Raw genomic sequence first — 123,023 nt, 5'->3', positions numbered from 1 at the left:
TATCTTGTTTTATTACACCGCGGTGGAAGAGATACCCATGTGATATCTATCGTCTCTTCACATTGTGGAATATCTTGTTTTATTACACCGCGGTGGGAGAGATACCCATGTGATATTTATCGTCTCTTCACATTGTGGAATATCTTGCTTTATTACACCGCGGTGGGAGAGATACCCATGTGATATCTATCGTCTCTTCACATTGTGGAATATCTTGCTTTATTACACCGCGGTGGGAGAGATACCCATGTGATATCTCTCGTCTCTTCACATTGTGGAATATCTTGTTTTATTACACCGCGGTGGGAGAGATACCCATGTGATATCTGTCGTCTCTTCACATTGTGGAATATCTTGTTTTATTACACCGCGGTGGAAGTGATACCCATGTGATATCTATCGTCTCTTGACATTGTGGAATATCTTGTTTTATTACACCACGGTGAAAGAGATACCCATGTGATATTTATCGTCTCTACACATTATGTAACCCAGTGGTAAAGCACTCACCTGATGTGCGGTCAGTCTGGGATCGATCGATCCCCGTCGGTGGGTCCATCAGGCTATTTCTTGTTCCAGCCAGTGTACCATGACTGGTATATCAAAGGCTGTGTATGTGCTATCCTGTCTGTGGGATGGTGCATATAAAAGATCCCTTGCTACTAATGACCATGTTTGATACCCAATAGCCAATGATTAATAAACCAATGTGCTCTAGTGGTGTCATTAAACAAAGAAAGAAAGAAAGAAATGTTTTATTTAACGACGCACTTAACACATTGTATTTACGGTTATATGGCGTCAGACATATGGTTAAGGACCACACAGATTTTGAGAGGAAACCCGCTGTCACCATTACATGGGCTACTCTTCCGATTGGCAGCAAGGGATCTTTTATTTGCACTTCCCACAGGCAGGATAGCACAAACCAAGGCCTTTGTTGAACCAGTTATGGATCACTGGTCGGTGCAAGTGGTTTACACCTACCCATTGAGCCTTGCGGAGCACTCACTCAGGGTTTGGAGTCGGTATCTGGATTAAAAATCCCATGCCTCGACTGGGATCCGAACCCAGTACCTACCAGCCTGTAGACCGATGGCCTGCCACGACGCCACCGAGGCCGGTTCATTAAACAAAACAAACAAACATCCAATAGCCGACGATTAATAAATCAATGTGCTCTAGTGGTGTCGTTAAACAAAACAAACTTTTTCTGCTCGGTCTGGATATAAACAGGATTCGTCACTCGTGCTTTTTAATATGGAAAATATAAACTGAGTCTATGTTAATATTTTACATGTTAAAAAACTTGAGTGACGAATCCTAAACTGGCAATGCAAGGAACATTTCTGCATCAATGTCATTCAGAATACAATGTGTCTAATCAGTTTGAACTAAAACCAATATGTTTTCAATAGTAACTAATAGAATGTGTTCATTCAGAATACAATGTGTCTAATCAGTTTGAACTAAAACCAATATGTTTTCAATAGTAACTAACTAAAACTAATGTGTTTCATTCAGAATACAATGTGTCTAATCAGTTTGAACTAAAACCAATATGTTTTCAATAGTAACAATATGTTTTCAATAGTAACTAATATAATGTGTTTTTCATTCAGAATACAATGTGTCTAATCAGTTTGAACTAAAACCAATATGTTTTCAATAGTAACTAATATAATGTGTTCATTCAGAATACAATGTGTCTAATCAGTTTGAACTAAAACCAATATGTTTTCAATAGTAACTAATATAATGTGTTCATTCAGAATACAATGTGTCTAATCAGTTTGAACTAAAACCAATATGTTTTCAATAGTAACTAATATAATGTGTTCATTCAGAATACAATGTGTCTAATCAGTTTGAACTAAAACCAATATGTTTTCAATAGTAACTAATATAATGTGTTCATTCAGAATACAATGTGTCTAATCAGTTTGAACTAAAACCAATATGTTTTCAATAGTAACTAATAGAATGTGTCCATTCAGAATACAATGTGTCTAATCAGTTTGAACTAAAACCAATATATGTTTACAATCAGTTTGAACTAAAACCAATGTTTTCAATAGTAACTAATATAATGTGTTCATTCAGAATACAATGTGTCTAATCAGTTTGAACTAAAACCAATATGTTTTCAATAGTAACTAATATAATGTGTTCATTCAGAATACAATGTGTCTAATCAGTTTGAACTAAAACCAATATGTTTTCAATAGTAACTAATATAATGTGTTCATTCAGAATACAATGTGTCTAATCAGTTTGAACTAAAACCAATATGTTTTCAATAGTAACTAATAGAATGTTTTCATTCAGAATACAATGTGTCTAATCAGTTTGAACTAAAACCAATATGTGTTCAATAGTAACAAATATAATGTGTTCATTCAGAATACAATGTGTCTAATCAGTTTGAACTAAACAATGTGTAACTAATCAGAATGCGTCTAATCAGTTTGAACTAAAACCAATATGTTTTCAATAGTAACTAATATAATGTGTTCATTCAGAATACAATGTGTCTAATCAGTTTGAACTAAAACCAATATGTTTTCAATAGTAACTAATAGAATGTGTTCATTCAGAATACAATGTGTCTAATCAGTTTGAACTAAAACCAATATGTTTTCAAGTAACTACTAATAATGTGTTCATTCAGAATACAATGTGTCTAATCAGTTTGAACTAAAACCAATATGTTTTCAATAGTAACTAATAGAATGTGTTAATCATTCAGAATACAATGTGTCTAATCAGTTTGAACTAAAACCAATATGTTTTCAATAGTAACTAATATAATGTGTCCATTCAGAATACAATGTGTCTAATCAGTTTGAACTAAAACCAATATGTTTTCAATAGTAACTAATAGAATGTGTCCATTCAGAATACAATGTGTCTAATGTGTTAAAACCATTCAGAATACAATGTGTCTAATCAGTTTGAACTAAAACCAATATGTTTTCAATAGTAACTAATAGAATGTGTCCATTCAGAATACAATGTGTCTAATCAGTTTGAACTAAAACTAATATGTTTTCAATAGTAACTAACAGAATGCGTCTAATCAGTTTGAACTAAAACCAATATGTTTTCAATAGTAACTAACAGAATGCGTCTAATCAGTTTGAACTAAAACCAATATGTTTTCAATAGTAACTAATATAATGTGTCCATTCAGAATACAATGTGTCTAATCAGTTTGAACTAAAACCAATATGTTGTCAATAGTAACTAATAATAATGTGTTCCATTCAGAATACAATGTGTCTAATCAGTTTGAACTAAAACCAATATGTTTTCAATAGTAACTAATATAATGTTTTCATTCAGAATACAATGTGTCTAATCAGTTTGAACTAAAACCAATATGTTTTCAATAGTAACTAATATAATGTGTTCATTCAGAATACAATGTGTCTAATCAGTTTGAACTAAAACCAATATGTTTTCAATAGTAACTAATAGAATGTGTCCATTCAGAATACAATGTGTCTAATCAGTTTGAACTAAAACCAATATGTTTTCAATAGTAACTAATATAATGTGTCCATTCAGAATACAATGTGTCTAATCAGTTTGAACTAAAACCAATATGTTTTCAATAGTAACTAATATAATGTGTCCATTCAGAATACAATGTGTCTAATCAGTTTGAACTAAAACTAATATGTTTTCAATAGTAACTAACAGAATGCGTCTAATCAGTTTGAACTAAAACCAATATGTTTTCAATAGTAACTAATATAATGTGTTCATTCAGAATACAATGTGTCTAATCAGTTTGAACTAAAACCAATATGTTTTCAATAGTAACTAATATAATGTGTCCATTCAGAATACAATGTGTCTAATCAGTTTGAACTAAAACAATATGTTTCTAGTAACTAATATAATGTGTCAGTTTAATCAGTTTGAAAACTAAAACCAATATTGTTTCAATAGTAACTAATATAATGTGTTCATTCAGAATACAATGTGTCTAATCAGTTTGAACTAAAACCAATATGTTTTCAATAGTAACTAATATAATGTGTTCATTCAGAATACAATGTGTCTAATCAGTTTGAACTAAAACCAATATGTTTTCAATAGTAACTAATATAATGTGTTCATTCAGAATACAATGTGTCTAATCAGTTTGAACTAAAACCAATATGTTTTCAATAGTAACTAATATAATGTGTCCATTCAGAATACAATGTGTCTAATCAGTTTGAACTAAAACCAATATGTTTTCAATAGTAACTAATATAATGTGTTCATTCAGAATACAATGTGTCTAATCAGTTTGAACTAAAACCAATATGTTTTCAATAGTAACTAATATAATGTGTCCATTCAGAATACAATGTGTCTAATCAGTTTGAACTAAAACCAATATGTTATCAATAGTAACAAATAGAATGTGTTCATTCAGAATACAATGTGTCTAATGTTTGTTCATTCAGAATACAATGTGTCTAATGTGTCTAATCAGTTTGAACTAAAACCAATATGTTTTCAATAGTAACTAATATAATGTGTCCATTCAGAATACAATGTGTCTAATCAGTTTGAACTAAAACTAATATGTTTTCAATAGTAACTAACAGAATGCGTCTAATCAGTTTGAACTAAAACCAATATGTTTTCAATAGTAACTAATATAATGTGTCAGAATACAATGTGTCTAATCAGTTTGAACTAAAACCAATATGTTTTCAATAGTAACTAATATAATGTGTTCATTCAGAATACAATGTGTCTAATCAGTTTGAACTAAAACCAATATGTTTTCAATAGTAACTAATATAATGTGTTCAATGTACAATGTGTCTAATCAGTTTGAACAGAACACAATGTGTCTAATCAGTTTGAACTAAAACCAATATGTTTTCAATAGTAACTAATATAATGTGTTCATTCAGAATACAATGTGTCTAATCAGTTTGAACTAAAACCAATATGTTTTCAATAGTAACTAATAGAATGTGTCCATTCAGAATACAATGTGTCTAATCAGTTTGAACTAAAACCAATATGTTTTCAATAGTAACTAATAGAATGTGTCCATTCAGAATACAATGTGTCTAATCAGTTTGAACTAAAACCAATATGTTTTCAATAGTAACTAATATAATGTGTCCATTCAGAATACAATGTGTCTAATCAGTTTGAACTAAAACCAATATGTTTTCAATAGTAACTAATATAATGTGTTCATTCAGAATACAATGTGTCTAATCAGTTTGAACTAAAACCAATATGTTTTCAATAGTAACTAATATAATGTGTTCATTCAGAATACAATGTGTCTAATCAGTTTGAACTAAAACCAATATGTTTTCAATAGTAACTAATATAATGTGTCCATTCAGAATACAATGTGTCTAATCAGTTTGAACTAAAACCAATATGTTTTCAATAGTAACTAATATAATGTGTCCATTCAGAATACAATGTGTCTAATCAGTTTGAACTAAAACCAATATGTTTTCAATAGTAACTAATATAATGTGTTCATTCAGAATACAATGTGTCTAATCAGTTTGAACTAAAACCAATATGTTATAATGTGTTCATTCAGAATACAATGTGTCTAATCAGTTTGAACTAAAACCAATATGTTTTCAATAGTATAAAACCAATATGTATGTAATAGAAATGTGTCATTCAGAATAATCAGTTTGAACTAAAACCAATATGTTTCAATAGTAACTAATATAATGTGTCATTCAGAATACAATGTGTCTAATCAGTTTGAACTAAAACCAATATGTTTTCAATAGTAACTAATATAATGTGTTCATTCAGAATACAATGTGTCTAATCAGTTTGAACTAAAACCAATATGTTTTCAATAGTAACTAATATAATGTGTTCATTCAGAATACAATGTGTCTAATCAGTTTGAACTAAAACCAATATGTTTTCAATAGTAACTAATATAATGTGTTCATTCAGAATACAATGTGTCTAATCAGTTTGAACTAAAACCAATATGTGTTCAATAGTAACTAATATAATGTGTTCATTCAGAATACAATGTGTCTAATCAGTTTGAACTAAAACCAATATGTTTTCAATAGTAACTAATAATAAACTGTGTCAATCATTAACTAACAGAATGCGTCTAATCAGTTTGAACTAAAACCAATATGTTTTCAATAGTAACTAATATAATGTGTCCATTCAGAATACAATGTGTCTAATCAGTTTGAACTAAAACCAATATGTTTTCAATAGTAACTAATATAATATTCAGAATACAATGTGTAACAGTTTGAACAGAATGCGTCTAATATAATAATCAGTTTAACTAAAACCAATCAGTGTGAACTAAAACAATAGTAACTAATATAATGTGTCCATTCAGAATACAATGTGTCTAATCAGTTTGAACTAAAACCAATATGTTTTCAATAGTAACTAATATAATGTGTTCATTCAGAATACAATGTGTCTAATCAGTTTGAACTAAAACCAATATGTTTTCAATAGTAACTAATAGAATGTGTCCATTCAGAATACAATGTGTCTAATCAGTTTGAACTAAAACCAATATGTTTTCAATAGTAACTAATATAATGTGTTCATTCAGAATACAATGTGTCTAATCAGTTTGAACTAAAACCAATATGTTTTCAATAGTAACTAATATAATGTGTTCATTCAGAATACAATGTGTCTAATCAGTTTGAACTAAAACCAATATGTTTTCAATAGTAACTAATAGAATGTGTCCATTCAGAATACAATGTGTCTAATCAGTTTGAACTAAAACTAATATGTTTTCAATAGTAACTAACAGAATGCGTCTAATCAGTTTGAACTAAAACCGAATACAATGTGTCTAATCAGTTTGAACTAAAACCAATATGTTTCAATAGTAACTAATATAATGTGTCCATTCAGAATACAATGTGTCTAATCAGTTTGAACTAAAACCAATATGTTTTCAATAGTAACTAACAGAATGCGTCTAATCAGTTTGAACTAAAACAGAATGCGTCTAATCAGTTTGAACTAAAACCAATATGTTTTCAATAGTAACTAATATAATGTGTTCATTCAGAATACAATGTGTCTAATCAGTTTGAACTAAAACCAATATGTTTTCAATAGTAACTAATATAATGTGTTCATTCAGAATACAATGTGTCTAATCAGTTTGAACTAAAACCAATATGTTTTCAATAGTAACTAATATAATGTGTTCATTCAGAATACAATGTGTCTAATCAGTTTGAACTAAAACCAATATGTTTTCAATAGTAACTAATATAATGTGTTAATTCAGAATACAATGTGTCTAATCAGTTAGAACTGAAACCAATGTGTTTTCAATAGTAACTAATAGAATGTGTCCATTCAGAATACAATGTGTCTAATCAGTTTGAACTAAAACCAATATGTTTTCAATAGTAACTAATATAATGTGTTCATTCAGAATACAATGTGTCTAATCAGTTTGAACTAAAACTAATATGTTTTCAATAGTAACTAACAGAATGCGTCTAATCAGTTTGAACTAAAACCAATATGTTTTCAATAGTAACTAATATAATGTGTCTAATCAGTTTGAAACTAAAACCAATAAAACCAATATGTTTTCAATAGTAACTAATATAATGTGTTCATTCAGAATACAATGTGTCTAATCAGTTTGAACTAAAACCAATATGTTTTCAATAGTAACTAATATAATGTGTTCATTCAGAATACAATGTGTCTAATCAGTTTGAACTAAAACCAATATGTTTTCAATAGTAACTAATATAATGTGTCCATTCAGAATACAATGTGTCTAATCAGTTTGAACTAAAACCAATATGTTTTCAATAGTAACTAATATAATGTGTTCATTCAGAATACAATGTGTCTAATCAGTTTGAACTAAAACCAATATGTTTTCAATAGTAACTAATATAATGTGTCCATTCAGAATACAATGTGTCTAATCAGTTTGAACTAAAACCAATATGTTTTCAATAGTAACTAATATAATGTGTTCATTCAGAATACAATGTGTCTAATCAGTTTGAACTAAAACCAATATGTTTTCAATAGTAACTAATAGAATGTGTCCATTCAGAATACAATGTGTCTAATCAGTTTGAACTAAAACCAATATGTTTTCAATAGTAACTAATATAATGTGTTCATTCAGAATACAATGTGTCTAATCAGTTTGAACTAAAACCAATATGTTTTCAATAGTAACTAATAGAATGTTTTCATTCAGAATACAATGTGTCTAATCAGTTTGAACTAAAACTAAAAACAATATGTTTTCAGAATATGTGTAAATCAGTAACTAAAACCAATATGTTTTCAATAGTAAGAATACAATGTGTCTAAATCAGTTTAATCAGAACTAAAACCAATATGTTTTCAATAGTAACTAATATAATGTGTTCATTCAGAATACAATGTGTCTAATCAGTTTGAACTAAAACCAATATGTTTTCAATAGTAACTAATATAATGTGTTCATTCAGAATACAATGTGTCTAATCAGTTTGAACTAAAACCAATATGTTTTCAATAGTAACTAATATAATGTGTTCATTCAGAATACAATGTGTCTAATCAGTTTGAACTAAAACCAATATGTTTTAGTAACAATAATGTGTTCATAAATACAATGTAACTAAAATGTGTTTCAATAGTAACTAAAACTAATATGTTTTCAATAGTAACTAACAGAATGCGTCTAATCAGTTTGAACTAAAACCAATATGTTTTCAATAGTAACTAATATAATGTGTTCATTCAGAATACAATGTGTCTAATCAGTTTGAACTAAAACCAATATGTTTTCAATAGTAACTAATATAATGTGTTCATTCAGAATACAATGTGTCTAATCAGTTTGAACTAAAACCAATATGTTTTCAATAGTAACAGAATATAATGTGTCTAATCATTCAGAATACAATGTGTCTAATCAGTTTGAACTAAAACCAATATGTTTTCAATAGTAACTAATAATAATGTGTTAGTATTCAGAATACAATGTGTCTAATCAGTTTGAACTAAAACCAATATGTTTTCAATAGTAACTAATATAATGTGTTCATTCAGAATACAATGTGTCTAATCAGTTTGAACTAAAACCAATATGTTTTCAATAGTAACTAATATAATGTGTTCATTCAGAATACAATGTGTCTAATCAGTTTGAACTAAAACCAATATGTTTTCAATAGTAACTAATAGAATGTGTCATTCAGAATACAATGTGTCTAATCAGTTTGAACTAAAACCAATATGTTTTCAATAGTAACTAATAATATGTGTCCATTCAGAATACAATGTGTCTAATCAGTTTGAACTAAAACCAATATGTTTTCAATAGTAACTAATATAATGTGTCCATTCAGAATACAATGTGTCTAATCAGTTTGAACTAAAACCAATATGTTTTCAATAGTAACTAATAGAATGTGTCATTCAGAATACAATGTGTCTAATCAGTTTGAACTAAAACCAATATGTTTGTGTCAATAGTAACTAAATATGTTTTCAATAGTAACTAATATAATGTGTTCATTCAGAATACAATGTGTCTAATCAGTTTGAACTAAAACCAATATGTTGTCAATAGTAACAAATATAATGTGTTAATTCAGAATACAATGTGTCTAATCAGTTAGAACTGAAACCAATGTGTTTCCAATAGTAACTAATAGAATGTGTCCATACAGAATACAATGTGTCTAATCAGTTTGAACTAAAACCAATATGTTTTCAATAGTAACTAATATAATGTGTTCATTCAGAATACAATGTGTCTAATCAGTTTGAACTAAAACCAATATGTTTTCAATAGTAACTAATATAATGTGTCCATTCAGAATACAATGTGTCTAATCAGTTTGAACTAAAACTAATATGTTTTCAATAGTAACTAACAGAATGCGTCTAATCAGTTTGAACTAAAACCAATATGTTTTCAATAGTAACTAATATAATGTGTTCATTCAGAATACAATGTGTCTAATCAGTTTGAACTAAAACCAATATGTTTTCAATAGTAACTAATATAATGTGTTCATTCAGAATACAATGTGTCTAATCAGTTTGAACTAAAACCAATATGTTTTCAATAGTAACTAATAGAATGTGTCCATTCAGAATACAATGTGTCTAATCAGTTTGAACTAAAACCAATATGTTTTCAATAGTAACTAATATAATGTGTTCATTCAGAATACAATGTGTCTAATCAGTTTGAACTAAAACCAATATGTTTTCAATAGTAACTAATATAATGTGTTCATTCAGAATACAATGTGTCTAATCAGTTTGAACTAAAACCAATATGTTTTCAATAGTAACTAATATAATGTGTCCATTCAGAATACAATGTGTCTAATCAGTTTGAACTAAAACCAATATGTTTTCAATAGTAACTAATATAATGTGTTCATTCAGAATACAATGTGTCTAATCAGTTTGAACTAAAACCAATATGTTTTCAATAGTAACTAATAATAATGTGTGTCATTCAGAATACAATGTGTCTAATCAGTTTGAACTAAAAAAACCAATATGTTTTCAATAGTAACTAATATAATGTGTTCATTCAGAATACAATGTGTCTAATCAGTTTGAACTAAAACCAATATGTTTTCAATAGTAACTAACAGAATGCGTCTAATCATTCAGAATACAATGTGTCTAATCAGTTTGAACTAAAAATAGTAACCTAATCATGAACTAAAACCAATATGTTTTCAGTAGTAACTAATAGTAACTAATATAATGTGTTCATTCAGAATACAATGTGTCTAATCAGTTTGAACTAAAACCAATATGTTTTCAATAGTAACTAATATAATGTGTTCATTCAGAATACAATGTGTCTAATCAGTTTGAACTAAAACCAATATGTTTTCAATAGTAACTAATAGAATGTGTCCATTCAGAATACAATGTGTCTAATCAGTTTGAACTAAAACCAATATGTTTTCAATGTTAGAAAAACTCATTTTCATATCTTTTAACTTCAAGGGCCATAACACCGTAAAAAAAATTTGTAAATTGCCATGAAAGACAAACTTCATCAATAACTGAATATGTTAAAGCTATACACAAAATTTCAGCTCAATATTTTGAGGAATTACAAAAAACACATCCAGAAAACTATATATGGGAAAGATGGACAGAGGGACAGAAATACAGACAGAAGGACAGACATGAAACCAATAGTTCTCTCCAATTGGACCGGACCGGTAGGAGAGTAATAACTATTGCATTGTGTTTATATGGAGCTTTATCGTTGTAACTTTAGTTGAGATACAGTACTTAGTCTTAGTTAGCGTTTGGGTTAGGTATTTTTATTAAGTTACCAATGTCATTAAAGGTCCTTCACAAATATGTTTCATGGTTTGCTTCAAAGATTGACAAAATAACAATGAATTTAATCTACTGTTATTGTTGTTTAAATCTGTTATCTTTTTTAAAAGTTTAAGCCTATTTACAAACGTAATGTTGGCTTTGTGGTTTCGAAAAAAGATGTCAGTAGCATAAAGAACGATGCACAATGATAGAGGACGACAGAGGAAAGTAGATCACAATAGGTCACTAAAAAACTGTACTGAATATATAAACGTACCTTTGGCCCACATGCATATCCAAATGTAAAATCTGGCATGTTGTATCTCGGTTCAAAGTTTGTGGTAGAAGTTACTTCTCGGGAATAAGGCTGCAAAATGTAATTAGAAACCATATTACTATTTTGATTTATAAAAGTCCGAACCAAAATGTTAACAACTATGATAAATTGCTCTCCTACTTTTATTTTTCGTTAGATTTTACCCACATTTTGTCCAGACAGAAATCTTAAAAAACCCATTACAGTGACACAGATTCCACATACTAGATGATATCTATGTCACCTATATCAACTTCGCTGAGATCGCATGGGGCAAAAAGCATGTAATTTTGTGTCAGCTGCCATTTTGACTTTTTATGGAATATTCTCCAAGAGGGGTGAAAGGATATGACTTAATCTAACAACGTCATGTAACATGCTGTGATATAAAAGCAAACATGATGACGTCATATTAATGGGGGTTTTATTAGTATTTGTTTGTTTAAAGATACCACTAGAGATCATTGATTTTATATTAATTATGTCACATACTTTGGAGGCTTTCACCCCTAATGAAGAGTATTCCATAAAAAAGCAAAATGGCAGACAGCAGAAACTGCATGTATTTTGCCCTATACTATCTCAGCGAAGTCAATACTGGCGACATTGTTACAGTCTCATATGTGGAATCTGTGTCACTGTAATGGTTTTTTCACAACTTGTTTCTGGACAAAATTTGAGGGAAATGTAACAGTAATTAAAGGTAGGAGAGTAATTTATCGTAGTTGTTAACAATTTGGTTTGGACTTTTTTTTTTTTTAGTTAACAGAAAAACCCCAACCCCACTAAAATTAAACTCTGCTACATTCATTAAATTAGAAAAACGACTGATGTATTTTCTATTTCTCTAGGTGGAGAGGTGTATTTACTGTATCAGGAATAATATCTGGCAAGTTCGATCTGCAGTCATATCACGATAATACAAGAATTCATACAGCAGGGGTGAAGAAAGTAGGCCTACGTATTTGCCCATTCGCCAAATGCGAGTAAAAATTCTGACGGACGAGATAAAAAATGCAACTACCAGTTCGACAGGTGATCTATCTTTTTCTGATTGATTGTATAATTTTATTTATTTATTTTGCATTGAATCCGCATCAGCCATGCAATAATTCCAAACCATCTGTAGTCATCTCATGAAAATACAAGAAACACAAACAATATTTACCCTATCAAGAATAATATATCAAGTTTTGTAGTCATCTCATAATAATAAAAATAATCACAAACAATATTTACCCTATCAAGAATAATATATCAAGTTTTGTAGTCATCTCATAATAATAAAAATAATCACAAACAATATTATCCTATCAAGAATAATATCTGTCAAGTTTTGTAGTCCTCTTATGATAATACAAGAATCACAAACAATATTTACCCTATCAAGAATAATATGTGTCAAGTTTTGTAGTCCTCTCATGATAATACAAGAATCACAAACAATATTACCCTATCCAGAATAATATCTGTCAAGTTTTGTAGTCATTTCGTGATAATACAAGATTCACAAACAATATTGCCCTATCAAGAATAATATGTCAAGTTTTGTAGTCACATCATAATACAAGAATTACCCTATCAAGAATAATATCTGTCAAGTTTTGTAGTCGTATCGTGATAATACAAGAATCACAAACAATATTACCCTATCAAGAATAATATGTCACGTTTTGTAGTCATCTCATGATAATACAAGAATCACAAACAATACATTATGCTAGATGATGGTGCACAGGAAAATGTTGGCAGTTTCCTAGAATTGGGTATGGTTTTAGTCAAAGGATTTGTAGTCATATCATGATGATACAAGTATCACATACAGTATTTTCCTAATCAAGAATAACATCTGGCAAGTTTTGTAGTTGTATCATGATAATACAAGAATTACATACAGTATTTACTATATCAAGAATAACATCTGGTAAGTTTTGTAATCATATCACGATAATACAAGTATTACATACAGTATTTACTTTATCAAGAATAACATCTGGCAAGTTTTATAGTCATCTCATGATAATACAAGAATCACAAACAATATTTACCCTACCAAGAATAACATCTGGCAAGTTTTGTAGTCGTGTCATGATAATACAAGAATAACATACAGTTTTGTTTTGTTTTAGTCAAACACTTTGTAGACATATCACGATAATATAAGAATCACATACAGTATTTACCTTATCAAGAATAATGTCAAGTTTTGTAGTCATCTGATGATAATACAAGAATCACAAACAATATTTACCCTATCAAGAATAACATCTGGCAAGTTTTGTAGTCATGTCATGATAATACAAGAATCACAAACAATATTTACCCTATCAAGAATAACATCTGGCAAGTTTTGTAGTCATGTCATGATAATACAAGAATCACATACATTATTTACCTTATCAAGAATAATATCTGGCAAGTTTTATAGTCATATCACAATAATATAAGAATCACATACATTATTTACCTAATCAAAAATAATATGTTAAGTTTTGTAGTCATCACATACAATATTTACCCTATCAAGAATAACATCTGGCAAGTTTTGTAGTCATGTCATGATAATACAAGAATCACATACAATATTTACCTTATCAAGAATAACATCTGGCAAGTTGGGCAATGCATTTGGTTTTGTCATGGAAGCCTTTGCAAACTGGAGCTGCAGAAGGAAACTTCTGTCATACTGGCACTTTCCCTCTACAGCAGATGTGGAGATCGTGTCTGCCAGCGTGTCGGCATGTTCTTCATTTTCCTTGAAATAATCAAACATTTTTATGTGAAATATAGGAATAGAAATAACAGACAATACTTATAATTAAATTTGAAACACACTATCTTAAATAATAACACTAAAAGTTCATATTATATTTTGAATTATTTTTTGGTTCGTAAACAATAACACTCAATCAGACAAAGTACCAATATAAAGTGACGTCATCAGATATTACATTCTCTAACAATGTTATTTTTACATTCATCGAGAAATTAACAAACTCGGGTTGCTATGAATGGACCAATTAGTGCAGCAGATTGGTGAAAATTATAGAAGAATTGTGCCTTTGATGATAAAAACATAAAACTTAGCATGAATAGTTATTTTTAGATATAGGGACATAGCAGATTTGTGGTTAAATTAAATGGGATGACGTGAAATTGTAATGAATGGAATGGAAATTTAATTAGACTTACTTGATTATCAAGAAATAAATCCATTTCCGTTCTCAGTTTGCCTTCCTCGTTCCTTTTAATTCTGTTCACATTTTGATTTCACATCTTTTGAAACAAAAAAAACAAAAAAACAACCAGTAAATAAAGTATATTACCCCCCCCCCCCCCCCCCCCCCCCATGATTGGTATATAAAAGGCCATAGTATGTGATATCCTGTCTGTGAGATGGTACATATAAATGATCCCTTTCTAAAAACAATGTTGCAGGTTTCTAAGGCGCGTGTGCATGGATTTCAGCGGGGTTGGGGTTATAGACTGTGTTGAGCAAAGTTTATATGGAGCCATGCTCCCCCAGAAAATATATTTCAATTGTTTTTAGCTTGGGCAGGTAAGGGTTTCGATCCCCAATACACCCCACCCCCCCCCCCCCCCCCCCACCCCCATGCACATACATCCGTTTCCTCTTAAATCAACATGCTCTAACATTGATGTCATTAAACAAAACTAACTAACTTTGCCCTTTCCAAATGAAAGAATATTTATTTGAATTTGTCGATTTTAACACACGTAAAATTAAGAAGTGAAAATGAACTTTAGTATATTTTATTAAAAAATACATACATGACAGGGCTCAAAAAATGGCCTGTGGCCAGGTCGCCAAATGCGACCAACGTCCTGTTGGGGCAACTTAAATATTAAAAAATAATGGGCTTAGTCACCCAAATAATATTATAGTTTTAACATATGAGCCACTATTAATATTTGTATTCCATATTAAAATCATACTCGTGATTCGCTTACCATAATTTGCCAACATGCATTATTAATTTTTGGGCCACCATATTTTTTTGGCAAGTTTTGAACCCTGATACATGATCAATGTGTTACTAGTATACAAACTAAACTTTTGAAAGTTCCACTGACACTTTATAAAGTATTAATTCTGAAATAGGAAGGTATGATTGTTGATAATATGTTGTCAAGATCAAACCGGTTTTAACGAAAGACTCTAGTACAGTATCCTCAACCGAACGTTCTTCGTACAGCGCAATATTTCTCATTTCATTTTTTGAGACAGTACCTACAAATTCAAATCCGCAAACGCACGTGTTAACTGAAAATGACAACAGGCTGCCATTTGTGCTTTGCTGAGCAATGGTAGCATAGGCGACGAATCAAGCATATACTTTTGACAATCTCTGGTCTATAGCGAACACACACAAGTTTTTTAAAAGTGCATTTGAGTTTGTATTTCTTATTTGTATATGATGTTATAACGTGGTAACCAGACACTGTAACTTTAGGCCATCGGTCTACAGGCTGGTAGGTACTGGGTTCGGATCCCAGTCGAGGCATGGGATTTTTAATCCAGATACCGACTCCAAACCCTGAGTGAGTGCTCCGCAAGGCTCAATGGGTAGGTGTAAACCACTTGCACCGACCAGTGATCCATAACTGGTTCAACAAAGGCCATGGTTTGTGCTATCCTGCCTGTGGGAAGCGCAAATAAAAGATCCCTTGCTGCCTGTCATAAAAGAGTAGCCTATGTGGCGACAGCGGGTTTCCTCTCAAAATCTGTGTGGTCCTTAACCATATGTCTGACGCCATATAACCGTAAAATAATGTGTTGAGTGCGTCGTTAAATAAAAAAACATTTTTTTCTTTCTTTCTCATGGAGTCATGCACTTACCGGTAATTCCAGCTAGTACGCAGTAATGCATAGACTGGAATATAAACAATTGTTCGTTACACAATGTTGTACAGGGCGACATAGCACAGTCATGAAAACTAGTGGTACATTAATAACTGAAGGGATAGTACATTTTTAGATGGAATAGTGTTTTTTAAAATTCACTATTCCTTTGGGATAGTGGTAAAAAAAAAAAAAAAATCAACCCCTGAACTTATGAAATAATTATAACTACAAAGTTAGCTCTAGTCACCTCCAACCCTACCCCTTATTAATATTGATATGTGGGGTAACATTAGTCTGAACGGACGTAGAAAAGTATTGACATAACGTAACCCGTCCACTACTAGCACTAGTCCGAAGGGACGTAGAAAGTATTGACTTACAGTGCGCCCTGCACTAGCTACAAGTGATAATACTACTTATCTAGGCATAGGTCTGCAGCTATGGCTACAACACTTAGTTAAAAAGTATCTAGACAAATAAAGTATTTCATTAATTTAAAACTAAAACTAGTTAAATGTTTCCAAAAAACTAATTCTGTCACAAATAATATCGCCAAAACCTACTTTCGGTTTAATGTTGACTTCCGTAATCTCAGATCTGTCGGCGGTACATAACGCTTGTGACATACAAAGGCTTTGGTAACCATGGTGACCGCATAATATTAGTATAATGAATGAGAATGAATGGATGTTTAACGACCACCCAGTACGAAAAATACATCAGCCATTGGGTGTCAGACAATACAATCCTGTCTATGCAATAGTGCACATCAGCAGGGTTGTGGGGGGTTGGGGTCAAAACTCCTCTAATCCAAGAAAATTTACTGTTTTCTTCAGAATTTTCCGAAAAAGAATGACCCGACCCATTGAACATCTATGGGACGAACTGGACAGACGTGTATGCCAGTGTGATCCGGAGCCTCAGACGCTTCCGCAACTGTCACATGCACTGCAGGAAGAATGGGAAGGAAGGAAGGAAAGAAATGTTTTATTTAACGACGCATTCAACACATTTTATTTACGGTTATATGGCGTCGGACATATGGTTAAGGACCACACAGATATTGAGAGAGGAAACCCGCTGTCGCCACTTCATGGGCTACTCTTTTCGATTGGCAGCAAGGGATCTTTTATATGCACTACCCCATAGGCAGGATAGCACATACCACGGCCTTTGATGTACCAGTCGTGGTGCACTGGCTGGAGCCCATGTAGTGACGACAGCGGGTTTCCTCTCAAAATCTGTGTGGTCCTTAACCATATGTCTGACGCCATATAACCGTAAATAAAATGTGTTGAGTGCGTCGTTAAATAAAACATTTCTTTCTTTCTTGTACAACCCATCTCAGGCATCTGGTAGTCAACTTGCTATATTTTGTGGATTCCCGCCACCCCAATTTTATCAGAGTTGTTACGTGATATACTGATCATAATTTGGTTTTTAACAGGATGGAAGTAGGCCCTACATTACAATTTAGATATGTTCGTGTTATTTATGCTGAGATTTTGTGTGGGATCGATCACACACACACCCGAAAAAAATCCGGAAAGCATTATAGAAACTTAATTGTTTAAGGAGTTTTAGACTATTAACTACTCAGTTGCCCCCCCCCCCCCCCCCCCAAAAAAAAAAAAAAAAAAAAAAAAATCCTAGCTACGTCTGTGCTGTGATATAATCAGATATTCCACCTTTAATAGCCGTAACGTTTCTTTGAACGTAGAACAAAATGATTTTAGAAATATATACTTAATAGTTTACGCATTTGTCATCTGTTATTTTTGTTTCATTCTAAGAAAATTATAAGTGTCGTTACGATTTTAACGTAAGGGGAAATAATAAGCCAGCGTGGAACTCTTTTGTCGTAAGAAACACATTAAGTACGGACTTCTGGTATATGATCGAAATGTCATCAACGACAATTATTTCAATTAAATGGTATTATTAATTGCATGTTGACGTACTACATTAAACGGCAGTCAACGCTAATGTAAATTATATGTTATCAACTAATTTTAAAGTGCCTAAGACACACGACATGTCACGCGTGTTCGTATCACTGACGTAACAGTTTACTTCCGAGTGTCAAAGAAGGGGAAAAGTAAATCCAGACACTGAGGTCTCACTACACAGATGTTATCTGCCATTGAAACCCATGTTAAATTACCCAACTTCAAACGAAGATTGCCAATAGAACGGGTTCTCATTGGCACTAACAACATACACCATTGCGAACAAACATTATATAAGCATTTATTTTCACTAAAAAATTGAGAACATTTCATATTATTTCCGTCTCAGTGTTTTGCAATATGACCACATCTGGCTGTAGTACCGGTCCGAACAGGTGGTTCATTAACTGATTCACTCAGGCTGTCTCTTGCGCTGTACACCCATGTTCCAAAAGGTCAATGCACAATATTACAAAATAACATGAGTAAAATACAGCCAGAAGGCTTACCATTAAACATACATATTGTTTTAATTCTTCACCATTTCCTAGAAGTGAATATGTGAACCATAACGTGTCACAATTAAGAACTATACTGGACCGTGATGAATGAACTCTCACCCAGAAGTGATCTGTGTAGTGAGACCTTAAAGTCTAGTGACATATTTTGTCAAACTTGGTTTGAAGTCAGTTTGATAATTTGGGTCATTTACACCATGAAAAGCTATACTAGACCAGTGTAACTTGTGAACTCTAAACAATGCATCAAAAGATAGATGCACCATACCAATTATTACCATCCAATAAAACTTCATATCACATTGTTACTTCTTGGTCATCCACACAATAGATGGCAATCAAACAAACAGCCACTATATGGTAATGTATGACCTTGTTGGTAGTTCTGATATAGGGAACATACAAAGAAGCTAATTATCTAGATTAGTTTTCAACAATTGTTTCATAGTGAAGTGTTGATTTTTTTTTTTTCTGTATATTTCAGCATGAAGATCCACACATTTATTTATGGCAGATACAAATTCTACTTTTATAGTAGAATACTATGTTATATATTCACAATACCATCAAAACTGTTTGTCACTATGACTACATTCGAAAAAATTAATTATGCACAAAATCACAGAAATAGGGTGAATTTGGATACTGACCTTGTGACCTGGAATTTTGACCTTTTACAATGAAAAACTCAGTGTTAGACACAGATCAATTTATATATTACATGTAAGAACACTAGAATATAGATTTTGACACACACCCCTAAAACAAAAAATAAAAATAAAAATAATAAAAATAAATAAAATTGACATGTTTACAATATTTACCCAAATAGGGCCCCCTTAAGCTTGGCTCAAATCCACATCGATGAAATTACCTTTTATAAGGATGCTACACTAGTACATTTTCATTTTGGCTTGCTAAACTTTTTTTTGGGGGGGGGGGGGATAAACAGTAATTTCATATTTTACATTATGGTCTCATTACACAAATGTCATCTGCTACTGAAACTCATATTAAATTGCCCAACTTCAAATGAAGATTGCCAATAGAACGGGTTCTCATTGGCACTAACAACATACACCATTGCGAACATACGTTATATAAGCATTTATTTTCACTCCAAAATTGAGAACATTTCCATCTCAGTTTTTTGCTATGACTGCATCTGGCTGTGGTCCGAACAGGTGGTTCATTAACCGATTCACTCAGGCTGTTTCTTGTGCTGTACACCCATGTCCCAAAAGGTCGATGCACAATATTACAAAATAACATGGGTAAAATACAGCCAGAAGGCTTACCATTAAACATACATATTGTTTTAATTCTTCACCATTTCCTAGAAGTGAATATGTGAACCATAACATGTGTCACAATTAGGAACTATTCAAACTATTTTGATAATTAAATAATTATAGAAAATCTCTCTTTCTCTCTCTCTCTCTCTCTCTCTCTCTCTCTCTCTCTCTCTCTCTCTCACACATTTTGTTTTTAATCTGCTCAAGTAAGGGGGTTTCGACAGAAATATACACACATACCCTGCACACTCGCCAAGCCATGCACATTTTGTTTGTGTATTATGTATAGAGAAGAGTTATGTTGGTGTTTCAAAGCGATGTATGGGCAGGCCTCATGCTCGCCCAAAGATGGAAAGTGGTAAGTTTTGCTACACTCGCCTCTGATCATTTTGCTTTGGTACATTTGTATGTGTTGCTATGATACTTATTTTTAAAATGTGTGATTTTCAACTGTTTTCCTTATTTGAAATTTCTTGCTTTGAATTGTTATTAGAATAGCACTGGAGAGGCCTGAATGGGGAATAATGGTATTAAACACATTTTGCATTACATAACTGAATGACCCCAAAGCCAATAAATTAATGCAGACAAATTTGTTTTTCAGAAATGATGGTTCTTCCTTTTATCAGATGAAACACAATCATGACTACACAGCAGCTGACTTCACCATCAGTTTCGAAACACGAAACCAGGGTTAATCATGTTGCCATTGAATTCGTGCTTGGTGGAATTGCAACGTGTGGGGCTTGTTGCTTTACAAACCCACTCGAAGTCATTAAGACTCGAATGCAGCTGCAGGGAGAGTTGAAGGCCAAAGGCCAATATGCAGTACATTATCGAAATGCAGCACATGCCTTTTACACCATTGCCAAAACGGATGGGATCTTGGCCTTGCAGAGTGGTCTGGTACCTGCCCTGTGGTACCAGTTCTTCATGAATGGATTGCGTCTGGGGTCATACCAAGTTTTAGTGAATCTCGGATTAACGACAGATAAACATGGCAAAGTTAGTTTTCTACAGAGCGTGTTGGCTGGGGCCATGGCTGGCTGTGTAGGTTCTGCAGTGGGAAGTCCTTTTTATATGGTATGTCTTCATTCACAGAGGATTTTTTACATACATTCACACAGGACTTTTACATACATTCACACAGGACTTTTTACATACAGGGCAGGATTTAGTTCATCAGTTAAGTGCTCGCTTGAGGTGGTGGTGTCGCATGATTGAACCACCTCAGTGGATGCATTCAACTGACTGGATATTTTTACAACTGGTCAAAGGCTATGGTATGTGCTATCCTGTCTGTGGTAAAGTACATCTTGCTGCATTAGGAAAAATGTAGCAGGTTTCCTCTGATGACTGAGTTAGAATTACCAAATGTTTGACATCCAATAGCCGATGATTAATTAATCAATGTGCTCTAGTGGTCTTGTTAAACAAAACAAACTTTTTTACATACATGTATGTTAATTATATACACACAGAGACATTTGGTTCATACATTAAAACTAGGGCTCACCCTGTCCATTGCCAAATTGCTAATTTTTGTACAAAGTGACTAATACATTTTTTTTAATTAACCACTTTTGAAACATTTTCAAAAAAATACTCTACATATCTGAAAATTGGCTAAAATGAAATTTGTTCCAGGATGCACCCTGAATATATATTTAAACTTTTAGAGTGAATATTAACCCCATTACAAGGCTTAAAATTGATGGGGGGGGGGGGTCAATATGCTCAATCAACTTCACAAGCATCTTTTGTTTTCCATCTTCTTCTTTTTGTCTTTTTTTCTTAACAGTAATTCAGATATTTTGAGAATTTGTGATTTTTCAGAAGCGATAATATAGATCTTATGTTTTTATCTACATTTGTCTAACTTCGTTCATATTGATGTGAAAAAAGTTACACTAAAAGTCTACTTTTGAGACTATTAGTAATTTCTAGAACTGCTAAATTTCTATCATTTGATTCCATTTTATTACTGAGAAGCAAAGATTGCTTATAAGTTTCTTACTGAACGGTTTAATTTATTGTTTTAGATCAAAACTCATCTGCAATCCAAGGCTGCTAAGGAGATAGCAGTTGGACATCAGCATAGCCACGAGAGCATGTCACATGGTTTAATTGTCATATACAAGCAGTTTGGAATAATCGGCCTTTGGCGAGGAGTCACTGCCGCAATGACCAGGGTAACAGTTGGGTCCGCTGCACAGCTGGCGACATTTTCGAAGATGAAAGAAAAGATTGTACAAACTAAGGTTGGTCCTTTTCTTTAATACTGTTTAAAATAGCAGTATGAAACATTCAATTTCTTTAGCCACATACTTTATCTGCCATGAAAAAATCATGACTGATGTTTTAGGATTGAATTTATAATACAGATGGTATTACGGTATTATTCAGAATATTTCAATCAATTTATGACTTGTGATTGTGCACTCCTTGTAAAAAAAATCTATACAGTGGACTCTGTCTAAACAGGATTCACTTGGGACTGATAAAATATGCCGGTTTAGATAAAGTGCCGGTTTAGACAAAGAGTTCGTCCAGAGTTACGGTTCTTGTGATATATTGATAAGAAAATACCAACGTAAATAAAACGTCATATTAACCAAACGTTTGGACTATGTGTGTGACATCAGTAAAAGCAAGCCTAAGCAATGTTTGTTTTAGTGATTGGTACAAACCTGAAAGATATTTGCATTTCTAAGAAACTGATCAAGCTCAAGATAAACAAAATATGACGTGTTGTCAGTGAGAAGCAGGACACAAGTTCGGTCCCAACTTTTGAAAGTGGGATATTAACATTTAACTGTACAAAAAATATGTGTTCAAACCAGAATGCATTTAAAACAACAAGCAGAATAAATAACATTATTTTATTGAGTAAAATCACATGAAACAGAAGTCTGAATTTATTGTTTTAGACAGATAGGCAGGATGCAATGCAGGTATGAACACATACACATACTAATCTGATGCTACTTACACCAGTTACAATAGGTGTTGTTCACCGGATTCCAATGTAGAGGTCTGTTTTTAAGGAATATCCAGTCATGGAGGCCCTACTTAGCATACACTTTTAACGGAAAAGGATTATATATGAATGCTCAATATCGTAATATCTTAAATAGCTTCCCATAATCTAAAGTCTGTGAGCAATTAATCACTCACCTTAGATTTGTAATGGAGGATATTGCCCGACTTGAAATACACCAATTAATCACTCACCTTAGATTTTTAATGGAGGATATTGCCCGACTTGAAATACACCAATTAATAATGATATATTTTAGTATACGTTTTATGGTAACATTTTCACAAACTTTTTGTGTGCAGTATGAAAAAAGGTTTGTTTTGTTTCATGACACCACTAGAGCACATCAATTTATTAATCATCGGCTATACTGTTGGATGTCAAACGTGGTAATTCTGACATATAGTCTTAGAAAGTAAACCTGCTAAATTTTTTCATTAGTAGCAAGGGATCTTGTATATACAGCCACTATCCCACAGGCAGGATAGCACATACTATTTGTGGTGCACTGGCTAGAAAAAAAAATAGCCCAATGGACCCACCAACGGGGATCGATCCTAGACCAACCGTGCATCAGGCTAATGCTTTACCACTGAGCTATGTCTCGCCTCGGCAATGCCCAGATGCATGTAATAGTTTAGATTTTTTTACTGAAAGGTAATGAACAGCTTTTCGATGGATTTGCAGTCAAGGTAATTTTTTAATAACAACTTTTGTTTTGTCTACAGACATTCCATCCAGACAGCTGGGTAAACGCACTGGTCGCAAGTATGTGTAGTGGGGTCATCGTGACACTGGTGATGACTCCATTCGACGTCATCTCCACCCGGATGTACAACCAAGGCACTAGCGCTGGTGGCAAGGGGCTGCTGTATACCGGAGTGGTCGACTGCTTTCTTAAGATCTTCAACAAGGAAGGCGTCTGGGGATTCTACAAGGGCTGGGGCCCATCCTACTTAAGACTTGGACCACACACAGTTCTCACTCTCGTCTTCTGGGATGAAATTCGTAAATTCTACAGCAGATGGAAAAATGTTTTCAAATTTTAAGGGAACAATAACGCTCTGAAAATAAATAAATTTAAGCAGTATTTCTGCATGCCGTACGACAGAATTCGATACATGATCAGTTTTGAAAAACACTGTATGCCACATAAAACCAAGATGCATCGAATGACAATACCGTATAATATACAAGTAATTTCAAGAAAAATGTGTACCATATGCCACTTATGCATGTGAAAGCAGATTTAACCTGTTTCTTAAACATGCCTTTTTGATTGTAGTAGATAGCAGATGCATCCAATGTCTAAATCGTATAATATACGGTACAAATAAATACCAGAAAAATGTGTGCCATATGCCACTTGTGCATCTAAAAGCAGCTGTAACCTGTGTCTTAAACAGGCCTTGGTAATTGTAGTAGCTAAACCAGATGTCTTAAGGCTGGTAGGTACTGGGTTCACATCCCAGTACTGGAGGCATGTACCCAGGACAATCTGCTTGAACCTTAATTAGCTACAAGCATGGAAATCCAGTTAAAACTAAGTTTAAAAGTCATGTTCTTCCATTAGCCGCATAATACTCAAATTACTGTTTACAAATGTAGTTTAGCAACATAAAATAAATATTTTCAGGTTAGCACTGGGAACATTTTGTTCAGTATCGCATTGCAATTCGCTACGAAAGTTTTTCAGAGATGGCTACACAATTTTAAAATATTAAACAGAAACTGCTATTAAATTTTCAATTGACTAGACATATTGCTATTCATGACCTTGAAAACAAAATGTTCCCTGTAGTAATTTAGATCATAGTTCCACCAAAAGTGTTCAAATACATATCGGTATGTGATATTTTTAAGTGCCAAACTGTAGCACTTCTCTCCAAGCCAAAATTAATAGTTAAAAAAGAATACAGTAATAATAAAACTGCTGATTTTTCATATTAATAGTTTTGATTTTTTTTTATTAAAAATTTTAATAAAAAAATTGTATATTGTAAACTTCAAAGTGAAAAATATTATATTAATTTAATGTTGTTAAGTTTATTTGAATAATTTTTCAGTTTTAATATCAAATTTCCTATTATGTATTTAGTTATTACTCTATTACATGTAATATACAGATGGGTTTTTTTTTAACAAATATTAGTTACCCATTTTATTGAATTTTAGTTTAATCTGATATTGAGTTATTTGAGAATATTAGAACCATATTACAATTTTTTAAATGCACAAATATTCACTTATTTATGTAAAAATCGGTTTTGAATGGATAGAAGGTAAAACATTTAATTCAATTTAACACATTCTTAGGCCCATAGGGATTCTAGAATGTTTATAAAATCCACTAGCCATGGGATCAGTCATTTTAAAAATGTACTAGCCATGATTAAAAATTCACTAGCCCTACTTTTAAGTAAATACAATTTTACTCATAGTAATAATCGAATATGTCACCTAAAGAGGAAGATAGAGCTTAAAATCTTTAGATTTGGGGAGAGGATATTCATATTTACTAAATAAACTTAAATACAGCATTTGACAACTTCTTTTTTTCACTAGCCGTCGGGCACGGCAATAGTAGTTATTTACTAGCCCAACATTGAATATCACTAGTCATGGGAGTGGGGCTATCATAATCTAGAAGCCCTGGTTGGAGAACAATATCTAGTGGAGGGGTCATGGTCTATTAGAGGATCAAAACAACTTATATTAGCACTCCACTAGCATCCCCCCCCCCCCCCCCCCCCCCCCCACCGGTTCCTACAATCCTGATTCTATTTGTGAATGGACTAATTTGTACATAATACATCATAACATGTTTATTTTATAAGTCGGAATAACCATGAAATATTCAGTTTTATGAATTTGTTATTTTTTATATTGTGTACAGACAAATAGCTAGTCATGTTCATCATTAAATATTGGCAGCTATAAGATGTAGCAACATGACCACTATTAAAGAGACTAACCAAGAGTTTGTTGCCATTATAAGATTTTTCCGACCAATAAAATTTGGTAAACATAGATTCTTGTTTAGAATATCAGTGTCTGTATATTCTGACGTCCTAATGTCTCCAAAGTAGTTCAAACTGGATTAGGTGTTAATTTTGTACATATGAAAAAATACATATTAGGAAGTCAACTTAAGTTTGATCTAGTACAAATACTAGAAAATCGGAAAGACATTTACAATGTATACACTGATATTTTATGCAGAAAACATTTATTTAATATGTCATTATAGTTGTTAAAAAGTATCCGTCTGCATCATTTTAACCATGGCAGAAAACTCGGTAGCCTACAATCCCTTTTATTTTATTTTCTTAATAGAATCATTTTACTGACAGACTGACAAGTTAATATTAAATGCATTTTTGTGTTTTCAATTATTAGAGTGTATTTTTTCAATGTGTTTCTGGACATTTTAATGTTTGTAGTAACACAAAATGGCTTTTACTACACAATTATTTTGTATATGCAGTGAAACCTCTCAAAACCAGACCCTCTATAAACCGGAATTCCCTGAAAACCGGACGTTTTTCTTAGTCCCTTTTTAAATATCTGTCCAGAAGTGAACCTCTGTAAACCAGATACATCTAAAAACCAGACTTTTTACTTGGTCCTCGAGAGTGTCTGGTTTAGAGGAGTTTCGGGGAGGGACATAGCCCAGTGGTAAAGTGCCCACTCAGTCTGGGATCGATCCCCGTCGGTGGGCCCATTGGGCTATTTCTCATTCCCGCCAGTGCACAACGACTGGTATATCAAAGGCTGTGTATGTATGCCCTGTCTGTGGGATGGTGCATATAAAAGATCCCTTGCTGCTAATCGAAAAGAGTAGCCCATGAAGTGGCGACAGCGGGTTTCCTCTCTCAATATCTGTGTGGTCCTTAACCATATAACCGTAAATACAATCTGTTGAGTGCGTCGTTAAATAAAATATTTCCTTTCCTTTAGAGAAGTTTCACTGTATAAAAAAATATGTAAAATATGTAAAATGAAGTGTGAGCTACCAGTACTACAAATGTAATTAGAGTGACCAGAAACATCATTATTACTGTTATATTATGATATTAAAAATTCTTTGTTACTTAGAAACTTAGGACAGGGCCGAATTTCACAAAACATTGTAAGCCTAGTTTTGTACAACTGCCAGTTGCAGACGTAAACTTATAATGTTTAGTGAAATGGGCCTCTGGTGTTTTAAAAAAGTTAACAATGGTTGTAAATACAAAATATTCCTTACGGGTTTAGAGGATGAATGTATTTGTTTTTAGAAAATAGTGACAGGTTGCCATCAAACATACATAATATACAGACCTCGATACTTTGTAACAAGAAAATGTTCTTTCTAAACCGATTTAGATGATAAATGTTTTAGTGTTTAGAAAATAGTGGCGTCTAGTTAATGGCCATTTGTGGAGTGGGTGTATGGGGTGGAGTGGGTGTATGGGATGGAGTGTGTATGGGGGTGAAGCGGGTGTATGAGGTGCATCGGGTGTATGGGATGGAGCGGGTGTGTATAGGGCGGATCGGGTGTATGGGATGGAGCGGGGCGGGTATATGGGGTGGAGCGGGTGTATGGGATGGAGCGGGGCGGGTGTATGGGGTGGAGCGGGTGTATGGGATGGAGCGGGGCGGGTGTATGGGGTGGAGCGGGTGTATGGGATGGAGCGGGGCGGGTGTATGGGATGGAGCGGGTGGATCAGGTGTATGGGGTGGGGCGGGTGGATCAGGTGTATGGGATGGAGCGGGTGGATCAGTGTATGGGGTGGGGCGGGTGGATCAGGTGTATGGGGTGGAGCGGGTGGATCAGGTGTATGGGGTGGAGCGGGTGGATCAGGTGTATGGGGTGGGGAAAATAGTGGATCAGGTGTATGGGGGGGGCGGGTGGATCAGGTGTATGTGGAGCGGGTGTATGGGATGTAGTGGGGCGGGTGTGATGGGTGTATGGGATGGAGCGGGGCGGGTGTATGAGGCAGCGGGTGTATGTGATGGATGGAGCGGGGCAGGTGTATGGGGGTGTATGGGATGGAGCGGGTGTATGGGGTATGGGATGGAGGGGGCGGGGTATGAGGTGCAGCGGGTGTATGGGAGGATCTGGTGTATGGGATGGAGCGGGGCAGGTGTATGGGAGTGGGTGTATGGGATGGAGCGGGGCGGGTGTATGAGGTGCAGCGGGTGTATGGGATGGATCTGGTGTATGGGATGGAGTGGGGCAGGTGTATGGGGTGGAGTGGGTGTATGGGATGGAGCAGGGCGGGTGTATGAGGTGCAGCGGGTGTATGGGATGGATCTGGTGTATGGGATGGAGCGGGGCGGGTGTATGGGATGGAGCGGGGCGGGTGTATGGGATGGAGAGGGTACGGGTGTATGGGATGGAGAGGGTGTATGGGATGAAGCGGGTGTATGGGGTGGAGCGGGTGTATGGGATGGAGCGGGTGTATGGGATGTAGAACAGTGCTGGAGCGGGTGTATGGAGTGGAGATGGTGTATGGGATGAAGTGGTGGAGCGGGTGTATGGGATGTAGAACAGTGCTGAAGCGGGTGTATGGGATGTAGAACAGTGCTGGAGCGGGTGTATGGGATGTAGAACACTGCTGGAGCGGGTGTATGGGATGTAGAACACTGCTGGAGCGGGTGTATGGGATGTAGAACAGTGCTGGAGCGGGTGTATGGGATGTAGAACACTGCTGGAGCGGGTGTATGGGATGTAGAACAGTGCTGGAGCGGGTGTATGGGATGGAGCAGGTGTATGGGATGTAGAACAGTGCTGAAGCGGGTGTATGGGATGTAGAACAGTGCTGGAGTGGGTGTATGGGATGTAGAACAGTGCTAGAGCGGGTGTATGGGATGTAGAACAGTGCTGGAGTGGGTGTATGGGATGTAGAACAGTGCTGGAGCGGGGGTATGGGATGTAGAACAGTGCTGGAGCAGGTGTATGGGATGTAGAACAGTGTATGGGATGTAGAACAATGCTGGAGCGGGTGTATGGGTTGGAGCGGGTGTATGGGATGTAGAACAGTGCTGGAGCGGGCATATGGGATGTAGAACAGTGCTGGAGTGGGTGTATGGGATGTAGAACAGTGCTGGAGCGGGTGTATGGGATGTAGGGTGTATGGGAAACAGTGCTGGAGCAGGTGTATGGGATGTAGAACAGTGCTGGAGCAGGTGTATGGGATGGAGCGGTGTATGGGATGTAGAACAGTGCTGGAGCGGGTGTATGGGATGTAGACCAGTGCTGGATATGGGATGTAGAACAGTGCTGGAGCGGGTGTATGGGATGTAGAACAGTGCTGGAGCAGGTGTATGGGATGGAGCGGGTGTATGGGATGTAGAACAGTGCTGGAGCAGGTGTATGGGATGGAGCGGGTGTATGGGATGTAGAACAGTGCTGGAGCAGGTGTATGGGATGGAGCGGGTGTATGGGATGTAGAACAGTGCTGGAGCGGGTGTATGGGATGTAGAACAGTGCTGGGCAGGTGTATGGGATGTAGAACAGTGCTGGAGCGGGTGTATGGGATGTAGAACAGTGCTGGAGCAGATGTATGGGATGGAGCGGGTGTATGGGATGTAGAACAGTGCTGGAGCGGGTGTATGGGATGTAGAACAGTGCTGGAGCGGGTGTATGGGATGGAGCGGGTGTATAGGATGTAGAACAGTGCTGGAGCAGGTGTATGGGATGGAGCGGGTGTATGGGATGTAGAACAGTGCTGGAGCAGGTGTATGGGATGGAGCGGGTGTATGGGATGTAGAACAGTGCTGGAGCAGGTGTATGGGATGGAGCGGGTGTATGGGATGTAGAACAGTGCTGGAGCAGGTGTATGGGATGGAGCGGGTGTATGGGATGTAGAACAGTGCTGGAGTGGGCGTATGGGATGTAGAACAGTGCTGGAGCGGGTGTATGGGATGTAGAACAGTGCTGGAGCGGGTGTATGGGATGGTGCGGGTGTATGGGATGTAGAAGTGCTGGAGCGGGTGTATGGGATGTAGAACAGTGCTGGAGCGGGTGTATGGGATGGAGCGGGTGTATGGGATGTAGAACAGTGCTGGAGCGGGTGTATGGGATGTAGAACAGTGCTGGAGCGGGTGTATGGGTTGGAGCGGGTGTATGGGATGTAGAACAGTGCTGGAGCGGGCATATGGGATGTAGAACAGTGCTGGAGTGGGTGTATGGGATGTAGAACAGTGCTGGAGCGGGTGTATGGGATTTAGAACACTGCTGGAGCGGGTGTATGGGATGTAGAACAGTGCTGGAGCAGGTGTATGGGATGTAGAACAGTGCTGGAGCAGGTGTATGGGATGGAGCGGGTGTATGGGATGTAGAACAGTGCTGGAGCGGGTGTATGGGATGTAGAACAGTGCTGGAGCGGGTGTATGGGATGTAGAACAGTGCTGGAGCGGGTGTATGGGATGTAGAACAGTGCTGGAGCAGGTGTATGGGATGGAGCGGGTGTATGGGATGTAGAACAGTGCTGGAGCAGGTGTATGGGATGGAGCGGGTGTATGGGATGTAGAACAGTGCTGGAGCAGGTGTATGGGATGGAGCGGGTGTATGGGATGTAGAACAGTGCTGGAGCGGGTGTATGGGATGTAGAACAGTGCTGGAGCAGGTGTATGGGATGTAGAACAGTGCTGGAGCGGGTGTATGGGATGTAGAACAGTGCTGGAGCAGGTGTATGGGATGTAGAACAGTGCTGGAGCGGGTGTATGGGATGTAGAACAGTGCTGGAGCAGATGTATGGGATGGAGCGGGTGTATGGGATGTAGAACAGTGCTGGAGCGGGTGTATGGGATGTAGAACAGTGCTGGAGCGGGTGTATGGGATGGAGCGGGTGTATGGGATGTAGAACAGTGCTGGAGCAGGTGTATGGGATGGAGCGGGTGTATGGGATGTAGAACAGTGCTGGAGCAGGTGTATGGGATGGAGCGGGTGTATGGGATGTAGAACAGTGCTGGAGCAGGTGTATGGGATGGAGCGGGTGTATGGGATGTAGAACAGTGCTGGAGCAGGTGTATGGGATGGGAGCGGGTGTATGGGATGTAGAACAGTGCTGGAGCAGGTGTATGGGATGGAGCGGGTGTATGGGATGTAGAACAGTGCTGGAGCAGGTGTATGGGATGGAGCGGGTGTATGGGATGTAGAACAGTGCTGGAGCGGGTGTATGGGATGTAGAACAGTGCTGGAGCAGGGTGTATGGGATGGAGTGCGGAGTGTATGGGATGTAGAACAGTGCTGGAGCAGATGTATGGGATGGAGCGGGTGTATGGGATGTAGAACAGTGCTGGAGCGGGTGTATGGGATGTAGAACAGTGCTGGAGCGGGTGTATGGGATGGAGCGGGTGTATGGGATGTAGAACAGTGCTGGAGCAGGTGTATGGGATGGAGCGGGTGTATGGGATGTAGAACAGTGCTGGAGCAGGTGTATGGGATGGAGCGGGTGTATGGGATGTAGAACAGTGCTGGAGCAGGTGTATGGGATGGAGCGGGTGTATGGGATGTAGAACAGTGCTGGAGTGGGCGTATGGGATGTAGAACAGTGCTGGAGCGGGTGTATGGGATGTAGAACAGTGCTGGAGCGGGTGTATGGGATGGTGCGGGTGTATGGGATGTAGAACAGTGCTGGAGCACTCATACAAGGCTCAGGTACACTGGCTTGTAGGATCAATTGTGCTCGATGGTGTCAACTACCGGTGGCTTTTTTATCAATATGCCCACAGACCCCCTTAAGCCTAAACGACCCCCCCCCCCCCCCCCCCAATCCTGGCTAAGGGCCTGCAAGCATCATACCATAAAGTCTCTTACATAATATGAAATATGTACGACTCTTCCCTCAAATGTTCATAAACTGTTTTATTGTAATATTTGATGTCACTGATTAAGTATCTAGATATTATGAATGACCAATTTTATGAAGCTAGTCCTCGAAATTCACAACAGCTATCAGCAGTGCTGATGCAAAAAGCTGAACATTGCAAATTTGATCAGCAAAGAGGTGGGGGTTTTACCATTATAGAGTATTGCCGTCGGCAGATGATCTGAATTTCGAGGACTGAAGCTATTTAATTTTATTAATCAGCGTGTTCAGTATTTTTAAAAATATGAGCTGTTTGAGGTAAGTAGGTGGCTGTATTTACACTGAATGCAATGAGGTTTATAATTGCAAGCAGGAAAAATAGGCAGTGGTCAAAGGAAAAATAGACAGAAAGTCAAAGACTGCCACCTACTGTAATGAACACACCAATATATAAACGTGTATGTACATGTATATTTAAATAATCTGTACTATACACTTAAAGGGACATTCCCCGAGTTTGCTGCAATTTTTAAGATGTTATCGACTAATAAGACTTTTTGACGATTGTAATTACATATCAAATATATTTTCCTGCATAACATATTAGTGGCTGTATATTAAACATGTTTCTGATCGTTCTAATATTTGTACTAATGTAAATTTAATTTCCTAAAATGCTTTTTCATACGGACAAAATTATTTGAAGACAAAATCCACTTTGTGGACTTCTTACTAATATTAAGACGACCAGAAACACATTGAATATACAGACACTAATATCCTAAACAAGAAAATATATTTAATATGCAAGTTTAATCGTAGAAATATTTTATTAGTTGGAAATATTTTACAATGCAGTAAACTCGGGACTGTCCCTTTAAATAAAAATATATTGTATATTGTAGACTGCAGCTTTAGAGCAGATATATGTATATTGTGATAATTGAAAAGGACCATAGAAAAGTATTTGTTTGTTGTGATAGGAAAAGAATGCTGTTTGCGATGATCAAATAAAATATATATTATAGTTTACATGTTAATTTTTATTTTGTGAGTGTACTTATGTGCATTTATTTAAACAAAACCTTTAATGCCTTAATTTTCAAGGTGGAGCTTTAATTATGTTATCAGTGGAAATTGATAATATTCTAATAAAATTATAATCGATTATGAAATCCATGTGCCAGTAATCAGGGGTGGGAACTGGTGAACTGTAAAAGAAGAAAAAAGAAAAGGAAATCTAGAGGGGTCCCGGAAATTCTTTAAATCCTAGGTTAAAATTTGTGCCATTAGACACATTTTGGAGGAAAGGACGATTAAAATGTGAGGAAGCACAATGTTCCATGAGAGGAAAACAGCCGATCAGAGGAGAATTCCCACCCCTGCCATATAACTGGGTCTTGCCAACTGGTCCACTTAGGCAGCCGGAAAGCTTCAACACAACCAGCAGAGACCACCATTTATTAATCAAATGCCATCATTTGACAATTGTCGGTCATGGAGAAAACCCCTTTCCAATAGCAGTGATTGGCATGTTCACTTTAATACAGGACAGCACATACCATGGCCTCAGATAGGCCAGTCATGAGGCACTGGCTGGGATGGGACAATAAAATTTCAACGAATTGTACACCAGCACAATGATAAATTGAAAGATAATCAAGGCAGATTTAGATTTAATTTTTGCTGTGCACTAGCACAACCAATGTGTTTAAAACGGGTACAAACACTCATGCCATTGCAATTTAATGTACTGTATCATAATGCATCTGTTCAGTTACAATATAAATAAATAATGTCCTTGTAACTTTAACGGACTACAAGCAGAACTGGCCATGTCCAAAATCATGGATTTAAAAAATATACATTGGTTTATAAAATAAAATAAAAAGACTTTAATGTGTAACACCACCATTAAAGCACTTTAATTAATCATCAGCTATTGGATGTCAAACATTTCGTAATTTTGAGATATAGTCTGAGGAAACCTAACATTTTTTCCCCATTAGTACCAAGGGATATTTTATATGCACCATCCCAGAAAGGATAGCACATACCACGACCAGATATATAACAGTTGAACAAGAAATAGCCCAATGGGTATACCAACTGGGATTGATCCCAAGCCAACTATGCATCAAGCAAGCACTTTTATAAGACAATACTAAAATACTTATTTGTTATTCAATATAATTTTTCATTGGTCCTCCAGATACTGACAAAGAAAAAAACCCCTAAATACTGGGACTTTTCAAAATAACAAGTTTTCGATATTTGATCTCAATCAAGCGTATGTGCAGGAAATTGAGGGGTGGGTCTATATTGTGGACAGTGAAGTAGAGCTCTCCTGGAAAATATACCAAAATAAAATTCCCTTTGGGCAAACCTGAACATCCCCCCCACCCCCACCTGTTGATAGCTTTATAATCACTCCCAAGACGTACAATGTAGTGGTGCACTTTCTAAGATTATTTGGGGGTTAGTTTAATTTCCCCAACATTTTGAGAAGTGCAACATTCCATACATGGCGAGTATTCATGCAATGATATTTGGGGATAAAATGCAGTCAATCAGATGTAGACAAGGAGAAGGATGTTGGGAGTACCCCGGTAAAATCCATTGTTTATTGGTTTACAGTAGGCAACATTATAGACCATGGTCAATTCTATACCTTTGTGGAGGATACCATATAGATAATACACAATTTTAAATGTACTATTCATTGAAAATTTAACTTTTTGAATGTACTGGCTATACTTAATTACATACCATAAATATTTGTAACTAAGCCTTCCTCAAATAAGAGGCTAGGCGTCGATGGGATGGTTAGGGGGGTGGGTGGGGGGTGGTGGGGTGTGAAAGTGTTAAAAAAAAAAAAAAAGCAAGAAAAAAGCCCCGTTTTTCTATAAAGGCTCTATTCTGTTATTATAGATGTCGGGTTAACGACCAATTATATATCTTTTCGGTTGCACATCAAAAGCTTACCACCACATGGCGAGAACAGTAAAGGAGAAGTGTTTTTAATTTCCAAGCGAGATTTAGGTTTCCACAAGTACAAATCAATTATTCATTAGAATAAGGCTGTTACACTTTTGCAAACATAAAAATAGAACTTTTTGAGCGCCACAAATAAAAGCTAGGCTTCTATGGAAAGATTTGTGGCAATTTCTATTCTTAATGCAAATATTCATCCATATGCTTACATTCGACACCCAATAGCTGATCAAATGTTTAACTGATACATCCCTATACTATCCGAATACTGGAGATGCCAACTTACTTCCTAGAAAAATGCTAAAAACTAATGCAATCACTGTCCACAAAAAAACAAAGCACATCAACAGGGAAATGTAATTTATTACATAATATAAATTTACATTATAGCAAATTACAATCAAGGAGCCTTCTTGTCAAAGATAGCAACACAGTATAATCTTCATCCAGAAGATGCAAAACATCTTGCACACCAGCTCCAAATATACACCCCAACACGTTGTTTAGATTTACCGTCAGATTACACATTTGAAGCAAATGTCTGCACTCGGGATAACGTAAGAAATGTGTGAATTTCCTTTCCAATCTTTCATGCAACTAACTTCTTATGCATCAATTCACAATGTCTCAAATAGTTTCGTCTGAGGGCGCAGTGATAAATCTCAACTGTTTTCACCGATTTTTATTTTTTTTTTGGTTAAATTATACTCTTATAAGCTTATAAATGTTTTAACAATTACTATTTCATTTTAAGTTTTTAAAAATTACTGCAGTTTTTAACAGTCTATTGTTCTTTTAGAGATGTTGTTTAAAGTAAATTTTTGTACTGCTTTTTTAAGCCTGCTTAACTACTTCTATAACCTGTTTTCACCAGTGCAATGATAAACAACTGCAGATTGCTGGTCATTTATTAGTTTCCAATTTTTAGAACAATTTCGAGAATCATCGTGGAAAATAAAAGAAACACTTGTGTGGTGAGGGTCAATAGGTGCTGTATTAAGAGATATTTTATTGTTTTTCCAGAGAATGATTATGAAAACAAGCACTGCCATCAGCAACAAATATCTGCAAATATGGTTACGTCACATGTAGTACATTCCAATACCACCAAAAGCTGTCCACATTTCATGATCACAAATGCAGTGTCCTGTTGTGAGAAGAAGAAAAGTACTAAAAATTATTAACCCTGGCACCATCTTTAAGAAGCAAGTCCATGATGTGAAGGCTTCGCCATGGCAACATCTCGGCATCACCAAGGCAACGCCCAAGAGACCATGGCTCAAGTTGCATTGTTGGTATCAGTCAGCAGAAGCCTTTTTTACGCTAATTATTTGCTCCTTGTCAATAGCCTTTAAAACCGTCACCTGTGAAGAATAATAAAGTAAGCCATTCAGTATGTTTATAAAAAGCACATACATTAATTAATTGGTGTATTCAAGTGGGAGGTGGTTATTATCAGTAACTTTTTTTAAGTCGCAAACGCTAGTTTCAACCCATATAAAAATTAACAAAACGTTTGGTCAGTTTTAACAAACCTGGGCCCCGTTCCATGAAGCTATCTTGGCACTACTATCGCCGTAAATACCTACCATCACGACCTTAACTTTTTTCTATGATCGACAGCCCGTTCAACGACGCGGCATAGTTTACTATCGTCGTAAATTACTGTCAAAATTTTCAATAGGTACAAGGCAGTTGTAAGCCACCAACGTAGCTGTCAAATGGCAGTTAAATGATGATTTTGTCATTTTCTAAGAAGGATACTAACTTTTTGTATAAAAATGGATCTAATATATACCAAATACCGTTTATAAAACTTGGGTTCTATGAAAAAACATTCTAGGCCATAGACTTTCACACGAAAATACGGGAGATAACTCTCATGTCTTATGCATGTGACAATTATCGCTTAGCAAATACATTGACAAAGTTACTTCATGGAGGTCCGATACCAATGAATACATCTAAGATGTTCCAAAAAGTCTGTAACCAATTCATTATTTAACTAATTCGTACTTCTTTGTAAAGAATATTTTAATCATTAAGGGGGCACTTATGACTACCGTACGGCTGCTTTGTGGAATGGCTATAAAGTTTACGGTGCTAGTTGTAAAATTCACCGCAAGTCACTACAATTAACCTTAGCTACAATTCGTTTGTGGAACGGGGCCCTGTACACATCTGGATAAAGTTACAAGAGTGAAACTAGTGCATTTTGTGGACGTACAAACAGTAGGAATGTTACTCTTCTTAAACTAGTCTCAACTTGGTCTGGCCGAGACACCTTGTATTTTGACGTCTGGATCTGTATCTCTGCATTTTCAATATATACTAATTGCGCTCATATCTTTAGATATAGTTTCTTCTGTAAACACCAACAATAATAACCACCATCCTATTTTGATGGATATACATCTTTCCCATTGTTTATTAAGAAAAATAAATTAAAATATGGCTAGCAGAGGCTTCAGCTGCCAGTCTGGCAATGTAAAAATATAGCACGTGTTCCATGTCATCTGTTGCCAGATCTGTAGTTTGCGCCAGCACAGACATGTTGTGCGTTTCATTTTCTACTGGTACCATACCGCCCCCATCCCTGATCCAGCTTCGGTGTGTTTTGGGCCTCAGGCGGCAAAGAACAGTTAACCGTTTCTCAGTTGTATGCATTATGCATGCAATGTAATGCTTTTATTGCCATAAAAGCATTACAATACTAGTCGCATGACTAAATAACTGCATGCATTATGTTTGAAATGAAATGCTGTAATACTAGGGAGACAAATACCAGTTAATTAACTAATTCTAACTGGAACCAGTTCAGGAATTGTGCTTCTAGACAACCATCGGATTTACAGATTTAAGAATTACACATTTTATTAAAATTTCATTTCTGGGTGTTTCATTTTTGCATGGTTATGTCAGGGGCGGAAGCAATATTTTTAAATTTCAAATTCCATGATTTTCAAAATTTTCCATTATGCTAATTACAGTGCATTGGGGAGGGGGAAGAAAGCTAATTAAAAGTCAAAAATACTCACCAGTAGAGTTTCGTTACCAGATTCAAAGCGCTTTTTTATTTCATCGCCTATGTCGTTTTCTGGTAGTTTCAAGTCCTCGCGTTCTTTGCCATTTTCATCCATCAGTGTGCAAAATCCCTCCTCAATATTGTTTAACTAAAAAACAACACAAAATTCAGTGGACTTAGTCTTGCAAAATGTTTAGTTTATTGGCATCTCCTTAGCTCAAACCTAACCATTCCTCACAAAATGTGGTAGCCCACAAAATCATGGGTACAGCAATACCATAATTAAATCTATTCTGCATTAGGACTAAAATGTACTGGTGCTTATGGGTCCAGTTGAAAAACAAACATTGAACATTGTGACAAAAACACAGTGTGCTGGTACAAACCACAGATCTGTTAACAGACGACATAAAACAAGCACTTTATTTTCACACTGCCGATACAGATAGCTGCACAATGTTCAAACTTTACTTTTTAATAACGAAAAAGGTATACATGAATTAATATGGGTTTATTGTTATCAGTTATTATGAGTCACGATAAGGCATAATGCATGTGCGCTCCCCTCCACTTGCTTTGAAACTTTTAGTAGAACATCAAATTGATCACATTGCATTAAAAAAAACCCCACCTTTTTATTTGAAACTTCATGAGATTGCTCGCCTAAGATCGACAACAATAAATATAGCATATCCAAGGGTAATTGTTTGATATGATATACTTGACAAAAGGTAATTTTTTATTTCTTTCATCTTTTAAAACTTAATATTCTGTGCAGGAGCATGAAAAAATACCGACCTGTTAACAGCGTTGTCTGTGAGTTATAGAAATTTGAAAAGGGTCAAGGTTAGTAGACCAGTTTTTATTTTAATGTTGCAAAGCATAGTAATAATATAGCTAGTTTTGAATTTGAACGATTTCAGTTTTCCAATGACACCAGTTTGAGTCTCCTTACAATAACCATACACTGGGTACATGACACTTCCATTTTAAGAATGCTGGAAAAATTCCAACGCAAAATTGCTACTGAAATTTATTTTGTTTGAACATTACTAATGCACCTGAATGTGTTTGAAGAAAATCTTGCGATTAAAAAAATCGTACCTTTTACAAAATATGGATTTCAGGTGAAATTACGGTAAGCTATGCTATATTTTATTGCATACGAAGCCAAAACAAGGACGCGAAAAGTGACTATCATCGACCTTAGTACCACTTCAGGAGTGGTCTTCGACTCGCATTGAATTTTGTTAATGTAGAATTATTAGACTAGCAGCTGCATTCTCACCTGGTATTCTTGACGTTTAATGACTGGAACATCCATGTTGTGAGTCGATGGACACATATCTTCATACTTTTTGTCATTGAAAATGTTAATTCCAACAAGATGAACCTATCAAATCAAAAATGTTTAGTAAATATACATGAATAATGCTTATAAAAAGCAACAGGAAATATGCATCGCCTTATTTCTTCTTACTGCAAATATGAACTGTATATCCAATATATTTCTAATCAGCATGTTTATAGTACAGGACACAATATTTCACCAGCACCGTTATTCTGTTCGCATGTCAGTTATGCAACTTTAAAATCACGTGAACTGCCAATTGGTTACGTGGTGAACAACTAATTTCTAAAATTAGTAGTACCCTATCAAAGTCAAATTGAAAATCAGGTTTTTAAAAAATACATTTCAACCACCAATGTAGCATAGAACCATAGTTCAAGTGTTTTACAATTAGGTAGGTCCAACTGATTGGTTACTAGGAACTAGATTCATGTAACCGATTGTTCGGTTATGCCAAGTAAAACTCACGTGAACAGACTTCCAGCTACCTAAGATTTAGAAATATTGTCCACAATAGTAGCTCAAATTATAAAATTTGTTTCTAATTTTCATTATTATTCATACTTACCTAGTGCTAGCACAACAAATATGCTATTCAACCTAAGTCATACCTACACACTGCAGAATTCTCTCCCTTGCCGGATATGCGCAATGCTATCCTTGCACGGGCTACCTGTAACTTCATTCTCGGTTCAAAGTCCACCCACCGAGGGAAATCCTCATAGGGGTGGGTGGGTGGGTGGGAGGTATAGTTTGTTGTGCTAGCACTAGGTAAGTATGAATAATAATGAAAATTAGAAACAAATTTTCTAATAGTCTTATTCAACTTACTGTGCTAGCACAACAAATATGCTATAACGGACGTGCAATGACACCGTTAGAGCACGTGAATTCAACATTAATGGGAGAAGGTAAGAAAATAGAGGATTTACCGTACCCAAAAAGCTCCTTTGAAGTAATGACATGGAGATAGGTCGAACCACGACATATGGTAACAAGGAGTCAAAAAACTTTTGGGAATAAAAAGGGGCTTCCCAAAAGAAGAACTCATCCCCATGAAAGGGAGGAAAAACATCTCCCCAGGGAGAGGAAACGGTAGACAACACTACAAAAAACCCCATCCCTCAGAAAAGGGTGGAGTGTTAACATGTCCGAAGCGTGAATCGATGGCAGTCGGACGGAAAAGAGGTCGACCCCTTTCCGTTGCCCTGCGCACAAACACGACGTGTTGAGCCGCAACACTGCCTCCATCTCCAAACAGTTGATATGAAGCTTCCTCTCGGAGAGATTCCATACCCCTGAAATGTGTTGATCCAACAGATGCGCCCCGTACCCGTGCAGCGACACATCCGTGAACAGGATCAGATCCGGACCCAGAGGCACTATCATGTCCCAATTTTGACCGTCCCACCGTGGGGACAAATGCCACTGGAGTGGTCGTTTGAATCGTCTGAACCGCATGATCAATGAGGCCAGAGATTCGAGGTGGCCCAACACCACATGGAGAGATTGTACCGTAGTACTTTGCTCCCCCATCAAACGTCGTGCCGACATTTGGAAATTGTGGATATGCGCATCGGTGGGACGAACCGACGCTACAACAAACTCGAAGACCACTCCGAGATATGTGAAAATGTGAGACAGCGTTAACTCCGATTTCACCCAAATGGGAATAAAACCCAATTGGAGGATCGTGTCCAAAACCAACCCAACATTGGTCTGACACTCCTGGTGCGACGAAGCTGGGATCAACCAATCGTCCAAATAGGTATGCATTCGAACCCCAAACAAATGAACATGACCTACCACCGCTTTTACCACACGTGTAAAAGCATGGGGACTTGTCGCCAAACCGAACGGGAGCACACGAAACTCGTACGCCTTCCCGTCGAACAGGAAGCGCAGAAACTTCCAAAACGCCGTGTGCACCGGGACATGGAGGTATGCGTCTTTCAGATCAATCGACGCAGCCCAATCCCCAATTTGAAGCAGGTTCCGGACCGAATGAACCGTTTCCATTTTCATGGAAGGAACATCGACGTAGACGTTCAGTGGCTTCAAATTTAGGATTGGTCTCCATTCCCCATTTTTCTTCCGGGCGAAGAAAAGATGAGAATAAAATCCCGGAATGTCCAGACTGACTCTCTGGATGGCCCCTTTGTCGAGAAACTCGGCAATCATACTCTCCACTAAAACGCGCCGATCCGCGGACGGTAACGGCGGCATTCTCGGAGTGGAAGTAAGAGGAGGGCTCGAAGAAAAGGGTATTTTGTAACCGTGTCGAACAACCGACAGAACCCAGGGGTCGAAATGGCGGAGCCTGCCCCCCACGGGTATGGTTGCTAACGGTACCTCCGAAAGCAACTGCCGATCGTTCACGTACCCTCATCCCAACCGCTTACCACCCGTAGGCGCAACGCCTTTGGTGGACTGAGGACGGAACGCAGTACGACGTTTGCGTCCTCGCTTAGCGGAAGACGGGTTGTTACCTGGTTGCCTCCTAGTGTCAGGAACCCTAGGGATCTGAGCCGACTGTAAAAAAGCAGCCTTTTTCACAGGAGGCGGCTTGAACCCCGAAAACGTGGACCGACGTTTACCAGAGGTTGAGGGTCGAGTGTTCGGGACTGGTCGCGACAAATCCTTGTCTAGGACAATATTAAAATCGGGACCGAAAAGTAAATTTTCCCGTACCGAACGTGTACGAAAAAACGTCTTCGCAACGTTCGACACACTCAAACCTGCCAGGTAATGGTCACGCCGTAACAAAAGACTGTTCGCAAACAATCGGCCAGATAACTGAGCGATATGCTTAGAGGCTTTTAACACAGCCTCCAAACAGCCTTTTGCCATCGCGGGAAGGCTCTCGACAGCCTTATCCAAGCCAAATAGGAACGTACCTAAATGGTTATTAACCTGGAACATCGACTTAGCCAGCCGTTCGAACGATTCCAGATCCGCGATTGGCAATGACACATGCGGCGATGGGGAACAAGCGGCTCGGACACTAGCGGGAACGACCGCCGGATGTTCGAGAAAATCTGCCCCCAACGTCTCATAGGAGTCGGCACGAAAATGCGCGCTCCCGTTAATCATTATACTTGCCTTAGCATGACCATGTTTTCCAGTTTTAGAGGTAGTCATTTCAACAATCTTGCATGGGTTTCCTTTAATCATGACGTGTCCATTTTTCCGTAGGGCCGAGCACTGTTGTGGAAATGTCAAAGATTCTGCAGAGATGGCATTCTCAAACTCTTCTTCATGGTCAGACATCCTGAGGGGGTGCTGTTTTCTGGAAAAAAGATATCACAATATAAAGTTTGTTTTGTTTAACATCACTACTAAAGCACATTGATTTATATTAATTATCAGCTATTGGATGTGAAACATTTGATAATTTCGACATTCTTATTAAAGAAACCTGTTAGTTTTTAACAAGGGATCTTTTGTGTGTACCATCCCAGACAGGATAGCACATACCATGGCCATTGATATATACATCATCGTGCACTGGCTAAACGTGAAATAGTCCAATGGGTCCACCAATCAATCCTAAACTGACCGCACATAAAGCAAGTATTTTACGACGGGGGTTCGTCCTGTCCTACATATCACAATATATACAGTTGTTAGTTTTGCAGCATGCAACAATTTGGAAGGCCAGTTCTTGTAAAAAAAATGTTTAATCAAGACTTGCTATTTTTATGGTGGTATCTGTGTACAACGGTCTCAGATACTAATCCAGTATTTTGTGCAATGTAATCAAAACTGGAATGTTTTTAGTCATTGAATGATGCAATGCATCATTGTTAAATTAATTTATTTTAATAGCAGGCCGTCAAGTGAGGCGGTGGGTCAAAAAAAAAAGGAAAATAGGAATTTTTGTTGCCGGGAAAAATAGGGTTAAAACAGGGGTTCTAGAATATTTTTAAAATTCACTTGCCATAGGGCCAGTGGATTTGAAAATTCACTGGCCATGGTGAAAAATTCACTTGCCCAATTTTAACTGTTGATAAAACAAAAAAACAGTACTGAGATCATGTTTAATCAATTTGTCAATTTACACAACAGATAGGCTCATTGGGCATGCTTTATGGTTTGTTTAGAAACATATGCAAATAATTTTCATCAGTTTAGAATAAAGTTACCGTACCTATTAAAATTTTAAAATAATTGTTTCCACTAAAACCACCTAAGTTATAAAAATAATCCATGTTACCGAGATATTACAACAATTAACAGCATTATTCATTTACTTATGAATGGGAACTTACCCCCCACCCACCCCATCAAAAAACAAAAAGAAACAATTAAGAACCTTTATTAACATAAAGTGTACATGTATTGCAGTCGTAGCGTTGTAGATGGGGTTTTTGTTGTTGTTTATCGTTTTTTTACCACTTGCCATCGGGATTGCATAAAGTAACTTTTACTGGCCCGAATCTAAAAAACACTGGCCTCAGGCCACCGTATTCTAGAAGGCCTGGTTAAAATAGGAATTTTGTATGAAAGTAAATGTCTCAAAATAGAGAATATTGCTGGGGTCAAGTGAGTGAGCCATCTTAAAAAACTAAATATGGAAATAGAAAACCATTGAAAAGATAATAATACAGGAAAATAAGACGATGTGTATATCATAGGAATAAAATAGGCACTTATTTTGTTTTAAGATGGCCTCCCAACACCCCTTTATAGCCATCCCGATCCACCACTTTTTATTCAGACAATGCAGTGGTTGAATTGGTTCTTTGGAGTAAGACTTTTAAAAAGCAACACAATGGAGTATTCATTTTATGCTATTGAATAATACAAGTTACAAGATCAAATTTTAACTCTGAAATGACAGGGGTGTTGACTAAAAAACCCACAAGGCATTGCTGACCCGGTGACACCATCAAAAACAGCAGCAATGGCAGTGTGTGTGTGTGTATGTGATTGAATGTGGGTATGGACACTTATTTTTTAAATTAGTTTTCTCTTGGTAGATCAACTGGATAACATAGCTGGATTTAGTAGCTGTGTGCTAACTGAATTGGTAGAAATATGTCAAATAATTATGATACTGTAGGTGTGCACATTTAATAGAACACTTGTTACGGTAAGCAAAGCACAACCTGCAAATGAGCACTGAAGTCCTACTTCCTTAGACACCATGCACCAGTATATCAGAGGTAACCCTAACAGCTTCAGCTTTATTTAACGTTGTTTAAAGGAGACATTAACCTATCATAGCCATCCTCTTCAATGGTTTTTATACATTTCAAAACAGTTAATGACCATGTTATAAACTGAAAGTAGGTAACCAGAGGAAAATTCAGTTTTATGATCAACTGGCTACATTGTGTAGCAGTTGTATTAATGGTTATGAGAAGTATTGTACTGCATTGGTGATATATAATAGTATCATCCGAGATCGAAGCTGTTAGTTTTTAATGGCCTTCTCACTCCCCCTAAACATTGAATGACTTAGTATGCCTAATTTGAAAAAGGATCATGGTCAATTACAGATCAGTCCAATTACTGCAATGTGTTTGCTGAAAACTTTAAATAATAGCATACGTGTATTAAATTAAATCAATAGATTTTACACATCTAGGAAGCAGCATCACATGCAGACCACCACCAGAACCTATACATGTTTAAAGCAAGAAATGATTAGTATGTAGCTCAATGCATAGTTAACCATCACACAAGGTAACAACTATCCACCAACTAGCAAGCTAAACTGAGCATTTATCAGGCTTCACTGGAGCAACTGCATGCAAGCTAACTCGAAAGCACCATTACCTGCAGATAATGAACTAAAGAAATAATTAGTATGTAGCTCAAAGTCACTAGGCCTTGACTGAAAGGGTTGCCATATCCTTTCAACCTTCTAGGAGCATTCAACAAGATCAGATATTAACAAAAAACTGAAACATATCCATAAATTATAAATAAGGACGACTTTATATTGCTTTGTGAAAATTAGCAACTGGAAGCCTGTAACCATGCATTCCATCTGCATATTCAGATTTCAATGACTATGCCAGATATCACAATATGCCTCATAGCAAATCATCTGGAGTAAATGGCGTGAAGAGAAAAAACTACGGTGTCGCTAAAAAAAACATTAAAAAAATATGAAACAGGTCAAAAGTGCAAAAAGAGAAGAAGAAAAAAGGAATTTTCATCAAAAAGAGGGCTAAATAGGGACTAATAAAAAAAAAAAAAGGAATAAATAGGAAAAAGGATACTTGACGGCCTGTAATAGACATAATTGCAAAGATATCAACACATTAAATTGATTTTGGGAGGGGGCCACAAAATGCCTGAATAAATCCCCCCAAAATGCCTGAATAAATCCCCAGGTCTTGCAAAATATCCTTTATCAGCCCTCTTGATCTTAACTCTACATGATAATGATATACCCAAAATGTCAGCTCAATATCTTGAGGCATTGCCCCCAAAAATGTCTGGAAACCCATGTGGGACAGACAGTGTTCGAGATTAACGATATCCCAGGGATACTAGAATTTAATTTTGGATACCAGACTTCAAGAACCCAGTATCCCACCAGGATGCCATATAATGATGATTTTTTTTTTTTAATCCTGCGTTTTTAGTTTTCACTAAAACATTGAAAGTCATTTACTTGTAAGTTAAGTAAAAGTATTTTTGAGCTTGTACCCAGTCTAATGCTATGCCATAACAATATCCGCCCACCCACCCCCTAACTTGTACCCAGTCTAATGCTACACTGGAGCAACAGCGGCGTAGCAATAGACTGGGAACCGCCAAGTCGCTATTGTTTTTGTTGGATGTTTTCTCCCTTCAAATTTTATCTGAGGTATTGATTCCACATCTGCAGAAAATTGATACAGGTAGGTTTATCATTAGTAATGTCAGAAACACTTATAGATTACTGCTAAATATTAATTTATGTCAATATTACTCAAAAATTTATGCAGCAAATCTGTTTGATTGCGAATATCACAAATGCCACGATTTTGCGGCGTAGCAATAGACTGGGAATGAGAACATTGTCATCCAAGTTTGTTACGATATTATTTATGAATTTCATTTAAGTGGGATACTAAATTCTCAGGTGGGATACCAGATTTGGAAAAGTTAGTATCCAACTGGGATACTGCCCAAATTTTTAAATCTTTAACACTGACAGACCACAAACAATTTACACACAGACAGACATTTTTTGTATTTTTGGACATTACAAACATGGATGATGATGAGATGAATGGTGAAGCCACAGTATTTCCATTTCGGTATGGGACTACTTGACAGGCCCGTGCTCCATGCTGGCTGTTAGTTGAGCTATCTCGGTATCACCCGAGCCCGGGGTACACGGAACCTGCAGTGCATGCCGGGTAATCATCACCCATGTGGGATCATACACTCGGGACACACCCCCATATTCGCACCCGTGAAGTGGGTGAAACTGTATGTGGCCTTACACCTACCCATTGAGCCTAACGGTGCACTCACTCTGGGTTGGAGCCGGTACTGGCATGAAAAATTCCACATTGCCTCAGGTGGGATACAAACCCAGTACCTACCAGCCAGAAGTCCGATGGCACAACCACTATACCACTGAGGCCGTCAGTTCTAATATTTTCTAAGTTCATAGGCACATGTATTTAACTGTCAAAAATGTATAAATCATTATGAATATTTAACTTTGTAACTCTACATGATAAAGCTATAAGCACAAAATTTAAGCTCAATTTCAAACATTGCAGTTGACTGGTAGGGGACTAAATAAAATAAAAATGTTTTCCTTCACTTATGAGTAAAATCCAGTTTGAACTATACACAAAGAAAAAAGTTAAGCACCCCCATGAAATTTCTGACTGACAAATGGAAAAAAAAAATTGGCATGCAATTACTGACGTAATGAAGTCATGGCAATATATGTGAAAGGCAAGAACATCATTCTGACAATAGGAAAACACAAACAATTGTCAGCTGAGGTGAATTTTTAATCACAATATGGTCGCAACCTCACCAGTCGTGTTTTCACCCCCAAAAATACCAGTTATATAAGTATGGATCTACAGAGTCCATACGACATTTGCAGATAGTCAATTCTGGGTAAAAAGTTAAGTTCGGTTACCTAGACGGTCAGTCCAAACGTTCAGTACTTTGTGTACCCTCCACGTGCTCGGATGACCACCTCAAGCCTGCTCCTCACCCTCCCAGTCAAGTGTCGGATCTTCTGACGAAGCAGCAGCAACAGCCACTCCCGATGCAAAGCAGCTTCCAGTTCTCTCAGATTCTGTACAGGGGGGTGGGGTCCAGTTTCTGTATACGACGGCCAAGAATGTCCCAAATGTGCTCCAGGGGATTCAGATCGGGGCTCATGGCGGGCCAAGGCAAAGTCGTCACAGCGTTGTTCTGGAGATGCGCCGTCACAGCCCGGGAACGATGAGGCCTGGCAGTCATCCATGTACTGAGGCCTTGTAGCGAGTGGGTGGTTGTCGAAATGTGGCACGACAACTGGTTCCAGGACCTGACAGATGTACTGGTCACCTGTCAAATTGCCCTTAACGGTGACCAGGTCCAGCTTGCAGTCATGGGAGATGCACCCCCAAATCATTACCGAGCCTCCTCCGTATGGGACAGTTGGTTGGATGTTCTTGGGTGCATAAGCCATATTTTTTCCCCGCCTCCAAACCCTCATTCGCCCATCTGTGACGTGGAGCAGGAACCGGCTTTCATCGGACCAATGAATCCTTCTCCATGTTCTCAGATTCCACGCTCGCCGTGTTAGATACCATGCCAAACGTAAGCTGTTGTGTAGTTCTGACAGTAAGGGACGCTTGATGACTCGTCTGGACGTCCAATCCCAACAGTTTGAGGCAGTTCCTCACGTTTCAGCGCTGTGCTTGTTGCAAACGGTAGATGCCGTACCAGCCGCCCCAGTGCTACGTCTTCACGGTTTGATGTCACACGAGGTCTACCTGACCATAGCAAATCCTTCAGAGAGTTGGTTACGGCATGTTTCCTGACGAGTCTGCTAATTACTGTATAGTGATACCCCAGATGACGGCTGATGGCTTTGAACGTCATTCCTGCGTTACGCATGCCGATTATTTGTGATCTTTGATCCACTGATATTCTCTGATTCATCGTCACTGATAATGATCGAACAGTGCAAGACGGCCACGTTAAATACCCAATTTGGGCACGCACCCATACTGCACTTTGGAAAAGTCATGGGTGGCATGTTGCATGTGCACGCGACGATGAGATGTGACACCATTGTCATGCTTGCACGATCTTATCCTGTCAGAATCGTCATTGCAATTTCAGTTGCAATGCATGCCAATATTATATAAGTAATCATATCTGGGGGTGCTTAACTTTTTTCTTTGTGTATACTATGTAAACAGAAAAACACTGGCTCCTGTGATCTTTATAAACAAACATGTTGAAGGTGCTGAAAAATGTGGTCGCAATACATCCATCCAAAGTGGGGGTTTTGTCCATGGATTAGCAGTGAGGGATCTTTTATATGCACCATCCCACAGACAGGGTAGTACATACCAAGGCCTTTGATATACCAGTTGTGGTATACTGGCTGGAACGAAAAATAGCCCAAAATGCCCACTGACAGGGATCGATCCCACACTGACCGTACATCGAGCAAACGCTGTACCACTATACTATACTCTTCAAAAGAAGAAACGCAAAACCACATTGTCGTAACATTTGGAGAATTGATTTAATTATTGAATGGCGAGTTCGATAATTACCAAATGTTGCAGGATTGTTCACAATTCACTCTAGTCCATTGTGAGTAAGTGATAGGACACACCACCAATGTCAAGGTCATCTGGAGTCAATACCGGGTGTGGCCTCCGCGTGTGTTGACAACTGCCTGGCACCGCCTGCCTATTGAAGCAACCAGAGTACGGATGACGTCCCGGTGGATGGTGGCCCACTCGGCCTGCAAGGCTGCTGCCAGCTCGGGCAGGGTCTGGTTGTCGCTGTCGGAGGCGTCGGTCCAACTCGTCCCATAGATGCTCAATTGGGTTCAAATCCGGTGATGTCGATGGCCAAGGAAGGACATTAATGTTGTTGTTCTGTAGGAAAGCCGTTGTGAGGCGTGCTGTGTGAGGCCTGGCGTTGTCATGTTGGAACACTGCGTTGGCGTTGGCCATAACTGGAACGATGTGTGGCCGGAGGATCTGGTCAATGTAGCCCTGTGCATTCAGGTTGCCCTGCACGTGGACCAGGTCAGTTCTGCCAGTGTGTGAGATGGCTGCCCACACCATGACACTACCCCCGCCGAATCTGTCCACTTCCTGCACGCAGTTTGCCGCATAATGTTCACCACGACGCCTATACACGCGACATCTTCCATCATGACGTCGGAGCAGAAATCGGGACTCGTCACTGAACCACACCTGTCTCCATCGCAGTCGAGGCCATTGTCGATGAATCTGGCACCACTGCAGTCGGAGTCGACGGTGTTGTGGTGTTAAGATGACACCTCGAACTGGACGTCTGGCACGAATTCCTACCTCACGTAGGCGGTTCCGTACGGTCTGGTCGGATATCCTGCGCAAACCTGGTATTGCTGCGGCTGTGGAGGTGGCAGTAGTCAATCGTTCCCGAAGGTGGCGTACCCGGATGTAGCGGTCCTGCCCGGGGGTAGTGACCCGTGGTCGACCGGATCTAGGGAGGTCACGTGTTGATCCATGTTGCTGGTAACGGTCCCACAGTCTGGAGATGGTGCTTGGGGACACATGGAATGCCCTGGCAATGGCCGTTCTGGATTCGCCTGCGTCTAGTCGGCCGATGGCATTGTTTCTCTGCGGTTCACTGAGACGTGGCATGTCCTGGATTGTCAACTGTCGGCCAGATACAGAGGCCAGGCAAGCGAACACCCTGCACTTTTATACTGTCGGTGTTCATGTTGCACGTGCAGACAACGCACGTGGCTGCGTTTTTGCGAATATTCACATTTTGGAACTTTATTGTACAGTAGCTGCGTTTTATCGAATGTAACCGTGGAACTGTGTTTGGGACATGCAATGACCTTATATTCACAAAGCATGAACCGGTAGGAAACATAAAATCGGAGTTATAACCCATTTGTACCCTTTTGAGTTTCTTTTTTTGAAGAGTATACATCTCACCCCATGACCTGCAGGGCTTCCCTAGTATGTACCACACCTGTGGAAGTACCACACTATAGCAGCGCCATTGGAAGTGCTGATATTTGTGCCCTCTGTGGTACAGAGGAAGTTGTGGTTGACAAAATTTTAAAATTGTTTTGCCAGTTTGTCTTCAGTGCAAAGGTTAAGGCAAAACACCCATTGTGCTAAGGCCATATGGGAGTACACAGAAGTAGTCCATGGACCGTAATCTTTTGTTTATGGATTTCATGTAAATAACATTCCAATGATCTTGTCAGGGTTTCTACCAGACATTTTTGGGTATGGCACTATAGAACTGAATGCAACCAGCCTCCCCCAGAAAGAAAATGGGTTAAGTTTTGTTCCAAACGTACAGCACTGATGGTGCATATATAAAAGATGCCTAGCTACTAATGAAAAAATGTAGCATGTTTTTTCAATTGTGCTCTAGTGGTGTCATTAAACACAATACTGTATTTAATACAGACTAGTTGTCCAATGACAAAGTTGCAACTGTCTAAATGTCCATCTAGATACCGGATGGTTTGTGCAGGGTGCACATTGTCAATACTTTTTTGCAGGGCAAGTTGCTTCCATTTATTTAGCAAATCTGAAATGGCTGGGAAATGTTTGATGGTTGTCGTTGGAAGATTTATTTTGTTAATGACGCAAGTACTTCAATTGAGATTTATTGAGTACGGTAGGTTAATACAATTTTGGTTTGCGTGTCCATTTGTTGCACTATTTCGGTTGTGAAACAGTTGAAACATGGTGCCGTAAGTTTTGAATACCAGCTACATATAGGGTAATGTAACCATTTACGGACGTAAAAAGAACCACACTTTCTACGTTCGTCAGGACTACCTGACGAAGGGTATTTTGGCCACACTTACATCAAACACATTTACAAATGATGTATATGCTTGAATGTAGTCAATTTTGGGGTTAGCTGGTAATATTTTCTTGGGGGCTGGGGTAGACGAGGGACATTCATTGAATCATGAGAACGGTAGGACTTTTCTTTGGCACCATCACGTATAAAGAACATTATAAATACTTATAATAAAGAGTTTGGGTTAGTGACAGTGCCAAAGTAAAGTCCTTCCCAGCCTTTGGTCTTTTTATTTGGTTTAGTTGAAACAACTTTTTGGACTGCATAAAAAATAAAACGGATTTTAAAAATCTTCATTTTATTACTTTTGAGCCCAACAACCTATTTACAACCGTTTAATAAAACCAATACAAGATATTTAAGTGAACGTTTACGGTTTAATAATGATCGCATTTTTATAGTATTATTATTATTTAATGTTATTTCTTTGAACACGCTTTTATAAACATTTAAAACGGTGCCTTCCATCTTGAAAGATGGCGACTGCCACCATGTGGTATACGATCTACGTTTATTATAATTAATATCGGCGTGTTTAAAAACAAATTGACTTGAAACAATAACTCATAATAAAGTATGCAATGTCATGAACGATCGAAAATAGCTATTTAGTAAATATATTCACAACAATATCCGTATCTGTCGACAAGTGTTTTGTACTCACGTGTAAGTTTTCCAACACCTCGTCTGAAAAGATAACACCGAGCATGCGCATCACGTTTCACAGCAATTGTGCTCAGAGGGGTAAGACAATTGCTCCAGTATGTTTTTAAAAACATGGGTATTCTCCCTTGTTGCTAACATTGGTCTAAATAAATGGTTCGGTCGAGCACTCTAATTTTGTTTGGACTTAAATTTTTGTAGCACATTTTGGTTTTCGGTCTTTGACCTAACTACTAAATTCGTATTCCAAATTCCGCCCACCTCAAACTTACCCTCCCCCCCCCCCTGGCCCGGACCATATTAATCGGACTTTAAACTTTTGGACCTTCGTTCAAAATTTTATGTCGAAATTACTTATTCTTTTTTACAAAAATATCATTAAATAGTCCGATCCTCTCTTCTTTCTCTTATTTATTTTTGGACTGTCCTTCTAAAATGCTCCAAATTATATAAATATTCGGCCGAGCAGTCAATTCAATTATTTTTGGCTTGTAACTTTTTTCTTTCTAAGTTTAATCCTACTAACTTCTTTTACTAATTGCTATTTTCTAAAGTCTGTCCATTTTCACATCACCCCCACCCCACCGCATCCCAATTAGGCGTGTTATCTATCTATCTATCTAATTTCTTTTTGACCGCCCGATCTAATCTAGCGACCAAATTTAATGAGTAGAATTTTCTTTATTAATTATATTAATTAGAGATGCGCATCGAAATTTTAAAGGCCCACTATTTAATTTTTGGATGTAAATTTCAAAATGATCCACTTAATTTTGTTCTGTCCCGGAGTAAGTCACTGGATATCCAGAGACAGACCCCGGGACGGACATGCTCGAAACTCTAGTGGTATATGAGCATGTTAAAATTATTCGCACTCGCACTCGCGGGTGGGGTGGTGCTAGGCAGAGTATCTGCACACCTACGTGCCCAGACAATGGACATGGAACATATAAAACCAATAACTTTTTAAAACAAAATTCAGAGAAGCCTAGAGCTTTTTTTTTAACCAAAACTCAAATGTAGCTAGACAGGTAAAAATTCTTCCCCTCTATTCAGGGCCGGATTTAGACCTGGGGGGGGGGGCACTTCAGGTTCTGGGGTTCCTCTGGCGGGGTGGGGGGTGGGGGGTGTCAGTTGCCCCCTTTGCCCCCTTATAAATTCGGCACCGCCACTATTGTACAGCCCAGAACACAAATCGTTCGCCAATTCTGTTATGAAATGTCCAACCATAGGCAAAATGAACGTACCAGACACTCTACCACAACACCAACTTCAACTAACACATATTACATGTATATAATATTCATTACAATCATTACCATTACTATATAGGCATATCTGATTTAGCAATTACATTTTTATGTTTTTATTATGTTGTCCAAAGACTCCAATGTATGCCATGTCATTTTATATGATCCATATATGAAATAAGTGATTAGAATTGTATTTATTTAAATTCAAGGGAAGGGGAAGTTGTTGGGTTTTTTGGGGTGAAGCTGACGTTTAGGGACATATGACAATAGGTAGGCCTACAACCTAAACGCACAGGCCTAATTAAGTAACAACAATACTACAGCACGTCCATTAAAATACATCACAATCACACAGCTAGGATGCATTGACTAAGCTTAATGATAACAATGCATCCGAACTACCTTTATTAATGGTCCAGCACCACTGCACTACGTTCCATAGGGAGCTAGGCAAAAGAAAACTGGCTCCCTGATACGAACGTACACTCACAGCCGGAGGGAGTCGGACAAACGAATACCGGCTCACTCTACCCAATCCCAAAAGGTTTCAGCAAGGAGCTACCTTTCGATCAACTAAGTCAAATCAACCGATTAGCTCCATTTTCAATTTCGATGAACCGTTCTAAATTATGGGTCAAAATTACCTTTAAAAAGTATGCAACATTTTCTATTGGACTTTAATCCTAAGGGACATTTGCAAAGTCAATAGCACCAAAACCAACCCCCGCCCGGTACCGACCCTGGTCGGGCTGCTTGTGCTCCCGTGTACGTACCAGCGCGGGGGATTCCCTCTCCCACCCACCCAAACCCTTGCCTGTTCTGGACGGAGGAGCCGGCGAAAGTCGACACCTGCGTCCATGACAGACGTGCGTCCATGACAGACGTGTGCTACAACAGTTTGTTCTGAATGTGTACGTTAAAGCCTACCTACTTACCTTTTGATAACTCGGAGAGAGAGAGAGAGAGAGAGAGAGAGAGAGAGAGAGAGAGAGAGAGAGAGAGAGAGAGAGAGACAGATAGGTAGACAGAGAGAGAGCGAGAGAGTGTTTTGTTTAACGACACCACTAGAGCACAACGAATGATCCTCCTAGACGACAATGGATGATCCTAGACGACAATGATTATGACTGATCTTCAGTGGCGCAGCGTGGGTTGCCAGCGCCCTGGGCATGGCAAGTATTGTGCCCCTAACCAGTGGACCATTTGCACTCCACAAGTCCCTTCCACCAGTCCAGAATTTTGCGCCTGGGGCAACCGCCCAGGTGGCTCCGCCCACGCTACGCCACTGTTGATCCTAGACGACAATGACTGATCCTAGACGAAAATGACTGATCCTAGACGACAATGACTGATCCTAGACGACAATGAATGATCCTAGACTGACGCGCTTTACCACTGGGCTACATCCCGCGCCCGGGTTATCTGGCGATTCTAAGCTGGGGTGTTGGGGGGGGGGGGGGGGGGAGAGGTTGGGACGTAGCCCAGTGGTAATGCGCTCGCTTGATACGCGATCGGTTTAGGATTGATTCCTGTCGGTGGGCCTATTGGGCTATTACTCGCTCCAGCCAGTGCACTATGACTTAGTGGGCCTATATCAAAGGCCGTAGTATGTGCTATTCTGCCTATGGGATGATGCATACAAAAGATCCCTTGCTACTAATGGAAACACACCGGCCTCGGTGGCGTCGTGGTTAGGCCATCGGTCTACAGGCTGGTAGGTACTGCGTTCGGATCCCAGTCGAGGCATGGGATTTTTAATCCAGATACCGACTCCAAACTCCGAGTGAGTGCTCCGCAAGGCTCAATGGGTAGGTGTAAACCACTTGCACCGACCAGTGATCCATAACTGGTTCAACAAAGGCCATGGTTTGTGCTATCCTGCCTGTGGGAAGCGCAAATAAAAGATCCCTTGCTGCCTGTCGTAAAAGTGTAGCCTATGTGGCGACAGCGGGTTTCCTCTAAAGCACAGTGTCAGAATCACCATATGTTTGACGTCCATTAGCCGATGATAAGATAAAAAATCAATGTGCTCTAGCGGCGTCGTTAAATAAAACAAACTTTTTACTTTACTAATGGAAACATGTAACGGGATTCTTTTCTAAGACTATATTTAAAAATTATCAAATGTTTGACATCCAATAGCCGATGATTAAAAATCAATGTCCTCTAGTGGTGTTGTTAAACAAAACAGCTGGAATTACCCCCAATACAGTCTATAGGGACACACTTAGACAAAAATCAAACAAAACATTTGAAACAAAAATTAACAAAAATAAAAAACAAAAGAAAAAGAAAAAGAACATCAATAAGAACAACAAAACTAATCTTACCCGTTTCTCATATTGATCGACTGGACTAAATCGTCAATCGAACATATTGACAAGCTGGTTACCCAGCGCTATATATAATATACTACACATTGCACAATACCAGGAAACTGACAACCTGCAAATAGCAAACTACTATATATATAATTTATCCAATTAAGGGACTGTTCATTTATTATCAACACTGCCACATATATACAAACCGTACTCTTTTTTTTTTGGTTACCTCCTGCCCCTGGTCCCCCGTAAAATGTGCATCACATTTTAATTTTGTTACCTCCTGCCGCTGGTCCCCCGTAAAACGTGCATCACATTTCAATTTTGTTACCTCCTGCCGCTGGTCCCCCGTAAAACGTGCATCACATTTCAATTTTGTTACCTCCTGCCGCTGGTCCCCCGTAAAACGTGCATCACATTTCAATTTTGTTACCTCCTGCCGCTGGTCCCCCGTAAAACGTGCATCACATTTCAATTTTGTTACCTCCTGCCGCTGGTCCCCCGTAAAACGTGCATCACATTTCAATTTTGTTACCTCCTGCCCCTGGTCCCCCGTAAAACGTGCATCACATTTCAATTTTGTTACCTCCTGCCGCTGGTCCCCCGTAAAACGTGCATCACATTTCAATTTTGTTACCTCCTGCCGCTGGTCCCCCGTAAAACGTGCATCACATTTCAATTTTGCTAGGGTTGAGACGTAGCCCAGTGGTGACTTTAAAGCGCTAACCTGAGTCGCAGTTTGGTCTAGGATCGATCCCGGTCAGTGAACCTAGTGGGCTATTTCTCATACCAGCCAGTATTTCAAAATGGTGTAACAAAGGCCGTGGTATGTACTATTCTGTCTGTGCTGTATATATAAATCCCATGCTGCTAATCGGAAAAAGTAGCTTATTGCGTGGCGGCAGCGGGTTTCCACTCGTAAATTGGCGTGACGTAGCCCAGTGGTACAGCGTCCGCTTGATGCGCAGTCGGTTTGAGATTGATCCTCGTCGGTGGGTCCATTGGGCTATTTCTTGTTCCAGCCAGTGCACCATGACTGGTATATCAAAGGCCGTGGCATGTGCTATCCTGTCTGTAGGATGGTGCATATAAAAGATCCCTTGCTGCTAATCGTAAAGAGTAGCCCATAAAGTGGCGACAGCGGCTTTCCTCTCTCAGTATCTGTGGTCCTTAACCATATGTCTGACGCCATATAACCGTAAATAAAATGTGTTGAGTGCGTCGTTAAATAAAACATTTCCTTCCTTCCACTCGAAAATGTAAGCTTCTTTTACAGCGTACTGCAAAAACGCGCAGTTAGGTTATTTTTACGAGTTGACATATTTACCTTTCGAGGCGATATAGAAAAATTAAAATTCATCTCGCTCATGGCAGGAAGATTTGTTTTTTGCACAATCTAATTAAAATTAGCTCCACTATTACATGTGGATCTAAATTAATTAGATTGGTTTTTTTGCATAACAGATTACCAGCCTTTGGCCTGGTTGATATATTATGTTGTTGCTAAGGAACATAGTGAGGGTGGACATAGCTCAGTGGTAAAGCTTTCGCTTGATCCACGATCGGTTTAGAATCGATCCCCGTCGATGGCCCTATTGGGCTATTTATCGTTCCAGCCAGTGCAACACGACCGGTATACCAAAGGCCGTGGTATGTGCTATCGTGTCTGTTGGATGGTGCATGTAAAAGATCCCTTGCTACTAATGGAAAAATGTCGCGGGTTTCCTCTTTAAGACTGTCAACATTACCAAAGAACATAAGAACATATTTATCGAAATATCAGGACCGTAGAACATTCTGGCCGTCCTCGTCTACACTCGTCAACACAGAGGCGTAGTCGGGGGTTGGGTAGGGGGATCAGGGTGTACGGACGACCCCTCCCCCCCCCCCCCCCCCCACACACACACAACCACTGAGGCTAAAACAATTTTTTTACAATGCAGTGTCAGGCTATTCATAAAGAAAATGGTCCGCTAAGGTCATGTTTGAACCTATTCAGGTCCAGGTCACGTGGGACATATAGCCTAGATAACGATAGGAGTGTCTGGATAGTGTTGCAACAATACAATACCATCTTTATTTCTTTATGTACACATGTATATGAATAATACAAAGACCAAGGCATATGATAAAACATAGCCTGCGCATGGAAACGTAAATAAAAAAAAGAGTAAAGTTTGTTTTATTTAACGACGCCACTAGAGCACATTGATTTTTTATCTTATCATCGGCTATTGGACGTCAAACATATGGTCATTCTGACACTAGGTTTTTTTTTAGAGGAAACCCGCTGTCGCCACATAGGCTACTCTTTTACGACAGGTAGCAAGGGATCTTTAATTTGCGCTTCCCACAGGCAGGATAGCACAAACCATGGCCTTTGTTGAACCAGTTATTGATCACTGGTCGGTGCAAGTGGTTTACACCTACCCATTGAGCCTTGCGGAGCACTCCCTCAGGGTTTGGAGTCGGTATCTGGATTAAAAATCCCATGCCTCGACTGGGATCCGAACCCAGTACCTACCAGCCTGTAGACCGATGGCCTAACCACGACGCCACCGAGGCCGGTCAGAAACGTAAATAAGGACATTAATACAGTAGGCCTACATGCATATGAAATATAAGTCTGAATAAAGACGCGTTTTGTACCTTTTTTAAAAATTATTTAATAATAAATGTGAATAAGTTACTTGTAATGTAGTAACTTTGAAACTTTGAAACTTTATTTCGGTACACTCAAGCCGTCAAACCAGGGCCGTAGCTGGGGGGGGGGGGGGGGGGAGTGAGCAGTTGCCCCCCCCCCAAAAAAAAATCCAGAAAAAATTATAGAAATTTAAAGAAAATTCTCTTCTTAACCGTTTAAGGAGTTTTAGACTATTAACTACTCAGAACCCCCCCCCCCCTCAAAAAAGAAAAGAAAAAAGAAGAAGAAATCCTAGCTACAGCCCTGCAAACGACAGCATACTTATGAGGAATTATTGTACAATGGGTATTTACAGTAGAGGATGTCGAAAGTTCTACTTGTCCGTTAGAGAACATTTCGAAAAATGTCTGGCTTACGATTGGTAATGCGAGCTGGATTGTCTGAGAGATAAAATCATATTCCAAGTCAGTTAGGCCGGTAAAATCTGGGAAGAGTAATACGATTTTTATGAACAACGTGTTCCTTAGGATTACGTTTGATGGACATTTTGCTAAAAAAAAAAAAAAAAAAAAAAAAATATATATATATATATTTAAAGGCACATATCCTACTTCTAGCTCGACAAAATGGACACTAAGAATGGTTAATGGTTAATAAAGAATTTTTTAAAAAAGAGAAAAAAAGAAGAAGTAAAAAGAATGGTTAGTAAGTAACACATCTGGATACAGATATAATAGAGCGAAACTAAAGTCTGTGAGGTTTAAACGGGGAAATAACGTCTACAAATATACTACAGTTTGCCTCGATAAGCGTTACTTCTCAGACGAAAGTTCGTTTTTAGAACTATGAAAAAAACTATGTACTATATTCAACATAATCTATCTTTTCTCTCAACGTTCCTATATAGTGTCCATTTCTATTTCTAGTCTGTGAGCACAAATCTTTAGTTTTATAATAGTTTAGTTTCTTGTACAAGTTTAGTTTACAAAAATATTAATGTAGTTTTTCGAATAGTTCTGATTTATATATATAAATTAGTGTTATTAATGTTGTTTTATTTTGTTATACAATTCACTACCCCAAATCTCAGTATTGCAAAGGATTCGTTTAATGAGAGCATCGAAAAATAATTATTGTTATAAATATGTGGAGATCTAGACGAAGATATGTCCAAATGTCCGTCTAGCTCTCTTACAGAGTACTCGGGCTATCAAATACCATGACTCACCAAAAGTTGCCGACAAGTAGACCTACATAATTAAGGCTCTCCCGTAGTTTCTGACAGTTAACAGTAGATCGTCAAGCCATAACAGGTGTGATATTGTTTAGTTTTGTAGTGTACTTAACAAGCGTGTGTGAAGGGGAAGGGTTTTGATGGGTCGGAGCATAGCTCGATCCCCCCCCCCCCCCCTATACTTCGGTCGCCACAATCTAGGCCCCTCCCCTGCTAAAATCCCTGGACTCACACCTGGTGTAACTGGTGCACATTTGTCAGTTGAAAAGGTAAGGTCATTTTGTTTTCTTGTACAAGTCTTCTCAAGATTTCTTGTTGGTTCTAAATTATGCATAATATATACTTTTTTTCCATAGTTTTCATCAACGAGTTGCTACGTGTCGGGTTTAATGGGTTTGTTTTTGGTTGTCTAACGAGACTATTGAATTGCGACTGCAGAGCAAAGTTACATTTAGCCTACTTTTGTTTCGTGGCTTTTTTCTTTCTTTTAAAACAAAAATGTTTTGGGAGTGGATTAGGATTTCTGCGTCGTGCGCGGGACACTTTGTATGCTACTGTCAAAATTATACTGTTATTTTCTCCACACAGTAATCAATTATGTGTTACCAGAAATTCAATATCCAATATTCATCATTCTATTAAAATATGTTTTTGTAAATAAGTCTAGTTTGTTTTGACGTAAGAAGAAAAGTAAAAGTGTTGTGGAAATAACAAAGAAATACAATTTGTGTGTACAATTTACAAATCAATCGGCTGGGAAATAAATAACTTGTAGTAAATTACATAATATGAAAAAAATGTGATCCCTGTGGGACGGGCTATATAGCGTTGTATTTGTTCTAGTGAATCTATGAATAGGAAGGGGTGGGATGTAGCCCAGTGGTAAAGCGTTCGCTTGATACGCGTCGATCTAGGAACGATCCCCGTCAGTGGACCCATTGGGCTATTTCTCGTTCCAGCCAGTGCTCCACAACTGGTGTAACAAAGGCCATGGTATGTACTATCCTGTCTGTGGGATGGTGCATATTAAAAGATCCCTTGCTGCCAATCGAAAAGAGTAGCCCATGAAGTGGCAACAGCGGGTTTCCTCTCTCAATATATGTGTGGTCCTTAACCATATGTCTGACGCCATATAATCGTAAATAAAATGTGTTGAGTGCGTCGTTAAATAAAACATTTCTTTAATCCTATGGATAGGAATCGAGGGGGAAGGACAAAAATGTACGAATTATTTTTGTCCTACTCCAAATAAAATAAATTTAAACAAATCTTACTTACAAATGCCCCCCCCCCCCCCCCCCCACACACACAAACACACGAGACATCGTTCCTACGGGCTTGTTTTCATTAGATTTTGAAACGAATGCTCAGATACAGGTCTAACTGGTTTTAAAATATTTAAGACATGTTTATGACGCTAATATATCATAAATGTCATTTGTAAAACCTATCTAATAAACAGTAAAAAAAAAAAAAATCGTTTTACTGGTTGACAGCTCTGTTGCTACACACTGGCGTAAACAGGATTTTATATGCATGTATACATGGTTTTACAAAATTTAAAGTAACTAAAAACGTGGGTTTTTTTTAAGGTTTGATGGGGGGGGGGCATGATCCCGTTCCCCCTCCCCCTTACTACACACTATTTTTGTTTTGCTAGGGGGATTTTGAAATCCGTAGGGGTGCGTACCCTACCCCTGTTTCCGCGCCTGGTCTAGTATATATTACAACATATTATAATCTGATACTAGTATTTGTTTTGTTTGCTTTGTTGAAATATAAAAGAAGGAGTGATCCACCTAGTCAGTTCTAACGCACCCGAAAACACAACCAATCGAATGACAAATCCTATGCGTCAGAACTCGTTTATCCAATAAAACGCACGAGATCCACACGAGACTGGAGGAATGAGGAGGCCATCTTGAGAGAACGGAACAAAGAGAAACGACGAGAGTCCAGTGAGAGGACAGCTAATAACACCCGGCTATTACCATCAAAGCCATGTCCGACTCCGAGAAACAACCGGAGGAAAAGGCGGAGGTGGTTGAGAAGAAAATTTTAGGTGTGGATAGTGTATTTTTGTAGCATTGTACTTTTTGGCCAAACCTCGTGGTTGCACCCGGCGTTATTTCACCTCGTGCTCAGAGTCATTAAGTCATTGTGCAATTTTACTTATTGAATATATTTTTAAATATTAATATTTATAAAATATTTTTTTTTTTTTATTTCAGCAACAAGGGTCACCGGTACTGTGAAATGGTTCAACGTTAAAAGCGGATATGGCTTCATAAATAGGTTTGAAATTTTTCTGCTTTATTATTTCCACGAATCCATGGTCTATGATTTTGTACTTTTAGTAGAATGGTTATATCGCATTTCTTTGTGTAGAAAAAGTGTTATATACTTTACCATCAATATGTTTAAATCAATAAAAATATGAGCCGGCAGTATTTATTGTTTAATAGTTGGAATACATGGGTTCATTTTTTTTTACCCTCCAAAGACAAGTAAAGACACGTGCCGTTAGAAAGCATGATTTGCCATTTACTAGGTCATCAAATTTGTCGGTCAAAAAGGGGCGGGGCATTGCTCAAAATTGAGCCTGTCAGTTAAAAATGATAAGAATGGTGTTCAGGAAGCATTTAGAAAACTGATCTAATGCTAAATTTAAGACTTAAACTAGAAAGAATGTTAATTTAGCCAATTTTCACATATCTTAGAGTATTTCCTTTAGAATTATTCAAAAGTGGCTAATTAAAACATTTTATTAACCAAAAACCACCACTACATGTAAATATTGTAGCCACTTGACTAATTTGACTGTGGTGGGTATGGTGAGCCCGGAGCAATAATTTACTGACCAGTGTAACTAATAATTGTCATTGTGATTTAATTATTATTATTTTTAAATAGACACTAACATTTCATAAAACTTTGAAATTGAGATATTAATAAAAAAAAATTCCCCTTAGGTGTAGGTATGTATAAATGTAGCCCGAGTACTCTGACTGTAAGAGAGCTAGACGGACATTTGGACATAAACACGCTCTCATTACAGTCAGAGACCAACGTATGTCTTTTTTTGGCAATTCCTGACTACCAAACGGTAGGCAACGAGTCCCGCTCTAATACCACAACAATCCTATGTTTGACGTAATATACCTTTACATCAATCATTTTCGAGTTAAGTGATACAAAAAAATCCACATATTAATCACTAATGCACATACTACAGAAAGAAACCCGACAGCACCCACATTCAGCTACGCTTCGTGACACTCCGTCGCAACAATTACAAAGCTCGGCGATCTATTTCGAGACTGGGCGATTCCGCCTTGTGCAGCAGTTACAGGGGTCATCTCATAAGAGGAGGCAGTACGTAGCACATACTTTTGCCGTATTCTGTCGATAACACCCCAAATGTATCCTTGAAATTCAAAATGGAATCAATAATGTGTAATTGTTTTGGTTTAATGACGTAATGAAATCCAAATTCATCCAAAACGGCATTAGCCAACTCTTCCATGTTGTAACTTCGCTTGATATGAGACGGCCCCTGTAACTGCTGCACAAGGCGGAATCGCCCAGTGCGCGATCACGTGGTCTACGTCTCGAAATAGTTCGCCGAGCTTTGCATTTGTTGCGACGGAGTGTCACGAAGCGTAGCTGAATGTGGGTGCTGTCGGGTTTCTTTCTGTAGTATGTGCATTAGTGATTAATATGTGGATTTTTTTGTATCACTTAACTCGAAAATGATTGATGTAAAGGTATTTGACGTCAAACACAGGATTGTTGTGGTATTAGAGCGGGACTTGTTGCCTACCGTTTGATAGTCAGGAATTGCCAAAAAAAGACATAGGTTGGTCTCTGACTGTAATGAGAGCGTGTTTATGTCCAAATGTCCGTCTAGCTCTCTTACAGTCAAGAGTACTCGGGCTAGTATAAATGGAGAAAAAGATAGAAATTCATCCATTGATTATTTTCAATTCATTGGAAAGATATATGCCTGTTACCCCCTCCCCCAAATTATACTCACGCTAACTCTTAACAGGGTTTCCGCTAGATTTTTTTTTTTTGGGTACGTAGTTAGGTTTGACTGAATTCCATGGCAGTGCTTTGACACACACACATACATTTCTTAAATTTTAAGTGTTTCTTTTTGTACATGATTGAATTGCTTAGACTTCTTTTCACTTTCTGTTTTTGTTTAAGAGAATGTGTTGTTTCAACAAAGGACAGGTTTTTTTCCAAGTCTTTGTTGAAGACTTAAAACCCCAAAAGTATGGTGCCAGAAACAATAAATAAAAAAGGATTTATTTTGGGTATGTAATTTTACCATAGAATTATTTTTGGGTACGTAATTTTACCCTTTTACCCTGCTGGCAGAAAAACTGCCTAAATCTTAACTGTGTTTAACTCTAACCCTAAATGTAACTGTTAAATTAACCCTAACAATAGGGGGGTAACAGTAGGATTTTTACCGTTTACACAAGTAAGAGAACTACAAAATGACTTCATGCCAATTATTTTATTCTTCAGAGATGACACCAAGGAAGATGTGTTTATCCATCAGACTGCCATTGTTAAAAACAATCCAAGGAAGTATCTACGAAGTGTCGGTGATGGGGAAAAAGTGGAATTTGATGTAGTAGAAGGAGAAAAGGTACTTGAATGGAACTCAGGATTTAAAAAATGTGACATAATTTTTTTTTTTGTGCCAATATTCAGTTTCATTTCAAAAATATTTGAAGTTACAATTTAAGAGTAATACTGTACTTGTATTTATTCAAATTAATATATTTATATTTTACATTACGAAATGTTATGTGGGAGTTAAAGTGTTTTGTCAAGTGTTTCATTTGTTACCATAGTATGTCTTGTTATTATCATAGCCTTTTAACATTGATGCAGATTATTGGAGTCTAGAAACAAGATAAAATCCAGTAACTGCATTCAAACTGGATCCGCGCTTGACCCAAGAAGATATGATTCATTATTTAAAAACTAGTTTGTGTTTTGTTCGTCTTGTTGAGGTATAAAAGGAGTGATTTACTTAGTCGGGAGTGGGACGTAGTTCTGTGTTAAAGCGCAGTCTGTCTTGGATCGATCTGTCGGAGGGCCCATTGGGCTATTTCTCGTTCCAACTTGTGTATCACAACTGGTATATCAATGGCCATGCAGTGTTCGAGATTGAACATTTTGGGCAGTATCCCAGTTGGATACTAACATTTCAAAATCTGATATCCCATCTGAGAATTTAGTTATCCTACTTACGTTTTTGACATTCAAATACCAAGCAATCCAATTTTAATTTTAATAAAAAAAGAGGCTGTATTGAATAAAAACATTTTTAAAAAGGTTACTTGCCTTGTCTGTTTTTATCGACTTTGGAATTATATTTCGTATTTCTTTATTTTAAAATTAGATGGGACTTTTTTCTGTTTGTTTTTTTGTTGCTTTTTGTTGCTGATCTGGCAAGGGGATTCTTGGTAAACCAAATAATCCATTTTCTTTTAAATGAAATTTAAAAATAAACATTGTAACAAACTTGGACGACACTGTTCTCATTCCCAGTCTATTGCTGTCGCAATGGAAAGCATGGAAAATTTTGGCAATTAAACTGAATTGGCAAACATTTTCTGAATGTATTTTTGCATAATGCCAACATAATTAGTATTTAGCAGTAATATATACTCTTCAAAAAAAGAAACGCAAAAGGGTACAAATGGGTTATAACTCCGATTTTATGTTTCCTACCGGTTCATGCTTTGTGAATATAAGGTCATTGCATGTCCCAAACACATTCCCACGGTTACATTCGATAAAACGCAGCTACTGTACAATAAAGTTCCAAAATGTGAATATTCGCAAAAACGCAGCCATGTGCAAACCATGTCACCACTGCACGTGCGTTGTCTGCACGTGCAACATGAACACCGACAGTATAAAAGTGCAGGGTGTTCGCTTGCCTGGCCTCTGTATCTGGCTGACAGTTGACAATCCAGGACATGCCACGTCTCGGTGAACCGCAGAAAAACAATGCCATCGGCCGACTAGACGCAGGCGAATCCAGAACGGCCGTTGCCAGGGCATTCCATGTGTCCCCAAGCACCATCTCCAGACTGTGGGACCGTTACCAGCAACATGGATCAACACGTGACCTCCCTAGATCCGGTCGACCACGGGTCACTACCCCCGGGCAGGACCGCTACTGCTACTGCCACCTCCATAGCCGCAGCAATACCAGGTTTGCGCAGGATATCCGACCAGACCGTACGGAACTGCCTACGTGAGGTAGGAATTCGTGCCAGACGTCCAGTTCGAGGTGTCATCTTAACACCACAACACCGTCGACTCTGACTGCAGTGGTGCCAGATTCATCGACAATGGCCTCAACTGCGATGGAGACAGGTTTGGTTCAGTGACGAGTCCCGATTTCTGCTCCGACGTCATGATGGAAGATGTCGCGTGTATAGGCGTCGTGGTGAACGTTATGCGGCAAACTGCGTGCAGGAAGTGGACAGATTCGGCGGGGGTAGTGTCATGGTGTGGGCAGCCATCTCACACACTGGCAGAACTGACCTGGTCCACGTGCAGGGCAACCTGAATGCACAGGGCTACATTGACCAGATCCTCCAGCCACACATCGTTCCAGTTATGGCCAACGCCAACGCAGTGTTCCAACATGACAACGCCAGGCCTCACACAGCACGTCTCGCAACGGCTTTCCTACAGAACAACAACATTAATGTCCTTCCTTGGCCATTGATATCACCGGATTTGAACCCAATTGAGCATCTATGGGACGAGTTGGACCGACGCCTGCGACAGCGACAACCACAGCCCCAGACCCTGCCCGAGCTGGCAGCAGCCTTGCAGGCCGAGTGGGCCACCATCCCCCGGGACGTCATCCGTACTCTGGTTGCTTCAATGGGCAGGCGGTGCCAGGCAGTTGTCAACACACGCGGAGGCCACACCCGGTATTGACTCCAGATGACCTTGACCTTGGTGGTATGTTCTATCACTTACTCACAATGGACTAGAGTGAATTGTGAACAATCCTGCAACATTTGGTAATTATCGGACTCACCATTCAATAATTAAATCAATTCTCCAAATGTTACGACAATGTGGTTTTGCGTTTCTTCTTTTGAAGAGTATATAAGTGTTCTCGACATTACCAATGATAAACCTTCCTATCAATTTTATGCAGGCGTGGAATCTCAAATAAAATTTGAAGGAAGAAAACATCCAACAAATGCAATAGCGGTTCCCAGTTTATTGCTATGCCGCTATTCCTCCAGTGTAGCATTAGACTGGGAACAAGTTGGGGGAAATATTGTTACAGCATAGCATTAGACTAGGTTCAAGCTCGAATATTCTGTTACTTCTCTGGTAAATAACGACTTTCATTGTTTCAACATAAAATAAACACTCACGATTGAAAAACAACATTATTATATGGTATTCCGGCATGATACTGGGTTCTTGAAGTTTGGTATCCAAATTTAAAATCTGTGATATCTGGATAACTATAATCTCTAACACTGCCATGATATGTGCTATCCTGTCTGGGATAGTGCATATAAAAGATGGTTCTTGACAGTTTTGCTTAAAAGTTACTTATGAATGTCTACACATATTTTGTTTTGGAGAGGAATAGGGGTCCCTCATATATTGTAACAGCAATGAAATTGACACATGTTGATCAAAAGTTGTTAGTCTGTTCCAATAAAGTGCACAAATCACCTGTTCACTGACATCTTTATTTTAATTTCAAGAGTAAACACCACCTTGTACATCAATGAGAGCCAAAACAAGTAAATGCTAAATTAGGTAGACTATCATTAAATAGATATTTACATAATATTTACTTGTCTGTTTAATATGTAAGAAATAGACGAAAATAATTTTTATTCTATTAACGCCAGTGCTATAGTATTTTTTAGATAAATTGTTAACTCAACTGATTTAATTTTGTGAAAAATATTAAATGCATGTCCATTTTTAAAACATTTCTAACCCACAACCATCACTTACGATCTATTTAATTTTTTATAAAGTACCCTCAAATTACTTTTTGGAAGAAAGCCTAAATTTATTTAGTAAAACTCGGGGTATATTCATTAATTCATACAGAACAATTAAACTTAGATGTGGACTGGTGTACATTTATGAGGCACTTGAGTTGAGAATAATTAAAGAAAAACATTTAAGGTTAAAACTAAGATTATAGTTCTTGTTAATGGTATATTTGTCTTCAGTTGGTTGATTTCTAGAAACTGATTTGGAAGAATTGATGGAACTATTCTGCTTAACACTTACAGTGCCTTTGATATTTTTAATGTAACACATTATTTACTGGGGTTTTTTTTGTTCACACAGAATTTTCATATTGATGTCATTTTGTTGTTCAAGCAATAGCCACTATATATTGTTTGTACAAGTTTAAAAAAAAGAAAGAAAATATATAAACATTATTTTACTAATTTATTTAGTTTTTTGTACGATTCATATAGTTACATGAAATGAATAGGTATCACGCACACGGTTTGAATTTGTATTGAAGTGCATTGTATACAATTTAGTACTAGTACACTAATACACCCGTATGTAAAACCCTCCATTAATTTGTGTATATATTTTTCAAATCATAGGGAAACGAAGCAGCAAGTGTAACTGGACCAGGTGGTACGTTTGTACAGGGCAGCAAGTATGCCGCAGACCGCCGCCGATTCAGGAGTAACTGGTTTTCACGTGGTCGAGGAAGGGGCGGCAGATGGGGAGGTGGTCGCGGAGGCTACAGGCCTGTAAGTGGATCTTGGCCTGTGTAAATTTGTACATGTCAGCTTTGTGTTCACTTTCTGAAACAATAGTTTATAACTACAGTGATACGCATCAAAACCAGACCATCTATAAACCAGAATTTTTAAAAATGTGTTTTCCCTGTTTTAAATATCAATAGTTTGTAACTACAGTGATACGCATCAAAACCAGACCATCTATAAACCAGAATTTTTAAAAATAGTTTTTCCCTGTTTTGAATATCAATTGTTTGTAACTACAGTGATACGCATCAAAACCAGACCATCTATAAACCAGAATTTAAAAAAAAAAATTGTTTTCCCTGCTTTAAATATCAATAGTTTGTAACTACAGTGATACGCATCAAAACCAGACCCTCTATAAACTGGAATTTTGAAAAGTGTGTTTTCCCCCAGTTTTAAATATCAATACAGAACTCGCACTGGAATACAGGGCTCGCACTGGAACACATTTTGGTTTAGCCAGTTTTCAGATTTGTAGAGAATTTCCATGAAAATTATTAAATTTAAGGAATATTTTATTAGCCAAAGACTAACATTGTAGCCACTTTGTATAAAAATTGCTAATTTGGCAATGTACAGGTGAGCCCTGGTCACTTGAAATTGGATACCAGTTTAAACTGGACTTTTTACTCCATACCATAGGTGTATGCTCAAGAGGTTTTCTCTCGGTCTAGAAACAATTATTTAACCATTTATAGCATTAATTTTCATAATTGAAACACATAATTGATATTCACATGTTTACATCTCGGATCTGATAATTGTGTGAATGATTCGTTAGCATGTCGCTCACACAAGTCAGTTTTTCATTCGTGCATTATATTTTAGAATATTACAATGATCCTAATTGTTATGCAAAATTCAAAATGGATTATCTCCATTTCTTTTTCACGTGGCTGATTTTAATTTTTCATATTAATATTGGGTGTCGGTTCAAAATCACTGACATAAACCAGACTAAAATTTGACAAAATATATAATTTAAAACAGGAATGAATATATGTAACTGGATGGTACGGGTAAACAAATCTATAATAGCCATTAATTTTTACATTACCTATTGACCAATGCCTAATGCGGGAAACAGTTTCCTGAATTTCAGTCGGAGACCGTTGCTAATACATTTTTAATTACTATTTAATGTTTTTAAATTATATAGCAATCTCTGGAAATTCAAATATGAAACTAAAGAAAATGTTCCCTATAATAGTCTGAGATTAAACCATAATTAACATTCCTTTTCTTTTTCCAAGTATTACCAAGGAGGAGAGGAGGAAGGAAATGAAGAGGGTGAAGAAGAATCTCCTCCTGCACCACAGAGGCGACGCCCATTCTACCCTCGTCGCAGGGGCTACTTCCGGCCCCCGTTCGGACGGGGCCCACCACCACGTAACCAGTACATTAGCAATGGAGAAGGGGAGGGTGACCACGAACTAGAAGAAGCTGGGTTACCACCAAGACGTCGCCGACCTTTCTACCGTCGTTTCTACCAACCACCACGCCGCTACTACGACCAAGGTCCACCAGGTTACCAAGGTGGATACCAGGGCGGACCCGGACCCGGACCCAGGGGTCCCCCACGCCGACGCCGGAGACCCAACAATAGGAAGAGAGATCCTGTAAGTTGCATCTATTGGTGATCGAAATAAGCAAAACTGTTACTATAGTACGGTCGGAAATAGAATAAAAATGATTTTCGTCGATTATTTCTTACATATTAAACTGACGGGTAAACATTTTGTAAATATCTATTTAATGATACTCTACCTAATTTATCATTTACTTGTTTGGGCTCTCGTTGATGTTCAAGGTGGTGTTTACTCTTGAAATTAAAAGAAAAATGTCAGTAGACAGGTGATTTGTGCACTTTATTGGAACAGACTATAACAAATTTTGGTCAACATGTGTCAATTTCATTGCTGTTACAATATGTGAGGGACTTTTCTGATGTTTTACCCCTATCCCTCTCCAAAACAAAATGTGTAGTTGTTTATAAGTAACTTTTGAACACAACTGTCAAGAACCATTCTGAGTGATCCATTATACCGGTATTAAAGGTGCCATCTCAATGTTGCACAATGACAGCTGTCAAGAACCATTCTGAGTGATCCATTATACCGGTATTAAAGGTGCCATCTCAATGTTGCACAATGACAGCTATTGCAAATTTTTATTTTTGTTATAAAATTTTGATTTATTTAAAGAAGACACCTTTAACAATATGCCCATAAATGATTATAGGAAATAATTTTATCTACTAGTAGAAAATACATTTTTTATTGGAGAATCTTTATCACAAACAGATGCTCACATATAACTATGATACAGCACCTTTAAGTGGTTGCAAGATTGTGTAAATTTCGAATGTACTTATATTGAATTTATATTCAATAAATGTCATAATTAATAATTTATGCTGCAATTCAAAATAATTGGTTAACTTAGTTTTAAATTAAGTTTGTTTAAGGGTAAATGAAATTGACATATATGATCAAAATGTGTTAGTCTGTTCCCATAAAGGTCATAAATTACCTGTTTACTGACATCTTTATTTTAATTACAAGAGTAAACACCACCCTGTACCAAAACATGAGCCAAAACAAGTGAATGCTAAATTAGGTAGTGTATCATTAAATAGATATTTACAAAATATTTACTTGTCAGTTTAACATGAAAGAAATAATTGACGAAAATAATTTTTATTCTATTTCCGACACTACTATAGTCGACCGGACAAGTACATCTAGAAATCTGTTAAGTGGGCTTATATTTTCACTTGTTCAAATAAATGTTTTGTTTCATTCAAGTGCAATGACGATGTGTTTTACTGCTCAAAATGAAACACCATTGAACATTTTTTTTTTTGACACATTGACAACCATTGAGGTGGAAAAAAAACAATTGTCCAAACACACGTGCTTATTTCAAGCACAGTCTATTGGTTATGGAAATCCTAGTAGTGAAATTCTCCCCACCTGGAAAATCAAAATACAGGGCAAAGTGTGTGTCTGATGCATTACCATCGGTGTATGGTCCTATCCCTATTGGTGGGCCCATTGGGCTATTTCTTGTTCCAGCCAGTGTACCACGACTGGTATATCAGTTGTCATGGTATATGCTATCTGGTCTGGGAATGGTGCATATAAAAGATCCCTTGTTACTAATGGACAAATGTACTGGGTTTCCACTGTCTGTATGTGAAAATTACCAAACATTTGAGATAAGTAACTGCTGATTAATAAATCAATGTTCTTGTGGTGGTGTTGAAGAAAACAAACTTTAAACTTTTTTTCTTTTTACAGAACCAAGATTCAGATCAGCAAGATAATGCCGAAGGCGGTGATGAAGGCACAAAATCTGAGTCGACCACGAATAAGTCTGAAAATACAGACACCCAAGCAAGCTCATCCACCGAGCAAAACTAATTAATAATTAATTCTGAAGTGACCAACATCTTGTTGAAGTGTAGAAAACAATCTTTGCTAAGCCTAGTGATGAATGTTTGCACATGGACATGTATTAACGATTGACATGTGCATATAATGGTGGATGGAATGCCAACTCAACTATGCAATTTTAAAAGAAGAAACGAAAATATTGGGGGAGTGTGGGGCAAATCTACCACATAAAGAAAACCTAACCTTTAAAGGGCTTAACTTTTATACTTTTTGTACGACGATTACTAGAGAAATTTTGTTGACGCAATATTTTTGTCTAGTGATTTGGTGTTTCATCCTCCTGTTGTCCATCAGTTCTACTGTAGACACTTTGATTTTTATGCAGTTTCCATCCTTGTTTTTCTGCCAAAAGCTTAATGTGAACAGGTTCTAACAGCATGTGCATCAATAAATTTGGCAAGACCAATTTTTTTTTTGTTATTTGTACCCAGTTCTATTGGCGTTAGATGTGAAAGTTTAACATTTGACCCCTACTGGTCTGATGGTTCGTGTCCCAACTATCGGTCTGTTCCTCGGTTTTTCGTACTCCCCCAAACACGCGATACAGAGTTGAAATTTTATGTGTTTTCTCTAAATTTGCAGATAAAATTTCACTTTCATGGGATACATTAATTTCTTGGACGTACGGTTTTGTTTGGGAGGGGTATGGCTTTTTAGCAGTATGATCAGAATACTTCTTTAGATGGAGTAAGAGAATGAACTTTGAAAACTAGAAATCCAACTCTGTTGAATGTTTCTATACTGAAATGGGATTGGGGGATCTAGCTCAGTTTGTAAAGGTTTTCTCTTAGATCTTTTGATCAAAGGATCAAAACTCCATGACTGGTATATAAAAGGTGTTGTGCGGTCGGTCTGAAAGTGCACATATAAAGATCACTTGCTACTAATTCTGTGTTCAATCTTTTTTACGGCCGTCATATCGGTAATCCGGATGTGGCGATTAAGTTTGCCGTCTTCCGGAGGTTAACAGGTCCCCAGTTTGGTGTTCAGGGACGTGTCTTCCGTCCAAACCTGCTGTCGCATTTCTTCTAGGTGCGAGCTGGTTTGTAGAACGTATTCCGATGTTTGCTGTTCAGCACCACATTCACAATGGGCCACCTGCAAATCCTGTCCTTGTAGATGCTTCTTTAGGCCAGAGTCTAGTTTGTTAATGCTGTCAGTCAGGGCTGTATCCACCATTTCTCGTCTTCCTATCACATTTGAATTTTAGTTTTAGGATTCTCTTGGCTTCACTCTGTGATATGGAAGAGTTGGGATGTTGGAGGCAGCTGCCTGCTTTGGCCAGTTTGTCGGCCTTTTCGTTGCATGCAACTCCTATACGTCCACCGTCCACTAGTATCACTTTCTACTAATGAGAAACTATTTTCAGACTTGAAATGCCTTTGCTTATGTGTCAAAATTACCCCAAACTTTGGCATCCATGATTAATAAATGTGTACAGTAGTGGCGTCAAGACCAACTTCTAGACCGAATGATGCAACTTATTTATATAATCTAGAATCTTTTTGTCAAGCATTTAGAACAAGAGTATTATTATGTTGGACTGAATTATGTTTGGTGTGCAATAAAAACTTGTGGGGAGATGGTTGCGTTTTGGAGGAAAATGCTAGGTTTTTTTATTTTTTTTATTAAAGGACCGCAAGGTGTTCGAGGTGCTTACCTGCTTCCATTTTAATCTCAGGACCTAAACTTGTACTTTTGTTATGTGACGTACAATACTGTTTCTTCGTCTGTCTCACTTAATATCATCTCCTTAACGATATAAAAGTGACGTAGATGACCGTTACGTAGATGACAACATTAATTAGTAAGCAACTGTGTTCATATAAAGATAGACTGGTAAATCAAAGGGCGTGGTATGTGCTATCCTGTCTGGGATGGTGCAAATAAAAGATCCCTTGCTTGTAATCGAAAAAGTGTATCCCATGTATTGGCGACAGCGGGTTTCCTCCCTCAGTATCTGTGTGATCCGTAACCATATGTCCCACGCCATATAACCGTACATAAAATGTGTTGAGTGCGTCGTTGAATAAACCATTTTCCTTCCTTCATATGAAGATAATGGCCGAGTTGTGTGTTTCTGATCCATCAAAATACATTCGTTAATATACTCTTCAAAAAAAGAAACGCAAAAGGGTACAAATGGGTTATAACTCCGATTTTATGTTTCCTACCGGTTCATGCTTTGTGAATATAAGGTCATTGCATGTCCCAAACACATTCCCACGGTTACATTCGATAAAACGCAGCTACTGTACAATAAAGTTCCAAAATGTGAATATTCGCAAAAACGCAGCCACGTGCAAACCATGTCACCACTGCACGTGCGTTGTCTGCACGTGCAACATGAACACCGACAGTATAAAAGTGCAGGGTGTTCGCTTGCCTGGCCTCTGTATCTGGCCGACAGTTGACAATCCAGGATATGCCACGTCTCGGTGAACCGCAGAAAAACAATGCCATCGGCCGACTAGACGCAGGCGAATCCAGAACGGCCGTTGCCAGGGCATTCCATGTGTCCCCAAGCACCATCTCCAGACTGTGGGACCGTTACCAGCAACATGGATCAACACGTGACCTCCCTAGATCCGGTCGACCACGGGTCACTACCCCCGGGCAGGACCGCTACATCCGGGTACGCCACCTTCGGGAACGATTGACTACTGCCACCTCCACAGCCGCAGCAATACCAGGTTTGCGCAGGATATCCGACCAGACCGTACGGAACCGCCTACGTGAGGTAGGAATTCGTGCCAGACGTCCAGTTCGAGGTGTCATCTTAACACCACAACACCGTCGACTCCGACTGCAGTGGTGCCAGATTCATCGACAATGGCCTCAACTGCGATGGAGACAGGTGTGGTTCAGTGACGAGTCCCGATTTCTGCTCCGACGTCATGATGGAAGATGTCGCGTGTATAGGCGTCGTGGTGAACGTTATGCGGCAAACTGCGTGCAGGAAGTGGACAGATTCGGCGGGGGTAGTGTCATGGTGTGGGCAGCCATCTCACACACTGGCAGAACTGACCTGGTCCACGTGCAGGGCAACCTGAATGCACAGGGCTACATTGACCAGATCCTCCGGCCACACATCGTTCCAGTTATGGCCAACGCCAACGCAGTGTTCCAACATGACAACGCCAGGCCTCACACAGCACGTCTCACAACGGCTTTCCTACAGAACAACAACATTAATGTCCTTCCTTGGCCATCGATATCACCGGATTTGAACCCAATTGAGCATCTATGGGACGAGTTGGACCGACGCCTCCGACAGCGACAACCACAGCCCCAGACCCTGCCCGAGCTGGCAGCAGCCTTGCAGGCCGAGTGGGCCACCATCCCCCGGGACGTCATCCGTACTCTGGTTGCTTCAATGGGCAGGCGGTGCCAGGCAGTTGTCAACACACGCGGAGGCCACACCCGGTATTGACTCCAGATGACCTTGACCTTGGTGGTATGTCCTATCACTTACTCACAATGGACTAGAGTGAATTGTGAACAATCCTGCAACATTTGGTAATTATCGGACTCACCATTCAATAATTAAATCAATTCTCCAAATGTTACGACAATGTGGTTTTGCGTTTCTTCTTTTGAAGAGTATATAAAAAAATTTATAAACCAAATTTGTGGTTTGTAGATGACATGTAATAAATGTACGCACCTGTATCGTGTTAAAAAAAATAACAATGTCGGCGATCATTTCAACAAACAACATGGCTGTCGTGGCTATTGAAAACCAAAGCGATCGCAAACTTGAAATATCACATAGAAATTGTAGTTTTATATAAAAGATTTTTTAAACTGAAAACTTTAATTATTAAACTTGTTTAGTAGCTACCGGCCTCGGTGGCGTAGTGGTTAGGCCATCGGTCTACAGACTGGTAGGTACTGCGTTCGGATCCCAGTCATGGGATTTTTACTCCAGAAACCGACTCCAAACCCTGAGTAAGTGCCCCGTAAGGCTCAATGGGTAGGTGTAAACCACTTGCACCGACCAGTGATCCATAACTGGTTCAACAAAGGCCATGGTTTGTGCTATCCTGCCTGTGGGAAGCGCAAATAAAAGATCCCATGCTGCTAATCGGAAAGAGTAGCCCATGTAGTGGCGTCAGCGGGTTTTCTCTCAAAATCTGTGTGGTCTGACGCCATATAACTGTAAATAAAATGTGTTGAGTACGTCGTTAAATAAAACATTTCTTTCTTTGTTTAATAGCTAACAAATTCTTTTGGACATTGAAGGATGTTATGTTTCATGGGGACTTTGTGACAAAATACATGTTATTTAATATGTACTGTTTACACTTAATGGTTACTGGTTACACTTAATGCCAAAAATACAATTTACAATCTCAAAATAGTGTAGATACTAAAACGAATTGATTGCGAAGATGACACAAACACAAATATTACTTGAACATTTTGATTTTACCGAGTTATTCAGTACTAAAATTAGGGAAAACCAATTTGCCCCGTTACTGCTGAATGTGTAAAATGGGTGTATTCCAGCCATGTTTACTGGACGTGTCTGTTTAAACCAATATCCTGGGAGAAATAGATGGACAAAAGGGGTTGTCCATTTCAGGGTATGTTGCCCTCAGGCAAGCAAAGGTGCATAAACAAATTCAAGGACCTACTAATATTAATAATGATTTAAAAAATGCTATAGAAACATATAGCGTAAATAACTGTGGTCTGCGGCCAAAAGACAGAATCCGTAGAGTTGCATGGCAATATATGGTGGAACTAGGATTCACAATGATGTACTTACATAAGTAATTTATTCATGCCACCTCTGAAAACACCCAGTAAATTCAGAACATGTAAAACCCCTCAATATCAGGTTTAAACTTCGTCGACACAAACATTCACTTCTAGGCGCATGTCTGTCTGTAAAACAATTCGGGTGGTGCGTAATTAGCTTTCAGAGCCCCGTTGTACGAAGCGACCTTAGTAAGATGCTACACGTTATGTCTGAAATGAGCAGTTTAACATCCATTTTTATTTCTGATTTACTTTAAGGGTGAGGTGTACATGTCGGATTATCTCCATTGATACGCTGCATGTAAGAGTTTCAGCCACATGTGTGTCTGTCTGTGTCTACACATCTATATCTATATCTATCTCTATATCTATCTATCTCTATCTCTATCTCTATCTCTATATTCTTCTTTTCAAATATAATTTATGGGAGTGCATGACCGGAACCCACAAGACTTCACTCACCAGTCTAGACCCCTACCTACATCATTTTCTGCACAGACACCTGAAATGTTTCTTTTTTAAAAGTGTACAGACAAAGCAAATACAAACTTGTCATGTACAATGAGTGGTCTTTGTTAAAATAAAGTAGTACTGTATAAATGTCCATTCTTCCAAGTTTTTATCCACTTATGTTTAATGATTTCTAGAGAAAGTTTTCTTACTGGCACGTAGCATGGTCTGGACCTGGAATTGGGGGTTCCAATATTAACCAAGCTGACCCTTATGTCTACATTTTCCCTGGACACCTACCCACCGCAGCCTATGCTCCCGTCTTAAGGCACCGGCATCGGTGGCGTCGTGGTTAGGCCATCGGTCTACAGGCTGGTAGGTACTGGGTTCGGATCCCAGTCGAGGCATGGGATTTTTAATCCAGATACCGACTCCAAACCCTGAGTGAGTGATCCGCAAGGTGTAAACCACTTGCACCGACCAGTGATCCATAACTGGTTCAACAAAGGCCATGGTTTGTGCTATCCTGCCTGTGGGAAGCGCAAATAAAAGATCCCTTGCTGCTAATCGGAAAAAGTAGCCCATGTAGTGGCGACAGCGGGTTTCCTCTCAAACTCTGTGTGGTCCTTAACCATATGTCTGACGCCATATAACCGTAAATAAAATGTGTTGATTGCGTCGTTAAATAAAACATTTCTTTCTTTTTCTGTCTTAAGGCGACCCAAAATTGCTTTCGTATTTCGCTGTCTTTCAACGGATGTATCTTAATTTCAGCCATACTGGTTGTTTCATGACATGGAAGAAACAATAGCAACCACGTCCACGTCTACTAATCTAAACAAGAAAAATGGCCATTATAAATTACAATGTGAACAAACAACCCCCAACACCAAAAACTTTGTAGGTGCGCACCTTCCTTTGATTGTTGATTTTGAATGTTTTTGGGGTGCACCATCCTTTGATTGTTGATTTTGAATGTGTTTGGGGTGCACCATCCTTTGATTGTTGATTTTGAATGTGTTTGGGGTGCACCATCCTTTGGTTGTTAATGCTGAATGTTTTTGGGGTGCGCACCTACCTTTGATTGTTGATGTTGAATGTGTTTGGGGTGCGCACCATCCTTTGATTGTTAATGTTCAATGATTTTGGGGTGCGCACCATCCTTGGATTGTTGACGTTGAATGTTTTTATGGATGTGCACCATATTTTAATTGTTCATTTTGAATGTGTTTGGGTGCATCCCATCGTTTGCTTAGTGATCTATATAGATTATTTTGTTTTTTTGTAGGTGTGCACCATCCTTTGATTGTTGATTTTGAATGTTTTTGGGGTGCACCATCCTTTGATTGTTGATTTTGAATGTGTTTGGGGTGCACCATCCTTTGATTGTTGATTTTGAATGTTTTTGGGGTGCACCATCCTTTGGTTGTTAATGCTGAATGTTTTTGGGGTGCGCACCATCCTTTGATTGTTGATGTTGAATGTGTTTGGGGTGCGCACCATCCTTTGATTGTTAATGTTCAATGATTTTGGGGTGCGCACCATCCTTGGATTGTTTACGTTGAATGTTTTTATGGATGTGCACCATATTTTAATTGTTCATTTTGAATGTGTTTGGGTGCACCCCATCGTTTGCTTAGTGATCTATATAGATTATTTTGTTTTTTTGTAGGTGTGCACCATCCTTTGATTGTTGATTTTGAATGTTTTTGGGGTGCACCATCCTTTGGTTGTTAATGCTGAATGTTTTTGGGGTGCGCACCATCCTTTGATTGTTGATGTTGAATATTTATGAAGTGCACCCGATCGTTTGCTTATTAATAGTTAATATTTATGTTGGTATGCACCATCCTTTGATTGTTGATGTTGAATGTGTTTGGGGTGCGCACCATCCTTTGATTGTTAATGTTCAATGATTTTGGGGTGCGCACCATCCTTGGATTGTTGACGTTGAATGTTTTTATGGATGTGCACCATATTTTAATTGTTCATTTTGAATGTGTTTGGGTGCATCCCATCGTTTGCTTAGTGATCTATATAGATTATTTTGTTTTTTTTGTAGGTGCGCACCATCCTTTGATTGTTGATTTTGAATGTTTTTGGGGTGCACCATCCTTTGGTTGTTAATGCTGAATGTTTTTGGGGTGCGCACCATCCTTTGATTGTTGATGTTGAATATTTATGAAGTGCACCCGATCGTTTGCTTATTAATAGTTAATATTTATGTTGGTATGCACCATCCTTTGATTGTTGATGTTGAATGTGTTTGGGGTGCGCACCATCCTTTGATTGTTAATGTTCAATGATTTTGGGGTGCGCACCATCCTTGGATTGTTGACGTTGAATGTTTTTATGGATGTGCACCATATTTTAATTGTTCATTTTGAATGTGTTTGGGTGCACCCCATCGTTTGCTTAGTGATCTATATAGATTATTTAGTTTTTTTGTAGGTGCGCACCATCCTTTGATTGTTGATTTTGAATGTTTTTGGGGTGTACCATCCTATGATTGTTAATGTTGAATGTTTTTGGGGTGCACCCGCATCGTTTGCTTATTGATATAGGATAGTTTTTGTTGGTGCGCTCCTTCCTTTGATTGTTAAATTTTAATGTTTTGGGAATACGCACCCATCCTTTGATTGTTGATGCTGAATATTTTTAGGGGAGCACACCATACTTTGGTTGGTGATTTTGGATGATTTTGGAGTGCGCATGATCCTTTGGTTGATTGTTTTTTTCGGTGTGCACCATCCTTTCGTTGTTGATGTTGAATGGTTTATGGAGTGCACCCCATCGTTTGCTTGTTGATATTGAATATTTTTTTTGTCGGTGCGTACCATGCTTTCATTGTTGATTTTGACATTTTCTTTAGTAGTGTCGAGTGCACATCGTCCGTTCACATGTTGCTTGTCTCTGAAACACAAAAGGAATAAAATGCAGAAACAATTTAAGATGTATATAATTATTAAATAATAAAACAACAACAAAAACGAGATTAACTATATTAGTATATAGATTTAAAACTAACCCTGACGATGATTTAACGGTACGTATGACGTCACAATGCTAAACTTTACCACAACTCCAAGCCGTCAAAATCGGGGGTGGGGTTAAAAGTAGACTGGTATTTTTTGCGGTCGAGATTTATTTTAATCAACTAGAGTAGAAGTTGCCTGCTCTTGTTTCATGAAGTAATTATCCACAAAACTGGGGACAGCGAAACTGCGAGTTTTTAAAAAAAAGAAGAAAAAAAGAACATAATAACGCATAAGTTCCTAATTATTATTTTGAGCCCGTGGATTTGGTAATAAGTCTTTAATTTGACATTTTGGTCAAAATAATGCATGATTTTGGTCTCACTACACAGATGTCATCTGCCATTGAAACCCATATTAAACTGCCGAACTTCAAGCGAAGATTGCCAATAGAACGGGTTCTTGTTGGCACTAACAACATACACCATTGCGAACATACATTATATAAGCATTTATTTTCACTCCAAAATTGAGAACATTTCCGTCTCAGTTTTTTACTATATGACCGCATCTGGCTGTAGTACCGGTCCGAACAGGTGGTTCATTAACCGATTCACTCCGGCTGTCACTTGCGCTATATACCCATGTCCCAAAAGGTCGATGCACACTATTACAAAATAACATGGGCAAAATACAGCCAGAAGGCTTACCATTAAACATACATATTGTTTTAATTCTTCACCATTTCCAAGAAGTGAATATGTGAACCATAACATGTGTCACAATTAGGAACTATAGTGGACCGTCATCAATCAACTCTCACCCGGAAGTCATCTGTGTAGTGAGACCTTTATTGATAGGTGCCGAAATTGCAAATCAAAATGGCCGACACAACCAATAATCATAAGACAGGTTTTTTAGATGCCTGTATACGCGCCAAAAAACCCCCACCACACACAAAACATGGAAAATAAAATGCGATACCTCTAACTCGCGAAATTTTATGAAACATTAGTATAATATATATACCCTGCACACAATTGCTTAACACGCACAAACGTATAAAATCAAATGCTAACAGTTTAAAGACAACTATTAACAATAACAACAAATACCTAACAACTAAACTGAAAGAATCGGAAAAACTTTCAACTATAAAAAAAAAATAAGGACAAATGTGTAATATTTGGCTGACATACATGCATATTAAAAACGTAAATTTTAGAAGGAAGGAAATGTTTTAGTTAACAACGCACTCAACACATTTTATTTATGGTTGTATGGCGTCAGACATATGGTTAAGGACCACACATATATTGCGAGAGGAAACCCGCTATCGCCACTTCATGGGCTATTTTCGATTATCAGCAAGGGATCTTTTATATGCACCATCCCACAGACGGGGTAGTACATACCACTGCATTTGATATACCAGGCGTGGTGCACTGGCTGTAACGAGAAATAGCCCAATGGGCCCGCCGACGGGGATCGATCCCAGATCGAGCGAGCGCTTTACCACTGAGCTACGTTCCGCCCTCCTCTTAAATGTGGGTCAGATCTACTCAAAATTACTTACCCAGTGGACTAGCATCTTTTAAATTCTACTCGCCTCCCAGCGATTTCCATTCGCCCCGGGCGAGGAGGCGAGCGTTAGTTTCTAACCCTGTTGGTGTATTAATCATCAGCAGTGCCGGATTAACAACGTAGCAGATGTAGCAAATACTACGGGTCCCGCGCTTTCAGGGGCCCCGCGGATCTCTCTTTTTTTTTTTTTTTTTTTTTATTTTCTTTTTTTTTTTTTTTTAGTTAAACTTTATACAGCACGAGCGCGGCGTGCTAAAAGTGAAGGGCGCGTGCAATCGATAGATAGAAATTCTGTCCCGGCATAAAAACGCATGCGCGACTGTGTTGTCATTGGTAATTTGATAAGCTGGTATTATAAACACATTTTACCGTATACCTTTTTTGAGTTGCCCACTCTAATTATAGTGCCCCTCTCTCTTTAACGACATTTTATTAGATGTTTGCGTGTGTATGATAGCACACACACACACGCACAAATATATCATGTTTATGCACACGCGCACACAGACACAAACACAAAGTCAGAGGTACCCACGACAGGCGAGTTGCAAAAGGTTTCTGATGAGACCACGCCACCTTAAGTTTTCTCAATCTCGTTGTGCCGTCTTGCTATCAACAGCTCAAGATAAAATTCACGTAGGCTACAGGTCTTACATTTAGTCAAAATTTTTGTCCACTAACAACGCATTTAAAATTTTTATTATTCTGTAATTAATTATGCAAAGATTGTGCGTGTAATCGATTCATTTGTAGTTATTAGAGAGGTTTATATTGATTACGTGTACGTGTACGGGTACACGTGACGTCACATTACACGTACCCGCAATGAACTTGTAGAAACACTGTTTAGAAACGACGTTGTCAGTACGCGTACGTGTATGAAAAGTTGGAAACTACATTATGATTGGACCGGTTTTCTTCATAATGTAAAAATTTGACTGTCACAAAACACATGTGTGCGATACATAGATTAGATGTAGTAGAACTGAACATGATGACTTTATATTTTAAATGAAAAATTGACACGCTTTCACAACAGTGGCGTAACTATGGGGGGCCTGGGGCGTCCCGGGCCCCCGATTGCCCCCCCCCCCTCCCATTTGACCTTTGATTGTGTACAAGAAATATGATGGAAAAACTGCAGTGCCCCCCCCCACCCGACGAAGGTCTTGCCCCCCTTTGGCCCCCCCAAAATAAAGACTCAGTTACGCCACTGTTTCACAAGCGATTTATAATGATTTATTCGACACTATTCTTTGTAGAATAACTGTAAAACAGTTATATATACATTCAAGTTTTAAAACAATATAATTTAAGATGCAGAATAATACAAATAGAAAGTTTATCTTCTACAAGTTTGTACATACATTAGTAATATTGAAATCATGCTACGCATTTATTTGTGTATGATGGTTACAAACTGCACGGGGGAGCGTTCGTTTTCCAAATTGCGCCGAATAAAAAATGCACAAAGAACGACGATGGGAGAAAAACGTTTAAATTTGCAGACGTTGATGAGCATCGAATGCGAGTTGTTGAGAACGGTTGACACTACTTCCATTATAAAAGACTTTGCTCATATTAAATCTCGAAGGCGCGATACATAACTTAATCTGAGCATGAAGCACACTTGTCTACTGGCCTAAACTTTGACCCACGTTTTTGGGGCATACATGCAGTTACATTATAGTTTAATGGCATTTGCACTGGTTTTTAATACTGTTGGCAAAATTCCTTTTGTTTCGACAATACATCCGACTGATTGTTCAAATATTAAGGTGTGTTTATGTTGTATGTAAAGCTATGATAATAGTGGGCGTGGGTTGATGGGCGTTTACTTTTGTAACTAGCCAGTAGTAGGGGCCTATGCTATGTTTTGCTACGGGCCCGGCAGTTGCTTAATCCGGCTCTGCCGACATGAATTATAAGGTGTGAATCTCAAAATCTTAATGACACTTGTAGGTACTACCAGTTGTAAGTCAGAATGATTACACAACGATTAGAACATTCACTATTCCTATAGGTTGTACTATACCAAATAAAATCCCATATGCGACCATGTTAACGTTTGTACTTACAAACACTATATGCAATATAGCAACCAAACTATGACCCATAAACTTCAGTACTACAACCCTACCTCAAAACATTAACTGAAGAAAATGGTACCTTTCATGGCTCATTTTCGGTACAGTGTATAACCAGATGTTTTTACCACAACCCTAGTTTCGCACAAAAATTTAGTACTTTTATTCTTACAGGTACCCCATACATATGTTCCAAGCAAATGGCTACTTGACGCAGTGGTACTAGATGAAATAAAATTGCATACATTTTTAGATGCTTTCGTGTGCTCAACTTGGGCGTCCTTCATTTCGTTGTTTTTGTCAGCGAAATGAAGTTTTCTACTGGGATGTATGCGGCCATTGGAACTGATTGAACGCTGGAACGCTTCTTGTTTCAACAGCCTGCACCACCAGGTTGGATTCCTTTTTAGCGAGATTCCTTGCCTCCACATCATTTCTCCGTCTGACTGTCGACTTGTTTCTTTCGTGACTTATATGACGGCCATTCTGCAGAACGCCACGATTGTTCGCGTTTAATCTCTACATGTCCGAGCCTGTCCTAGCAGCACCGGAAGATTGACCGCCCCACTCTAAGAAGAAATAGGAAGCGGGGTCGGCCCCTACTACTCTTTTTCTAGACTTTACCTTGCTTTATAGTGATACCATCTTGTATCCTCCGGAGTCGGGCCTGTCCGCACCACTATACCAACACATGACGACTGGACTATACCCTAGTCTGATACTCTCTCTCGTTCAGACGGATCCGGCTTCTCAAGATCTGTATTTCAACACAGCACTACACCTTCAACGTCTATCGACTGTCAATCTAGGGGTTTTCTTGACGGGATTGACAACCCATCTCGTCCCTTTAAGCTGTGCACCCAAACAGCCTTAACGACGCCACTCGCGTGGACATATCGATCGGATTGTAAACTTTTAGATCTACGTTCAAAATTTTATGTCGAAATTACTTCTTTTGTTAATATTATTAAATAGTCCGATCCTCTCTTCTTTGTCTTATTTAATTTTGGACTGTCCTTCTAAAATGCTCCAAATTATATAAATATTCGGCCGAGCAGTCAATTCTTTTTATTTTTGGCTTGTAACCTTTTTATTTTTTTTTATTTATTCTATTAACTTGTTTACTAATTGCTATTTTCAAAATTCTGCCCATTTTCACCCCCCCCCCCCCCTCCATCCCGAGTCAGGCCACCGATCTTATCGGAGGTCGGACTCGGGATGGGCGTGTTCGAAACCCTAGTGGTATATGGGCACGTTAAACTAGTTACCACCATCATCACAGGACTTGTGGTGTTAACTTCTCTATGAAAACGTCGGTGCACCTCCAACTTTGACCCAGCCGGAACTTATTTGGTTTAGTGCTACCTATAGTGCAAACAAATCTCATTAAAGTACACCTGTCAAAAATGCTGACTCTTTAGCATTTTCTGGGGACTTGTTTACAAACGTCAAAATGTTTTATATTAACTTCTCGAGTCACTAAAGACCGATATTGCCCAAAATGTGGTCGGTAATTATCTTATTACATAACAGAAGTATGTTTTTAACATCACAACTTGAAAACAATGCTTTAGTAAAACATGTAAGTACATACCCCCATTATTTGATTTGCCATTAGTTGGGATATGTCAGTTATGGGGAGGGGGGAGGGGGGGGAGAAGGACGCGGCTTCCACTTATAGCAGTTCATCTATGCAGGGACACGAGAGGCCCAGGCCCTGTACTTTTGATCCAATAATAATGTTTCACATGTACAAGCCGAAAGAAAAGAAAGAAATGTTTTATTTAACGATGCACTCAACACATTTTATTTACGGTTATATAGCGTCAGATATATGGTTAAGAACCACACAGATTTTTCGTACTCTCCCCCAACACGCGATACAGAGTTGAAATTTTATGTGTTTTCTCTAAATTTGCAGATAAAATTTCACTTTCATGGGATACATTAATTTCTTGGAAGTACGGTTTTGTTGGGGAGGGGTATGGCTTTTTAGCAGTATGATCAGAATACTTCGTTAGATGGAATGAACAGAATGAACTTTGAAAACTAGAAATCCAACTCTGTTGAATGTTTCTATACTGAAATGGGGTTGGGGGGATCTAGCTCAGTTTGTAAAGGTTTTTTCTTGAGATCCTTTGATCAAAGGATCAAATCTCCATGACTGATATATAAACGGTTTTGTGCAGTCTGTCTGAAAGTGCATATATAAAGATAACTTGCTACTAATTCTGTGTTCAATCTTTTTTTTTACGGCCGTCATATCGGTAATCCGGATGTGGCGATTAAGTTTGCCGTCTTCCGGAGGTTGACAGGTCCCCAGAGTTTGGTGTTCAGGGACGTGTCTTCCGTCCAAACCTGCTGTCGCATTTCTTCTAGGTGCGAGATGGTTTGTAGAACGTGTTCCGATGTTTGCTGTTAGCACCACATTCACAATGGGCCACCTGCAAATCCTGTCCTTGTAGATGCTTCTTTAGGCCAGAGTCTAGTTTGTTAATGCTGTCAGTCAGGGCTGTATCCACCATTTCTCGTCATCCTATCACATTTGAATTTTAGTTTTAGGATTGTCTTGGCTTCACTGTGTGATATGGAAGAGTTGGGATGTTGGAGGCAGCTGCCTGCTTTGACCAGTTTGTCGGCCTTTTCGTTGCATGCAACTCCTATACGTCCACCGTCCACTAGTATCACTTTCTACTAATGAGAAACTATTTTCAGACTTGAAATGCCTTTGCTTATGTGTCAAAATTACCCCAAACTTTGGCATCCATGATTAATAAATGTGTACAGTAGTGGTGTCAAGACCAACTTCTAGACCGAATGATGCAACTTATTTATATAATCTAGAATCTTTTTGTCAAGCATTTAGAACAAGATTATTATTATGTTGGACTGAATTATGTTTGGTGTGCAATAAAAACTTGTGGGGAGATGGTTGAGTTTTGGAGGAAAATGCTGGTGTTTTTTTTAAATGACCGCGGGGTGTTCGAGGTGCTTACCTGCTTCCATTTTAATCTCAGGACCTAAACTTGTACTTTTGTTATGTGACGTACAATACTGTTTCTTCGTCTGTCTCACTTAATATCATCTCCTTCACGATATAAAAGTGACGTAGATGACAACAATTAATTAGTAAGCAATTGTGTTCATATAAAGATAGACTGGTAAATCAAAGGGCGTGGTATGTGCTATCCTGTCTGGGATGGTGCAAATAAAAGATCCCTTGCTTGTAATCGAAAAAGTGTAGCCCATGTATTGACGACAGCGGGTTTCCTCCCTCAGTATCTGTGTGATCCGTAACCATATGTCCCACGCCATATAACCGTAAATAAAATGTGTTGAGTGCGTCGTTGAATAAACCATTTTCCTCCCTTCATATAAAGATAATGGCCGAGTTAAAATACATTCATTAATAAAAAAAAATGTATAAACCAAATTTGTGGTTTGTAATAAATGTACGCACCTGTATCGTGTTAAAAAAAATAACAATGTCGGCGATCATTTCAACAGAAACAACATGGCTGTCGTGGTGGCTATTCAAAACCAACGCGATCGCAAACTTGAAATATCACATAGAAATTGTAGTTTTATAAAAATTCATTTTTTTTTTAGCACCTCAAAGTAGTCGTGACGTAGATGACAAGGAATCTGGGGACATGGATTTTTTAAACTGAAAACTTTGATTATTAAACTTGTTTAGTAGCTACCGGCCTCGGTGGCGTAGTGGTTAGGCCATCGGTCTACAGGCTGGTAGGTACTGGGTTTGGATCCCAGTCATGGGATTTTTACTCCAGATACCGACTCCAAACCCTGAGTGAGTGCTCCGTAAGGCTCAATGGGTAGGTGTAAACCACTTGCACCGACCAGTGATCCATAACTGGTTCAACAAAGGCCATGGTTTGTGCTATCCTGCCTGTGGGAAGCGCAAATAAAAGACCCCTTGCTGCTAATCGGAAAGAGTAGCCCATGTAGTGGCAACAGCGGGTTTTCTCTCAAAATCTGTGTGGTCTGACGCCATATAACTGTAAATAAAATGTGTTGAGTACGTCGTTAAATAAAACATTTCTTTCTTTGTTTAATAGCTAACAAATTCTTTTGGACATTGAAGGATGTTATGTTTCATGGGCACTTTGTGACAAAATACATGTTATTTAATATGTACTGGTTACACTTAATGGTTACTGGTTACACTTAATGCCAAAAATACAATTTACAATCTCAAAATAGTGTAGATACTAAAACGAATTGATTGCGAAGATGACACAAACAAAAATATTACTTGAACATTTTGGTTTTACCTAGTTATTCAGTACTAAAGTTAGGGGAAACCAATTTGCCCTGTTACCGCAGAATGGGTGAAATGGGTGTACTCCGGCCAGGTTCACTGGACGTGTCTGTTTAAACCAATATCCTGGGAGAAATAGATGGACAAAAGGGGTTGTCCTTTTCAGGGTATGTTGCCCTCAGGCAAGCAAAGGTGCATAAACAAATTCAAGGACCTACTGATATTAATAATAATTAATAAAATGCTATAGAAACATATAACGTAAATAATTGTGGTCTGCGGCCAAAAGACAGAATCCGTAGATTTGCATGGCAATATATGGTGGAACTGGAATCACAATGATTGCTTTTCATAAGTAATTTATTCATGCCACCTCTGAAAACACCCAGTAAATTCAGAACATGCAAAACCCCTCAATATCAGGTTTAAACTTCGTCGACACGAACATTCACTTCTAAAACAATTCGGGCGGTGCTTAATTAGCTTTCAGAGCCCCGTTGTACGAAGCGACCTTAATGTATATGTCGGATTATCTCCATTGATACGCTGCATGTAAGAGTTTCAGCCACATGTGTGTCTGTCTGTGTCTACACATCTATATCTATATCTATCTATCTATCTATCTATCTATCTATCTCCATCTATCTCCATCTATCTATCTATCTATCTATCTATCTATCTACCTATCTCCATCTATCTATCTCTCTCTCTCTATATATATTCTTCTTTTCAAATATAATTTATGGGAGTGCATGACCGGAACCCACAAGACTTCACTCACCAGTCTAGACCCCTACCTACATAATTTTCTGCACAGACACCTGAAATGTTTCTTTTTTAAAAGTGTACAGACAAAGCAAATACAAACTTGTCATGTACAATGAGTGGTCTTTGTTAAAATAAAGTAGTACTGTATAAATGTCCATTCTTCCAAGTTTTTATCCACTTATGTTTAATGATTTCTAGAGAAAGTTTTCTTACTGGCACGTAGCATGGTCTGGACCTGGAATTGGGGGTTCCAATATTAACCAAGCTGACCCTTATGTCTACATTTTCCCTGGACACCTACCCACCGCAGCCTATGCTCCTGTCTTAAGGCACCGGCCTCGGTGGCGTCATGGTTAGGCCATCGGTCTACAGGCTGGTAGGTACTGGGTTCGGATCCCAGTCGAGGCATGGGATTTTTAATCCAGATACCGACTCCAAACCCTGAGCGACTGATCCGCAAGGCTCAGTGGGTAGGTGTAAATCACTTGCACCGACCAGTGACCCATAACTGGTTCAACAAAGGCCATGGTTTGTGCTATCCTGCCTGTGGGAAGCGCAAATAAAAGATCCCTTGCTGCTAATCGGAAAAAGTAGTCCATGTAGTTGCGACAGCGGATTTCCTCTCAAACTCTGTGTGGTCCTTAACCATATGTCTGACGCCATATAACCGTAAATAAAATGTGTTGATTGCGTCGTTAAATAAAAAATTTCTTTCTTTTTCTGTCTTAAGACGACCCAAAATTGCTTTCGTATTTCGCTGTCTTTCAACGGATGTATCTTAATTTCAGCCATACTGGTTGTTTCATGACATGGAAGAAACAATAGCAACCACGTCCACGTCTACTAATCTAAACAAGAAAAATGGCCATTATAAATTACAATGTGAACAAACAACCCCCAACACCAAAAACTTTGATTTAAAAAATCAAACAAACCAAGACTTGTTTTTATTACAGCAATATTATTATCCAATAGAAATTGCTATAAAACTGGAGGGGGGTGGGGGGCTATGGTGTTCATCATTCTCTGACTCTTGATGATGAATGTTTTTGGGGTGCACACCATTTTGTTTTATTACTGATGTTGAATGTTTTTTTGGGTGCACACACATCCTTTGATTTTTGATGGTTTTTGGCGCTTACTATCCTTTGGTTGACGATGAATGTTTATGGAGTGCATCCCATCGTTTGCTTATTGATATTAAGTTTGTTTTGTTTAACGACACCACTAGAGCACATTGATTAATTAATCATCGACTATTGGATGTCAAACATTTGGTATTTTGAATTTTTATGAGGTATCACCCGTACTTTGATTGTTGATGTTGAATGTTTTTAGAGGTGTGCACCATACTTTAATTATTGATTTTTAATGCTTTTGAGGTGTGCACCATCCTTTGATTGTTGATATTGAATGATTTTGGGGTGCACCCCCCATCGTTTGCTTATTGATCTATATAGATTATTTTTTGTAGGTGCGCACCTTCCTTTGATTGTTGATTTTGAATGTTTTTGGGAAATGCAACCATCCTTTGATTGTTGTTTGTTTTTAGGGGTGTGCACCATACGTTAATTGTTGATTTTGAATGATTTTGGGGTGTGCACCATCTTTTAATTGTTAACGTTGAATGTTTATGAAGTGCACCCGATCGTTTGCTTATTAATATTGAATATTTTTGTTGGTACGCACCATCCTTTGATTGTTGATATTGAATGTGTTTGGGTGCACCCCCCATCGTTCGCTTATTGATCTATATATATATTTTTTTGTAGGTGCGCACCATCCTTTGGTTGTTAATGCTGAATGTTTTTGGGGTGCACCATCCTTTGATTGTTGATTTTGAATGTGTTTGGGGTGCACCATCCTTTGATTGTTGATTTTGAATGTTTTTGGGGTGCACCATCCTTTGGTTGTTAATGCTGAATGTTTTTGGCGTGCGCACCTACCTTTGATTGTTGATGTTGAATGTGTTTGGGGTGCACCATCCTTTGATTGTTGATTTTGAATGTGTTTGGGGTGCACCATCCTTTGATTGTTGATTTTGAATGTGTTTGGGGTGCACCATCCTTTGGTTGTTAATGCTGAATGTTTTTGGGGTGCGCACCTACCTTTGATTGTTGATGTTGAATGTGTTTGGGGTGCGCACCATCCTTTGATTGTTAATGTTCAATGATTTTGGGGTGCGCACCATCCTTGGATTGTTGACGTTGAATGTTTTTATGGATGTGCACCATATTTTAATTGTTCATTTTGAATGTGTTTGGGTGCATCCCATCGTTTGCTTAGTGATCTATATAGATTATTTTGTTTTTTTGTAGGTGTGCACCATCCTTTGATTGTTGATTTTGAATGTTTTTGGGGTGCACCATCCTTTGATTGTTGATTTTGAATGTGTTTGGGGTGCACCATCCTTTGATTGTTGATTTTGAATGTTTTTGGGGTGCACCATCCTTTGGTTGTTAATGCTGAATGTTTTTGGGGTGCGCACCATCCTTTGATTGTTGATGTTGAATGTGTTTGGGGTGCGCACCATCCTTTGATTGTTAATGTTCAATGATTTTGGGGTGCGCACCATCCTTGGATTGTTGACGTTGAATGTTTTTATGGATGTGCACCATATTTTAATTGTTCATTTTGAATGTGTTTGGGTGCATCCCATCGTTTGCTTAGTGATCTATATAGATTATTTTGTTTTTTTGTAGGTGTGCACCATCCTTTGATTGTTGATTTTGAATGTTTTTGGGGTGCACCATCCTTTGATTGTTGATTTTGAATGTGTTTGGGGTGCACCATCCTTTGATTGTTGATTTTGAATGTTTTTGGGGTGCACCATCCTTTGGTTGTTAATGCTGAATGTTTTTGGGGTGCGCACCTACCTTTGATTGTTGATGTTGAATGTGTTTGGGGTGCGCACCATCCTTTGATTGTTAATGTTCAATGATTTTGGGGTGCGCACCATCCTTGGATTGTTGACGTTGAATGTTTTTATGGATGTGCACCATATTTTAATTGTTCATTTTGAATGTGTTTGGGTGCATCCCATCGTTTGCTTAGTGATCTATATAGATTATTTTGTTTTTTTGTAGGTGCGCACCATCCTTTGATTGTTGATTTTGAATGTTTTTGGGGTGCACCATCCTTTGGTTGTTAATGCTGAATGTTTTTGGGGTGCGCACCATCCTTTGATTGTTGATGTTGAATATTTATGAAGTGCACCCGATCGTTTGCTTATTAATAGTTAATATTTATGTTGGTATGCACCATCCTTTGATTGTTGATGTTGAATGTGTTTGGGGTGCGCACCATCCTTTGATTGTTAATGTTCAATGATTTTGGGGTGCGCACCATCCTTGGATTGTTGACGTTGAATGTTTTTATGGATGTGCACCATATTTTAATTGTTCATTTTGAATGTGTTTGGGTGCATCCCATCGTTTGCTTAGTGATCTATATAGATTATTTTGTTTTTTTGTAGGTGCGCACCATCCTTTGTTGATTTTGAATGTTTTTGGGGTGTACCATCCTATGATTGTTAATGTTGAATGTTTTTGGGGTGCACCCGCATCGTTTGCTTATTGATATAGGATAGTTTTTGTTGGTGCGCTCCTTCCTTTGATTGTTAAATTTTAATGTTTTGGGAATACGCACCCATCCTTTGATTGTTGATGCTGAATATTTTTAGGGGAGCACACCATACTTTGGTTGGTGATTTTGGATGATTTTGGAGTGCGCATGATCCTTTGGTTGATTGTTTTTTTCGGTGTGCACCATCCTTTCGTTGTTGATGTTGAATGGTTTATGGAGTGCACCCCATCGTTTGCTTGTTGATATTGAATATTTTTTTTTTCGGTGCGTACCATGCTTTCATTGTTGATTTTGACATTTTCTTTAGTAGTGTCGAGTGCACATCGTCCGTTCACATGTTGCTTGTCTCTGAAACACAAAAGGAATAAAATGCAGAAACAATTTAAGATGTATATAATTATTAAATAATAAAACAACAACAAAAACGAGATTAACTATATTAGTATATAGATTTAAAACTAACCCTGACGATGATTTAACGGTACGTATGACGTCACAATGCTAAACTTTACCACAACTCCAAGCCGTCAAAATCGGGGGTGGGGTTAAAAGTAGACTGGTATTTTTTGCGGCCGAGATTTATTTTAATCAACTAGAGTAGAAGTTGCCTGCTCTTGTTTCATGAAGTAATTATCCACAAAACTGGGGACAGCGAAACTGCGAGTTTTTAAAAAAAAGAAGAAAAAAGAAGATAATAACGCATAAGTTCCTAATTATTATTTTGAGCCCGTGGATTTGGTAATAAGTCTTTAATGTGACATTTTGGTCAAAATAATGCATGATTTTGGTCTCACTACACAGATGTCATCTGCCATTGAAACCCATATTAAACTGCCGAACTTCAAGCGAAGATTGCCAATAGAACGGGTTCTTGTTGGCACTAACAACATACACCATTGCGAACATACATTATATAAGCATTTATTTTCACTCCAAAATTGAGAACATTTCCGTCTCAGTTTTTTACTATATGACCGCATCTGGCTGTAGTACCGGTCCGAACAGGTGGTTCATTAACCGATTCACTCCGGCTGTCACTTGCGCTATATACCCATGTCCCAAAAGGTCGATGCACACTATTACAAAATAACATGGGCAAAATACAGCCAGAAGGCTTACCATTAAACATACATATTGTTTTAATTCTTCACCATTTCCAAGAAGTGAATATGTGAACCATAACATGTGTCACAATTAGGAACTATAGTGGACCGTCATCAATCAACTCTCACCCGGAAGTCATCTGTGTAGTGAGACCTTTATTGATAGGTGCCGAAATTGCAAATCAAAATGGCCGACACAACCAATAATCATAAGACAGGTTTTTTAGATGCCTGTATACGCGCAAAAAAAACCCCACCACACACAAAACATGGAAAATAAAATGCGATACCTCTAACTCGCGAAATTTTATGAAACATTAGTATAATATATATACCCTGCACACAATTGCTTAACACGCACAAACGTATAAAATCAATGCTAACAGTTTAAAGACAACTATTAACAATAACAAATACCTAACAACCAAACTGAAAGAATCAGAAAAACTTCAACTATAAAAAAAACATTAAGGACAAATGTGTAATATTTGGCTGACATACATGTATATTAAAAACGTAAATTTTAGAAGGAAGGAAATGTTTTATTTAACAACGCACTCAACACATTTTATTTATGGTTGTATGGCGTCAGACATATGGTTAAGGACCACACAGATATTGAGAGAGGAAATCCGCTGTCGCCACTTCATGGGCTATTTTCGATTAGCAGCAAGGGATCTTTTATATGCACCATCCCACAGACAGGGTAGTACATACCACGGCATTTGATATACCAGGCGTGGTGCACTGGCTGGAACGAGAAATAGCCCAATGGGCCCGCCGACGGGGATCGATCCCAGACCGACCGCGCATCTGTTACGTGTCGTTTTGCAATAAACTCAACAAACAAAAAATTGTAATTTATTATTGATAAAAGTTGGAATGGGATATTGTTCGCCCAGTTAAAGACATACAGTGATTTTGAAATGATAAGAAAGTCGTTTTCTGTTGAAAAAGGCAGTTTATTGCAATTCGGCACTTTATTGTTGTAGAGTGTCGTTTTGCTGTCGCCACTACATGGGCTACTCTTTCCGATTAGCAGCAAGGGATCTTTTATTTGCGCTTCTCACAGGCAGGATAGGACAAACCATGGCCTTTGTTGAACCAGTTATGGATCACTGGTCGGTGCAAGTGGTTTACACCTACCCATTGAGCCTTGCGGAGCACTCACTCAGGGTTTGGAGTCGGTATCTGGGATTAAAAATCCCATGCCTCGACTGGGACCCGAACCCAGTACCTACCAGCCTGCAGACCGATGGCCTAACCACGACGCCACCAAGGCCGGTGATACTTACGATGAAGACCAAGTCATAGTTTAAAAATGTGCTGAGGTTGGCAAAGAAACGTTCTTTCTTTAGTCTTGAAAGTGAGAATCTGCTTCCCCACATAGGGACTCCTGCTAATAAGGGGCGTTCTCATTTTGTTATTTTTGTAGTGACAACTTGCAGTGCAGGGCGTATACGAAGTCAATACTTTGCTTAATGTGCAGGGCGTGTTGCTTCCCTCTATTTAGCAAATTTGAAACGGCGGGCATGTTTTTGAAGGTTGTCGTTGAAAGATTTATTTGGTTAATATTGACACAAGTACTTCAATCGGGATTTAGAGAGTAAGATAGGTTATACATTTTTGGTTTGTGTGTCCATTTGTTGCACTATTTCGGTTGAAAAACGGTTGAAACATGGTGCCACAAGTTTTGAGTACCAGCTATATATAGGGTAATGTAACCATTTTCGGACATAGAAAGAACAACACTTTCTACGCCAGTTCAGACTTGTAGTCCGACATGAATTATAAGGTGTGAATCTCAAAATCTTAATGACACTTGTAGGTACTACAAGTCATAACTGTTACACAGCGATTAGAACATGCTCTATCCCTATAGGTTGTACTATACCAAATAAAATCCCATATACGACCATGTTAAAGGGACATACTCTAGTTTCAACCCGTGAAAACTAACACTAAGTTTAGTTATTTAGGGACACACCCTAGTTACGGCTAGTTGTTAACCATTACGGCGTTGTTTTTCGCTATTAAACCCAGTTTTTCACAAATAAAATTGCACTTTACTTACCGTTTATTATTTAGAATATACATTTCCATTCACCTGAAGTGTTTTTTGGTAATCCTGGTAATCCTGGTGTTTGTAATACCACAAAATGCATTTTTCGTATTTCTGAAAAACGGACGCACGTTTGAGAAAAAAACGTTGAGCAGACACGGTCTAATCTATTTTTAGACGGGATATTTCCATTTCAATGTCACAGACGTTGGTATACCACATGACCGTTATCATTTTGGTTCGGTTTGTTTTCTCGTGCACGGTTCTCGCAATCAACATCCGATTTGTTGTTGTTCATGTGTGAGATTTTTCTTCACAGTTCGTGAACATTTTCAGTAACAATAAAGTTCAGACAAGTAAGTATCTCAATACAAAACATTACAAACCCTTAAAACCAATAAGTCCTACGATATCTGGAGAGGGGATACAACCAGGACAGAACAGCTGGAACATGCCCAGGAGAGGTGAAAAGAACGCACCCCAAGTCTGTGAAATTTGTCGTGACGTAGGCATTGTTGTGCTTCGAGCGACATCTACCGGTGACATCAGAATACAAACTTTCAAAATTATTTCGAGCAATTGGGACATGGGGATTCCCATGGTATTTATCGATATAAAACCTGCTTTTTCACTCCATTTGATAAAAACGTGATCCAAGTGTGTTACAGGTTTGTAGATTAACCAAATTATAATTTATTTTCGCTGGATGGAACTAGGGTGTGCGGCTTTAAAGACATACTGTCACGGATTTAAGGACCTTATTTCTCCAAAAATGGATAATAAATAAAAATTACATTAATTTTTGGAAGCCAAATGTAGTTATCGCATCACCTTAACTGAACCACGATGGAGTGAAATTCATGTCAACCCTCTCGGCAATTTTAGTTTTTGAATTATGTACCATTGCCATAATTCAATTATTTTTTACAAAATATTATTAATAAATGGAGTATGGTGGTTATGAAGATGGTTGAATAAAGTACATTTAGGGACAAATCAAATTATTTTTGTTCAGGTAATACTTTGTTAGACTATTAAATAGGTCAGTGGTCTGTGATAATATGCCTTTAATCTACAAACCTGTAACACATTTGAATAAAGTTACAACTGAGTGAAACATGAGTCTGAGACTTTGAATGGCGAAATACCCTCTAAAAATAAACTAAAACTCGACTCCATAACTGTTATTTCTCAGACGCACGTGCGTTTTTTTAAATATGAGAAATACATTTTGTGATATTAAAAACACCAGGATGACCAAAAACACTTCGAATGTACGGAAATTGAGAATCTAAACAATAAAATCTAAGTAAAGTATGATTTAAGTTATCACAAACGGTTATAATAATACAAAAATATGCGTTAGTGTTTAAAAACTAGGGCATTTCCCTTTAACGTTTGTGCTTAAAAACACTATATGCAATATATCAACCAAACTATGTCATGACCCATATATATATCAGTACTTATAATCCCTACCTCAAAGCATTAACTGAAGAAAATGGTACCTTTCATGGCTAATTTTTGGTATAACCAGATGTTTTTACCACAAACCTAGTTTCGTACAAAAATTGAGTACTTTTATTTTTACAGGTACCCCATACATGTTCCAAGCACATGGCTACTTGACGCAGTGGTACTAGATGAAATAAAATTGCATACATTTTTAGCCCAGATGAAACTTTTTTTTTTTTTTTACAGGCAACACACTCACATTTATAACCAATCACAGGACTTGTGGTGTTAACTTCTCTATCAAAACGTCGGTGCACCTCCAACTTTGACCCAGACGGAACTTATTTGGTTTAGTGCTACCTATAGTGCATGCTCTCAACCAAACAAATCTCATTAAAGTACACCTATCAAAAATTCTGACTCTTGATTTTTGGGGACTTGTTTACAAACGACAAAATGTTTTATATTAACTTCTCGAGTCGATAAAGCCCAATATTGCCCAAAATGTGGTCGGTAATTATCTTATTACATAACACAAGTATGTTTTTAACATCACAACTTGAAAACAATGCTTTAGTAAAACATGCAAGTACATACCCCCATTATTTGATTTACCATTAGTTGGGATATGCCAGATATGGGGGTGGGGACGCGGTTTCCACAGATGGCGGTTCATCTATGCAGGGACACGAAAGGCCCAGGCCCTGTACTTTTGATCCAATAATAATGTTTCACTTGTACAAGCCGAGTAGTCTTTGTAAATTTGTATTACCGGTATATGTATTAGTCATAGTAAAGTAATAATCTCTAAATATTAATCATAAACAAAATGTAACAGCACAGCATCTGAAATATTTATTTCAGCAATCGTAACTTCCAGTCCAGCTGGACAATACAAAATATTAGTATAAATCATATTTACATTAAAATTGAAATAAAACTTCCCACAATATATATATAAAAAATCAATATATATACTCATAAATGTTATGTGGACGGATTGTAATAAATAAAAGAAAGGTACAATTATATATTTTAAAAAATCAATATATATATACACAGATCTAGTGACCTCAACATGCAGGGTTATCACTGGAAAGAATTGCGTTTCAGCAAATTTTTAGGTATCTAGAGTATTTCCTTTGAAACTAAAGTTTATTAGCCAAATATTGTTGTAGCCACTTTGTATAAAAAATATAATAATTGGCTAATTTGACATCTAAAAATTATCCAGCAAAAAGTAAGAAACCGATTTTAAATGTTGAAAACATAAATTAACTTTAATCAACTGTGAATTGATCACTGATTGATTGGTGCCAACTGATTATTAATCATAAAATATCATCTGATTCACATTAGGAAATTTTCACACAAGGCCATGTCTTATTTATTTTTTTAAATTAAAAAATGCTGACAAATAAAAATAAGATAAGACACATCATTAGCTTTAAAGACCCAACAGTGAAATATATATATACAAGGTGAAGAATAAATAAATGCAAAAAATATAAACAAAGAAAGAAATGTTTTATTTAATGACACACTCAACACATTTTAATTACTGTTATATTTGCGTCAGAAAAATATAAACAAGTGCAAAAGATTTTAATATATATGTCAAATCTTAACATTTGTTACCGTAAACTGTTTTTGGTTAATCAGTTATATAACTGGTTGACTATCAATCAGTTAAGCATTGTAAAAAGGTATGTTTGACATTATTTCAGTCGAAAGAATTTATGCCAAGAATGTTTTAAGGGTACAGCATTCAGTTATCAAAGTTAGGGATTTATCCAGGATATTTCAACAGGGTCCCATGTCTGATAAAATTGGGGAAAATGAGTGCATGTAAATCATACTTGGAACATGTTTTCAGTCCACTGTTAATTAATTTATTATAACAGACATAATTAAATTTATCCTGCAACCACTGTTTCTATTGACAGATTATGATGGCTGATTAAAGCAAAGTCATAAACGTATACTAGCAGATTATGACTTTTGACGTCACTCATATGACGTCACACGCATAGATACACTACAAAATTGCTCATTTCACCTCTAGGTCATCGTACAATGTGGCTGAAATAACAGAAATAATAGCTTTTCCCCTTAATTTTTATGGTCTGCAGGATAAAAAGAATAACTAGTTACTGATGTCGGATATCTGCTTTATCCTGTTAGGTCGAATGAGAAATTCCGCTCGGCAGAGCCTTGCAGAATTTCCAATTCTTACTTTCACACGATAAAGCAGATATCCGATGTCATTAACTAGTTATTCTCTCTATATATATAATGGGAATTTGTAGCATAGAAATTGGGAATTTTCAGTGCCACTTTCTTTTGGGAAGGAGCCTATGTTCAGACCCACAGAATGTCTGGATAAATCCCAGAGAGTATACATGTATGTGTACAGGTAGGGAGTTTTTCAATGCTAAAGCTCAATCACGGGGTGTTCACTCACATACACATGAGTAAAGTTTGTTTTATTTAACGACGCCACTAGAGCACATTGATTTTTTATCTTATCATCGGCTATTGGATGTCAAACATATGGTCATTCTGACACTGTTTTTTTTAGACAAAACCCACTGTCGCCACATAGGCTACTCTTTTACGACAGGCAGCACGGGATCTTTTATTTGCGCTTCACACAGGCAGGATAGCACAGATCATGGTCTTTGTTGAACCAGTTATGGATCACTGGTCGGTGCAAGTGGTTTACACCTACACATTGAGCCTTGCGGAGCACTCACTCAGGGTTTGGAGTCTGTATCTGGATTAAAAATCCCACGCCTCGACTGGGATCCAAACCCAGTACCTACCAGCCTGTAGACCGATGGCCTAATCACGCCGCCACCGAGGCCGGTCCATATACATGAGTGACGACCAAATACGGTCTTTCACTGTTGCACATAACTGCAGGCTCTTCGAAAAGCATTCAGTAATGTTTAAAGCTATATTTTAACCAATCTAAAGAGTGGGCCCATTGGGCTATTTCTCACTCCAGCCAGTGCACCACGACTGGTATACCAAAGGCCGTGGTATGTGTTATCCTGTCTATGGGATAGTGCATATAAAAGATCCCTTGCTGCTAATTGAAAAGAGTAGCCCATGAAGTGGCGACAGCGGGTTTCCTCTCTCAATATCTGTGTGGTCCTTAACCATATGTCCGACGCCATATAACTGTAAATAAAATGTGTGGAGTGTGTCGTTAAATAAAACATTTCCTTCTTCCCTTCCTCAATCTATAGAAAACATGTCTGCATTTTTGAGGGTATAAATTCATATCTTTCAAATCAATTGTGAGGTATAGGGATTATTATCACGGCATTGCAGAAACTCAGTCTGAATATCAGATCATATTATTATGGATGGTTTTTATGCAATTAAATTGGTATTCAGATTTGATTTTTTAGCTCTTTCGTGGATGTTTTTAAAATCTGATTTCAGCATTTTTTGTACAAAATAATTTTCATAAAATAAATTGGATTTGATCTGAAATGCTAAAAATGAACCTTTATTTAGATATAGTAAAAAAGGTTTCAGCTTGTAAAAGATTATTTCAGCTTTTCAATTTACATGGGTACCACATCCTTGGATACTGCAAGTTGAAAGTCATTACAAATTCTCAACCAATTATATAAATTCATTTTTCAAACTTCCTATACAAATGCCAAACATATTTACCAGGACGGATACTTTTCATAAAGCATTGGAGTAAAAATGTATGACAGAATACTCAAAGAAAGATGATTCTCTCTGACTGTTGTACAAAAACCATCACTGAAACACGTTTTAATTTGAAAACGGTGCTTAGATTGTTTCAGATGTGCCAAACACAGGAACAGCACTTGACGGGCTCGTAGCAAATTCCACTTCGGTTCTGGAAGTCCAGAACAGAATTTTTCCAAAGTCGGTTCATCATCCAGAAAGGCAGAACAAGAGCAAAATAACCTGCAACAAAAAATTAAGTCCTTTTAGTTTTCAGTAGGGATGGTCATTACGAGAATTAATGTATCACAATTATGGGTTTCCTGTATCCAGGGCTTCTAGAATTTTAATAAAAATCACTAGCCATGGGAGCCATCAGTGATTTAAAAAATTTACTAGCCATGATTAAAAAGTCCTACTTTTAAGTAAATACAATTTTACTCATAGTAATAATGTCACCTAAACAAGATGGAGCTTAAAAGCCCTTAGATTTGGGGAGAGGATATTCATATTTACTAAATAAACTTAAATACAGCATTTGACAACTTCGTTTTTTTACTAACCTTCGGGCATGACAATAGTAGTTGTTTACTAGCCCAAAATTGAATATCACTAGCCATGGGAGTGGGGCTACCATAATCTAGAAGCCCTGCTGTATCAATAATTTATATTACCCACAAGTGTTCGAGATTAACGGTATCCCGGTATCCCGAGGATACCAGAATTTAATTTTGGATACCAGACTTCAAGAACCCAGTATCCCACTGGGATACCATATAATGTTTTTTTTTTTTTAATCCTGCTATTTTATTTTTTGCTAAACAATGAAAGTTGTCATTTACTGGTGAAGTTAAGTCACAATAGTTTCGAGCTCGTACCCAGTCTAATGCTATGCCATAACAATATCTCCCCCAACTCGTCTAATGCAACACTGGAGTAACAGCGGCATAGCAATAGACTGGGAACCGCTAAGTCGCTATTGTTCTTGTTGGATGTTTCCTCCCTTCAAATTTTATTTGAGATATTGATTCCACATCTACAGAAAATTGATACAGATAGGTTTATCATTAATAATATCAGAAACACGTAACAATTACTCCTAAATATTAATTTGTTAGTATTATTCAAAAATAGATTATGTTTGATTGCAAATTTCACAAATTCCGTGATTGCAGTGTTGCAATAGACTGGGAATGAGAAAAGTGTCGTCCAAGTTTGTTAGGGTGTTATTTATGAAGTTCATTTAAGTGGGATACCAAATTTTCAGGTGGGATACCAGATTTTGAAATGTTAGTATCCAACTGGGATAGTGCCCCAAATTTTTAATCTCGAACACTGCCCATATGATTAAAAATATCTGAGTACATGTACATATCAAAGTGTTACATCCCACTAGAATGTTGAGTGGGACTTAACAACTCAATGACATATGATTGGCGCACTATGACCTTATTTGGGCTTCATTCCACAAAATAACTGTAGCGATGGTTGTATTGACTTCAGGTGAGTTTTACAGCTGGTACATGTAAACTTTACAGTCGTTCCACAAAGCAACCTTACGGTAGTCGTAGGTGCCCCTTTAACGATTACGGTATTACATGTATATTAGTTGCATTTTTAAACAAAAAGTTTGTATCCTTTTTAACCATCATCAAATCACCATCAAACTGCCATTTGACATATACGTTGGTGGCTTACAACTGGTGTGTAAATTTTCACTGTGATCGTAGAAAAAAGTTAGTCGCGACGCAAACTGATAATACCACGCATACATAAGTTAGCTATACAAATTATCTACTCGACTTTAGATGGCTTTAAAGACACAACTATTTACAAAACAGTATTTATGGATTTACAAGGCAGTATGTGATGAAAATAAATATTATTTAAACCAAAAGTAAGGTAGCCGATTGGTAACTACTAGTAACATGTTGAAGCCTGGTAGATAGTATCACAATGCTTTTATTTAACTTTTAATGAGTACTGCAATTTAAATGCATATCTTAGCTGTGCCATTAAAATATTAATTCGCTTAATTTACTTTAATACAATTATTGGGTACGGAATTTGCTAATGATAGTTAATAGTCATTCACTGTTTTAGTGGAACCGGACACAAACAGTTGTAATTACTATTTACAACTACCCCTTCATGAGTTCATTCGAATGTGGTCCTAATAACAATTACGACATTAGTAATGTGCTGTAATATGGCACTAAAAACTAAAAGCATGTGGTTTATATATTAGCTGGCTACCAAATATAAGTGGCTAGCGACTAAAATATTATACTTTACTGGCCAGGGAAGAGTAAATTTGAACTTGCTAGTTAGAAAGACTTACTTAGGTCAAACTTGATGTATTAAATACAGTTAAAAATAACTTACATATTGAAATTCCAGACAATATGGCCAAAGCAAATGACAGGTAATAGAGGGCTTCTGTTGTGGTACTCTGCAGCATAAAACAAAAAGAAGAAAGTTATTTAATGTGAATATCTGAAAGAAAAGAATATTTATTTATGCCCAGCATATATTCCCCATCCCAGCTTCTAAGAATATACTCTGGTGCTATGAGATTACACAAAATGTGAATATATCCCATACCATGGTTATCAAATTAAAACGTGGTCCATTTAGCTTAGTTTACATATTATACAGGGCTACCTCTGGAATTCGCCAATTGCGAATTTTAAATGCATATAGTGAATTTTATTTTAATTTATCGAAACAATTTTTTGTAATATGTTTTTACATGATGAATCAATTAAGATCATTAATATTACATTTTTATTATATTATGTCAACACATACATTACCATTGGTGACTATTCAACTGACTATTTTATAATCACACCACAGGATGCCTGAATGTTCAATTTAATTGTTTACTATGATCATTTCAATTACCGGTCCATCTTCTAGAAAATTACTTACATTCATTACCAAGACTAAGATACAGTCACTGTATTAAAACATACTACATAATACAGGGACAAATTGAGGACATTTGGAAGCCCTCCATTCTATAGTTGAAAAATGACAAAAACAAACATTTTAAATAAAGACACTGACATGAGTTTGCTGCTGTTGTAAGATGTTCCCAATTTGTAGAACCAGGGTTTGATCACCTATGTTTGTAGACACTGATAATGGGCACAGATGTTCCAATTTGTAGAACCAGGGTTTTATCACCTGTTTCTAGACTCCGATAATGGGCACACAGATGTTTTTATCCCAGACTTTGTGTTCCCAATTTGTAGAACCAGGGTTTGATCACCTATGTTTGTAGACACTGATAATGGGCACAGATGTTCCAATTTGTAGAACCAGGGTTTTATCACCTGTTTCTAGACTCCGATAATGGGCACAGAGGTTCCTAATTTGTAGAACCAGGGTTTTATCACCTGTTTCTAGACTCCGATAATGGGCACAGATGTTCCCAATTTGTAGAACCAGGGTTTTATCACCTATGTTTCTAGACTTCGATAATGGGCACAGATGTTCCCAATTTGTAGAACCAGGGTTTTATCACCTGTTTCTAGACTCCGATAATGGGCACAGATGTTCCCAATTTGTAGAACCAGGGTTTGATCACCTATGTTTGTAGACACTGATAATGGGCACAGATGTTCCAATTTGTAGAACCAGGGTTTTATCACCTGTTTCTAGACTCCGATAATGGGCACAGATGTTCCCAATTTGTAGAACCAGGGTTTTATCACCTATGTTTCTAGACTCTGATAATGGGCACCATTCCCCACCATTCTACAAAGGCTATGTCGTATTTTATTCCCAATTTTGGAGTAAAAAAAGTCCCAATCTGAATGCAAATCTCATTCACTTGACAAACCTTCCCTCCCCAATAACGTTTTGTAATGCAAAATAGATATATTTATTTGAATAAACTCAAGTACATGTATATACATATATAAAGCATTACTTTTTAAATTCTAACTTGGCTTAATAAGATGTTTTTGAAATGAAACTGAAAATTCTCAATTTCTGGTAAAATGACACTAAAATTCCCAATTTCAAAGCCATGGGTGTCAAGTCAAATTTTAGAAATAAAACCCTGAGAACCTTTTTAACGACTGTTATTATAGAATGTATTTTTTTGTTTAGAATATCAGTGTCTGTATTATACAGGGCCGTAGCTAGGATTTTTTGTTTGGGGGGGCAACTGAGTAGTTAATAGTCTAAAACTCCTTTTCTTTAAGTTTCTATAGTGCTTTCCAAATTTTTTCGGGGGGGGGGGGGGGGCACCCTTGCCCTAGCTACAGCCCTGTTATATATTCCATATGTTTCTAGACATCCTAATATTTGTAGTGGTTCAAACAAAAAAACATTCTCCAAACAATTTCATAGCCACAAAAAAATATTTATTAGGAAATAAAATTTAAGCCATTCACTTACACATTCAGCAGCTTTTGAAGTGAGTATGATGTGTACGAGACTGATAATAAGAGAGAGAGCTCCAAACACATGGAATATGATCTTCACCACTCTCGGGACTGGCATCATCACCATGAAGAGGAATGTAAACCCTGCAAAAATTAACATACAGTGAAACCTGTGTTAAAAGTTAACTTTAAAGGTAGACTAAACTCCAACAAGAGCCTTATATGTTGGAAAGATGCATACCCGGACCACCAACACATACTGAACTTTAACAAATGAAAAACGAGTAATTTTAGAATTAATAAAAAAACGTGATTATTCATGCTAACTGGAGGCAGCCCTTTGTTTCATTTTTGTGACCTCCAGTGGTATAGCTTGGGGCGAAGTGACGTCAGCTCAGGTCCAACTTCTCTATTATGCACAGTGTAAACAAATGCTCTAATTTACGACTTGTAAAACAGCATAAATGACTTGATAGTATAATAAACTATTTAACTAAATATATTTCAATTTGCATCAATATAACGAAATGGAGTTATAGTATTTTTTTCTCTTAAAAAATCCAAAGAAAAAATGCACATTATTAGGCCTATTGGTAGGATACGTTCGAGCAAAAAAGACCACTCACGATACCCAAGTGATAATTTTCTTTGGGACTACGTAATTGGTCAGTTTTGTGATTTTAGATGGGAAAGTCTACTTAATCAAGGGTTTTACAGAATTACTTACAGTAATAAAGCTGGTAAAGTCCATTACGATTTGAGGTTATCACACAATACCCTGTGATCTTAATAAAAGAGGCACTTCTTTTTAGTGTGTCTAGACACAGTGTCTAGGGACCGTCTAAATATACACCTGCCAATCAAGAACCACACGTACAGGCCACAGAAAGAAAAGACCAATTAAGCAAGAAAACACTCCCGACTATTATTTCAGTACGTGGGTTAATTTATATACAAAATATAATACAGTTATTTCAACACTTTGACAATGGTGGTTTATTTTGTATTGAAAAATAAACCACATATACATGTTGCTGTGTTACTGGAATAGATATTATTACAGAACATTGCAATGCATCAGCAAACATCAGGTATGTTTTGTTTCTTCAGTTCGAAGACTAATTCCTGATGTGACATGTTAAGTATTACGTAACCACCAGCTCGCCAGAGGGCGTATTCACTGGAATGGTACAAAATGGCTGTGCCCGTTATATATAATAGCCGTCACATTTAACCATTTTATTAATTAACTATACGATTATACTTGTTGATATTAAGCAATAATGTGCATTATGTATCGTTGAATATGCACACCAGTTCAAAAGCCTTGCTTTAGCATTCCTTTAATATATAAAGTAAAGTTAAAACCAGATGGAGAAAATGTTTTGTCAAGTTGTTTAAGGATTGTCTGTTATTTTTTTTATGTTTATCAAGGTATATATATGTTATATCAAGGTATATATATATATATATATATATATATATATATATATATATATATAAATAAAACAAAAATCATCTGTGAATGGGCAAATGTAAAAGAAATAACAGACAATACTTATAATTAAATTTGAATCATACTTGCTAATAATAACACTAAAACGTAATACTTTATTTTTGATTTAGTTTTGGTCCATAAACAGTAACGCTCAATAAAACAACTTGCCCATATTAAATGACATCATCAGATATGGCGTTTTCTGGCAACATAATTTTTTACGTTCATCGAGAAATGAACAATCTCCTATTGCTACGTCTGGACCAATGGAATAACGTTACGTTGTAATGAATGTATCAGAAATTTAATTATAGTCTAATATCAGGAAATGACATTAGTAGTATTACATAGGTTTTTATTTCCAATAAAGGCCATTTCAGCTTTATTAAAAGTTATTACAATCCTGCATTAAAATCACATTTTGGTCCAAAAGAAAAAGTATCATTGAGTTAACTCCCTTGAAGAGTGACATAATTTGTCTGATCACCCCCCGCCCTCCCTGACTACAGCTGTGCCAAGACAAACTGAAAGGGATTATTTATGAATAATGATATAATGCTCGTTTTCAAATACAGTTTTTAAACATTTAGCATAGTTGACTTATGAGGCTTACATGTATGTAAAAACAAAAGAGTAGAAATAACACTGTGTATTATATAACATTTAGTGGAATATCTTAAAATATCAGTGTAATAAAAGTGTTATCAGTCATTCAGTGACAATAATACATTTCAGAGTGAAAATTTCACAATTTCACTCTTTTATCGTCACTGTAGAAAGTGTTATCTTCACTGCAACAAAGTCGGAACTATTTTGCTGCTGGCATTTTAAAAATAAAGTTAAATTGCCGAAAGTTATATAATAAATAGAAAATTTCGTGTTTTTTGTCAAATATGATTTATATCTCATCTCATGAAGGCTGAAATTGTATCACACTCGCAACTAATGAGATATGATTGCAAACTTCACGAGATGAGATATAAATCATATTTGACAAAAAACATGAAATATCCTCTATATATTTGTTATTGGGAATAGATTTAAACCATATAGCTCATAGTTAATAATTTTATGATAAAGTTAACCTTTAATTGAAGGAAAGGAAACATATTTATTATATACATAGCAATGAAATATATAGCTCTACGGAAACCATAAAAGTCATATCCGGTGAAAAGTCTTATTTTCACTGTATTTTAGCTACAGTGATATTTACTTTTTTGTAAAAGTGCATGATTAAATTATCTCCCTTTGCCTCTGTTCTTTGTATTTAAATTTGATGATTACCAATGCATATGGTCGTATTTGAAAAATAAAAATTTTAATTGAAACAACTGTACCTATAAAAACAGGATACGAAGTGCAATTACGATAAAATATATAAAACAAATTGAATACAAACTAAATAATGATGACACAATGTAGTGTCATCGAGTGTAAGTGTAAGAATTTAATGGCGTTCGACTCGTTTTGTTTTTGTGGGAGTTTTTAGAGGATCGCTTTGTCAGGTATGTTTTCACCACAGTATTGTTAAATAAATGTTAATAAAGATAAATTTTAATCAAATTTCTTTTTCAAAGTCTATGGTAAAGTAAATTTTCTGGCAAAGTTCCATAAGAAGAAATATATCATGACGTTACGTGTTTTCGATAGGATAAGTGAAAGATATTACCAAAGAGCAAAAGATATTGTCAAAAATTAGGAAATATGTATATAATAAATAGACCATTTCATGGTGTTTTTCCAAATACGATTTTTATGTCAACGAGTGATGTGTGAAAACCATATTTTCACTCATTGCTTCGCAATTCGTGAAAATATGGTTTTCACACATCACTCGTTGACATAAAAATCGTATTCGAAAAAACCCCATGAAATAGCCTCTATTTATTTATGGTTATATGGCGTTGGACCTTTGAGGTAAATTTGTACTATACTGGATTCTTTGGAAAAAATAAACAGACTGCTTAATAAAGGTGGCCACTTGAGCATATTTGTGTGTGTAGTACAGATTCATATTAATTTAAATAACTTGTTGTGGTTATTTTCTTCAAGCATAAACTGGACACAAATGTTAAATGTTATCATCCAACCCCTGCATTTGGCCACAAAAATCTGCAATGCCATAGATTTTAAAATTCTTCATGACTCTTTTTGCTGTTAACTATATTTGACCCCCCCCCCCCCCCCCAGCATGTTTTTTTACAGTGGACATTTCCTTAATTGTAGGGGATGTCATTAAGTAGGCTCAAATTGGTACTTGACAGCTTAAGACCTCCTAAAACATGTTTTTAAAATACCAAACTCATAACTGCAGATGATTAGCATATTCAAATAATATTCAATTTAAAATGCACCAATGCGATGAATGTAAGGAAAATACCCAATGAAAACCCACCAATAAGAAAGAGAGTGAAGACAAGGGAGACAATCAGAAGCTCTAAGAGTGGATAGCGGCACCATCTGCTGGAGTGGTCCAGTAGCAGAACGAAGAACTGTGGTACAACCAGCACCGCCGTTATCAACATCACCATGAAAAATCTGAAAACACACAATATACCAAAATAGTAAAAGTAGGAAAGTAATATTTCAACAGGAAGCTACTCACATTAATTTCATGTCACATTTTAGTCTGCCCACCGTCACTCACATCAATTTAGTGACGTGTTAATTTCAGGATCTACAGTAATCTTTTCCTTTCTTGGGGTCGTGAATATATCACACTTGTCATTCTCCATCTGCTCAGAGCTCAGTCCAATTATTTCAAAAAGTGTTTGGACTTGTTACCGTGACATGGAAGGGGAGCAAGTCAACTTGCCCCAAAACCAACTCACCCTAGAGGCTGGTCAACTCACTCAGATGCACTTGATTTTGTCCAAAGTATAACATATTAGATTTGATGGAACTGCAAAATATTTCATGCCAGAACATACACTGGGAGTTCAAAGACATAGCTTTCCACAGTAGTGACACAAAAAAAAAAATATACTTATTGCTGGCTTACTTGGATGGATGTTATTAAAGAACACTGCGATGCATGCCTGTCAGGGCTGGCTCTGGGTCAGAAGAAAATTTCGCCAAATTATCTACTAAACTTCAAAAATTGCACAAACCCAGATATTTTCACAAAATATCAATTATTTCATAAAATTATTCAGTCAAATCAAAATAAAATTCGCCAATTGTTTTTGAAATTCGCAATTGGTGAATTTGACGAGTGAGTGCCAGAGCTAGCCCTGCCTGTACTATTAAAAATAGTGGTATGGCTCGTGGCTGCCAGACTCTCTTTTCAAATTCACCTGTGATAGACATTTTCACAGATACAATAAATACAACCCACAAAAAAAAGAACCTGTGGTACGACCATGCCGTACTTCTTTGGTAAATGGTACAGCCATGGCCATATGTACCATCTGTACCACCACAACCACAAATTCCAAACACTGGGGCGAGTTGTTAACTTTTTTGAGGCGAGTTGACTAAACAGTTCGAGGCGAAGTTGACCGCTGTGGTCAGTTAGTAGGGGGAGAGTTAGATTTTGGGCGAGTTGACCAGGATTCTTTGGAAGTTGTACCTGTATTCAAATACTGCATCAATGACAATACATCTTGGGCAAAAAGGAGAGTCCTAAAATAATCTACTCTACATATTATTAATACCATCTATGATGAAAGCCACTTACATTTTTGTTCTATTGTTTCTGGGAAACCAACGAATAAGATGGTATACCGAATGGCCCCAAAGGTACAACCACATTGCATCTGGTATCTGAAAAATCCAATTCACATTGATCCAAAAGCATAAAACAAATTACTGATTTTGTTTTCTATCTGAGCAATTTATTTAACAATACAAGAAAAATTACACAACTACTTTAAGCAATTGGAAGAAAGATTCAGTTATAGTAATAACAGTAAGTTGTGTGCTCTAATGTAATGTCATTTCAGGTCCATTTTTTAAAAATAATACCATTTTTAAATTGTAATATTATTTTTTTAAAACAATGATATGAATTAATAATGATCAAACAAATATTTCCAATAAAATTTTCCAGGTTTAAAAAAAAAAAAAACCTGTCATGGTCAAATTTATTAATTACAATTGTACTTGAACTTAAAGATGGCACAGACGGCATATACCGTCATTGAGGTATAGATTGCCGTAGGTCATGAGCATCACTGATGGCAAAAAAATGCTGTCGGTAAAGCTTCTCATCAATGGCAGAATATATACACCAGGGCCCATATTTTTGAAGCTATCTTAGCCTACGAAATCGTGAAATCATCGTAAGCTATGACGTCACTATGGCGTGCGCTGTAGTGACGTCACAACCTACGATGATTTTACGATTTCGTAGCGCTAAGATGGCTTCGAAAATAGGGCCCCTGGTGTACATTATCTGCCAGTGTATAACATTTGTACATTTGAAATATGTCTACAAAGGCCTACAACAAAATAACCTTTGTGTCATGTTTATTTGTTGCAAAAGTTACTGTTTAAAAAACGATGCACTCAACACATTTTATTTAAGGTTATATGGCATCAGACATATGGTTAAGGACCACACAGATAGTGAGAGAGGAAACCCGCTGTCATCACTTCATGGGCTACTCTTTCCGATTAGCAGCAAGGGATCTTTTATATGCACCATCCCACAGACAGGGTAGTACATATCACTGCCTTTGATATACCAGTCGTGGTGCACTGGCTGGAACGAGAAATAGCCCAATGGGCCCACGGACGTCATAGGCAGAGTCAAATTTGCCATCGGTGGGTCATTTCACTCATGGCAATTAAAAAATAAATTGCAGTGTGAGAACAATTGTTAAGTTCAAGCCCTGCCAACTTCCTCCACGGGTGCAGTCTCTGTGTATTTCCCTGCAACCACATGGCATCCTCGTTCTCTGCCGCTAATAAAGCTGGTCTGACCCACGGCACTAACTAATGACCGCTGGTAGTAGGGGTGCATAGTAGGTGGTTACAAGTGCCTCTTAACAATGCCAGAAGTAACTACTGAACACTCCCCGAAATGGTCAGACTAAGCCCACAGCTAAAAGCTGATGGGACATGGCATGTGTGTGGCACGGATAGTCACACGAGACAAGCATCTGTTGTGGTTGGAAAGACAAGGACTGGGATGTGGAGGTGGACAGCGAAAGAAGTTGAAAGATAGGAGTTGTTGCCAGATCGGGAAGAAATGAGATGGAATTCAAAGGAGAGAAAGGAAAGGGGGCAGTAGGATAACCCCCCCCCATAAAACCCCCCAAAACTTTCAAGCCCTGCTGTACATATATGTAGTGCGGCCTTCATCTAGTAATGACATTAGATTTCAAAACCAGTTGTATGAATAAATCAGATATCAGTTTTTGAATTACATGTCTCAAAATAACTTCAGTTTTATATTGAGCAGATAATGTTAACTAGATGTCAGTAGGTTTTTAATTTTTACAAATGTAAAAAAAATATTAAGTTCAAGTTTAAAAGATGAAAACAATGGTGCCATCGTTTCATAGAATCATGTCCAGGGCCTGTGGTGTGTATCTTAAAGTGTGTGTGTGTGTGTGTGTGGGGGGGGGGGGGGGGATAGATTAAATGGTTTGGGAGATAAAATACATGTATTTGAACTTGTTTGGGAGCGGATTTCAGGGCTCGAAACTGGCCAAAAATTATTGTACCGGTAGCAAAAAACCCCAAATATCTATGCCACTAAAATTTCATTTTCAGTGGCCCAAACCTGCTTTAGGTAGCCCAAACACGAAATATTCATATTTTAGGTTATAAGCAAAATATTTAAGTATGCATTTGAAATGTGCTTCAATAAAATAACAGTGATTTGAAGAATCACTTCTAGATAGCAAAGATACCAACATATATGATATTGAAATGAAAAAGTAAAAGAAAACACTGACTTGAGCAAATTATTTACTTATTTTGTACAATTTTACAAAATGTGTGAACTTAATTTTTTGTTTACATCATCAATGCAAAATATATTGCAGACAAGACTCATTTCCCAGGGATAGCTCACATATAATACAAACAAATAAGGTACAACCAATTGGGCTACATAATTGTTGTTCAATGTTTAATATAAGTATTTATAAGAAATAGATACAAACAAAGTGGGGGTAAGGTTCTCTTATCCTAACAGAACCTAACTTCATTTGCCTAAACAGAACTGAAAAACAAAGAAAAATTCCCAATTAAAACGAGATCAAAAAACACAAAACAGAAATTGGAACACCATGAAGCAGATGACAAAAACTAAGACGGCATTCGGGAATGTTCGGATTTGATCGTGTATTCGGCCGAGATGTTTCGAATGTTTATAAACTGGATCAAAATGTCTTTGTTTTATAAAGACTACAACTAACTGCGTTCGGTCTACAACATCAATGTTTATAATATAAATGAATGTTGGCAAATTATGGTAAGCTGATACGTTCAGTTTTGTGAACCACGAGCAAGATTTTAATGTGGAATAAATATATGTCATATAATTATTAATAGTGGCTCATATGTAAAAGAAAGAAGATCACCAAAATAATATTATTTTAGCAACTAACGCTATTATGTTTTAATATTTAAAGTGCCCAAACAGGACTTTGGTCGCATTTGGCAACCTAGCCACAGGCCGTTTTGTAGCATGCTTCCCCTCACTGCCCAAAGAAAATTATGAATTTCGGGTGTTAAAATACGGCATAAATTTCCAACATTCTGAATAGAGTAACAGGGTACGGCCCATACAGTCAGAGAAATGACCTTATAGTCCTTCCCACATGGAATGCCTTTTTTCATGCTATGGAATTTACTACAAATTATTTATTTCTGAGCAGATTATTTTCTAAATTGGCATTTAATTGCACATTTTTTCTCCATTATTTCCAAAACACTTCTACTTTTTCTTATATCAAACCAAACTGAAATTATTTATCGTCAACGACCCTAACTGCGTTATGCTTCCAATTCCGTTCACTTTTTTTTCTCGTGCACGGTTCGCGCAATCAACATCAAATTTGTTGTCATCGGCACGTCGTTCATTTATGAGGTTTTTCTTCACAGTTCAGGAACATTTTCATAAACAATAAAGTTCCGAAAAGTAAGTATCTAAATATAAAACTTTACAAACCCCTAAAACCATTCACTTTACTAAGTCGTTTTTGTTTATTCCTTAAAATTACTGATATCGGGTCCACATAACTTGTAGAAATTGACTTAAAATAGAGAAAGACGAATTAACATACGGTGCTTGTTACATGACCTCACATGCCAGATCAACACGGCCAAAGCATTTAATTTTTACGATTTTTAAGACCCCTGTTGTTAGAATATGTTTTCAATTATTATATTCGATCTGCTACATTTTTGTGCCTCTATTATAGTGAATAGTATTCATAATCCATTTATAACAATTGTAAATAATTTTGAGTGGATAAATTGTGTTAATTAAGAATCAATTAATTAAATTTTTTATATTTTACAAACTATTCACTGGTAAAAACATAATGCCTATCAGTATTGACATCAAGTGTTATTCATGTGTGTTGATAAAATGTGGACCGGACCAGAACGCTTGAAAAATTTAATTTTTCCTTTTAAAAAAATACTGAACTAAGTGTTCGTCAACTGTGCATAGTTAAGAAACATATATTTTTTCATGTAGTGGCCTTAAAAATGAAAAATGACGAACCGCACATGCATGTTACGATACTTTTTGCAAACGCATGCGCCTGAACACAGTTAGAAACATCGCGCTCTTTCCTGTTTACCGGAGGTTGCTTCACTTTTGTTTTACATCACATTGTTGATTTATTACGTTAATTGATTACAATCTATTTTTTGTTTCACATATCGTTGTGGAAAAATGTAGAATAACATTTCCGTAAATATTGCATTCGTGTTTTTGTCGTTAGGTGAACTCAGTTTGGGATGTCGATGGTACCCAAAAAAAAAAATGGACACACCCATAATGCATAATAAATTGAACAACGAATCTTAACCAATAACCCTGTATCACAAAATAGCCATAAAGGCAGTGGACTGATTGCCTTCTGGCACAACTGTGGCGCGTGTGTGAGTGTGCGTTCACAAATGGGAAATGTCAAATGAGCTACCGTATTTCCGGCTCTTTTTCAACTTTTAATGAAACTACTGATTCAGTGATTGCCACAATGCCTCACTTTTTAAAGATACAGATAGATATTGTTGTAAGTAAAAATTAACATATTTACCAGGAACAACACAAAAAGAGAAAAAGGTTTTTAAGCTGTTCAAATTGTCGAAATTAAAACCCTACCAACTCGTTTGTTTATACCAGGAAACCACACCGATTACGACATTTACTTTAGACCGTTGATATTTATTTTGCTACACGAAATACAACTAAAGGCACAGACAATGTATTGAACAGAGAAACAGTCTATAAACAAAGTTTAGATCGAAAACCAATCTATTATTAATGACAACGAGGTTGCACACCATAGAACTTTTTAAACGATTAAAAACGAAGAAGTTTGTTTTGTTTAACGACACCACTAGATCACATTGATTAACTAATCATCGGCTATTGGATGTAAACATTTGGTTATTATAATACGTAATCATCAGAGGAAACCCGCTACAGTTTTGTTAACGCAGCAAGGGATCTTTTATATGTATTTTCTCACAGACAGGAAAGCACATACCACGGCCTTTGACCAGTTTTGGTGCACTGGTTGGAACGAGAAAAAACAAATCAGCTGAATGGATCTACCGAGGTGGTTCGATCATTGGAAGTCGAACGTTTGGTAAATCTGACATAGAGATCTAGAGGAAACCCACAAGGGATATTTTATATGCATTTCCACACAGGACAGCACATCCCACGACCTTTGATAGACCAGTCGTGAGGCTCAAGTTGGGACGGGACAAACCATCAGAGAAAGGCTGCACCGAGTGGGCGAATGTTAAGAGACAACCGATTATGTCACACGTCAAGACGAAAGCCAGTCATGTTATGGAATTGGATTGGATAACATATTAACGTGCCTATATCCAATTAAGGTCCAAACACGTCTCTCCCGGGCACAGTCTCTGACGTAGCCAGGGGGAATGGAAATGGTCAGACCTATATATTTTAATTAAAAAGTTAATTAGTCAAAAATAAAAAGGAATTGACTGCTTGGCCGAATATTTATATAATTTAGAACATTTTAGAAGGACAGTCCAAAAATAACAGAGAAAAAAGAGAGGATCGGACTATTTAATAATATAGAAAAAGGTAATTTTGACAACATTTTGAACGTAGGTCTAAAAGTTTAAAGTCCGATCTATATGTCCACGTGTGTGACCTCGTTAAGGCGGTTACGGCGCACAGTTTGTAGGGACGAGATGGGTTGCATCCCGTCAAGAAAACTGCTTGAGTGACGGTCACTAGACGTGGAAGGTGTAATACTGTGCGTAAATACAATTCTTGAGAAGCCGGATCCGTCTGGACAAGAGAATATCAGACTAGGGTATAGTCCAGTCGTCATGTTTGGTATAGTGGTCCGGACGGTCCCGGCTCCGGAGGATACGAGATCGTACCAATATGAAACAAAGTAAAGTCCAAAAAAGAGTAGTAGGGGTCAACCCCACTTCCTATTTCTTCTTCGAGTGGGATGGTCAATCTTCCAGAGCTGCTAGGACAGGCTGGGATAGGTAAAGACTAAACGCGAACAACAGTGGCGGTCTGCAAAATGGCTGTCATACGAGTCACGGAAAAACGTGTCGACAAAAGTCAGCCGAAAAAATTACGTGGATGCAAGGAATCTCGCTGAAAAAGAATCCAACCTGGTGATGCAGGTTGTCGAAACGAGAAGCGTTCTAGCTTTCAATCAGTCCCAGTGGCCGCATACATCCCAGTAGAAAACTCCATTTTGCTGACAAAAACAACACCAATGGAGGATTCCCAAATTGAGCAAGCGAACGCACGTGCAGTGTGCACAGGCGAAACAAGCACGTCTTAAAGTGACGAGCTCCAGACTGGAAATGTGTTATGGAATGTTTTTGGGGGTTTTTCCACAGAAAGACACAAATTTATGGACCCTCCACCACAATACAATATAATCTGTATGCAAATGTTTGCTTTATAATTTTATGTCAATAATTTCCTAGGTATATATTCCATGATTATGGAAAGAAAGTAAAATTAGCCTACTTGATTAATGATTGATTGATGGAGTGAGTGAGTGAGTGACTGGCTGACTGATTGATAGTAGTCAAACGACATTACAGAACAGAAAGAACATAACTGTAGTACGCTCAGGCCGTTGCACAACGGCACATGAGAAACATGATACAAAAGCTGTAGTGGGAAGATACGAAGGAAGGAAATAGTTTATTTAACGACGCACTCAACACATTTTATTTACGGTTATATGGCGTCGGACATATGGTTAAGGACCGCACGGATATTGAGGAAAGAAACCCGCTGTCGCCACTTCATGGGCTACTCTTTTTCGATTAACAGCAATGAATCGTTTAGTTTTATATGCATCATCACATAAACAGGATAGCAAATACCACGGCCTTTGATATACCAGTCGTGGTGCACTGGCTGGGGCGATAAATAGCCCAGTGGGCCCAATGACAGGAATCGATCCCAAACCGACCGCGCATCAAGCGAGCGCTTTACCACTGGGCTACGTCTCGCCCCCTGACGAGATAGGGTTTACAGGAGACAATAGTATATTAATACAAATGCAATAACATAATAGATACAATATTATAATACAAATGCAATAAAATAATAAAGACAATAATATAATACAAATGCAATAAAGTAATGTAATGTCACATTATTGTAATTGCTAACAAATGCATATATGCATTAATAGCAAATATACAATCAAACATATGTCTCCGTATTGATATTCAGCATGTTCGCTAACCTTAGGTCCATTCCAGGCGAGCGCGGTAACAGCTTGCTCTGAATAAGCACGTTAATGCCAATCAGACTCGACCTAGGATTGATCGCAAAAGCCGTCGGCGAAGTCGGTGCTCACTTGTTTGTCAACATTGGTGCAACATGCATATGATTATATATTTATGACCACAATAGATATTAATGTTGTTTTACAGCAGCACTTCCGCAACCTTCCTTTCCAAGAACAAGTGAGGTAAGATTTAACTTTTGTTACCGGCGTCGGTGGTGTCGTTGTTAAGCCATATCGGATATAAGGCTGGTAGGTACAGGGTTCGCAGCCCGGTACCGGCTCCCACCCAGAGCGAGTATTAACGACCACAACACCCGCCTCTCTCTCTCGCTCGCTCTCTCTCTCTCTCTCTCTCTCTCTCTCTCTCTCTCTCTCTCTCTCTCTCTCTCTCTCTCTCTCTCTCTCTCTCTCTCTCTCTCTCTCTCTCTCTCTCTCTCTCTCTCTCTCTCTCTCTCTCTCTCTCTCTCTCTCTCTCTCTGTAACCACTAACCCACTGTCCTGAACAGACAACCCAGATAGCTGAAGCGTGTGCCCAGGACAGAAAATTAGAATGGGTGGATTTAATAAAATATGCTATCATTTACATTGAATGATTAAATATTACCAGGCGCGGATCCATGAAGGGGGTGCTGGGTGTGTGTGGGTGTGTGTGTGTGTGTCAGCATCTTAAATTCTCTTCCTACGTTCAAAGTATCATGTAATATAAGTCCTTAGTATAACAGACGTTAGTGTTCTTTGGACACCAGGACGACCAGATACACTCTGGGTTTGACAAAACTGACAGTGTAAGCAAGACCTTGTATATAAGGTGTGATTTAAGAATGAAGAAAACAACAAAACAGACTGTAATAGAACACCCCCCCCCCCCCCCCACACACACTATTGTGCACTGCCTAATAGATTATACAGGCGGCGCCATGTAAATTGCGGTTGGTCGTGCGGTCAACATATACCATGCGAATCTGTGTAGTAGATTATATATATATATATATATATATATATATATATATATATATATATATATATATATATATATGTGTGTGTGTGTGTGTGTGTGTATCTATTGATGTATGAATATCTATATATTGTATGTATGTCGAGGTTGACTGTTACATACATAGATATTAACGCACTGGCGCAGGGGATAATTAAATCCTTTCTGGCCTCACAAATTGTCCTGTGTCATTGCTGGGTCTCGAACCTATGGCACAGAATCGCCCGCAACTTTGCAGACTTGCCACGATGTATGTATGTATGTCTGTCTGTTTATCTGTATGTGTGTGTATCTATATGTATGTGTGTATGTATGTATGTATGTATGTATGTATGTATGTATGTATGTATGTATGTATATATATATGTATAATCCTGTTGGGATGATGAATTCCGGTGGCTCGAACACCGTCTGTGCTCGAGAAAGTGATCTACCCATCTGGTAGTTCGACCTATCCATTTGGTCAACAACGTGTAAGTGTAACTCGGGACTTAATTTTTGGTTCGAGCATTGCGGTGTATTCGACCTTTCCGAGTTCGACCCAACGAGATTCTACTGTATGTAATGTATGTATGTATGTGTGTATGTGTGTATGTATGTATGTATGTATGTATGTATGTATGTGTGTGTGTGTGTGTATGTATGTGTGTATGTATGTGTGTATGTAAATATGTATGTATGTGTGTATGTATGTATGTACGTTTATTTTTGATACTGCAGGAACAATGAGAAGAGTAGAAATTCGACATAAGCATGTCATTTGCTCGTTTGTCATTGTGATCGTCTTTTCAACAGCGTCTGTTATTTGGATTCAACGCCAAGGTATTGTTTATTGCATGCCTATAAACCTGTTTACTTATTTTAATAGGTTATAGTTATATGAACATGTTTAACAGGTTTTACTGTTATCTGGTTTAACATCTCAGAAGTATATCTGTGCCTTTAACAAAGACAAATTCCGATGTGGTGATGTAATTCTGGAGGTGCTTAAACAGCTATAAATATCTAGGTTTGCTTTTGACAGAACCCCTCCGCCTGTTACCGGCTACGGTTGGACTGCTGGTGCTCCCTTGCACCTGCCAGTGCAGGCGGTCCCCCCTCCTACCCACCTCACACCTTTCCTGTCCTGGACGGAGGAGCCGGCCCAGGCCGACACCTGTGCTCAGGACAGGCGTGCGCTACAACAGCTTGCTCTGAATGTACACGTTAATCACTTTGGTCTTGGTCTTGGTATTTGACAGAACATTTGGTTTACACACGTATGAGAAAATCAGTGGCTAGTTCAGCTAGTAGAGCCCTAGGGCTATTGATTTCAAAGTTGAAAATCATAGGTGGGATGAATTACAAAACTTATATACGAAACTGTTTGATAGATAGTGTGCTTTACAATAGAGTATGGTTCCGCAATACGGAGAACATATACCAAAACATCTATAAATACTGTTCAGAACCTATGAGATTTTATATGGACCTCGGGAGATTTTCTCCAAATAGTGCTGTAATTGATAATATGGGTTGGACCACGTCTGTTGTGAAACAGTGGGGAAGTGTTGTTAGACTGTACACGATATTGAACTGTTTAAATAACAGCATGATAACCAATAAAACATATCAGCGGACAAAACAACTGGCAAATAAGAACAAGAAAAAATTGACTTACAGAGTACAGCCTAAGTTGCGTAGTCTTGGTTTTGATCACTGTATTAATATTTCAAACGGACATTTGACTAAATATGTGGTTTTCACGGTAAAAAAACACCCCTGTTTTAAAAAAAATCAGTGGACATTTGGAAAATTTCAATACCACGGACACAAAGTGTAACAGGAACAGGTGGTAATAAACTTTGTGTTTATAGTGTCTTCAACATGAAGTTTTGAGGTGAGCCATTTATACTTAATGATATGATTATATCTCATAGAAGAGTGTTAGCTATGTTTCAATGTGGGGTAGCTCCTATACACATAGAAACCGGTCGTTACAATAACACCCCAGTTGATGAGAGAGTTTGTTTTAATTGTCGCATGAAGACCATGTCCTGCTTCTTTGCCCCATATATAAAGATTTGATTGATTTCTACTTATTTTCGTGCTTATATCCAATTAAGGTTCAAGCACGATGTCCTGGGCACACACCTCAGCTATCTGGGCTGCCTGTCCAGGACAGTGGGTTAGTTGTTTGTTAGTGGTTAGTGAGAGAGAAGAGGGTGTAGTGGCCTTACACCTACCCATTGAGCCCTTAAGAACTCGCTCTGGGTTGGAGCCGGTACCGGGCTGCGAACCCTGTACCTACCAGCCTGTAGTCCGATGGCTTAACCACTACGCCACCGAGGCCGGTTAAAGATTTGAGGGAGATTTTATTTATTAAATGTGTAGAATAATGGGATGGTTTTATAACTGCTACAGATCCAGAGAAAAATGTCATATATCTTATCCAGTCATACTTTGTACAGATTAGGTGCCAAGACTTGCAAATTAATTTTAGAAAAGCGTCATGGTGTTTTCCACGTTAACTGGAAACGTTAAGTGTATGGTACTGTATTATTAACTGCATTTTGAGGTTTTAGTTACATGTAAATACATCTTTTATATATTTTATTTCATGTTAAATGTTTTAAATATGTTTAATGTAATATTTATATATTTTATTTGTGTCGATTATTAATAATTTATAGTCTCTCATAACACCATATGGAGTGGCTCAGTGCTATTTTAGATTGTATGGTGTTTAATGATGTTTTATGTTTTAACCGAGGTGAGACTTTTTTAATAAACAATTTGTCTGTCTTGTCCCAACCCCGACTGTTTCATGTTTTCAGATTATTATGACCAGTTAAGAAGTAACGAATACCAACATGCAAAAGCCATGTACAAAAAGGTAACATGTCATATATATATATATATATATATATATATATATATATATATATATATATATATATATATATATATATATATATATATATATATACTGAAGGCCAAAAGAAACTTTACCATTTTCAATTTGGAATTTAAGAAAAAATTAATTGTTATTAAAAAGTAACTCAATCCAAAACACATAGCCCAAACACAACAATAATGTATGCATACAATTATACCCGCCCACTGCACGTTTTGGGTGGAACACACAGCAAAGTGAAAAACTCGTGCACTATGAACAACAGCAATTGCACGTGCAATAAGGGTATAAAAACGGTTTAGATGGCATGTCAGACATCCACACAGATAAAAAAACCCACCATAGGAATGCCACGACTGAGACCAGAACAACGCGAGAGAGCCCTGGGTATGATACAGATGGGAGCCACTCATGCCCACATCGCCAGAACCTTCGGTTGTTCCCGTGTTACTGTTACAAACTTGATGCAACGCTACAGGCAAACAGGGCAGACATCAGACAGGCCAAGAACAGGCAGACCCAGGGTGACTTCGCCCCGTGATGACCGGTACTTGCGTACCTTGCATCTACGAAATCGCTTCCTGACAGTGACGTCATCAGCAACGAATGCCTTAGGTCACAGGGTTAGTAGACAGACAGTGGCCAGGCGACTCAGGACTCATGGAATAAGGGCTTACAGACCATATAGAGGACACTTACTGACACCACAACATCGTCGTTTGAGATTGACATGGGCTAGGACTGTACGACGTTGGCAGCGACGTGATTGGCTGCGGGTTCTTTTCACTGATGAAAGCCGGTTCTCTTTGTTCAGAGTTGATGGAAGACAGCGTGTGTACCGCCGTAGGGGAGAACGAGTGGCGGCTTCTTGCGTTCAGGAGGTCGTGCCATATGGTGGAGGTAGTGTCATGGTGCGGGGAGGTATCTATGCACAGGAAAGGACACCATTGGTCATCGTTCACGGAAACTTGACAGCTCAACGTTACAGGGATGACATTCTTCGTCCAACTGCAATACCATTTTTCCAACGGCAGCCACGTGGTGTAATTTTTTTCAGCAAGACAACGCCAGACCTCATACAGCCAGAATCGTACAGAACTTCCTTAGAGCCAACAACGTAAACGTATTGCCGTGGCCTGCACTCTCCCCAGACATGTCCCCCATAGAACACCTCTGGGATGTTTTGGATCGCCGTGTTCGACAACGACCACACCCTCCAGCCAACCAACAGGAACTGATCCAGGCCCTTCAAGAAGAATGGCAACGCGTCCCACGTGACCTCATCAGACGACTGATTTTTTCTATGCGTCGGAGAATTATTGCTTGTATTGGGGCAAGGGGTGGTCACACACGCTATTAATGTGACTTGTTATTGGACTTGAGTGATTGTCTGTATGCTTTGCATGTCGTCCATGAAGTTGAAAGCTCGATTTGTGTACACGACCTCGCTTTGGGAAAATGTGACGTCATTATCAGATGCTGAATGACAATCATTTTTAGTTATGTTAATGTTGA

The 123,023-nt window shown here is 37.8% G+C and overlaps 7 protein-coding genes and 1 long non-coding RNA gene across 10 annotated transcripts in view; 3 read left to right on the top strand and 5 right to left on the bottom strand.

The window, feature by feature from the left end:
• Nucleotides 1-8,265: 8,265 nt before the first annotated feature.
• On the bottom strand, nucleotides 8,266-14,959 carry LOC121389763 (eukaryotic translation initiation factor 4 gamma 3-like). The gene is made up of 4 exons (XM_041521412.1): nucleotides 14,849-14,959; nucleotides 14,247-14,411; nucleotides 11,618-11,707; nucleotides 8,266-8,271 (listed from the first exon to the last, which is right to left on the bottom strand). Exons 1-4 carry the CDS (start codon nucleotides 14,870-14,872, stop codon nucleotides 8,266-8,268), a joined length of 285 nt encoding a protein of 94 aa, XP_041377346.1. The 5' UTR covers nucleotides 14,873-14,959.
• Nucleotides 14,960-18,403: 3,444 nt separating this feature from the next.
• LOC121390523 (solute carrier family 25 member 35-like) lies at nucleotides 18,404-25,272 on the top strand. 2 transcript variants are annotated; one of them, XM_041522355.1, is made up of 4 exons: nucleotides 18,404-18,458; nucleotides 20,890-21,368; nucleotides 22,328-22,546; nucleotides 24,054-25,272. In XM_041522355.1, the coding sequence occupies exons 2-4, from the start codon at nucleotides 20,928-20,930 to the stop codon at nucleotides 24,372-24,374; spliced, it is 981 nt and encodes a 326-aa protein (XP_041378289.1). In that variant the 5' UTR covers nucleotides 18,404-18,458; nucleotides 20,890-20,927; the 3' UTR covers nucleotides 24,375-25,272. The 2 variants fall into 2 exon arrangements, with proteins under 2 accessions (XP_041378289.1, XP_041378288.1); XM_041522354.1 differs by having other exon boundaries at nucleotides 18,429-18,639.
• A 10,193-nt stretch (nucleotides 25,273-35,465) lies between these two features.
• LOC121389978 (eukaryotic translation initiation factor 5A-1-like) lies at nucleotides 35,466-52,320 on the bottom strand. Its single transcript, XM_041521668.1, has 5 exons — nucleotides 52,194-52,320; nucleotides 42,599-42,785; nucleotides 39,434-39,538; nucleotides 38,159-38,293; nucleotides 35,466-36,484 (listed from the first exon to the last, which is right to left on the bottom strand). The coding sequence occupies exons 2-5, from the start codon at nucleotides 42,764-42,766 to the stop codon at nucleotides 36,419-36,421; spliced, it is 474 nt and encodes a 157-aa protein (XP_041377602.1). The 5' UTR covers nucleotides 42,767-42,785; nucleotides 52,194-52,320; the 3' UTR covers nucleotides 35,466-36,418.
• On the bottom strand, nucleotides 47,628-48,146 carry LOC121389762. Its single transcript, XM_041521410.1, has one exon. It carries the CDS (start codon nucleotides 48,144-48,146, stop codon nucleotides 47,628-47,630), a length of 519 nt encoding a protein of 172 aa, XP_041377344.1.
• Nucleotides 52,321-61,546: 9,226 nt separating the features above from the next.
• Nucleotides 61,547-72,339, top strand: LOC121389897 (Y-box factor homolog). The gene is made up of 6 exons (XM_041521559.1): nucleotides 61,547-61,709; nucleotides 61,879-61,942; nucleotides 64,187-64,310; nucleotides 68,305-68,457; nucleotides 69,729-70,094; nucleotides 71,778-72,339. Exons 1-6 carry the CDS (start codon nucleotides 61,649-61,651, stop codon nucleotides 71,898-71,900), a joined length of 891 nt encoding a protein of 296 aa, XP_041377493.1. The 5' UTR covers nucleotides 61,547-61,648; the 3' UTR covers nucleotides 71,901-72,339.
• Nucleotides 72,340-78,047: 5,708 nt separating this feature from the next.
• On the bottom strand, nucleotides 78,048-92,894 carry LOC121390217. The gene is made up of 2 exons (XR_005960178.1): nucleotides 90,955-92,894; nucleotides 78,048-79,391 (listed from the first exon to the last, which is right to left on the bottom strand). It is a non-coding gene; the product is annotated as an uncharacterized LOC121390217 (long non-coding RNA).
• Nucleotides 92,895-100,168: 7,274 nt separating this feature from the next.
• Nucleotides 100,169-115,006, bottom strand: LOC121390310. Of its 2 annotated transcripts, none has more exons than XM_041522094.1 (6): nucleotides 114,895-115,006; nucleotides 110,346-110,431; nucleotides 109,062-109,204; nucleotides 105,179-105,309; nucleotides 103,151-103,217; nucleotides 100,169-101,008 (listed from the first exon to the last, which is right to left on the bottom strand). In XM_041522094.1, exons 2-6 carry the CDS (start codon nucleotides 110,417-110,419, stop codon nucleotides 100,878-100,880), a joined length of 546 nt encoding a protein of 181 aa, XP_041378028.1. In that variant the 5' UTR covers nucleotides 110,420-110,431; nucleotides 114,895-115,006; the 3' UTR covers nucleotides 100,169-100,877. The 2 variants fall into 2 exon arrangements, with proteins under 2 accessions (XP_041378028.1, XP_041378029.1); XM_041522095.1 differs by having other exon boundaries at nucleotides 114,960-114,999.
• A 2,669-nt stretch (nucleotides 115,007-117,675) lies between these two features.
• Nucleotides 117,676-123,023, top strand: part of LOC121390566 (carbohydrate sulfotransferase 8-like) — an 8,104-nt gene continuing 2,756 nt past the window's right edge. Inside the window, exons 1-3 of the mRNA XM_041522409.1 lie at nucleotides 117,676-117,801; nucleotides 119,333-119,434; nucleotides 121,429-121,487. Coding sequence (XP_041378343.1) covers nucleotides 119,338-119,434; nucleotides 121,429-121,487 — 156 coding nt within the window. The 5' untranslated portion in view covers nucleotides 117,676-117,801; nucleotides 119,333-119,337. The remainder of the gene's footprint in view (nucleotides 117,802-119,332; nucleotides 119,435-121,428; nucleotides 121,488-123,023) is intronic.

This window comes from Gigantopelta aegis, chromosome 15, assembly GCF_016097555.1.
Source record: "Gigantopelta aegis isolate Gae_Host chromosome 15, Gae_host_genome, whole genome shotgun sequence".
In the NCBI taxonomy this organism is placed as follows: domain Eukaryota; kingdom Metazoa; phylum Mollusca; class Gastropoda; order Neomphalida; family Peltospiridae; genus Gigantopelta; species Gigantopelta aegis.
The sequence above is the reverse complement of the archived record's forward strand: the minus strand, read 5'-3'. Positions and strand labels throughout refer to the sequence as shown.

What these genes read in the sequence shown, in the direction of transcription:
- LOC121389762 (XM_041521410.1), bottom strand. Translation starts at nt 48,146, where the DNA reads ATGGCTTATGCACCCAAGAACATCCAACCAACTGTCCCATACGGAGGA.
- LOC121390523 (XM_041522355.1), top strand. Translation starts at nt 20,928, where the DNA reads ATGACTACACAGCAGCTGACTTCACCATCAGTTTCGAAACACGAAACC. An exon ending in TGGGAAGTCCTTTTTATATG is followed by an intron (nt 21,369 to 22,327) that starts GTATGTCTTCAT and finishes TTATTGTTTTAG; the next exon opens with ATCAAAACTCATCTGCAATC. An exon ending in AAAAGATTGTACAAACTAAG is followed by an intron (nt 22,547 to 24,053) that starts GTTGGTCCTTTT and finishes TTTTGTCTACAG; the next exon opens with ACATTCCATCCAGACAGCTG.
- LOC121390310 (XM_041522094.1), bottom strand. Translation starts at nt 110,419, where the DNA reads ATGTGGTTGTACCTTTGGGGCCATTCGGTATACCATCTTATTCGTTGG. An exon ending in CTTCACTCTCTTTCTTATTG is followed by an intron (nt 105,310 to 109,061) that starts GTGGGTTTTCAT and finishes TAATTTTTGCAG; the next exon opens with GGTTTACATTCCTCTTCATG. An exon ending in ATTGTCTGGAATTTCAATAT is followed by an intron (nt 101,009 to 103,150) that starts GTAAGTTATTTT and finishes TTTTTGTTGCAG; the next exon opens with GTTATTTTGCTCTTGTTCTG.
- LOC121389978 (XM_041521668.1), bottom strand. Translation starts at nt 42,766, where the DNA reads ATGTCTGACCATGAAGAAGAGTTTGAGAATGCCATCTCTGCAGAATCT. An exon ending in TTAAACGTCAAGAATACCAG is followed by an intron (nt 38,294 to 39,433) that starts GTGAGAATGCAG and finishes GTTGTTTTTTAG; the next exon opens with TTAAACAATATTGAGGAGGG. An exon ending in CTGGTAACGAAACTCTACTG is followed by an intron (nt 36,485 to 38,158) that starts GTGAGTATTTTT and finishes TATTCTTCACAG; the next exon opens with GTGACGGTTTTAAAGGCTAT.
- LOC121389763 (XM_041521412.1), bottom strand. Translation starts at nt 14,872, where the DNA reads ATGGATTTATTTCTTGATAATCAA. An exon ending in ATTTATTTCTTGATAATCAA is followed by an intron (nt 14,412 to 14,848) that starts GTAAGTCTAATT and finishes GATTATTTCAAG; the next exon opens with GAAAATGAAGAACATGCCGA. An exon ending in CAGATGTTATTCTTGATAAG is followed by an intron (nt 11,708 to 14,246) that starts GTAAATATTGTA and finishes TACATTTTGCAG; the next exon opens with CCTTATTCCCGAGAAGTAAC.
- LOC121389897 (XM_041521559.1), top strand. Translation starts at nt 61,649, where the DNA reads ATGTCCGACTCCGAGAAACAACCGGAGGAAAAGGCGGAGGTGGTTGAG. An exon ending in GGTTGAGAAGAAAATTTTAG is followed by an intron (nt 61,710 to 61,878) that starts GTGTGGATAGTG and finishes TTTTTATTTCAG; the next exon opens with CAACAAGGGTCACCGGTACT. An exon ending in GTCGCGGAGGCTACAGGCCT is followed by an intron (nt 68,458 to 69,728) that starts GTAAGTGGATCT and finishes TCTTTTTCCAAG; the next exon opens with TATTACCAAGGAGGAGAGGA.